At 41.6% G+C, this 116,747-nt stretch overlaps 1 protein-coding gene across 2 annotated transcripts; it reads right to left on the minus strand.

Annotated features, from left to right (window-relative positions):
- Window positions 1-14,377: 14,377 nt before the first annotated feature.
- Window positions 14,378-114,929, minus strand: RSU1 (Ras suppressor protein 1). Of its 2 annotated transcripts, none has more exons than XM_086466768.1 (9): window positions 114,890-114,929; window positions 114,508-114,619; window positions 106,214-106,264; window positions 90,253-90,373; window positions 86,414-86,532; window positions 84,803-84,885; window positions 84,418-84,532; window positions 71,471-71,603; window positions 14,378-14,837 (listed from the first exon to the last, which is right to left on the minus strand). In XM_086466768.1, exons 2-9 carry the CDS (start codon window positions 114,614-114,616, stop codon window positions 14,735-14,737), a joined length of 834 nt encoding a protein of 277 aa, XP_086322894.1. In that variant the 5' UTR covers window positions 114,617-114,619; window positions 114,890-114,929; the 3' UTR covers window positions 14,378-14,734. The 2 variants fall into 2 exon arrangements, with proteins under 2 accessions (XP_086322894.1, XP_086322895.1); XM_086466769.1 differs by lacking the exon at window positions 114,890-114,929 and adding an exon at window positions 114,836-114,855.
- Between the last annotated feature and the right edge of the window lie 1,818 nt (window positions 114,930-116,747).

The following is a 116,747-nucleotide window of genomic DNA, read 5'->3' on the forward strand; positions in this document are numbered from 1 at the left end:
AAAGGGACCAGACAGCTCCTTTGCCCACTGCAAAGGGGATTTTTGCCTTACCATAGTGCCAGGTACAACTGTCGCTTTGCCATGTGAAAAGGGATAATGGGAAAAGCATGCCTGAGCTGGGCTAAAGGGCACCCTAGCTGGTAAAACAGGCTGTGCGTTCACTACAGCTTCTCACAACAACCTCTGGTCTTGTCCACAAACCTGGCTTGACTGAGAAAGAAATCCTCATATCAACATGAGCTCCACCAGCAAGGATTCCGGGTACAATGTCAGACAGCACCAGCACCTCTTTTACACCAGCCATCTCACTGTCTGACCAAATTGGTTTAGTCTTTTGCCCAGCTACAGCTAAAACAAAACATAGTACTCCAGCTGCTGGCAGTGTCCATGCAAGGGCTGTACCAGGGACACGAAATTGATTTCTAATTGATGCAGTTAATTCAGGGCAGCTGTTGTTCAACTGGGTCTAAAATGACGTTTAATTACCTGGGGGATTTCGGAGAGCCAGCAACACCTGCATTTCTTTCCAGTTCACGGGAATACACGATGTGCTTCCTACTCACGGTGCTACACATTTTTGATATGAATGAAAGATATTCTCTTTTACAGCTGAAAAGTGTGCCTGTCAGTCCAGATCAGAGTCACACCGGGATACAGTCACAAACCTGCCAGAGTCAGGTAGGCAAGAGACCAATGTCTAAGAGCGGTATTTGTCCCTGTTAGCTTAGGGAAACTCATTGGAACTGCAGTTTTGTCCCCCCAAAAAGCATGTGTGGCTGCAGCTGAATGACGTTGATTTTCTTCTTCCTGCCAGGGCCAACCTCAGGCAAACAGACAGAATTTGTGCCACCTGACAGCAGCCTGGGCAGCTCTGAATGTGCGATAGAAATGTAGAAACACAGAAATATGAATGTGTCTGCACGCACCTACTGCCCCGAAAGGACACCTGAGCTACACATTGTTGGTTGGTTTGCAGGTGTGATCTGGAGGAGCTAAATGCTGATTGTTCAAAGTGCTTGGGCAGAGAGCTTGAAAAAAATCCTGCAAATTCAGGTCTCCTCCAGCCACAGGGATTACAGCAGTGAGCAAATTCTTCCCTGTGCAAGGGGCCTGCCTCTCTCAAGTGTGGCGTGGTTTGGTTTTTCCCTCCCTGAGCTGGAACTGAAGCACGTAGGCAGGAGCCCAGCGGGGCTGGGGGGATGCTCTCGCCCTGGCAGGAGTCAGCTGCCAGCCAGCAGGTCTGTGCTGCTACGCTCAGAGTGGGGTTGGCACCTGCAGCTGGAGCCTCTGCGCCCCAAAACACCTCTCCCCCTTCCTGATACCCCAAGGATCTGGTCCTTGTGTGCGTGCATGGGTTATGCTACTGATGCTATTTGTATTTGGTAATTTTTTAAAGCTCAGTGATTTAGACTGACAAATGTATTCTGATTTCCTAATATGTTTTCCTCACATCTTTGCTGTGTTTTTCCATAAGAATTATTCTGTTCAGCAGCTCAGGAAAAAACAATCAACAGCTAGAAGGTATATTCCACTTTGGATTTTTGCACAGAATTACAATGTTTCTTCTTTCTTTTTTTTCCCCCTCCTCTGAAAAACGTATTTGTCTGTGTTTTCCCCACTGGCACTATCCTGTAGCTCTGTGTTTGGCTGGATATTCCCGTACCCTTCGTGTTTTTGTTGATGTTTCTGTGAGGTGTACCAGGTCCTTCTGCCATGCGGCATTACTTTCACTCCCACTTTTTTCCTGCGGCTGCACTGTTGTTTAACAGCCTCTTCACAGAGCACCCCGAAGGCTCTTGATGTTTGTATTGCTGCAAGTGCAGAGCGAAGCCCTCTTCAGACACAGCCATTAGCTGAGAAACGCCATGAGAGGAGCAAAGAACTAGAGAGAAGTGGACATACTTGAGCAAACACTGCAAAGGGGATGAGATATTCTGGAGCTGCTGGGCTGAAACATTTGACTGCATCACAGGCAGCAGATGAGGACAAATTTTTGACTTTTCGGCAAACCTGTGGGTTTTCACTGTAACTGAAGATGAATGTCTCAGTGTGTCAGGAGATGAGAAATCTTAGAAACACCAATAGAATACCAAAAACACTGTGAGGAAATGGAGCTGATTCAGTTTCTTGTCTTACTCAGTAATCAGAGAAGTTGCTTTGATAGCTTGCTAGTGAAACAGGCTTTGTAATTTTTCTCCCAGAAGTTAGCAGCTTTATTGGAATTACTGTGAAGATGCCAAAACCATGCAGGTGGTGGGAAGACTGCATAAACTGCATTTCAGGGCTGACTGGGGGTGACCAAGCCCCCAGCTCGAGCACATATCGATCAATCAAAGCCACCAGCCCGTGCTTGTAGGTCCCATAAATGCAGAAACCCAGCGTGGCACTGGTAGGGTTTCTGAAAAGTGCCCAGGAGCGTGCTGTTACAGCTATACTAGCTAGCTGAGTTGAGCAGGTTTGTGTGATGGCAGACAAGTCATCCTGCAGTGGGTAATTAAAAAGGTTAGATATTGGTATAGAAAGAGTCTGTATGATGAGTGAGCTTTGCTATCTGGGAGCTATTTCCAGCATGATGGATACAAAGTTATTTGAGCATGCTAGGCAGAAAATTCCTTTTTTAATCCATTATTGGCAAGTTTTTGTCTTGATACGATGAACAGGCTAGGTTATTTCTAGAGAAGGTGCCTAAATTTCTGTGAAGAGCCAAGTTTCTGGACTCCACAGAGGGGCAGATTTGCCCTGCAAGCTCAGGGTGGATGTAGGCTTTCTGTTTAGGAGGGCAGGTCCTGAAACAGGCATTGCTCCACGCTGAACCCTGTTCAAAGACTCACAGTCATCCAAGTCCTGTGGCTGGCTCCAAAGGGGAAAGGGGGAAGAAGTGACACCGACACCTGCCCTGCAGAAGGCTCTCTGCTCCCTGCTAGGCTGCAGAAGGAAAGCCTGCTTATTACCAGCATAAAAAAGTTATTAGGAATTTCTTCTGGACCTGAGTGGGGGCACTCCAGTGCTCAGCAGCCATGAGAGCACAAAGATTCTTTATATGTGATAAATCATAACGCGTAATGAGTTTGTCCATTTTTTCCCAAAATTTTATAGAAAGGTCAAGCTGCAGAGAATTAAACAAATCCAGATCCAAACCTTCCTTGTCTCAAATGCTCTAATTGTGCTGCTCTGACCTTGGCTCCTTGGTTTATGTGCTAATCTCTGCACCAGATCTGCTCTGCAGAATTACTTGTATTCTTTCTGAATTGCACCCAGCCACCACAGCCCACCTCGTTTACTGTGTGCACCTGAATGGTAATCCTGAAATGTAACGGTGCATCATATCTGAGTTTGCTTACAGCATGTTTGCATTTTCTATAGCCCTCCTGCACGCTCAGAAGTGGTTGTCACTTCACAGGCTGCCTGAAAGGGGAGTTGAACCAATGGAAACAAGAAAGCAAGGCGCGTACCAGAACACCAAATGTCAGACGAAAGCATTTCACACTACTCAGCAGCAGTTTAGCATACTTTGTTCAGAAGGAAAATTCACAAGAACGCCATCAGCTTTTCCGTGAACCTGTCTTACTTGAAATCATGCCGGATACGCTCTGTGAAATAAGGGCAGAGGATTCCCACTGTGGTGCCATTAGTCCTTTTTCAGACACCCATGTAAGAGGCCTGGCTCTCAGGAATGTGGAAATACTGCTTTTTGCCACAGACTCTGGGTACGGAGGAGATGTATTTCAAGGAGCCCCCAGTCCTTGCAGTGGGGTGAGTGGCAAGAGGCTCCCTGTCCTGGCCCTCAAGGTTTATTCCTCTTTGTAACAACTTGCAACGCCTGCCCAGCTGCCTCTGCCTGCATTCTCTCCCTTGAGAAGGCTGACCCTTCACCCTCGGTTTCCTACACCCTTTCTTTTTGAGTGCTACCGCTTGACTCCCAGAAGCCAGGCTGAAGACCAGCCATTGCTCCAGGGCTCTCAGCCATGTGGTGAGTACAGCCTCAAAGGCAGCTGAGCCTCCTCTGCTGGCTGGTTATGCTGAAACAGAAAATATTGACTGAAGGAGGGTTATTCCAAACACAACATGAGCATTTCTTACTCAATCACACTTGAATTTTTTGAGCATTGGTGCTACAGATTACAAATACACCTTCCATCCTCCCAGAACAGCCGCCAGACAACCTGGCAGGCAGGAAGGAGGAAGGCAGGAAGACCTGTCAGGTGAAAAACCTAAGGCATGAGGCAAAGCAAACATGCTTCAGGCTTCATAAGCAGTTTTGCACCCAAAATGGGTCTGAAGGCTGATATCTAGGCAATGGTTTTGCATGGTGCCATCAGCCACTCTTCAGCCTAAATTCTGGGTACCAGAGTGAGCTCTGCACTGGCTGCTGATGGCTGCCTCCGTCTCTTTTGGTGTCACATCACGCTCAAGCAAATTGAAATACTGCAAGACCTTGGAGACAGGAGTTGTGATCCCTGTGCAAGTGTTTCAGAATGTGGGCCAAATTTTATTTGCTTTCTTGGCAGGAAATGTCTGCCATGGCACATGTAACAAGAGAGCAGGCCTGACTGACAAAGGACATTCATTTTCTTCTTTTAAAGGGTGAATAAAAGAAAAATGACATTAAGTAAAGACAAGGTGGAAAAATGGCTGATTTGAGAAGCCTAATAGATGTGCCATCTTCTTAATAATCCCACAGAAACTGATTATCTCAGTTTATAACTGGTTTAAGGCGAAATGCAAAAAAACACAATGAGGCTGCAGTCACAACCATCACTTTAGAGGAGGATTATTCATATTATATTATAGGGAGTGGTGAATTACTAAAAAGCCTTCTTCATGTCTGCATCGCTGCAATTACTCCCAATTACTGTCACTCATTCTTGTAAGGGATTTGTTGCTGCTGTGTTTGCACTGGCAGCCTCCCTCTGTGGGGACAGCACCATAGTCCCGGCCAGCCAGGCAGCATGTCCCAGAAGCCAAGGGCCCCCCAGCTCGCTGCTGCTGCCCTGGGATCACCATTTCTTGGAGCAGGGCTTATCTGGACCACCAAGCAGGCTGTGCACAGGGGGCAATGTGCAAAGAGGGGTCACCCCCATCTCCTCTCACTGCTATCACTTGGTGCATCCAGCTTCTCCTTTGTCTGCCCTTGGCTGAATTACAGCTCTAGCCTTTTGCAGGGTGGACCATGCTGGGGGCCGAGTTGAGTGTAGGGATGCAGCTCCTGCACTGCCCCTCAGCCCTGGGAGAGCAGTGGGAGGCATCAAAGCCTCCATTACATGTGTTCGTGCTTAATCCTGGCCAGAAATTAATTGTCCGCCCCAGGCAAGACTCCATGCTTGTGAGAAGGTGCCGGCTCTGCAGCGGCTTCCCCAGCTTGGGCTGGGCTCCCCCGTCATGGTCTGCTAATTGCCTCTTGACATGGCTTTTTTCCTCCCCTTCCCCTGTTGCTGGTTTGAGGAGCTCCTATTAACCCAGCTGATTTCAAGACCATCAAAACAGTTGTCTTGAGACTCGTCCAGTTATTCACCCTGTTGTACCTCCTCCAGCCTGGGAAAGGGGGGAAGGAGCAGTTGGAGGACTCAGACCAATTTTCCTCTGTCGTCGTTACAACTCGCCTCCCTGAAGACTCGAGCTCACATGTCCATAAAGACTTTTATACCTTGCGATATGCCACAAATGGCTCCTGTCGCCAAGCCTTCCTCCCTGTCCTGTCGTCAAGCCTTCCTCCCTGCTGAGCCGAGCCCAGGCACCCGTGCCCTGGCGAAGGCAGCAGTCCTGGCCACTCATTGGCCTCTGCACCTCTCCTGCCGTGGATCTGCTAGTGACGGGTGGTAACCGCTGGGCTGTGCCAGTGGCACCCTGTGTTGCATCACCTGGGCTAGGCAAGGCATCTCAGAAAATAGGAGTAATGCACCATGTAACTGCAAATAATTACTGTGGAAATGCAATTTTTTTAAAAAAATTTTTTCTTTTCATCTGTACAAGCTGTATCATGACTGAAAACAGACTCATGCTTTTGGAAAGAAAACAAAACTCACTCCTCTCTTCATTTGTTGTCTTTTTCTTTGAAACCCCAGATCCTCATTCCCTGGACACCCTCCTTTGGTTTTGAGAAGATCTGGGCATTGATGGGACGGAAGCAGCTTGGCTCATCCTTCCCTCCCAGATTCAGACTTTTAACAATAGCATCTTATTAATGACAATAAACCACCAAAACCCAAGTGCTTGCCGTTATTGTTTTGTAGTTACTAATGTGGCTGCCCTGATAAAGACTGTTGCTAAGAATTTCGTGGTACTGATGCGATTTACCTAGACATTCCTGCTGATATTGACAGATTTGCTTTTCTGCACTCAGATGCTGCAGCCTGTTTTTTGGGGGTTGTCCAGGGACAGAGGACAGGAGGAAGCCCTCTGGTTCTGCAAGGTTTGGCCTGCAGCATACATAGCAAATGCAGCCCAATCCACACTGTGACCAAACTCTGCCATTCTCTCCCCTGAGATGGTGCCTTAGAAATGTCTGTTTAGGCACATGTGTGGAGGGGTACAAGTGCAAGGAACGGTGGAGTCACAGCCTGACACAGAGCCAACAGCTTGACTCGGTGGAGACTCACTGGTCAGTCTGGAGGATCTAGGAGCGCCACCTTCCTGCTGGTTAAATTGATTTCTTCCATGCATTTATTGAAGGCAGGAGATACTGTCCCCTGCCAGCGAAACCACTGCTCAAACCAGTGGTCGTGTGTTATCCTCACAAACATCAACCTAAAAAGCATGAAACCTCACTGGCTCCAGTCATCGTATGCCTCTTGGTGCCCGGATGCTCCTGGGGACTGAAATCAAACCTCCCATAAACCCTGGCAGGGAGCTGAGCCCGACAGCTCCCAGGGCCTGTGTACACGGTGTGCAATCCTCCTGCCCTCGGGAAGTAGCACCAGCTCCCACCAGTGCCATTTACTGGGGCACTTTACCTGTGACTTGCAGTTTTCAGCTCTGATTTGCACCGTTGATGTCCCAGAGGGAGCACCAAGGCTGGGCTCTGGCTCCAGCTCTGGCTCGAGCCTGCCTGTCCTGCTGGCTTGATGCAGGGGGTGGCTGAGGGCAGTGTGGCATGGGGACACCCCTCCGAAAACCACGTGTATGCAGTGCTGACCATCACCGCGTGGCAGAGCAGAGCTCTTGTCCCCACCCACGCTCTTTGGAGAGGAGCTGGGTTCAGTCCTGCTCACCTCTTGCTCTATGTTTTTACAGGATTTTCTTGTACCTTTCATTTCCCAAGAGGGCTTGTGAGCTTCACGAGCGCCCAGTGAGTCTCAGGGTCCTGCTCCCTCCAATCCCTACTCCAATCCAAACCTTTCTCCCTCTACCTATCACCCTAAAAAGTCCTTACCACCCGATAAGCTTTTCCCTACCCCTAACCCCTACCCCGGGTAGTGTTACCCCACTCTTGTGTTCCTCAAGGTCCCTTGGTCAGCCTTCTGCCTTGCAAGTTCCCAGGCTGTCGCATGAAAAGATGGGAGAGCCAGGCAGGGGTTTTTGGAGGCGCTCAGTTTCCAGCTACACCTCATAGGTATTCAGGCTGCCCTCCTCCTTGCTGTCGAGCCTTGTCTACATAGGTTTCCTGTATAAAAAAACTGCACGTCAGAGAGTAAAGACAAATGACAATAGCAATAACGTTGAAGAACATCCTCTGAACATCTGAGAGGGCTGAATTCATGGACCACTTTTATCCAGTCGTACAAGAGGTACTTAAATATTAGCTGCTGCTTATAAATAATATCGGTATGTTAAATACACACATATTTTCACAGTTTTATAAAGCGAGTGATCTCTGTTTGCTTTCAACTGGAAATCATAAAGTAAAAATCAATGAGTTAGTTTGTATCAAGCTTATATTATAGTCCTCGAAGAGTCAACTGACTCTATAAAAATGACTGTTTTCTAACGAAGATATCATTAATTGGATTGAGTTGGCAAAGTTTAAGTACCTTGTCATATTTTGATTGCTATGCAGTGCTAGAGCTTATTGATTTTATAGAACAGCCTGTAGATAAATGTAATGATTAATTTAATTTGGTTTACAGGAACAGAAAACTTCTATGCAGAGCTGGATGCACTATTTTATTTGTTACAACTGCCCATACCTCGCAGGAGCGTGGGTCTAGCTGTGAAGCTATGCCAGGTGGCCTGGCCTTCCCTGGCTTCTTATTTACTCAAAAGAAATTCCATTTTCCTCCCAAACCCATGGTTCCCCACACACACTTCAAGGGCTTTGGAGAGATTATTTTTCAATCTTTATTTCTTGGGCGGGGTGGGTGTTTCTCTTTTCTTGCGGAAAAAAGGAATGGTTGTTAAGATTTATTCCACGTTTCTCTGTTTGCGAAGCCATCAGCCACAGATCTGAAACCCAGGCCCAGCTCATGGACCCACTTCTAGGTCAGCACTTGCCTCGGGGGTGGAGAAGGTGGCTCCAGGCCCCCAGTGCAGAGCCCTCCGTGTCCCAGGGAGGCCCCATGCCACCCCCCACCGCTCTGCCTCAGCACCCCTGGCCCCGCAACAGCCAGGGGCTCTCTCAGAGGAAGGTGCATCGGAGCATTGCTGCCAGCGCCTGCCCTCACAGGCCTCCCTGTGCCCCCAGATCCAGCCCTGGGGACGGCCTGGGCAGCTGCTGGGGGTCTGGCTGCCCCCAGACGGGATGAGCTAGGGCTGTGACCCTTCTCACACAGGCAGCGATGGGGCTCTGCTGGGTCCGGAGCCCAAGAGCTCTTTGTCCCCAGGCTTCGGGCCTATTTTCAGCCCTCGCCACACGGCTGCCTCTGAATTATTTGGTTTCTTAATTGAAGGAGTTGATGTAAAAGCAAAGTGAGGGGAAAAGAAATACCAGCAGCCTCCCCGGGGACACCCTGCCAAGCCTAGGGGTGACAGTCGTGCTCGCTGTGAACTGTCGGCACGTTTCTGTACCAGCAGCACGAGGAATTAAAAGGATTTCAGGCCTTAATTTTTGTTCAGGTCTGGTGTTTTCCTTCCTCGCTGGTCGGATTGTATTACTGCACCCACTGCTGGCAAAGGCGGAAAACTGCATTTCTAGGTGCTGCTGCTGGGCGCTCTCCTATTTGCACCAGCTGCTGAGGGCTTCTGGCAAGGCAGCTCCAAGCCTACACATTATCTGCGGGGTACTTGATTTTAAATCAAAGTTTTGCCCTCAGAATGGATTAGTATTGAATGCCTGATCTACAAAGTGTTTAATGTGTCTCTGGATATCACCGGCGGAGCAGAAATCTTTGATAAGCTTAAGCTGACCAGAAACTAAAGAAAGTAAAGTCACTTTGGACAGTCTGGATGGTAACTGCTAAAATCCTATCCCAGGAAGTACCTGTGCATCGCATTCTTCTGAATCAGCGCTCTCTTCTGCCCCAAACACAGATGCTCATTTTTGTGTGGTCTTGGAAAATCATGTATGCTAGGCGTGTTTGAGTAGCTACCTAAAATGCAATATCTGGATCGATACGACAACGAATCAGAGGTGGCTGAGAGTGCTCAAACCAGGCCACTGACAGTATGATTTCTAAAACTAACCCCTCTGAGGGGGTAGTTGACAAGATCACCGGTTCTCCATTTCACTGCTGTGATGTTACATCCTAAACCACGTGGCTGGAGGGAAACCCAACACCCAGTATTAAGCTAAAATCCACTCCTGAGCCACCCGCGTCCTGGCACACATCACTGCCTTCGTGGCATGGCCCTTCCTCAGCGGTGCCCCAGGTTGCGGAGCTGAGCCTCAGATGAGCTCTTTGGCTCTGCTCCCCTCTGGCGAGGCCATTTGAAACATGATCCTGAATAACTGGGATGTCAGGAAGATTGTGAAGCTCCGCTCATCACTGCTCGGCTGGGCACCAGCCGGGCACTCAGGGCTGCCGGTGGCATGGGAATGGGATGGAGAGGGCAGAGGCTCTGGCCAGCAGCAAGGGAGCTGGGGTGAGGAGCACTGCCCTGGCAAAGCTGCCTTCCCCGGTGCTTTGCCCCGATCGCACCTCGTCACTAAAGCTGCCTCCAAGCACGTCTGTCAAGCTGCAGGGGTGACTGCCATGGCTGGCACTCACACGATTACCGTGCTCCTTGATCTAAAAATATAGCTAAAATTTTGCTCTTGAGATATATCATAAAAATGTCAGTTTTAAGGGCTTTTTCACAATAGGGAAACAGTTCCTGGCGAGCTGTAATTCAGTTCCTGCTCCAAGGGGGACTGGAAGCAGTGATGCCAGCGTGCAGCACTCACAGGTGAGCTGGAAAGGGAGGCGGGAGCTCAGCTGTGCCAAAGGCAGCGCTGGACGGAACCCAACCACAGGGATTTATAAATCATCGTGCTTTACAGGCTAATGACTTCTCCTTAGATCAGAGGAACAAAGTACCCAGGAGGGCAAGAAAATCTAACTTTTGGGAGGTTATCATGGTTTCATCCCAGAACATCTGCCAGCCCCGGTGTCGGCGCAAGGCAACAAATGCACAGCATGAATGCAGGAGTATAAAAGATGTGTCATTGCAAGAAGGAGTAGGAGGAAAATAAAGCAAGTTGACAGCTCACATCCTGTGCCATAATCCTAGAAATTGTTAATATTTACAAAATTAACAACTAATATAACCGATGACAACCTCACTCCTCCTGGTTGTCATGAGGATATTAACAGTTACCACCCGCTCCAAACTGGAAATACTACCCAACTCCAGAGCTCCTGCTGCTCAGCACACGTGGGGACGGCACAGGCTCGCCCTCCCAGCTTTCATACCAGCACAAAGCCGTGAGCCAGCGTGGAGCACCCAAGCATCATTGGGGCTGGAAATGACTCCTGACCTCACTCTGCTGCCTGGGAGGGAGCAGAGGGCCTGGCAGGGCAGGAGGAAAGTTTCTTCCTCTCCCCGGGTCCTCCAGGAGCCCAGCACATGGCCCTGTGCACCGCAGCGTGGTGGGGAGAGCCCAGAGGAGGAGGAGGACGGAGAGGATATGTGGTGCCAGAGGGAGGAGAGGCAAGGGCTGCGCTGGCTCAGATCGTACCTCTGAACGAGCTGCCATTTCAGGAGAAATGCCCATGCTGCTGGTGCGATTTGCCAGCTGTAAGGCTGGCAGCTAATTGATGAACAGATGCTACAGTGTCATTTCCTTAATAGGAAAGACCTGGCTAAAACCAAAATAAAGATGCCTGAATACCAGTGACTCCATGGGAAACACATTTCCAGACTAAGAATCATAAAAAGGTGAAACTTTAGAATCACATTGTTGCTGCCCACAACACTTTTAAATAAGAAAAAGAGCAACAGCAGTGCCCAGGTTCTCAGAGCTGACATTTTTTTTGGTTGTTTTCTTTTTAACTGTTATCTGTCCATCAGGACTGTAGGAGGCAATACAGGGTTAACAAACACCGTAAGGACAAGAAAATGGTGGCTGGTGCCTGCACATGTGGGATTTCTGGCTTAATTTTGTCCTATCTTTAGCAAGGAGCATTAATTCCCCAGTCCACTCTTTGCACACGGGCAGTGTATCAGTCCTATGGTAATTTTAAAAAGTTTTCTTTGTCAGGGTGCATTGTATGCAGAAAAAAAAATCGCCAAACTCTTACACTTACAGAACTCAGTGCTCCACGTGACACCACACAATTGCTCACCTCGGGGCAGCACCCAAGGGCTCACTGGAAGGGGCCTCAGTTTGATGTATCCTCTGGAGAAATGACCATGGGGACCACCAGAGCGACTGTCACGAGCTGCAGTGCTCATTAATTGGTTCACCACAGTAGGACGCAGCAGTTCCTTTCCTTGAAGTACAGTGGGGAAATAAATGTGACCCAGTAAAATGAAACAAGTCGGTTTTAAATATTAAAAAAGCAATGACTCTAGAGAACAGATACATGAAATCATCACACTCACATTAAAACTGTTGTGTAGTTTGCTTTAAAAAGCTGGTACCTTTTTGAAAACACCAAAACATTAGCACGTGACATCCCTGATGGTTTGCTTTTCCTCCCCATGTCTTTTATTCTGCCCTGAGCCTCTGAAGAGCACTCCTTTCCCCCCATTTCGTGTTCTGTTTGTAAAGCTTTATACATGTCAGTTTTTTGTCGTCTTCTCAGATCATTATCTTATTTTTTCATCTTTCTTTTCAAGAAACTTCTTTTTTCCCCACTGCAACTGTCTTCAGTATAATGCTTCTCCCTTTAGGATTTCTTTTATCCTTCTCATCTTTACGCCTTTCACTTGTTCTTCCCCAGACCCCTCGTTCTTGCCTTGCTTGTCAAAACTGTGTTTCTTCCTCCTTCATGAGGGAAGAAGTGGGAAGGTTGGGCGGGTTTTTTTCCTGCGAACACCCTGGAATGCTCCAATTGATACTTCGAAACCCTGCAGAGAAGAGCTTGCACGAGTCTTTCAACACTTTCAAAATGTGGAACAGCAGTTAATGGAAGTCTGACTAATGCCTGAAAATCAGCAGCTTATTTTAAAGCAGTGCTGAAGCTTACCACTAATAACTCTATCAGGCCTTCCCTGACAAGCTTTTATTTTTACATTAGAGACTACTCCATGCTTTGAAACCCTTGTAGCCCTGGAGCACCGTCTCTCTTTCCAAACCCCAAGACACAGAGCAGGGGATGGATGCAGTCTCAGACACCACCCGGATGCCTTTAGCTCTGGCTGGATTTCTGTTCACATCAAAGGCAAACCATGTTGCTACCCCGCTCACAGAAAACCGTGTCCAGATGTACCCAGGGAGATTTCAGAAGAGCAGTGAATCTGGTTTAGCTGAAGTAAGCGTACGTAAAAGATCTTCAAGCCTGAAAGCAGGGGTCTAGCCCTGGCTGCAGGCATCTGCCAGGAGAGCGGCGGCTCAGCCCTGTGGGGACTGGGGTGGTGGTCAGTGCCAGGGTAGGACACTGCGAAGGACCTACAGCTTCTTCCCCCCTTCCTGATAGATGCGCTCTTGCTATTTATTTTGTTCCAAAAGGAATTCACAATAGTAGTTTTGGGATCTTCTGACATTTCACTGATATTTCTTCGGGGTTTTCTGTAGCCTGGTTATTGTTGGCATTAGGTACCCTCACGTGCTGATGCCTACACCGGATTTAATTGTGTGCATTCCAGCCGGGGGCCAGTTTTTACAGCAAATTCTTAACCCAACCTAGCGCCTCCTTGGGCCTGTTTCAGTTGGACCTGTTCCTCTAGACAGATCACTTAAGAGGTCTGGAAAACCCTCTGCAGAGCTTGCAACAGATAGAATTGACTGTTCCTGACAATTCTACGATGTTTATCTGCCTACCAAGACTGCCTCATTCTTCTGAAGTACCAAAGACCACTTAATATGTGTCTAAAGCTTGATGCCAACTTCCTAGCCCTCCTTGCCAATTCAAAAAATCTGTTGCAAAATATATGTCAATACATTTATTCCTAGACTAAGGCAACCATGTATTACTTAAATGCTGGGGTAATGCTAAATGCAATCGAGGGTGGTGCTGATAACAGAGTCTTCAGATACAAAATGGCTTTTGTAGAAAGTATCATTTCTTGCATGAGATATTCAAAGCCTTTTCTTCTCTCGTTGAACACAACAGGCCTGTTTTGGCAGCCTGGGCATGTTTGCTGGCTTGCTGTCTGGATGGCAGCCGAAACGCGTCAACGGGTTGCTCAGGTATGATGCTCACGAAATCAGAAATCAAGGGCGAGAAGGTCCTGACACGAGCAATCTAGGTATGAATAGCCTTGAGTTTCCTGGTTAGCTTTTGCTCTGCTAAGATTAAAATTGTTTGGAAATCACTGTCTGCAGATTTCAGGTTTTTCTTCCCCACTGGTAAGACCTGAAGCTATTTGAGATGTTAAATTATTTGTGGCTTCTGAGCTTGGTTGTGGTGACGGCTTTGTACAGATAAATATAGAACCTGTGGCATTTTCAAAAGCCATTTGGAACAGCTCTTCAATACACGCACTTTCAGCAGAGATTAAATACATTATTTGGGTTTCCTGCCTAAAAAAAAAAAAATCACTTTAAAAATTGGCAAAAATACCATTTTCTTCAAATGAGAAAGTTCTCTTTCCCCAAATTGAGGCTGGCAATTGGCAGCTCTTTACAAAGGCTTTTTTTTTTTTTTTTCCTTTCCTCTCTCCCTTCCCCTACTCCTTGATTTCAAAATAACCTTCAAGGCAAAAAAGCAGGACATAGCAATGTAAGAAAGAAATAGAAACTGATTAAAATTTTTCACTCCTTGAACAGAATGCTGTACATTTTAACTAACTTGTATCAGATTAAATGCTATCACATTCCTACACAAGAAATTAACACATTGCTGGAGGCTGGACACATACGTTCCTCAAGGAATGCACTGTTCAGAAGTCCTACTGAAGAATTCGAAACACAATATAAATAAAGACCTTTATTAAAATCACTGGGAATACTGTATGAAATTTTATATGGTACAATACAGGTGCAAAACCCCTGATGTTAACAGGATGTGATACATGTGAAGAGATGACATTAATATACTTATAAATAGTAAAATGTGTTTGACAGTGATATATTAAATGGCTACATAAATGTGACCATAATTAGGAGAATATGTAATTTTCTATTCCTTATGCAGTGTCTTCTAAAGCAGTACACATAGTAAATGGCTTTTACATCTAGTGTCTGCTTTCTTATGAGTAACAGGAGAGGCATAGGAATATTACAGGCACATGCAAAAGCTATGTAAAAGATATAAAAACAGAAGCAGAAGCCAGGGACTTATTTGTTCTTGGCTGCCAGAGGCTTACGGCTGATCTTCTTTGACTTGTCATTGCTCTTCTTTGGAGGTTCAGGATTCGCTTGCATGTGTCTGCCATAAAGGCTGTAAGGAAACGAGACAAAGAATATTTGTGGTACAACCATTCAACACAGGCTTTTACTCTGCAGCATGTTAAACAATGCATCTAGTTACTAGAAATGAAAAAAGGAAGATCATTATTTTGTCTTAACACACTGAATTTTCTGTTAGATCTCATGCTGCCGTCCATAATACTAGGTTTTTTGTGACTTACCAGGAGAGTAACACCAGGAAGAGCAGCCCTTTGGAGCAGTGACGGAGCAATCAGTTTTGCCTTCAGAAACTACCAATCTTTATTCTGCAGTTACGGGATTAAGGCTCGGAAGGCTGCAAGGATGTGTATTCAAGTCGACAATGACAAAAATTGGGTTGAATTGGAGAGATAGAGTGCCGCTTAGAGCAAAGTGAGCATCGACCCTAACTAGAAGACCCAAGGGCTTGATAATGTGACAGAGAGCAATGGTGTCACAGCCGCCTTTGCTGCTCATACATGATTGATGGTACTGGGACAGCTACCAACACATCAATGCCACATTAGTAAGTACTACTGATTAAATGTTGACAAAGTATCCTACAATTAAGATGTCTCGCATTCACAGCGAAGCTAAATAGACTACATGGCTGAGAGGATCGCTAAATATCACATAGTAATTAATAGATCATTTATGAGTAATCCTGATTAAACCAAATTAAAAACCTACCCAAAATAAACACAGCTCCAACTTAACTTCCCTTATTGACATAAAGTGCTTTTTGAAGACATACTTTGTGGGGGTGTCAGCGTATCCAGAAGGGAACAGAGATGAGCTTTGTTTCTGCTTGTTCACAGCTGTACAAACACTCGCAATGTTGACACCGACACTGAAATCCCTCTGCAAGGTGTCCCCCTGCTAATAACTTCAGTCCGATGCTGGTGAGTGTCCGCCCCCATCCCATACTAGGCTGTTGCCAGTCAAGTCGGGCACTAACTTCTACCACTTGATAGGAATTCTGCTACTGAAGAAGAAAATGGCACCAGTTCCCACAACAGCCTTCCTTGTTTCACTGCACCTCAACCTTTTGGTGGGCTTTGTCAATAAACTGGACAGATCATGGGGCTTGGGGTTGAGAAACTCTGAGTCTTCCTAGAATTGCCTTTTGATGTGTCAAAATCTGGATGCGTAGCTGTCAGCACTGTCGCCGCAAAACCTGGGTCCTGCACTTTCATGTGCCAGGGGCATGCAGAAGGTCCCAGCTGTCGCAGGCGAGCGGCACTGGTCCATCACACACACCCTTACGCACACTCTCCCCTGCTGCAGTCCATGTATGTAGCTTACATGTCTGTCCAGCCCCTGCTGCAAACGAGGACCAGGTACATATCCTTTCGCTACTTTTGCTCAGTCATGTCGGGACAGACTTAACTACTTATGATATGTTGCTGCTTCTCCAGAAAGCATGACCTGATATACAGTTCTGCAGTGGGTATCACCCTGAGCAGGCATCTCAGCAGTAAAGTGACTCTTTATTTACAGTGAGCTCTTTCGCTTTGCAGGCTGAAACTAATTTCAGCAGAGGATGGGCCCTCCTTCTTCTGCAGGGCCTGGTGCAGTCAACTGTATGCAAGACACATTGAACAAGGATCCAAACAGCCAGAAATACTCTTGAATTACTGTGCTATAAGGCATGGCCATGGAGGGGCTATTTATGTCAGATACAGAAGGACTTCAGCTAAGACATACATGGCTCTCTACAGCTTCCTGAGGAGGGGAAGAGGAGAGGGAGGTGCTGATCTCTTCTTCCTGCTATCCAGTGCCAGGACGTGTGGGAATAGTTCAAAGCTGTGCCAGGAAGGTTTAGACTGGACATGAGGAAGCATTTCTTTACCAAGAGGGTGGTCAAGCACTGGAACAGGCTTCCTAGAGAGGTGGTCAATGCCCCAAGCCTGTCAGTGTTTGAGAGGCATTTGGACAATGCCCTTAACAACACTCTTTAACTGTTGGTCAGCCCTGAAGTGGTCAGGCAGTTGGACTAGATGATCGTTGTAGGTCCCTCACAACTGAAATAGTCTATTTATTCTATTCTATTCTAGTCTAGTCTAGTCTATTCATCAGAAGGCTAAAAGCTACCACCTGCTCTGAGCTTTATTTTGCTGTATCTGGAAGATATTTCAACCCTGGGGTTCCTGGACTGCCGAATGGGATTAGAGCTTCTCACAGGGCGGGGTGGAGAGGCAGTGCTTGCTTTCACCTCCTCAGCAGCTGCAGTTTTACATCATGCTGCTAAACAGGCCGCTGTCAAGGTGCACTGTAAGCAAAACAGCCTTGCTCAAGGAAAATACAACTGTAAATTATGACATTACTTCACCTTACTGAAATTTTATGTGTGCCATCACCTACTGTCAACAAGGGATCAGATGAAGGCAGAGAGCCCTGACCCTCCACGACAACTGCATGCTTACTATTAGCTACAATACACATATTTTTCTTTTCATAAGAGATACAGCCCCCGCAGCATAAGCCTATATTTTATCCAGGTACACAGCATGCGTCCTAATCAAATATCCATCCTAAATAACTGTCCTGTTTTGGAAGGCAGTAAGTGAGTTGAGGAGGGGAAGATATGGAAGGAGATGTTTCAGTATCAGGAAATACTATAATTGTGGAAAAGCACAGAAGTGTCAGTCAAGGAGGTTGTCCCAGATCAGAAAGCGATTCAGGGTAGAAAAAGTCAGGGAACATGCAGCATCTTGTTCTCAACAACATGCAGCACAGCATTCGAACCACTGTCAGCAATCATTTTGTAACTCTTAGAAGTTAGCAACAGAGAAGTGGAAATGCTTGCTCAAATCTGTGAGCACCTATAGTTAAATACTAAACTAGCATTCAAGTTGTTTTTTTGGCTCTAGAGAAATAATGGTACATTGGAGTAGAATGTGAGTTTTTTTCTTGTAATAAGAAAATGCCCATTTGGGACTTCAGGCACTGAACTAAGAGAGACTCCACTGATCCACTGTATCTCAGCTTCGCAGATCGGAACAGAAGTCCCCTGCCACTGTCCTGTCTTCTATCTCCTGCTGCCCCACAGTTTCTTTGTCCTGTTAGTGCCAACCCAGAGAGGGCTCTGACAGCTTTAGTGGTTTTCAGGAGTTACACACCCTTTTTTTCGCTCAGGTTGGTTTAGGCTCCATTTTTTTGCTATGGAATCTTTGTACGAATTTCCCTCTCAGATGACACTTTTGGCATTCATTCTGCCTCTTGTTTCCCGCTTTCTCAGTGCAAATGTTCAAGTTTGTGGATCAGCAGAGCTCAGAGTAGTGAACTTTTTCTGAAGTAAAAGGGCGTGGTGGCAATTCTACTGATTACAGGGATGCTTTTGAAGTGCAGAAACTGAATATTGACAACTTTGAATGAACTTCAGAGTTCTGAAGAGTTTCTGGTAAAGTCTACTTTGGCAACGCCTTTTGACTGCAAAATGAGGTCCAGCAGCCACGGCATGCGTTAAGCAGTAAAAATCCCAATTGACCTGTAAGTATATTTGGTAGCAGCTCTTCTTTGATATTTGCTCCTTGTGACATCCAGGGCTATTGGAGCACCAGCAATTCCCTCCAATTTGCTCCATGCAAATACTAAGTTAGTAGTAGTAGATATGCATGAGTTGCAGACATCTGCAGCAATTCTACATTCTTTTTACTTATTCTCATGTCCAACCACTTCTATCGGCATGTGCACTGAAGTTTCATCCACGAAAATAATTATTGGGATTGAAATAAGCAAATCAAATACATCTACTTAGGTTCCTATGGCAAAATTTCAAGGAAGTTTCAGCTGCACATTGCTATTTCAACTGAAGATAAACGTTTTACAATCTATCACAGTAGTCTGCTATGCAAAGAGCAAGGATCAGACGTATTTAGATTATACAAGCCTTCACAGACAGGGACTCTCTCTTGTGTTTGCACACATCAAATACAAGGAGACATATGGTGTCACAACAACATTTAAATACAATAATGACTGTGATAATGCCTCTGGGACAGAATTTGCCTTCTGTTACACTAGGGAAAAGAGAATTCACAATTTTCAGTGAACTTCTGGTACAACAACAGACACCACTTTCATAGCTCCCAAGGAAAAAAAAAGAAAAAAAACCCAAAAGCAAAAAAACTAACGGAGCTGATCCGCATGGAGAAGCAACTACCTGAATTACACAAGAACCTATAAACCCTTGGCTGTAACAGATGTGGAGTTTACATACACAGTCCTTAATGATTTCGGTACCTACTGGAAGGATACAGCCACAGAAACCATAGCTTGCACGTCACCAGCTGGCAGCCGAGCTGTGGTAAGCAACTGTGTACACGCTCTTGCTCTGGCATCACTGCCAAGCCTAATGTGTAAGGCAGAGACACTTCCACACCGTCCTCGGCAGCGGAGGTCAGCCCAAGATGAGCACATGGACAGTTACGCAGCTCAGCTGATGGGTGGTAATGTATTAGGAGATGGCACCGTGACATATCTGTTTGTATGACTAGACCCTTAGCGAAGGCAGATGGGCTCCATAAACAAACAAAGGAACATTCAGGCAGATTGTGGCTACTGTTTCAAGGCAGATTTGTGAGATAAGTGCTGATAATACATTCATGGCAGCACCTTCACACTTGACATTTCGGAACATCACCTGTTCATGGGACTGTATAGATCTGAGCAGGACACTACACACAGCTTGCAGACCAAAACCTCAGCTGAGGAATAAAATCTGGAGTGCAAATAAATATTTGAGATGTTCGTGGTTTGCAGCAATAGTCAGAAGCTCGTTATTATAACCACGGCTCACAAACTGCTGAACCTTTGTAGCCTTCGCAGCTACAGCATTGCATGCAGCCTTCTCATTATGTTGAAGTGAAAGGGGGGATTAAATGCAAGACTGAAAATGCAGAAAGCCCTCAGATAGAGATTTCCAGTTGTTTTCTTTCCTTGTATATATTTTTCAAGGCAAATGTCTACAGTGAACATAAATGTTTCTTTGTATGTAAATATAAACAAAATTTCCCTGCATTCTTATCTGCCCCACTGGAAGTAAGAAATGAGAGCACTATGGCTGCTGCAGCAAAACTAACAATATCAAGTGAGAAAGATGCTCATTAAACTTCATCATTCTGTCTACTTTAATGATGCTTTTACTTAATAAAAATTCCCCAAGCAGTTGCAAGGATATTAGGCAAGGTCTTTGGTTATGTATCAGGGGTCTAAGCTGTCACTAGCAAGCATGCAGTTCAGGAGGGGCATCCCCAAGAGGCAAGAGTGAATACAGCTTTCTTGTAATAAATTCAGAGAGAATCAATAACCACAGCCTGCCACATTACTTAAGCATTTAGGAAAGTGGGTGATCCTTCTAAATTAAACTACAAATTGCTAAATGTTGCAATTTACAGCATAAGATCAGGCATGGAGCCTTGTAACTTGAAAGCATATAGTCTTGCTACCAAAATCTCTGAATTTAAAAAAGAACCATAGTTAAAATTCATAAAGTTCAAAAGAACCACTTTCAAAAACCACCTTCAGCCCAATTGCCTCGAATTTTTCTCTCTAGTACAAAAAATACTCACTAGCTGAAGGCTACATGCTCCCAGAGAGAAAAAGAGTGAACTTGTGTCAGCTAGTGAACTGGTATAAAGTGTTTGATGCACACATTGGTTTTCTTGAGTTTAAGCATTTCGAAAGAGGATTTCAAGAATGAGCCATAAGAAATACATTGCTCTCACTTTCTGTCTGTAACAGACCTACAGGGCGAGTACGCAGCATGAAAAGGATATGCACAGTTAATTACGATACTGGAGGGATGCTACCTCCAGGTATGTACTGCCATCTGAGAAACAAAGGTGAAACATTCCAGCCCTTCTCACTTTTTCAAAGCCCAGCTCAGGTTCAGAAGGGTATTTAATGCTCAGACCAGCTTCAAGTGTGGGTATTTACAGTGACCTCAACAGGACAGTCCCCATCCCCAGCTGCTGAAGCAGGAGAAGGGAAAGGCTGAATCAGTGGTGATATCACTAGAGACTCAAAGCTAAATACAATGGTTTTCCAGTTATATGCATGTGCTGTGGAAGACCAAAAATGGTCACACAGATAGCATGTAATAAAATGATACAGACTATCCACCACATTTTCCAGCCAGTTTTCAACAAAGCATCACATCATTAATATCTAGCAAAGAATTACTGGGCTTCAAGAAAATCTTTGGCATTTTTCCATGGCTTTTACTGTGCCAACAGAGCTGTTCCAGAATCTTTTCATGAGGGACCTATGTTATGTGGCAGCCAATAATCTTTATGGTAACACTGCAATGAAAATGTCGCTTACCATAATAAGCAGAGATCATAAGTTAAGCCCCCAGCTACCTTTCCATTATTTTTCATTACAGTCTTTCTGGGTTTGTTATGCTTCAGGAGTACTCAGGGAATTACACCAAACTAGGCTCACTAGTCAGCTCTTCATTACTCAGACCACACCGAAACTGAGCAATCAGCAAACTGAACCAGCTCCTGAGGCAATACAAGACGCTAACATTTGTTTGAATATTTACCATTTCTTTTTTAGCTTGTCCTCTTTCTTAAAGCTCTGCTCTGTAAAACAAACTTGCCTACAGTTGGAGGCGGTTCTGAAACAACAGGAAAATCACATAACATTTTTTCATGCCATTAACACCTCGAGCGAAGGGTTCGGCTTCCCTTCATCTACCACAAACAAACTGTGATATACTCATGTTTTCCTGACTGCAGAGTTTCTCCTAGATTTGTGTTCCATAGTGCTGGATGAGCTGGGTGAGACAAGACATCTCACTTGCTCCGAGAATCCTCGTCCTTGCTCCGTTGCAGATTTTTACATGGCTTCCTTCCCTTTTGCAAAGCAGGAAGCTGACCACCCCTTTGGAAAATGGCAGTTACACTGACATCAGTAAGTTCTGATGTCATCCAATCTGCACCACTTCCCAAGTTGCTTTCAGTGTCTTTCAAGGCCCACAGTGTCAAGAACATAAAGCCTTTTGAAAGGCTTTCTTCTCCCCTGATGTCCGTCAAGATGAAATGGCAACACATTGTCAGCCAGATTTTGATTTCAACAAAATCAATACAAGCTTTGCTTCTGGTTTCAGTGGGTGCAAGGTTTGGCCTTTAATGTCATGCAATCTATTCCTGACAACTGAAAATCCACTAGTGCACACTGTGCAGCACAGGCTATCCTGTGAGACAGGTCTCATCACAGTCTTCTTGGAAATCAACTACATTTCTTATTTTAGCTGTCTCCTGAACAGAGTGACTTGGGAAGTGCTAAGACCTCTAAATTACTGAAGAATTACAACCGAGGTTTCATAATAATTTGTGTTGTAATTAGAGTTAGCAACCAAGGCATACCTTGGAAACTGCAAAAACAAACACAACTTTATGTCAATCAGACAGCACGTTCTTTGCCATTTAAATCATCTACACTTGGCCATTATTATCCATGTAAGCAAACAGGCCAACTGCACTTGCAGTACAGCTGACAAGCCCCAAACTATAGAGCAACATATGAACAACATCTAGGCTGGCTATGAACACTGGAGTGAAAATTATGTCTTCTCATCAAGTGCTAGTAATAGCTAGGGCCAATGAGTCACTCTGTAAACTTCTTAATGCACGCATCAACCAAAATAGTTTCTCTTACAAGGAAGGTGGGATTATGCATACTGATACGATCTGATTTTGCTGAACATCTTTTTGCTGTAGGTCAGCAGTACTCATCCTAAAGTGTTGGTGCTTACATACGCTCATGAGCTAGAGGAACAAATATGGAACTCTTACTTAAAAGGACAAGAACTAGTTTACTTGATCATCAGACGTGCAAAAAGGCACCCATAGGAGCCTTGAAGAGTGATGCAAAATAAACCAATGGTTCCACCTGCTCCTATGCAAAAGGAAAAGGAACATGGAGTTGAAATCACTTGCACTGCATCGGTCTAAGTGCCACAGTAGCAACGAAGGCAGAAAGAGCGCAATCACGGGGAGTCAGGCCCCAAGCTGCAGTCTTGGGAGGATAAACTGCAGGACATCTACTCTGCGTCTTCTTAGAAACACACTGGAAAACATATTGCAGGGAGGGCAAGCATGGCCCTTGGACTACTGTCCTTACTTTCTGGTTCCTCAGCACCCAGGGTACTAACATGTTGCCAAATCCCAGCCTACCCACACAAGGTAGCAAACAGGTACCCCCTTACTTGTGAAACCATCCTACTATTCCCTAAACTTGTGGCATGGAGTGGATTTATGAGAAATGCAAGAGTGGGAAAAGCAAAGTGGCAAAAGATTTGTCAACAGCTGTCTGTCACTGAGAAAGCACTTCATTAGCCTGTCAATTGCACAGTGGCTAGGAGATACATTTATTGACAGCTCACCGCCGATTGATCCAACATCTATATAAAGCTCTTCTTATGCAATGAGCTTGCTGACTCACATGTTCATGAGATCTAGAGAACTAATAGATAGCTGTACTAAACCTCAAATTGCTCTAATTTCTAAACAAAATGAAACCAGAAGTGGTAAAATCCCAACATCTCAGCAGCTAGACCATACTCACTGCTTACAATGCAACATTTTAAAATGAGATTCATTTTTTATACACTTCACAGGTGGGGTATGAACTCACGGTGAATAAAAGTCCTTATACAAAACACCATTTTTCACTTCTATGGCCATTTGTGCTTATGGGATTACTTTTGAAATACAAGGAGTCTGCATTTTCTACTCCCTCAATTTAGGATGGAAGTACCCGGTGATGTTCAACTCTGTATGCCAATTGCTCTGTGCGGTCGGGTCCCTCTGCCTCCCATCAGGTCAGGACAGTGCTGCGAATGGCTAATTGATCCTGCAGTGGCTTTAACAACTGGCAATCACTTTACACAACCAGCAGCATTCCTGCAGCATGCAGGCTCCTAACCCTTGCCTGTTTTATCACTCTATGATGAGGCAGCGTCAAAGACGGCAGGACTAACTGATTCTGGCATCTCCATCTGGCACTATATATCAGACTTGTGCTGCTCTGGTGGATTAGTTTCAGATCCCTGTTGGCAGATCAAAGGCAACAATAATAACCACAAATCAATCCCTCTTTAAGGCCTAAAACATCTTCTCCCTCACACAGGATGCTTCATTTCTTTACTACCCCAGAGCCTTTATAAATACCAACTTTGCCTAGACACAACAGTTGTATGCAGATACTCAGGCCCTGGAGAATTTGGCGCTGTGTTGTCGGCTGCTTTCTCCTATTCACTGACGAACAAAATGAGCAGCATCAGCAGAGAGGGGCTCACGTAGATTATACACTTGAGTCCCCGAAAGTCAGAAAGCTGCTTGGTGCCAAAGTCAGGGCACACAGAGAAGCTGGCTTGTTGCCCTTAGTCTCATCTTAGGTAACGTATTTTCCAGCACCCACCAGTGAGACAGTGCTGTATTTTTGCTGAAGCACCCAGCTACCATCAGCTCACTGCTTAGTGCTTGCCCTGGTTTCAGCTGGGATAGAGTTAATTTTCTTCCTAGTAGCTGCTATAGTACTGTGTTTTGGATTTAGTATGAGAACAGTGTGGGTAACACACAGATGTTTAGTTGTTGCTAAGTAGTGCCACAGACTTTTCAGCTTCTCATGCCCTGCCAGCAACAAGGCTGGAGGGGCACAAGAAGTTGGGAGGGGACACAACCAAGACAGCTGACCCACACTGGCCAAAGGGACATTCCATGCCATGTGGATTCATGCCCCGTATTTAAACTGGGAGGAAAGCTGGCCAGGGACCACTGCTCAGGAACTGACTGGGCATCAGTTGGCAAGTGGTGAGTAATTGCATTGTGCAACACTTGTTTTGTCTATTCTAATTATTTTATTATTATTACTACAATTATTATTTTCTTCCTTTTCTGTCCTGTTAACATGTCTTTACCTCAATCCATGAGTTTTACTTTTCTTTTTTTTCCCAATTCTCTCCCCTCTCCTGCTGGGGGTGGGAGTGAGCTTACTCCTGCAGCGCACAGGCTGAGGGTGCTTATTTGCCAGCTGGGGTTAAACCACCACAGTGCTCTAAGCCGACCAACAGATATTTTCAGGGCACGTGCTCAGATACAGAACAGACGCATCCCCAGTGGAACAACTGCACTGTGGACACATTGCTTTCTAATGGCGTTTCTAGACACCTTACCCACGTGATTAGCACATGCTCTAGAAAATAGGACTCAAAAAGGGGATTCATAAGGTTCAAGATGCACATGGCTGCTCCAATATTGAGGGAACATTTAGTCCCTTTTGCAACGACTGTGCTTGCATTCTTGATCCTCACCTGTTTGGTCTTAGCTAAAGGCAGTGGCAGTTAAAATATGATTTAAAGGCTAGGTATCAGCTCTCTGCCTGGCTATGCTTTACTGTTAAAATGAGATTTTTACTGCAAAAGAAGTAGCTTTTGTTTGCTCCCTCTCTGTAACACCTTACCAGTGACAAAGCTGTTTACCATGACGTAGCTAGGCAGTTCCCTAGGACTCAACTCACCCAGCGATATTGTGGCAAAAAACAAATCTGTGCCTTGGATTTTACAGAACAGCTATCATGCCGTAAAAGATATACCTGCACGGGCAGTGAAGACATAAACTCTTATCTTTCTTTAAGTCTTTGAGTCTTGTAACTTGGAGTTTGAACCATGTCTCCGAAGAGACTGCAACACCAGCTAGAACGGCAACAGTTCAACGTTCCTACATTCTTCCTAAAATGAAACCCAGAGATAAACAGTGAAAATGATTGCTAATTAAAGATCTTCTGAAATTCTTAACAAAAAGTGAATCAATTAAAGGCAAACAGCCATAAATCCTCTGGTGCCCATATTGCATACTAGTACAGTTTGCGAAGGCCAGAAAAGACCTCATATTTCAGGGTTACCACATAAGGGCCCAAAGAACATTTTGCCCTAAAATTCTTTTGATGACACGTATAAAGTACTTTGATCCTATTTTTTTCAGTATTCAATTAAGATACAGTTCCACTTGATTGACTGCTTATCACTGATAATTTTTTTACTATACACATAAAACTAGAACATTGTCTCAACATATGGAAAATGTGGATAGTACATATTGCTCATAGCTGCACACAATTTTAAGAACTGTAACTGTACTATTTCTAGATAATTTTTAAACTATGACAAAGATGCATGCTATTGAAGAAAAATGGCAAGCCTATAAAAAGCTACATGTGTTTGAGTCAAGTATAAAGAGTAGAATTTTTTTTATAGTATGATTCTTTTACATGCTAGTGTAAGCAGGGAGTCAGAAAGATTAACCAAAGATCAAGAAAAAGAGACCATCATCTTCTTCCCCCTCCCGCTACTGAGCTCAGAAAAATGTCCTACATAGGAAAAAAAAAAAAAAAAAGAGACACTGGCAGTTTCTAAGACAGTTTAATAAACCTTGGGGAAGGCCTCAGTGTTGAATTTGCCTGCCCCACAGTACCTAAAGCACTGCTACTAAAGCAATACAACAAAGTTTATGAACTTGTCTTTACTGCCGCATAATTTATCTTTGAGAAATGATACTATGGCGAACAATTGCTCTCTATGAATCTCTTTGGGGCTTCAGTGGACTGCAGTTTTTATCACAGCAAGTAAACCGGATCAAGAGTAAACCTTAACCCAAAATATATATATAACTTATTTTGGTATTAATGAAAAATACTTAATTCAAAAGTTAAACACTACTATACTCAAGTAAGTGTTTTCTTATGTTCTAGGTCAACTTCCCGACTGAAAGTCTTTTTGAGGTACTTTACTCTGAAAATCAAAACAAATTCCAGAACCACTCATATTTCTTGCTGTTCAGGAAACTTTCCCTCTTCTGATTTATTACTTTCTTGCCTAACAATACATATGTCTTCATAAAAAAAACCCCAAACAAACCCCACAAATCCAAAATGACAATGCAAATTCAAAATAAACCTAACTAAACCCCAGCAATCAAAGCCAAAGATACACCAGCTTCACTTCTTCACCTGGTCTAGTGCTGATGGTATAGTCTGCTCAGAGCACTTCTGTCAGGTCAGCAAGTTAGCATGACTATGCAGCTGTTTGGTTACCAGATTTAATGTGGTGGAGGCATGGGAAACCCTAGTCAGAGGAAAAAAGGTAAGGAAAGAAAGTAGATCAATCCATTTTGTAATTAACCCCCCCCAAACAAATTAGACTGTATAAATCAGAAGGTGTAACTACACAGAGGAACATGCATACATGTGGAGAAAACTCTGTTGTCACTCAAACCTCACAAGACCACGCAAAGCTGACACAAAGAGTGGTGAGGATTCAGCCCAGAATAGGGGTCAGCCAGGATCTCCTGCCAAGGAGGTATTCAATTGGTCTTTAGAACAGTTTTGTAAGAAAACTGGCAGATATTCAGCGTAGCCTGGAAAAAACAACTACGCTGAGGGACTGATGACCTAAGTGTACAGGAGGGTAGTTTTCATCCCTGGATATTATGACTGCTGGCCAAGTGGCACTTCTCCATGTGCTGGTCTGTAACAATTTCAAGATGCTGGATTATTTGATGGATTCCAACATTTCAGGTAATGCTCTAGGCAATGGGCAATGTCATATTTATTTTGGTGAAAACAAGAAAATGAAAGGGGAAAGGTATATATATGTATGCAGAGGGTTTGTGACCTCTTGCAGTTAGTTAGCAGGTGCAGCTGTTTCAGCCATCAAATCTGCGGGTAATGGCCTATAGATCAAAGAGCCAGTAGATGGCTGTCATCTTCTTTGCCTGCATTGGGGATTCCCCCTTTCCTCCCATATCCTTGCAGCACTTGCTCCCAATACAGTTTAGAAATGCTGACACTCAGAATGAATTGCCTGAGGGACGGGAAGAAAGTAAGAGCTAGGGAAAGGGTGGAAGAGGGGAAGGAAGAGCTATGAGGACAGAGACACACAGCACATCGTGTATGGAAAAGCAGCTGACCTTGGCATGGGAAAAAAAGGATGACAGCAGTATATTGCAAGAAACACACAGGCAACTCTCAACTTTGGTGAAGAAAGGGAGCATGGAGTGAATGAAGGAACAGATGAGTGTTCAGATCATGTGAGTTCAGGGAGCCTATACAGTATAGAACAGAAGAACATGGAGGGTCCTTGACTGATGCAAGGACCATGTCCCTCAAATGCTGTGCAAGTTCTTCTTAGTCTATGTTTTTCAGTACCATTAATTCAAAAATAAGCACGTTCAGCACAAGCAGAGACTGCAGCAGACCCTTCCCCGTTTAAACATAGATGGTGCTTGCCACTTCTTCACATCCATCTTTTGGTCACATTAGTGCCGTTAATGAAAAAATAAATGTTGCAAAAGGGAAGTATTAACATAGCCAATAGCTAGGATATTAATTTTAAAAACGCTATTTACTTTGTATCAGAGTGGTCATATATCTTGATCTTGAGCAGTTCTTAGCCTTGTCCAGATTCTGATTCTATGCTATGGACTCTCCTTCCTGCCCATGATTCATTCACTTGACATCTTTAGTACTACACCCACTCGATGGGCTTCATGTATTTAGCAAAAGACAATAATTCTTACTTAAGCAAAAGTGAGATTTTTAGTGCATATCCTGGATAGTGACTTACTGTGAAGTATAGATACAATACAGCTCAAACTGTCTGCTTGAAGAGAGAAGTCACCTGGCTCCAAGCACAAGAGTTGGCCTCATCTTGTGAGAACTCTGCAGCTCCATGAAGAGAGTAGGTGTATCCCCAGTCTCAAGGGATGAGCACGAGGTTCAGTGAGCTGCCTACAAGTATCACTCAGTGCCTGGCTTTGAAGACCCATGTTACATCCTAAGAGCACAGATGCAGGGCCCTAGTGAAGAGACTCCTGCAGGGAATTTGTCTTCCTAATCTGTTCCCCTAACATAAACCAACCACAGATGTCAACCGCATTTTCCCCAAATCAAGAGAAAAAAACTCTAAAAAGAGCACAAAACTACTGCTGAAGCACAAGGAAAAGGTCATCACATGGCTACTCTTCATAGTTGTTTTAATTTCCCAAGAGAACTAGGCAGCCAGGGAGGGATACCCGTGGAGCCTCTGGGACACGAGGATGGTGCTCTCAAGACACCGAGGACCTGCAAACTCTCTCCATAGCAGTTACCATTAGAATTAAACTCAGTATTTTCAGGAACAGGAGAGGAAGCAGAAGCAATTACCCTGTCAGGAAACATGCCAATAGATAACTTGGGAATAACGTGTATACGTGAACGCAAGGTGACTTTATTTCCACCACCTCCCCATCCGTCCGAGCCACCACTTCAGTCACTCGCTAGCAGACGCCAGGTGACCTCGGTGCTCTTGTATCCCACTACTGCCCGTCTGCCCAGCAGCGGGGCTCTCTGGCAGACATCACATGCCACTTAGCATTACCGAAGCCCCAGCTGATGCTCTCTTCCCAATTCCTCCATTCCCCCTTTCTTGGTCACTATGGCAACGCCCATCACCCTCCAGACAACACCAGCCGACTCAGGGCTCGCTCCGCACTCATTCACCCGAGCTGTTTGAAGAATCGCCTTTTTTCCCTGAGCAATGTTTCTAAAACCGAGCTTTACTCCCTGCTGCTGTCCCCATGCCTTTGACAAGGTTCCACTACCCCATGTCACAGGCCCACGGCTGCCCCAAATGTGGTCCCATTTCAGATGGGGTAAAAGGGCCCAAACCAAACCCAAACACAGAGCACCTTTTGTCAGTACCTCTAGGTAGACTGGAGGCAGACTGAGGACATCCTCTGGAAAAACCTGGTTCTTGTGAGCAGCTTTCCCTTTTAAAAGCTGTCCTTGCTAAGTAAAGGCATTGAAGATCAGCTGTAGATAGCCAAAATAAAAACAGTGAGGCAAGGACAAAATAGCAGGGCTTTTCTTTGATCTGGATTTCTTCCAGGATACATCTTCCTTATTTGCTATTTCATTTCATTGGGCTGTGACTATATATTATTATTCCTCACATTACACCCATTCTGTATTTACATTAATCCTGGCCTGGGAGAAACAGCAAGATTTCATTTAACTTGATTCTGTTCTTACTGATTTTTTACCATATTTTTGAAATACTATTTCAGTACTGGCAATTTTAGATCAGATATTCTCACAGCCTTTCTGAATATTTTTTTTTTAATTTGGAAATTAGTTTTGGTAAGGAGGAGAATACACTTGTGGTGGATTTTTTAATTTTGCCAGAACAATGAAGAACAGGCCAGGGGTCCGCAACTTCCAGATAAAATAAATCAGCACATAGAATAAAAAACAGTTTGAAGGAAGAAATACAGACATTTTTTGAAGGAATTATCCACAATTTTTGCAAAAATTAGTTTAATAGTACTGTTGTTTATGTGTATGGGGCTAAAAACTACACATGCTACAATGGGAGATCTGTAACTTCTCTCAATACATGGGAGAAAACAACATTTTCTTTCAGAAGGAAAAAGTCATTTTCGTTAAGGCAGTACATAATTTTCCACACACAAATGTGTTCATCCAAATCCAACCTACATGTCTCTGTACCTTATGCTCAAATTTTCTCTCGCTGTATTCAATACATTAAGCGCTTCCTAACTCCCACCTCCTGAATTCAGAAAAAAAAAATAATCATTTTTTCCTTTAAGAAAACCCACCCTTTGAAATAGAATGTATTCTTATTGTTATAGACTACAAGTTAGAGGCTGAAAACAGCCATTAGTTAGCAACCTGCCCATTACCCAGTAAAGTGGTAACAATGCGCGAACCACTGCTCTAAGGAAATTGCCTAAAGAAAAGGGCAGGGCACACTCCCTGATCCATTCTCTTCTGGAGAACAAAAAAGTCCCAGGGGTTTGCCCCTCAAAAAGCCTTGCTCTTTCATCCTCCATGCTGGCTAACCTTTGCTAGCCGGAAAATGAAAGGATGGGCCACAGCACGGCCAAGGGTTTAGCATCCCTGCACACATTCATGCATCTAGGTCAGTGCCTAGATCCTGGAAGCTCTGTACCTCTTTTGGAGCCAACCCACCACCCTATGGACAGGGAGATGCTTGAGATTACCGATCACCATATGCTGCACACCGAAGGCTCCTCACCCCTTACATGCTTGAGCAATCAAGTCAAAGTGTTTGCTAGTTACTATGTTAAAAGAGGGGAGGGGACGTACTGAAATACGCGTTTTTCTAGAAGCACGAGGAAAAGAGATGATCCAAAATTGCTCAGAATCATTTTAAAGCCTGTTAGTCCTTCAAGCTATGATCCTAAAATAACACAATTCAAATAAGTCACAGAGTTTAGCAGTACAGTGGCATTAAAGGAAGTGTGGTCTACCCAAAGTAAACATGGTGAACCAAAACCTAACGAAACCCAGCATCCTAAGAAAAGGGCAAGCAAGAAAATACAAGTTGGCTGTGCCTTTGACATTTGTCCATCATCCTTCTCTCCCACCTACTGATTGGTAATGGGAAGAAAAGGCAGCCAATATACTTTTATATCCTATCCTTTGATTATTTGGTGTCTTTGATTTCTGCTTTTACCAAATTCTCCCATTTTTCTGCTATTGCTGTGCTTCCTCCCTACCTCTTTCCTTTGCCTAATCAGCTGGTTCTCCTCATTTATCTTCCCTGTTGAGACTCTTGGCTCTTCCCCTTTCTCTTCCCTTTCTACCTCATCAGCCTTCGCCTTCTTACTGGTCTTCCTCCTGTACCACTTTTATGCTTTCTTCCTTCCTTTCCTTGTTTCTCATCATTTTATCACTTTTTTTTTGTATAGGATCTCATCTTTCCATCTGTGCTCCCTTCTCTCAGGTGGTTGGATCTGAATAGGAGTGACTATGTTTTGAGACATTTAAGTAGAAAAATGAATGACTCTTCTTAGTATTTTCCTCAGCAGATGGACACACACTACACAGAGGGGATTTGCTATAATGTGTTTTAAGAAATTTCCCTGGATCCCATATCATTGTTCAAAAAATATTTTAAAAGTATTTAAAAAGCATTTTATACAAAACATTTCATATAAATCTTTATGGGAATTGCAGTAAGTTCCATTTTTTCCCCTAAAAAGTAGGCATGAAATAAAAGTTATTACTGACATCTGTCATATTTTAAATTCCTTTACAAAATTTAGTAGTGGCGGCAACAGATGTAGCATAAAACACCGTGAAACAATCTCCTTAATAGAGCATCCTTTAAGGAAAGCAGCTTCATTATTGACAGTCATTTAGTAACACAGGAGGCAGCTTCTCAGAAGATACTTGCTGCTGTTACATTAGAGGTAATTAAACTATAAGGTGATTTATTTCTTTGCAGTCATGTAATTGAACTTTCTAAAGCCACTAAAGATACCTTATGAAAGTATCAGCAGACACTGAACATGATTATCCCTAGTAAAACTGCATTTACAGCACATAGAGCCACAAAAATTCTACAAAATGCCATTTATTGGCCAAACATTAATATATTAAGCCAAAGGACAGTGCACTGGGGGTAGAAATGCTATTACCAAATGCACATCTCTCCTTCACTCTTCCCCCAGCTCTCCCTTTCCTATGATAGTGATTTTCTCAGAGCAGGCATTATTTCCAGGCAAGAAAATCTGCGTACATAAAAAATAGTTTTACATTAGTCCTATTGCAGCACTATTAATTACTAAAGGAAGCTGTAGACAACTATATATATTATTTTAAAAAAAAAAAAAAGTGTCTTTAACAGTGAAAATCCCCCTTATGTACAGAAATTCAAAGGAGTATCAATGTCTCACATATTTTCCCCACCATACTAACTAATCCAGCAAAAAAGACCCTTGATATGTCATCTTCTGATTGATGAGCACAGAGAGCTGAGACCCGAGCATGGAATTTTATTGCTGAAGACATTTTCATCTGCAGCCAAATCACCAGGGAAACACTTTGTCAAACAACTTCATTCTGCAGGGAGACTTTGCGACAATATCGTCAACTTAAGAATTTGTTCTGGTTTTTCCGATAGCATCTACTTGTCCATGTTGAGAAATACTTACAGTAGCACTGTAATTCATGCAGATGTCCAGCTTAAGACCCAGGAACAAGTGGTTCACATTTCATTGCAACAATATGTGAAAAATATATGCTCACAAGCTTTTTTTCTTTTTAAAATAGCTATTTATTTACTATATGTAAATGATCCAATATATTTTTGGCAGAGTTTAATACCAAACTCCTGTACCGGTATAATAACAACTGATCTTACATCGAGCATCTGCAGGGCTACAAATTGTTACTTGTTTTCAAGAGCTCAAGTATCTCTTTTACCCTACCCCCCCCCTTTTTTTTTTTTTTTTTTTGCAACTGGGGGGACTGACTCTAACAAAATGCTATCTTTTATACCATCAGGTAGGCAACATGTTAGGCTTCCAGTAGGACACCATGGGTTAATAAATACACACTCTTATCCTCTTGCTGCTCCCAAAATTGCTAAGAAATCTGAGTCCTGTTAACTGCCTTGAAGCTTCTAATTATTTTCTTTGTTGAACAAAATTCCCAGGTTTCACAATTTTTTACTGTGGTGGCAGCAAAAGTGACTGGCAATGAAACTTTCTCAGATGAGTAATAGTCATTCAGTGTTCTCAATCGCTCAGCTATGCTGTCCACAATGGGCTAAACCTGATAAATCCAGAAACAGGTATCCCAAATCAGGATTTGTGTATAAAATCGTACGTACAATTCCTTTGACTATAGACGAGCATATGAAAATAAACGAATGGCCAAACAAGGTGGTTAACACTACCTACCATGTGATGGAGTGGGGGAAGCAAAGAGTGTTACCATTTCTCTGCAGATACAGGGTTAGAGTTTCTCCTTGAGATTTTAGGGTTAAATCCTCTAAGCCTTATTGATAATTCCGCATCTGAAAATGGGAGGTTAAGCTGAATAATCATAATTTTTCCCAGAGAAGTTTCTGTAGCTACTGTGATGCCATTTTACCTGGACCATCTGCCAATGTCATTGTTCCACTGGCTAATTTAAAGGATGGGGGGATCAAGTGTTCAATACTAGCTGCCAGTCAGCTTGCAAATAAAAAGGCTTTCATCCAGCACTGAGCATCCATTTCCACCATTCCTGTCACCACAGGATCCACTCAAACTCCCGCTGCTGCCCATCTTCCTGATGCTGCCCTTCAGAAACCACACAGAACTACACTTTTAAAAAAATCCACCATGCCACACACATAGTAAGCAAAAATAACATGCTGAAATATGCTCTGAGCAGGTTACCAACAACTTCATTACCTTTTTTTTCAGATATGAACACATTTGAATAGTTAGCTCCTTTGAAATACATTTCTCCATCTGAAATCCTCATCTGAAATCCTCAGGTCAAGGCCTACCTCAGACAAATCACCCTCTTTGTTTCTAGATAAATTCTGGCAGGGATGAAGGCTGAATGATTTGGTGTGAGATTTAAAAATTGCAACTTTTCATACTTGCTCTTTCATCTGCTCTTTTTTCATGAAAGCAAATTTAAATAACCCAACGCATTCTTTCCTACACCATAAACAGCTTAGTTTCTTTCCCCACCATAAACAAGTGGGTGGGTCTTTAACTGGCTAAACTACATTGTGAGTAGAGCCACGTGCCTAACACTCTCGTCTGAGATCATCTACACATCTTTCTGAATGACAGCTGTGCTCTTCTGACAAGTGACAAGTCCCCAGCACCGAGCTGCTTTTGCAATGGCTGGTGAAGGGAATGCCTAGCGCCCTGTTCACTCGTCCTCAGTGTGAAAGGTAGAAATGATTCCTTTGGGAATCAGCCTGACACTGCTGGTCTTTTCCTAGCAGATCATTTGTAAACAATTTTTTCCCTAGATCTCTGCTTCGTGATCTTTGGCTTGTTGATCTCTAGGTGGTTATTACAGCCTGGAAGTTCAAATGGCACGTAAATAAATATAATCCAGACAGCAATGTAGTAGTTGTTACACTCCAGAAGATGGAGTGCCCGAGGACAGGCTCACTGGACACCTTCTCCAGCTGAAGAGGAAGCACTTTTCCCTTTCTACCAGAGTGCATGAAAACAGCTTGTTACAGGCACTGCTGCGATAACGTGACAGGTTTACAACGCCTTGGCTTGCTCAGCAATAATGATCTTTCACTGTCCCTGTCAGATCAATGCATGGCTTTCCTCAGGACCCACTTACTGGAACACTGGTCAGGAGGGAACGTAACTATGCAAAACGGCATCCAAACCAGACGGCTCCACCAGGAACTGCTGTAGTGACAGACATGGGGCTACTTGCAAAGTTCTTTGATTCTACGTGCTGGGAGGATGCATCCCTAACCCTTCACAGACCACACTGAAGCACAGCTTTTCCTTGTGTTACCTACAATTGTTGAGGATTTTGACCAAATGATCTAGATTCATTGCAAGCCCCTTTCCGCCACCGGGTGGTAATTTTTGGCAAATGTCTCACCCCATCTGGTCTTTGCCACTGGCAAACAGCAGACAGTGGGAGGCAGTTAAGGTATGGTCATACTCTGACAAACTGCAAATGGAAAGAAATCATGCGACATCTCATTACCATAAAAACATGCTGTTTTTTACTCTCTCCTAAACATAAATGTAGCTACACGTAGCTTGATCATGAAGACCTGTTAAAAACCAGAAACAAAACAAAACACCCAAGAAATGACAGTTCAGCTATTACTGTTGGGTAACGAGTCATTTCTCACAGAGCCCCTAGAGAAACTTCTTCACTGAGGACAAAAAGGTGTTTGAGTGCAGGGGGCAGATGAGAAGGGCTTTGATCTTTTAAAAACACTTCACTGTTACAATCTAACCTGGCAAACGTAAACTTCGATAACAATATATGTGGTCTTTTTCTTTTATATTTAAGCCATTAAGTTTTAATCCTCTTCCTCTACTTGAAAGTAACATCTGTGAACAGCATTGCTATTAGTCCAAAGGGAGTTCAGAAGGTTCTTCATAATTCATTCCTAGTTACCTTAATCACAGATGCAGGCCATATAAATAAGAAAACATTTCTTATTTTGAAAGTATTATTTTTTTGAACAGTGGAAAGTCTGTCCCACAATTTGGAAGTTGTGTCTCAAGGAACCCCATTTTCGCAGCTCAGAATTACTAATGTGAAAACACCTTCTTTCCACACATCAACCACGATGCACTAACACTGCACATGTCTGAGTCATGAATGTGGCTTCACTGAAGTGATGCTGCCTCTTTCAAACTAGCCTTCTCTAAGATGGAAGACATTAATACCTTACCAAATCACGCTAACTTTGCTCCATGTCAGGAAGCTGAACCCCAGCTTCTCAGAAGAGACATCAGAAGATTGCTGCTATGGACTTATTATCCAATAACAAGCTTTAGGGCACAAATGCTAGTTTCACCAGAAATATATCAGTTTAGTTGTAAAACAAGGCACCTTTAAAATAACTCAACAGGAATGTATGTTCTCATTCAGTTCACACAGTCTCTTAATAATCATTTGCCCTCCTCATCTGTTTTAAAAGAAAGCAAGAGCCAGAGTGCTGGACAACAAGAGCAGTCACCATCAGGAGGAAATGAACAAAGCTGGTGCTGTCTCCTCGCTGGGGTCCCACTGCTGGGGGCAGTTACACAGTTAAGGTCACAAATGAGCAACTGCAAATGCTGCATTTTCAATCCTGCTTCAAAACGATTATTTAATCTCTAATATATTGCTGTCTCTATCTGAACACCAGAAATAGTATGAAATTAGAACTCAGTACTAATTCATGAGATCAAATTTAAGCAATTCTTCTTTGCAGGATTACAGGCTTGATTCTCCTCTCATTCGCTCACACACTGAAAAGGAGTAATTCTGCTGAGGTCAATGTCAGCGCAAGAAAGGGACAAGTCGTTCCTTAACTTCAGGTCTGTACTGAAAAGGAAGAAGCAATTCCTAGCCAAGGTAGCAGAGGCAAGCAGTGAGAAGCAGAGCTATGAGTTTCAGCTGCACAAGATTGCTGAGCCTTATATGGTTGTATCTTTACTGTTATTCTTACTCATTAAAGCCAGCTTGAACACGATCTGGCATGCTAAGGACCAGAGTTTTCTCTGAAGAACAGACACAAGCAATATTTGAAGTGTGCTCTGTTTACATGCCATGGAGGTCACATCCTTGATAAGTGCAAGCTGGAACAGCATGATGGAGCTTTGACCTCTTATATCAGTGTACAATCTCTCTCTATGAGAAGTTAAGAGACAGTGAATTTACAGTGTATACATTTTTACATTTTACCCTTTTCTTACATTTCAGGGTAAAAGATCTAGCCTTTGACATCAACTGTCAAGACCATACTCAAGAATTCGATGGGTGGACTGGCTATAGTGATAAACAAGTCCACAGACGATTCGGAAATGTTACCCACAGAATCAAGTCACTTTGAGTCACATTTGTGCACATAAAGTCACACTTCTGCACATATAGTGCACAAAGACACCAGCAGATTAGATTAAAATCCACTGAAATGACTGCAAGGAAGTTTAAATTTAATTAACAGGATACAAAATTCAGACGAACAGACGTGAATAAAAATAGACAAAATTAAACGAAACCCTGAAGCTCCCTCCTTTCTGCTGCAGAAAAGAACTGGGGGAAAAAAAAGCGTCACAGCTATTTTACAGGTATGAGTATTAATAACAGTTTCTATATTCCTTTTACTTCCCTGAAAGGGAATACTTTTCTCTGTTCTGACAGTGACAACTTCTTTGAAAAGACAAGAACTCTCTTTAACTCTGTAAGGTACCAACTTAAACTGCCTCTTAGGAAGGCTCAAACACTGATGAGCACCACAGAGTTTGGGAAGCACCAAACCTGAAAACTGCTATCAAAATCCTGACAACGAACACCACAGCCTCACACCTATTGGCAATCGGCCAGGCAGATGAAGGAATCACTATGTCTGCCAGTAATTTTATCCACAGGTACAAAGCCAGGATGATAGTACAAAGAAATCTGTCAGCCTGACAGACAATACATTTCAGAATCAGAAGAGCAACGTAGCAGACCAGTCATGCTGAGCAGCAGCAAACATCAGCAGCTGAACAGCCAGAACCACCACCAGGGATCTGCAAGTGAAATAACACGTAGGTAGCAACCCCTCCCCATACCTGCTCTCACTCTTCTCTGGGAATGACTAATCTTTAACTTGATGGGCTATGAAGAAATCCCACCAGAACAGAAGAAACTTGGTTTGCAAAGTTGAAAACCCATTCCAGCTTTAAAGGAAAGGAAAGCATGAGGAGGCTTGGATGATGTAATAAAAAATGAATGAAGACCTCAGTTTTACCAGCCTCTATTCATTAAGAATTAGCAACTTTGTCTTACAAGACACTATGGTCAAATGAGTTCTGACCTCAGAGGACATGGCTGACTGTATTAGATCTACCACTAACACACGGTGATGCAGCTAGGCAACTTTTTTTAACTAGCCATACATCCTCAGAACACAAGAACTCACTTATCAATCATAAGCTGGACAAAAGTGGGATACAGAAGGCCACACTGGGCCAGTGGATTTGCCACTGGAAAGATCCCTTTGAGACCGGATCTACACAGTATGAAGAAGCATGCTGGAGCACCAGCCCATCTATCAGATTTAAGTGGCCTGTGGGCACTGAAGAAATGAAGAGAGGTTCTTTTTCATGCTGCACCTGCCTACTGAACTTCTGGGGCTTTTAAACAATGTCTCTCCTCTGCCTGCTTGGCCAGCCCACTCCCCAAAACACCCCAGTAACTCCACTGAAGCATGTTTCCCCTCCTCTGGGCACCCATAACTTTCTCTGGGATTTGACTCGGGGAATTTATGTCTGATGCTTTTCGTTACTTCTTAAGTTCTCACCTCCTCTAATTTGGTAAGTCTAGGGCATTACATGAAGGGACTTCAAAAGGTTAAAAATGCAGCTTCTAAATTATCTGGATCACGCCTTTGCTGCTTGAAAATAAGCATCTTTTCTTCCTTGAGAATTGCTTTTCTCCTTTGCTTGGCTGCTACCAGCATACAATAACCACCAGGAACACCTGCTGGGGAAACGAGCAACTGCCCCTTAAAACTGCCGGGAAATTGCCGCTCTTCTGCAAAGAGGATTTTCTAAAAGCTGGCTATTTGGGCTGCCTCCAGCCTGCACGAACTCTCCTCTTCAGCAGGAAACACAAGAATTTTTCTATATCAGGATCTCATCTGTTTCTCTGAAATTCCCCAATCAGTACTTAAGAATGAGGTAATTTTTTAATCAAAAGCCTATTCTGTGAGCTGTCTGCCCTCAGGTCCGTCTCATTCATCTCTCTGGACATGGGTTTCAGTTTTCTCCTCCAAAGAGGTTACAAGATTGCTGTAATTGGATGGCTCCAAGAAAAGTGCTTCAAGCACCAGAGCAACTAGAAACAGTACCCAGCCCATGCTCTGACAAACGAAAGATTTCCCTCTTATTAAATATTGCTAACAATGTGCTTTAAGTACTTCAGGGAAAAGTATGATCTAAAGTGTTAATTCACTTGTGTCTTGCTATAAGGAGGTCTTCCCTGGCATTCAGGCTAAAACTGTCCATATCCCACTTGTAATAAGCTAAAAAAAAATTACTCTGACTAGCGTATTCATCTTTTAAACATCTGTAGACTGTTATGATCCTGTAATTAACTTCCTCCCCTTACTGCATTACCAGCAACTACTACTGCCACAGAAGCACAGCTCCTCATGCGCCTTCGGCTTTATTTGCAAGCCTATCTCCTCAATTATTTTCTAAAATTACTTTATGAACACGCATGAATAAGAAAAGATCTCTTTACTGACCCCTAACCTTGTGAAATCTGTACTCTATTTTTCATCATTAAAAAAGCACACCTGGTTCTGAATTCTATCTGTGTTTTGTTTTTTTTTTGTTTTGGTTTGGTTTTTTTGTTGTTGTTGTTGGTTTTTTTTTTAGGAGGACTGTAACAAGGTCACAAGGTATCTTACTCTAATTACAACAAGCAGAAAACAAAACAACTTTCATCTAATTACTCATAGTCAGTTAAAATGGACACATCTGAATGACATGCAAAGCTATGTGAAGCATCATCTTTTAAAAAGCACATTTCTGTAAGTGAAAACCTCATCGAGTGTCACAATTAAGACTTCTTGAAGTTTCAATCTGAATATGCCTTGTGCCTTTTGATTTTCAAAAGAGTTGAAACATCCACGTAGAATTGGTGAATATTTATTGAGAGTTAGCATAACACTGAATAACCAAACAAGGGTAAATATATATGTGCAGTCCCCAGTGATGGCTGTGAAAAAGAAACTGTGTGAAAACCCCTAACTACCAAATCAGATTAGACTTTTCAGTATTATAACCTAAACTGAAGCCTTCCTCATTTTAACAAAACTGGATATATACTCAGCGCTGACAAAACCTCAATTGTTATCTGTTGATACCACTCACAGATAAAAATGGTCCCTAGGATGGCCCAGCATCACACAATGGCAACCTACGGTATGAGGAATATGGGGAGTTAGTCCCACAGTACCCACACGCTGAATCGAAGATGATACATCTGGACAATACCCGTTAAATCCATAAACAGGGCGACTCACTGGAAGGATAATAAGATATCATCTCTTATTGAATCAGGATGTGCAATGATGGATACCCTAACGAATGATTGATACGCTTCAGTTACAGAAAGAATTTCTGCTAGACATACGGATATCAGAGGCAGATCTGAAAAAAATATTTACAGCCTCCAGATGAAACACAAATATTGTATCAAAAGCATTTGCTATATCACTTAACCCAGGCAAAGATATAAAACCACTTTTAACGTGCCACCTTTTAAAAGCAGGTCTTCCAGAAAAATCCAGTTATCCAAAATACGCTTCTTCTATTTTCTGATGCTAGAATTTTGAAGCAATGCATTAATCAAAATTGTTTCTAAGAAGTGGGGTTTTTCTTTTTCATTTTTGGGGTTGGGATAGTGTAGCGAGGTGAAAAGGACAACAGACCCATTCATTAAATTACACATACATACATATTCTTTTACATACAGACTGCCAAGAAAGAAAAAAATAGATCACCATCACCCAAGTGTGAATAAAAAAATGTAATTATACAGAGAGTTCCTGTTTTAAAGGCACCAGAATTACCTGTCACACCAGAGCACTGTTCTGCGGGTCTGAGGGACAACTTTGAAAGGCATTTGTCACTGAACTGACTCACCAGAGCTACTGAACCAATTCACACAGGCAAGCCATTTAAACTGGCAGCACCTACAATACAATTGGACTGAAAGGAAGAAATATTTGCTCAAAGTTTGAAGCGCGTAAGACATGGGGACAGAAGATAGCAAAAAAGCTTTCTTAAAAATATTAGAGCAATCAGCTAGTGCTGTTATTGTCAGCCTAGGGGACAGAAGCACCAGTGAAGCATTTGTCCCACATTAAGCGCTGCTCCCAGTGACACTTCTGTGTGTTGTTATTTACATGTCAAGAAATTCTTGCAGTGTGCCAAACTAAGGGTGCTTACCTGGGGAGAAAGACTTAATGACTGATGTTATTTCTGCAAGAACACAGCCCCCTTAAAACTGCTGCCTTTAAATCTAACTACAGATCTAATACATTTACTAGAAACTCCACTCGAAAACCTGTGATTTCCCAAAGCCTTACTTTATGAGTGCTCCTCTTCCCAGACAATATTTTCCAGCAGGTCCTAAAATAGCCTGTCGGCTTCCAACAAAAAACCTAAACATACCTCCCACAGCATCAAAAAATATAACCAATAGATAAAAACACTTTATCTGACTTTTAAGAATATTGTTGATGGAGTTACAAATCTGGGAAACGTAAATAAGAACTGAGGCCACTAGGTGTTGTTAAAAGAAAACTATTTCATATCATTATATGGTTGCTTCTAAGCTTTTATAACTCTGTCAAAATGGAGGTGAGATGTTTTACGGGTAAAAGAGAAATACTTCCTAAGTTCTAGGTGTTTCAAAACTTGCCTAAAAAACCATATGCGTGATGAACATATGTGAAAACGAGACAGATGAAGGTCCCCTACGTTATCCAAGGTGCAGACTACAGTTCCAGAACTGCATGATGTGATGAACAAGTTACGACTGGCACATGAGGCAGGGGATTTACAGCTCAGGAGCTGCTTCTGCAGGAGCTGCCTGCACGTGTCCACCAGCCACGCAGTAAATGGCAGGTGACTTCCACTGGCGGGGTGAAGTATCGTTGCCTCAGGACAGGAGGCTGCATTTGGGCAGGTCTCAGGGAGCAGCTGGTGGGCTGGAAGGTGGTGTGACCGTGCATCTCAACCTTGCTCTGAGCCTCAGCACTGAAGAACAGGCAGGGAAGCACACTTAATAGCAGCTGAGGTCTTAAAAATAGCTTCCAGCCCAAAAACCTGAACTGGCCCGGAATTAATTGTAGCCTGTCGGGCAATGCAGCAGTTACAGAGCAACTCTATGTAGAGCATGTGTCAGCAACTTTGCATAAGCAGCATGTCAGACTGCATGCATCCATCCCAAATCAGCAGAAACCCAACCGGTACCAGAAGATGCTGCATCTCAGAGGAAAACAGGGCTCTCCTTTTACTAGCAGTATCTACCCTCTGTGGAGGAACCAGCTCTTCTGAGACAACCTGGTGGGCAGCAAGTGCCAGAGACACCACTTCTCCAGGACATCTCTCAGCATGCCACAACCACTAGCACCTCTTCTGCTAAATGCTACTTGAAGCACGTGGCCCTCTGCAACACACTCCCACACAGACTATGTCAAACAGATGGCTGACATAACATGAAAGTGCATGGGCAAGAAGAAAACCCATACAAAGGGGTATTCTCAGCCCCAAGGCTCAATGCATCTTCTCTTTGGTATGTGTCACTCCCTCCTCCAATCACCAACAGGTGACTTCTGCACAACCTTCTTCTAACCCACATCTTCTCTATACCACTGAATAACAGTTTTTCTGCCCACAGAGCTTTAGGTGGATCCATCTCCAATAACCTGAATATCATGCATTTACCCAGAACACGAGTACTCTGGCCACATGCAAGGAATGCCCAGGAGCACGAAATGCAGCCCCTTCCCGAAGCCAGAAGTTGCACCTGGCGGGTAATGGTGTAGCCAGATGCAGTGTTGGGTCAGGCGATGGCATGTGTTACGGACCACTCTGTTCCTACATACACAGAAGATTTTGGTGTCACTACAGAGGCTGTTTATAAACTCTTCTGCAGATACATATTGCAACGTCCCACCATTATCCAAATTAATGTGCCTGTTCCTATCTGGTCCATGTACCCCAACTTCTTTTCTGTGGGAATTACAGCATGCTGGGCTGCATGTGTTCATGCTGCTGCCATGGGAATCAAGCAGTAGATGAGATTCTTCACAAGCTAAGTTTAACTAGCTGCACGCTAAGCATTCACCTTTAATATACATATTTCTTAATGATTCTAGAAGCAAGAGGAACAGGATGTCACACAACAAATTTCTTTGTATATGTTCTGTTGCTGTATCCTTTAGCAGCACTGTGTGCTACAGACTGCAGGACTGGATGAGCCTCTTTTGACCTAGCACAACCATTCATTCCCGTGGCAGACCCTCTTCCAGCAACCAGTTTTAGAGAATTCCTGAACTGGGGTCACATCTAGCATGTCTTATTTAATAGGACTTTCCTCCACTAGTTTGTTTAACTGCTTCTGGACCAAGTTTGTGCTACCCGTCTCTACAACTGAATGACATGTGATAAAACCCAAACCACTACTCTCCCTCCTTCTATTTGTTTTGCATCTGTCCCAGATTATTCCTAATAATTCTTGGATTATGAGAAATACTGAGTGAAGTTCCTTGTTCATCTGTATCATGCGCCACTTACTATTTTACAGCTCTCTAACACATCCTGGTTGATTCCTTTCCAGCAAAGACAGTTCAATTTCTGCACATTTGTTTTTCTTGTCTTTCTCCATTGAATACAGAGTTTTCCAATATTAGCTATTTCAATTAATTTAAACACCTTCCCTTCCTAACTAGGTAAAGCCACCAAAAGCCTATAAGCTCTGAATCTGCAACCCTTCAACTACTTCCGCTATAAATCTGATCCAAAAACGTAAATTTGTTTTGTCACCCAATAGACTCCTACTCCTCTTTTCTATGCAATTCCAGGCTGAAGAGATTTTGTCATGGTTTCACAGATGTGTACTACAAAAATGACTTTTAGATACAGGTATGCATAATCTTAACCTGAGAAATATTTTGAAAGTTATGGAATAAGAGAAATTGTTTCAAGGGCTTCACTTGGCACAATGACTTCTAAGACAAAAACAATATTTTTATCATGACTGCTCACCTAGAATACAATTTCTGCCCAACAAAATCCAACAGAAAAAAGAGAGAACGAATAATTTTTTTTTTTTTTTTCTTTTTCTAAATTAAACAAATCATTATGTGTCATGATCTCCCTGCTGGGCCCTTCTAGGTCATGCTGCTCTTTCACTTCAGAACAGAAGCCTTTGCTGTGAAATAAACAAACGAAAAATATTTCCCAGAGGCATAATTTTATCCCTCTCTAGGTAAGTCTCTCCCCCGCCTCTACATTCCCGTATTACTTTTGAAAGACACTGACAGCAGACTGAAGGCTCTGTCACACAAAAATTACATCTGCAGAAGACAGGAATTCAATCTTGTAACACTACTTTCTGACTGGATAAAATTTTTGCAGACCCTCTCCTAAAATGGAAAGTGTTTTTCTAATCTGTTTCATCTTTTGGCAAAACGAGCCCCACAATTTCAAAGGAGGATTGTGAATGAGATGGTTTATCAGAAGGGAAAATGATGGCTACTGGTTTTCTGACTGCCAGAAAAAAGGAACACAATTAAAACATTAGCCATCCTCTGCTGAAAAGAAAGAATACAGGAGTCAGGCATTTGCCAGAATACCTGCTAAGACTAAAACCATAGTTAGAAGGTTTACAAATAAAATGAGAGAAAAGTGAGTCTGAAAGGGAAATTGCATTAGGTGGAAAACAGTGTTTTAAGTTCGATATACCACAGATGGTGGAATCGAACGAGTCCCATTGCAAGCCAAACACTTCCACTTCCGTTAAGGACAAGCAAGAAATCCTGCCAGGGCTATCCCAAAATATTCCTGTTCTGTAACAGGAGATCTATAAAACATTTGTGCCTCAGAGTTTGTGCTGTTACTCTGAACATGCTTCACTAATAAATAAAAACACTGAAGAAAAGTTGATAAATAATTAGCCATTTTTTTTTGTTTAAGGCGAAATACTACAGAGCAATGAAGAAAACCTGAAATTAAAAAAAAAAAACAAGATAATTACTAAAAGAACATCTCCCTCAGTGACAGTAAAAAATAAGAGCAACAAAAGAGGCACAGTTTTCCTAGAGACAGCATATGTAAACTTTTTATCTTATTTTTCATATAGCCTCATTTTACCAAGCATATTTCCAGGTTAAATAAAATAATGCTATTTGAAACATTTTAAATTTGAAATGTCTTTTTTTTTTACTTTAAAACACTGTGACATGACAGTCAAATTTTACAAGATGATAAAACGTGTCTGTTACTGAGCAGAAATACTCTTCAGAGCATTTCTATAACTTCATCTTTGTGTCCAACAATGCGCCTAATGCTGAAGTCTGACAAACAATACCTATCTGGCCATCTCTTGCTGCTCAAGGGGTTTAATAGTATTTTGTGCAGATAATTACATTACATACAAATACTTTGTCATTTGTTTTAGCAGTGATGTATAGAGAGTTTGCTGTTAGCCACAGCAAATGCAGATTTTTTTTTTAAAGGAAAACTACAGTTGCTTACTCTAAGCCTGTATTTTACACCTTTTTGAGCATAAGCACATAAATTTTGAGTGTCACTGTTGCTGAGCGTTCCTGCTATTTTTATTTTCTACTGACAGAATATTCAAAGCTGACAAATGTTGTAGAACAGACATACTTATTAAAAGCTTCAATTTACAGCAAATAGTTACAGTTTGCTTTTGCTGCTCATAAACCAAAAATCTAAGAAGTGTAAATAGAGGGAAGGTGGCAACAAAACACTTAGATAGCTCTTTAAATAATTCTACCAGTAATGGTGGTACAGAGTAACACATTTGCTTTCATTGTGTGCATCCAACATCATCAGGTTTATGGATCTTGAAACAGCCCTTTTAAATTTGGCATATACCAAAACTCCTCAGTACCATATGCCTAAGTGAACAAAAAGACCAAAAAGATAAAGGATAAAGTGTACAGTGTATTTAAGCACACCTCTTTGAACTGCTGGGCTTTGCCGTGAAATACCACTGCTCTTCACTGAGGTGATGCTTAACGTTTGACGAAGTGGTGTTTCTCACCTTTCTAGCTTCGGTCCCTACAGCAGTTATTTCTCCTTCCTCGCTCCCCTCTTTCCCCACCGTAAAATTTGGGAAGCAATTACTACTGAAGCTTTTCAACACTCAAAAAGTTTATATTTATCTACCAATAACCATATCAAATACTTTATTTCAGCACACAGGGCTCTGAATCAGATTAATTTTAAGCCCTTTTGTGCAACAGTGAGGTACTCATCTGAGATGAGGATCCCCGGGAGCATGGCACCCTCTATGCTTAGAGACGCCTAGTCAGATACAAAAACATCCCTGGTATTAAATACTGAATTGCTGGCTGTATATCCTGTAAATTAATAATGTTTCAAGGTGGAGGATGAAGGATAAGGAACAAAAGCATACCTGCCACTTCATGGTAAAGACTGGCAGAACTCAACTATGTCAAGGAGAGCTGTAACACTTTGTATTTGGGATGTTCTGACATTACTACACTTGCCAGTGCACAGGCTCTGCCCGACCTCCTCACCTGCACAAAGGCTGAGGCAGCCCGAACGTGCTGGACCTCATCTCACAAAGGACCTACGGCAGGTCTGTGGATGGGCAGCAACCCCCGAGTGATGGAGCTAAGGTGTTCGATCTAGTGACCCATGGCAGGGGGGTTGGAACTAGATCCCTATGGTCCCTTCCAACACAAACCACTCTACGATTCTATGATCTCCCTGTACTGGCATAAGAAAAGGTGACTTACCGAGTGGCAGAAGTGAAATTGGGACGACTAAATCATCTTACCCACACTGAGATCATAAATGAACATGTTGAGTAACTAGTCTGTGATTGCAGTGTCCTACGACCCTAACCTGGCTCATGTGCACAGTCAAACAAGTCTGACAGTACATTTACCTTTTTAAGAGATCTCCCCTTGTTTCTTCCCCCTAAAACTTTTTCCCACTGAGCAATTTTTTTCCCCCACATATTCAAGTGTAACCCAAAAAGGCCTTCCTGTGCTCAAAAACCTGTGTTAATAAGGCTGCATTTTGCACAACTGACACTAAACAGTTTCGCATAATTTTTCCTTTCACTGCGCTGTGAAAACTCCCAGCACAAAGCACAGCACATGCTGCTTTGCTCTCCAATAAGTTAAAAATTCCTAATAAGTCTCATTTTCAGTACATCAGGCTTGCAGGAAAATATTTTTTACTTATAATACGCACAGTAATTGCTCTGAAGACTGAAACAATAGGTGTTCAAAAAAACCACAAAATCAGTTGTTGGTTTCACTGAGGAAACCAATTTAAACACAGCTGTGGGTTCTGACCAAGGCAAGTTACAGCATGGTTCAATAACTGGCCATAACCATCTGTATACCACAGGATGAATAAAAAGGAATACTTAACATACCTTAATAAGAACAGCAATCTTCAAGTCGTATGTTTGATGCATCACTTTTAATTTTATTTCGTACTTTTTCCTAGTTACTTTTGCAGCTTAAAAAAAACCCCAAACATTGACTAACAAAACAGTGAAATTTTATTTATTTCATCTTTTCACACTAAAATTTTTAAAGATGACCTACAGAAGACAATCTTTGAGGCTTTGTTGCTGCTTCCGAAAAATCCCCAAAGGAAAAATCCTTTGAAAGCCACAGTTAACAAGAGCAGAAAACAACCTCATAAGGTTGCAAGCAAGCCGTTGCACATTTCTCTACTCTAAATACTTATTTTTGCTTACTAAGAAACTCAAAAGTTTTCTGTTCATATTCTTCCCTGACGAAGTTGTGTTTTCAGCTAAAAGAGAATATTGTGAAAGCTGTTAACTTCTGTTTTAAAGTAAAGGAACTTCTTTCCCTCTTCTATGTTCAGAAGTCTTCAGGGCTGGGACATTATTTTGTAAAAAGATCAGAAATTCTACTGTAACTTCTCATGTGTGGTTCACACCTCCCTCTAGCAAAACATATGCTATAAAGCAACATGATGGGCCTGAAATAAGAGAGGTTAAGGTGATGGAGGTATTGCCTTGCAATGAACTCTGCTCACTGAGACAGCTGGAAGCAAACTAAACCTGTGTTCCTGATTTCATGTGGCCTTTAGAAACAGCTGCTGACCACAATTACAATTTCTCTGCTGAAATCCTCACCGCCCCCCCCAAGTCCATACAGTGTCAGGTGTCCTTTTGCCCCTTTGGGATTTGATGTCACTATTTTAATCTTTATTCAATAAATACTACGTATTTACATAATATTTATGCACCTAAAGCACCATCGACAGACCTGAAGGTCATCCATTACTACACAGCAAAAAAGAGGGGGCTAATTATCACTTCAGTAGCTTTTTATTGAAGAACGAAAGCACAAGGCACTTTCTTTTCTTCTTTCTTTGTTTTGGGGGGAAGGAGAAGGGGAGAGGAACAGTGAACAAAGGCCAGACTTCGAGAACACAGTAAGAAACAGAACCAGAAAAATAAGGCTGACAGGACACTGAGAACTCATCTGCTTCAATCTTCTGCCTTGTGACAGGATTAACTCTAGTTTGTCTTGAGATCTCTTTAAAGAACTCCAGTGATGACAGAAGTCAATTTGAGTCTAATTTTTTTGTATTATTCTTACTCTCAAGACCGCACCTTTTTTCTCCCTCCTTTTCTTCAAAGACATATAAAATATTTGAAAACATTTCAGCACTTACTTCTTCAAGGTAAACCCCTCGACTTTGTCCATCTTTTCTTATAGGTGAACTTTTCTAACCTTTGACTTTGCCTGTTCCTCTGCTCTGGACTTCCTCTAATTGGTTTCCATCTCTCTTGCAGGTGGGATACATACCTTCAAATAAGGCTGATCGAACTGAGTACAGCAGGCGCGTGAGTCCTCCCATGTCACGCCAGACACCTCCCCAGTGATGCTGTGGCATTTGCTGACCCTTTGTGGTTCCAGTGCTCATTCCACAGACCCACTGCTCAGCGGTAATTCCCAACCATGAATTCCCACAGCCAGTACATTACACTCAGCTCTGCTGAACAGCAGGCTATTCTTTTCAGGACGCAGTAGTGGCAGTCGTATTTAAATTTCAAATGTTATTTTATTTCCCAAAATCATCAATGGTGGATTTTTAATATTGTAACTCTGTGTTCTGTACAGTTATCTTCTCTCCAACTATGCTAATCATTTTATCATGCTGTTACGTCTACAAAAAAAAAATACTTGTCAACTATTCTCAAATACACAAGTTCCTAATTTTTCAGAGGAATATTTTCTTATACAAATAAACTGTATGACTAAACAGTCAGTAGGTACAGTAAGTAGAAGACTTGTCCCTGTTATTCATGGCATCATATATGTCTTTATTTTTCTCCTTTATTCTTAGCAAGCCATTGCTTATATTGCAGGACCTATCAGTAGAAGGCAATGTGCTTCAACCTTTTGCAGAGTGACAACTTCTCCCAAACAAGCAGGAGTGGAGGAAAGAGGATCTGACTTACACTGTGCGATGGGGTTAAAGACAGCATCCAGGAAAACTGCTTCAGAGATCTGATGAAACATTTCATTTCTCCTACAGCAATACAGGCTATTCTAGGAAAACCAGCCACTGCCTTCCTCTAAGTTTTCTTTACTCAGATTTGGCTCAAGAAAGAGGCTGAAAGACTTGAAAATGTTCTCGAGCACCCTGAAGCATCATTTTCCAATGCAGATACTTACACTCTGATCTAGTAAAGCACTAAATCTAATGCCAAGCAGGTGTAGGCAACTATACAGGAATATATAGCTATTAAATGAATTAGATAACACCTCTGATTCAGGTGCCCTGCATAACAAGCATAGTAATGACAAAGAGGGAGTCAGAGGTCTAGGGGGTGTAAAACTGTAATGAAATAAAACATAGGCTGGCTGTGAATAAAGTCTTAGGTGAATTAAGTTTTGTCGCAAAGCCTTGAAATCTCTTCCACCAGCAATCAAACAAATTTTGGAGCAACCACGATTTGAATCCTGATGCTGTTTCTTTAACAACACTCCGAAGATCTGGCCATTCCCCACCGCCCAGATAGCATATGTATACGTCACTCCTCTCCAGTCCATACCAGAAGTTACCAAAAATAGGTTACCCTGCTTCACTGCATTACACTCAATTTTGTTTCTCTTTAATTGGTTCTGCCCAACTCCAACCTGATACAAACAGACCACCCTTTTCTTCCCCTATCAACCCCATTTCCTCTGCTGTATCAACGATACTAGCTTTATCGTCCTATTTACCCATTTCCCACATAGCAAACTCCCAGTGTTTTTCCACCAACCCATGTACGGGCAAATTTCTCCTGAAACGCTATGGCAAGGAATTACCTCCTTATAACTCAACATTTTCAATGAGCTCCCATTTATATTGCGAATCATCTAAACAGTTATCAAAAATAAACATGAAATTATAAAGCACTTCGGAAATGTTTATTCCCTTTGACATTGTTTTGCCTTTCAGACTCCTCAGTTCTCAAGATCAGGAATTGTCTTGTATTTGAGTATCATCCAGGACATTTTGGTAGCACCCAAAATCTAATAATTGTAACAGCAATAACAGCAGTAACACATTTCAGATGCCGTCCTTAGAGATTTCATGTTCCAAAGGGTTCAGCCAATTAATGGAAAAATCAATGTTGCCCGTAATTGCTTTTAGAGTTGGTTCGTTCAACCCCTTTGAATATGATGGTTCTATTTCCACTCACTGGGTAAACAACCACGACAGAAAGCTCATTTGCATGATTTTTAGAACACAGCAGCACAAACTGAAGGGATCTGCATGATTTGCAAGGCCTACAACATGATGGGTTTTTTAGTGCTTGTGCCAACTGAGAAAAACCCTCTCTTGCAACTCAGTATGGGAGCAGGGCATTAGGAAAAAAACCCTAATAGAACCCTGTCTTTTTAGCTATAACACATTTTTAACTTCTTCCACCACTTAGTCAACAAAATTGGCAATCAGTAGAAATCCTAAAGCAAGACGGATGGTTTAGTTACTGTCAGTAACATATTTCGGAGGTCTGTAACAAATAGCAGCATCAAATGAATAAATAATATTCAAAGTCTAACAGCCGGCTTCCTAACAGTGTGAAAATATGTAAATGTTACATCGCTTTACTCTTCAAACTGGCTCTCCTTTCATTCCTCAGAGACTCTTCTGTCAGAATAACAAGCTAAAAACAAAATATGAATGACAAGTGCACATACTTAGCTGATTGAGAACATAGAGTCAAACAGTAACCATATTAATCTTGTCTCTCAAAGAGGCTGTGTGAATTCCAGGCAGAAATATTGATTTTGATCTAGTTTACTGCAGTGTAGATTGATAATCGGTGTTCAGAATCTATGCAGGAGTGCTTTCCTCCAAAACGGCAACCTTCAGCACTTTTCTTAGTTCAATTAGGACACCTAGAATTTTATACTTAAAACCCATTAACACTGTCAAAGTCCTCTGCTATTCTATGCATCCTTGACAAACATCTGACTTGTGAACTTCCAGTATACACATAAACATAGCCTAAAGACATAAGAAAACTGTAAATAGTAACAGTGACTTTACTCTTGATCTGGATTTTTTCAGTGAAGCAAATATTCATGATATTCAAGCAAATTCCTTCACTGGTGTCATGCTGACTTGCCTGACTATAGTACTGCAGTGACCTTATTACCTCGTGTATTACCAACACAGCTCACCAGTGCCACACCATCCTCACTGTCCCCTTCCATACATAGTGCACCTGCTGTCACACTACAAGATCCTAAACTCATTCCCAGTAATCCATCATTCCCTTCCCTGCACCCCCCGTGCCAACTCCCAAACTACCACACTAGTCCAATGCTCCTGAAGCTGCTGTTCAGCACTTACAGGAGTAAGATGCAGTGGATTATTTGGTACACCACGGCTCACTGCAGTATCAAACAGTGGCTCTCAGCACCCATTGCTGTTCATTTCTGCATGATGGTGCCTTATCTGAAAAGTTATGGTTGGTTCAGCCACAGTGGTCACTCTTTGCCACTACCCCCATCTGTGTATTAGCAGAACAATTTGATCTTAAGTATAATAAATCCCATTCCCTAGGCCCACAATGAATCAAGAAGATCAGTTCAAACAGATAAAAGCAGTTTTTGAACATCCAGAACTTGCTGGTACAGGATACTGCAACGGCAGTCTCGGGAGCTTCAAAAAAGAATGAGACAAATTTGTTGACAACAGGTCTGTAAACAGGTGATAAAAGGAAGCGTCAGGGACGTACTCTCCATCATCCCTAATAGGATGACGCTGGATGCTGAGAGAGAACAAAGGAAGGGACTGGAGGTAGCAGACAGTCTTGTGTTCTCCCTGAACAGAATCTCCTACTGCCTCGCGGGGGAGGCTGCTGGGCTCAATGGGTCGTGGGTCTAACACCGAAAGTCTTTGCTTATGTCCTTAGGACGTCCATTGTAAAACCTGGGAGTTGTAGTGGTCAAACCACAGGTAAGACTAGTCACAAATGAATGATGCTGTAAAGGTTTTATTCAGAAAAAAAAACCAATGTATTTGTCCGGAAAGGTCAAGAATCATTATTTTTTTATCTAGCTATGAAAAGCTTTCAAGCTACTAAATGAAAACTGAAACATTTCATTTAGAAGTTTCACTGTGAAAGGTTAGGGAAGCAGATGCCTAAATTCCAATTAGTGCCGTATCCCGTGATTTTCACACACTAATTCAAAAGGCCCATTTTAATTAAAGAAAACCCGCCAGGTCACTTTTGTTGGCATCATTAGGTAGAAAAAACCCTACAACACCCAACGAATCCACAACAGAAAAAGCCCCAACAACCAAACCAGCAGGCACAAGCAGCTGTTTACTGCTCTGTAATGCCGTAAATAACACATTAAATCAGACTTCAGGAACAAGGCCCAAAGTTTGAGCTAGCTTTACTCTTTATATACTTGAAAAGTTTCCGAGATTGAAACAGCAATAGCATTAAGCATTTCCCCTCAATGGGGAGGGTTCACAGGAAAGCAAAGGGTATAACAAAATTGATGACAGTATCTCATTGGCTGCTGTAACAGAAGGACTGACCAAGGGTAGTTATTGGCCCAAATTGTCTATTATGTTGGTTAAAAAAAAGGCTGAAAAATTTTCAGCCTCCTCTGGCAAAATTGATGTCATGTTGTTCTGAGATGGAAAAGGGCTGTCTGCTCTCTGAAGGAGAAAAGAAAGGTTAAGCTTTCCAAGTGGTCCATCTTTCATCCCCAAAACAATTGTGCTGACAGTAAACCTTGAGCCTGCCACTGCCCTGAAACCCACAGGTAGTAGGAAGTGTCACTGTTTGAAGAGACTTAGCAAAGAAATTAATACCAGTTCTCAATTAGCCTGTAAGCACAAACCTGTCCTGGTCTCCCAGTAGCTCCCAGCCAGTCTGCCTCCTTTTCTGCTGGATACCCAGAGAGAAGCTCCTTCCAATTACAAAACGTAATCAAATATCTTTCATCTACACCACTTGTTCTGGCAGAACAGATTGGTGAGGCTCTTCGGGCAACTGTGTGCTTCTCTTAAACCGCCAGCCAGCTAGAGCTGTAAAATGTTGGACTGCATCCAGAGAAAATCCCTTTGCTAACTGGAGTGCAAATACAATTTCACAGAGGGTTTGAGGCACTTTGCCATGTACTGCTGCGTTGCCTGGCTGGGTCACCCCTCTCAAATCAGCACACAGTTTGACATTTGCTGCTACTGGGCTGGTAAGGTTTTGGAATCCAGTAACTTTGGGTATTTATCTTGTCCACTCACTATAGCAAAAACTTCTAGTAACCACCATCTGGGAATTGATTTCTGTTATCACATCACTTCAGAGAAGTACACCTGGACGTACAGACCATTATGACAAAACACCCTTAGGCTGAGAAGAGGTACAGATTAATTTGTGAGAGGAGTTTTTGTTCTGCCCCAGACACGAAGTTGAACAGCATATTTTCATTGTGATGCTACTACCTAGTATTTCAGACTTTTCACATGTTATTCTGCTGAAAAGTTAAAACAGAAAGCAGCCCCCAAAACCCGGTACAACAGTCCCAAACATTTAAGCACAGGAATTAAATTGAACAAATATCACTATATTTGCTCAGACAGAAAGTGGATAAATAGGCTGGCTAAAAAAAAAAAAAAAAATAAATAATTGCTTGGATTTCTCCTTACAGATACTTACACTCGGCCAGCAAATCCAGCTAGAAACCTCCCCAGAGAGATAAGGTAAACCACAGGCAGTTGCATTTTCTTTCTTCTAGCTTTCCTTATCTCTCATTTTTCCCCATTTTATTTGCAGCATTATGCCTACGTGAAAGACCTTAATCTCGCAACAGATTTCCCCACACCACTTGGAATCCAAACAGTTTTGATGCTTCGCAAAATCCTTTGATAAACAGAGAGATGCTGCACTTTTTTGGGCGCAGGGAGTGCACAGCTGGGAGTGTCTTTTGTTTAAATGTAAAGCAATTGCTGTACCTCAGGTGTTCTACAGGCAAACCATGGTCATGGCAGCAGCAGTCACAAAGCAATTTGTCATGTAGATTTGCCACAGTTAATTTTTGAACTAACGTGTTTTTTACTTAAACTGTTTTCTGTTTAATTATAAATGGGAATTTGGATGTATTCCAGCAAGACGTGAAATAATAATGTATAAAAAGGGATTGTTCCTTTATTCTCACCAAGACATATTTAATCAAATGGAAAGTGTCTGTCTGATGGCTTGCGCAGAATTTCATTAGCCTCTAATTGCTTTTGACAACTAGTGGAACTAATGCTGCACCACCATGCAAATGGCAGTACAGTAACTCATTTCTAAGGTATTCACCATAAAGCAAAACATTCCAGCTACAGTATTAGACTCTTGGTTTTATGCAACAAGCCCCAACCAACTTATAACTGCTCTATACTCCTAATGTGGAAATGTTTTAAGTTGAAGTTTTCTTTCTGAAAACTAAGCTTTTTCTTCTTGAGCTCTTCCAAATTACTGAAAAAAATCCCTTGGTTGACAAAATAAGATACACAAGATGTATCACTGCAGTTTCTTTCTGGATATTGGTACTTTTTTGTTTGAATTCTACTGGAAATAAAGATGTCTTACCTGCGTACACAAATTAGCCAATGGTTTGTAGAACAGTCACTGGCTAAGGTAACTGTGACTATCCTACAGTCACTCTAACTGCATATCAGGTTGGTGGAAAGCCCTCCCATCCTGCATTTTTTTTTTTTAAGCAAAGAGCCTTGCTGCCCTGACAAATCCATGGGAACAGCGGCCAGGCACCACATGCTCTGTATGTCTACAACTGATTTTTATAACTTTGCTGGGACATCTGTGGGGAAGGTTATAAAACTACATTACAACATGTTTCACCATCCTATGATATCCTTAAAAGAAGTAATTTATAATTGTAACCTGGAGAATGGATAAGCACACTAAATTTAATTAAATACATATTCTAACTTTTTTTCAATGCATATCCCTTTTCCATCTAAATAGAACCTTTTTTAAAAAAAATAGCAGCAAACAATTACATGTAGAAAATATGTATTGCTACTAAACCATTTGAAAGTACTCTTAAATGTAAACTGTAAATACGTGCTTTTAAGAGATGCTGATAGAGGTTTTGGAAAATGCCCCATGGTTCATTCTAAAATTTAGACAAATTTCCATTATAATGTCATGATAAAATGGTTCCGATAATGTATTGAAGCAAGACATAAGAATAGAGCAGTTCATCTAGGCAGCAACCAGTTATGAATAATTTTAATAAATATGCAAAGAGTACAATTCTGCCACATAAAACAGCTAGTCAGTTGTAAACCTGCAATACATTTTTAGGCTACAGTATGTGTATCTCTAGAATTAAATAATTAATTATGAACCCCATGAATATAATAATTTGGATTCTGCAGTGTCTGCATTTTGCATCAGTTCCTCCCATGATTCATTTTGACCATATCAGTATTTTACCTATGAACATTATTTTTACAAATTTATTTTTAACACCATTCGTATTTTTATTTCATGCCAACAGAATTCTACACTGAAATGCCCATTGTTTTCTACATCTATCCTTCCTCCTAGAAAAGAATAAAATGGAACTGAGTCAATGGATGCATCTACTGAACAATACATAATTTCAGCACTAAACTAAATACATACAAGAATGTGGGAGAATATTTATGGATAGATGTGTGTGCAGAGACACACACACCATGAACATATAAACTCACAACTTGTTAGAAGCTACCTCTCTCCTAGCAGAAACACAGGGGTGTTTTAGCTTATCTTAATCCCTACTTCTCCAACATGGATACTCGTTAGTGCTTAGGCGTATATTCCCATGCCAATGTACGAACACCTGAGTGAAAGCGGCCTTTCCGACTCCCAGTTCCACTGTCTGTGAAACTGTTTTGTGGAAACGAAGATTTTGTGTGAAATATGTCCTAGCATTATCTAACATCGATCCTTTACAGGGAAAGAAAAATGACTAACCTTCACCTTTGTTACAAGAGTCCCATTTTCTTACACATAAATGTTAATACCTTTTCCAGTGAGGAAGTAATGAAAGCAACTCATGCTACTTTGTGAACATAGGTAAACCTGGCTCTATTAAACCAAGCTTCAGAGTATTAAAACTAAATGTAATCAAGCAATGAAACTAAGCTTATTAATAATTACCTAGATTAGTGGATACATGAGTGTCCAAGCAGAGGGAATATGAAGTTTTAATTACCACCCATAACACCATAAACCACAGAATACCAGGCATTTATATATCCATAAGTCAATATTACTGAGAAAAATAATGATCAAGCAATGCAATACTTATAAAATTATATCTTCAGAAAAAGTAGCAAGCATCAGTACTGCCATAATCCAACAGGAATCCAAACATACCACCAGTATGTAAAAGGAAGATGTTTATCTTTGCAAACTGAAGTGTCAAACATTTATGAGTGCTCAGGTTACTGTTCCTAGTCTAATAAAATGCATCTGTGGGTTTCAAGTTGGTCCATAAGAACCTTTATGTGCAAACTCTCCTCCATAAAACAACGTGGGATGTGCAGATTATTGCAACTCTCGGACACATAGTTGCCACCTCCAAAGCTATGAATCTATGCAGTGAGTCACTTGGAACTGATATGTGACTATCAGCCAGATTTTGATCATAGGCACTGCTGAATCTCTAGCACAATCTAGTTGGTAGTGTGTCATCATACAAACAGGTCTGTACTTAAGAGAAAAGCAGGACAAACCAACTTTTCCAGAAGAGATCAAAATCTCATTTTGGCATGTGTCTACAGAACAGTCTCAAAACTGAAGCAAACAGTAAACAAATTAATCAAAATCTAAACTGTGAAATGCCAGACTGAATTTCCAAGAATTTCACATGACTTCAGAAAGAAACTATTTTGTTTCAATTCCCAGAGTAAACTTGCAAATTAAAGCCAATCAACAAACAAAGAAAAAGGAGTCAATATTGCTAACCAAAAAATATGCACAATGGCTTAGTGGAGAAATTTGTAGGCAATACAGCATGATTTAATGTACCTGTGTGTAAAACTGGTTTTGAACCAGCTCTCCCAGTTATATCAAAGGTATCACACCATAGACTACCTCAGATGCATAAGGTCAGGTACAGTAAGTATCTATATACACTGAACAAAATTCACCCTCGCCACCTTCTAACAAAAATGCAGGGCACAAGAGACAACCTCACAAAAAAGAAAACATAATCTGTCCCTCAAGCTCTCTATACTACTGATCAGAGCAGCTCGACCCTTTCCATCAGTGGTAGCACTTATGGAAGGTGCTGCAGGATCTTGGACCTGAAGAGCAGGAACCCACCCTGCTTGAACTCTGTGTGCTGAAGTAAGGGTAGATCTTTATGCTTTTGTTCCTTCTAGTCAAGTTATGGAAAATGAAGGCCTGGCCAGGTAGATTTTACACTGGGAATGAAGTGAACGGAGTTCCCAGCGAACAGAGCAAACAGGAACTGTGTGCTCTAATGCCAGTTTGCTATTGACTGGCTGATTTCTTACCTGCCATCTGAACTGTAGATTCTCCATGGTACAATGGACATACGTTTTTCTTTACTGTGTATGCACTCAGTAGCCTGGTATGACCTTTAGGAGCTCATGGCCGTATGTTACCTTGTGTTGAGATCCTTGAGAAGTCACTGTATAGAAGCCACTAAAGTAACACACGAAATCTGCAACTGACGCAGGACTGCGATTCTAACTTACACCTTGTCAGCTTCCTCACACCTCTCCCATTTATAGAAAGAATCATAGAACCATAGAACAGTTTCAGTTGGAAGATACCTTCAAGATCATCAAGTCCAACCTCTGTCCTGCCTCTATCAACACCACTAAACCATGTGTCTAAGTACCAGATCTACCCGTCTCAAACACCTTCAGGGATGGTGACTCCACCACCTCCCTGGGCAGGCTGTTCCAATACCTGACATTGCTCGTGCACAGACTGGGGAGGAGACTCAACCAATGCAAATGTTAAATGCAAGAGAGTTCTGGTAAGATGAGCATTTTGCTGTAACAAAAAGGTAGATTTGGGAAGTATTCAGCTCTGGCTTTACTCGGTTACAACGACAGCCACAAGAAACCTGACTGGGAAATTCTTCTCAAAATACCACACAAGAAACACATAATCTTTTCGGAAAGCAGCAAGATTACTGTACCAAGTAAGACACCAGAGGTTTAACTGGAACCACTATCAGAGCTCCTTATGCAACTGGTTCAGAGAATGAAGCATACTTGGGGCATGCCAGTACTATTCGCAATGTATTTCCATCCCACTCTACCCCTGAAGTGCACACAATCTACTGCAACTAACTATCAAAGTTTCAGATTGAATTAAAGTTCTATATTGCATTTTACATAGAAGTTTTGTGCTTTACCAGAATGGTGCTAACACGAAATATACATACACATGTATAAAAAATCGGAGGAAGAAAAGTCTAGCACAAACGGAAGCAATTGTGTCACAGTGATAACTATTTTAATGAAAGTGCAAACAAAACCTCTGACCCCAGCAGTAAATGCAATACACAAGTGTCAAAAACATGTAGTCTTGAATGATTTTTTACATGCCACTTTGCTCACCCTATTAAGATGCTAGTTGTTTCTTTGATTTATCTGGTAATAAATTTTTGATGACTAGTGAGTCTCATAAAAATTGCTCTGGTGCTGACTACATTGATTAATAAGCCCAAAGAATCGAAACTGTCAGAAATTCATGTGCAAGAGTAAATTACTGCCAAACATACATTACATATTCCATAAAATATAGAATAAAAAAGGTGATTTGGTAATTTTATCTTGCATCAATTTGCTTGACATAATTTAGATTCAGGATCATCACTGTCAAGTCCTTGCATACCTTCCCTTTTTTTAAAGTCAACATTAGAGTAAATCTAAATTTGGGACAGCCAAGAAACGACCAGGAAACAGAACATCAAATGCAATAATCAAAACTAACATTCGGAATTTAGCTTGGAAATTATATATTCTCAGAGTTGCAGCTTTTGTAGGTAAAATTCACTTGTATTTCAGGAGTCAAAACTGGCACACATACATCCATGCCTAAAACCCATTCTTCCAAAACTATGATATCTCCTTATTGGGGGCCTTTGTATGTAGCAGGTTCTTGCAATGCACCTTTGAAGAGTCCTGGACTCTGTGGTCCCACTCTCTTTCCTTGGATTAACTCCCAAAAATATTTAATGTGCAGAAAGTCACACAAAACTAGACACTGGAGCAGGCCAGAGGTAGTGATCAAATTTCTCCTTTTCCTGTCAAGGGGAACCATACTTAACAGCAGGGTTTAGGGTTAGGTCCATTTACTTCTGCATGTATTTACCATCATGTGACAGCATTTGGTTGCAAGATATATGACTGTAGGATTGAAAACCTATCTGGTTATAAATCTGTAAGTGGGCTTTATGGATAACAAAAACAGTTCAGGGGATCACTGTTCCCCATCCAGTGAAATAAATGCTGCTGTTTGCATCTGCATCTGGAGCCAGCTTCATAAAACTTCTGGCAAAACTATGAAGAGGGCTAATATTCTTGCATTTATTATTATTGCTTTGGTGAAGCTGAAGCAATTGAAACGGTCAGTATCCTAAGTAATTCTATTTACTGTTTGTGCTCCTGCATGCTTCACTTTAGACTATAATTTCTTTCCCCAATTACCCAACCAAGTGAAAAAAAGAAGAAAAACTACAGGGTATTTTTTCCTAGGATATTTGATACCAACTGATTTTCCATATATCAGATTTTTAAGGTTAAATTATTAATGCGGATGGGTACAGAATTCTAAAAAGCCACTGCAAAGCTGCAGTCAAAAGGACTTGCCCAAACAGGACCTAGATCTGACTATCCCTACCTTTAACAGTAGGATATTTCTTGTTTGGATGGAGGAAAGAGCTGAAATGCAAGACTGAGAAATCCTGTGTCATATACAGTAGAAGCTCCTGATTTTCAGGTTACACTTTTCAAGAAAAAGTTAATTTTAATAACAAGAATTTAAAATGAATTCTGATCATAACCATTTTCAACACTGTGCCTTAGGTACAATGGCTGTAAAAACACATATAAACCAGATGGCAGTAATACCTGCTAAAAATAAAACCATGGCTTTTAAAAAGTTTATCAGAGCTTGCACTACAAGTGGCTCCAGCAAATTACACCAGAATCATTCCCACCTCAGCCTTCCACTGGATAAACAGTTGATAAAGGCAATGATAAAATTAGGGACACTTCTCAATCTAACTGAAAGCCCTCACCACAAGGGTAAAAAAGTCGCTAAAGATCACACAAACCCCTCAAATAATGCATGACTGAAATAAGAAACTGGAGTTCGACAAAAGTCAGCATGTAATAAAACAGACTTGACTGTGTAGAGAATAGAAATTGCAGACAGTTCTGCTTGATTATAAAAGCGACACTTTTTAATTTATCTCTCAAAGAAAACCAGCAAATGTGTGCAGTAACTCTTCTTGTTTGGTTGTAAAGAACCAATCTGAAGAAGAAAATAAGAAAGCAAATCAACAGAATTTTGAAGAATACCAAGGGTTAACGGGCTTACCACTACTTTTCCACATTAGTTCTTAATTAGTATTGTTTTGTCTGCTGTTTCCTATTTATTCTTCTCCCTATTGCAGTCTTGAGGATATTCTTCAAAATGCTCTATCCTTTTTGTCACCTACTGGAAAGTCCAAATTCTATTCCCTGCAGTATCCTCACGAAAAAAAAATTAGATGAGACATCTTCAGAGAACATCTGTCAAGATTCTTAATAGCATGCAGTTTGGATGCGCTGCCTTTGGTTAGCAACAACACTATCCAGAAATGTTGAGAAAACCCCTTGAACCCATTGGAAATGAGGAGCTGGACCCACCATGCCCACAGCACCTCGAGCAGCGGAGCACACTATTGGATACAAGGCCTTAAAATTGTGGTAGTTCTGGTAAAGTCTAAAAATCAGGCAATAGATTCGTATCATCAGCTTTGTATACTAGGTATAACATATTAAAAGCCATCATGGTTCATACAGTAACTTTCATACCAAGACGTTGCTCTAAAACACATTTTCCCGAGGACAATAAGAGAACGTGAATCTGCTACTTTCCCTAGCAGTTTACCCTAATAAGCATCCTTTGACAAGCTTGCACCTTGCTTTCTTTTCTTCATCTGCTTGACTTCTGCTCTCAAATTATTTTGAGGCGTCTGTATCTAAAACCATTTTTAACATCCTTTTAAAACTACTGACACCAGCACTGAATTCAGTATCAGCCTCAGCTGATGTTGAAAGCAGTAAATTCCTATTCCTGTACTCACTAACCCAAGGCTTCCTTTAGGCCTTTCAGATACAGCATTGAACCACGAGCTGACAGTGCACTTCACTTATATTGCTTCTCTTAAGACATTTTTCAGAGCCTATTGCTTTCTGGAAAGCAGTATTCATTCCTCCTGCAATCGTAACCACAACGTGTGTTATATTCTGCATACCTTATTCACAGATATGTTACGCTTCTTTGAGTTTCTTTAAAATACACTATGCACAGACACAGCTCATTAAGTGATCCAGGACAGCCCATATTTTCACTGTTGTCTTTGACCAACTTCCAAGTCATCTACAGTTTTCAATCAGAAACAACTGTGTATTTGCTTCCAAATACCCGAGGAGAACATTGAATGGTTCCAGGTCAGATCTCTGTGGAGCTTACCAAGAATGTCCTTTTTGGTAATTATCTTCCAAGACCTATCAGACAGTTGTTAATTCTTCTTAGTATTTTACTGAAATTATACAGTGCTCATTTTCCAATGAGAACGTTGTGCAGCTGTACAAGCTAAATGCTTCACAAAATTCTATGAAGTTAAAGAGTTGCTTTGACCAATGAAATTTATAACATTTCTTTAGCAAATAGTTCTCAAAATCATATTCATGCCTGAATTGTACGAATTATATTCATACTACAGCCATATTCTTTAAATCTTCACTGATAGAATCCCACGTCTCTCCTTCACTACTTAACCCAAAATTGATGTCAGAGTAAACTAGGTCACAATGATGCAGCTTGGTCTATTTGCCTTCCTTGACGTTAGAAGGATACTAGCATTTCTGTCACCTTTTGGCTCTTGCCTGACACTGCAGTTAAATTAAGACTGAAGTCTGGCGAGTTCAGACTCTGTCAGTCAAGTCTCCTAAATCTTCTGAGTGCATGTCCACAGGCCTGGTGGTCTGAAACCATTTCTCACAACAAAACGTTGGTCAGGGTCCTACTTAGCAGTCTGAGAAATAATGCAAGTTCCCTAGAAGATCATCCTGCTTGCATTGAACATAGAACAGAAGCATAACAGAACATGACTTTCCTTCCTTCACCATTGTTAAAAATCTGACTACTGTAGCTCAGAAAAGGGCCCATTTAACTTCTAGTATTTAACACAATCAGATATCCATAACCAGCCTTCCTGATTGCTAAGAGCCTAACAAGATAGATCCCGCTTTGTATCGGCCCTGTTTCCCACTGCACATCCTTTATTCAATCCCGCTTACCATTTTTCCTCCTCAGGGTGCCACTTGCCTGCAGCTGCACATCTCAAGAGTTTGCTTGCTTAGACCCCACCCTGTCCTCTAGGCCAGGTCCTCAATTCTGTTTCTTCCCAGGTTTTTTTGACACATCCCTACCTGTTTCTCATTTTGGATTTTACCTTAATTACCACTGAATTTTTAACTCAGCTACTGATCTTGCCTTGCCTCGTAGTTTACACGCAACTTTGTCCTGTTTCCTTACTCAAATCCTGTATCCTACTGTCACTGTTTCCCTTCCTTTGGTTTCCAGTCCTCAGCTTCTGCACTTTCCTCAGTTCTTCATTCCAATTCCGTTTCTAACACAGCCATCTGTGACTTCTAGACATCTGCCCCAGTGACTTAAGCCCTGGGTTATCATCCTTGACACAGTAAATGGATTACTGCATTATATTCTAAACTTTATATGAAAGTTCACATCAGAGGGAATGGTAATATCAGTAGTTAGACCAGTATTTATATGTGCAGTATCTATATCTGTCAGATACATCAGTGATAGCTTTGTTTTTATTACATATCCATCTTAGTAATATATAAACACAAATATACAGAGGTACTGTTTTTCTTGTTTATCTTTCAACATTGGTTCCAGTTTGCTCTTCTTTAGGGAAGAGTTACAGATCTGCATGTAAATGTTGTCTAAAGATGTCATGACTCTGAGTCATCTATTTTCTCTCTTGGAAATAATGTACTAATATATTTATCAATTTTTAAAATACAGCCAATAAATACAACATTTGGTTGGAATACGAATCAGTATTTTCATATAAAATACATAGTACCATGCATTTGATACAACAGAACCAAATGTAAATGACATTTTTAAATTTCCCCACATCAGGTTGATAAAAGATTTTTATTGGTAAATTAAAATTTTTTAATGGTATGTGATTGAAATGTATGAACAACGATTGTTAACACTTGTTTATTTCTTAGCTAGGATGGATCTTGCTTCCTGTCATCCTTTGAGGGAAGCTTCATCTGCCATGAGTTCATCTTCACAGGAGATGTGGCACCCCAGTGAATCTCACCTAAGGTAGATCAACGAGTGCACCTCTTTTCCACTATCTTTACCCAGGCTTTGAAACCACCCTAAAATAAATGAGGTCACAGCTACCACTCACACAGATGGTGCATCCACATCAGGCCAAATGGTAAAGATGCCAGGCTAAACAGTCACTGAAATATAGAAGTGAGCTTCAGCAATGGACTGTTGGACACACAACACCATCTTATTTCTTGTACAGGGCCGAGGACAACCACACTGTGCAAATGAGAAGGGAAAAGAAGCACTTACTAAAGGTTTGTCCTACGAGCACATGCACAAGACCAATCCCTCTAGGAACAATGAGAATACCTGTTCTAGAAGCAGAGCTGAGCCTACGAGAAAACTAATGCATGAAGCCTTCTATTCCACAAACTAACAAAGAATACTAGTGACAAAAGACAAGAAAAATAAAGAAGGAAAATAGCATTTATTATAGCCTATTTTTCTTAGCAAGGCAGGCTAGACTCACACTATCAAAGTGCTTTAAATCCTCATTGACCTCTGTGCATCATGCAAACAGCTGAGTCATCTAACCGTAGTCCTTTGAATCAAATCTACATTAGACGTTTAAAGCAATTGATCTGTGTTCCTCTCTATAGTCTTTATTTCCCCCAGAGTCCAGAATACTCACCATTCAAAATTACTCCTGAGATCACACTGTGCTCAATTCAGTTCTGTTTGGTATTTTTACAAGATTAGATAATGACTGGATAATAAAAGAAGTTATTTAATTTTACTTAGAGACAGCCAAAGAGAAGCATTCTCTCTATGTATCTCTTCAATCTAAGTAGAGAAAGGAATGTTATGAAGCTTTTTATAACACTAAAAGACTTTTTCCTAATGAATATATAATGTATCTAGTAACAAGTACTTATTGGGTTATTAAAAAATTTTAGTCATTTTAAACTATGGTACAAAACTGCCATGCATGTTTATTTAAACAAATCATTAAATGCAGGAATATGCAAAATAATATTTTGCCTTGTTTATATTAACAGACAACGAAGCTTTGCCTCCGTTAGCTTAATGCCAACTGCACTGTGCAGCTATCTTAATATATGGGGGTGTGTCATCTGAACTTCTCACTCAAAAACCAGGAGACAGGAATACAGGAGCACGAAGGTCTGCCTGCATCACAGACATCCTGTCTTCTGCCACAGGCAATCATGTCATATACTCCTGCTCAAACTGATCAGTGCTCACATTGAAACAAACAAGATTTTGGTCTTCATTTCTTCTGTCAGAAGGCTATTTATCTCAGAAGTTTATTACCTTGCTCCCTTAATTATTAGAGACCCTCCTTCAAATATACACCTGACACACTTATTTACGTCCACCATTCTTGTAATGTCTAAAACGAAGTTTCTTCCTCCCCCTTTCCCTCTTGATGACAGCAACGATCTCTATTATCAGTCTTTGCTTTGCTAAATAAACCAAACACTTTTTAAATCTCCTCTTGGCCCCTCATGCCTTTTATCATCCTATTATCCTTACTCACTTTGCCTGTTCCTGTCTGAATTAATCTTTCATGAACATCACAAACAGAACTGCATAATATTTCCTTTTCCGTACTGGAAAATTTCCACTCTCTTAATCCAGCCCTGGAGATTGTGCTTCTCTTTCTCTTCCCGTCACTCCAGCATACCATGCTGGTGGCTCACAGCAAACCTGTAACTAATACACCTAAGCCTTCCTCTTCATTTGCTAATTCTTCCCACATGGTGTGCTGATTCTCTTCCATGCCGCTAGGTTTGTGTCATCAGCAAACATCACTGAAATACTCCTGCTTTTGTGCTAACATCAAACCAGCAAATTCTTGAAAGTCCAAGATGTGCTGCACAACTGAGACTATTCCAGGACAATCTCTCCTCCTATCAGTTCAACCTGCTGATGCCTCCATCTCAACTGCTAGCAATTCCCACTTTGTCAACCACCAACACATGGATTTTTTACTTGATTGACCTCTTTCCCACTCTGATAGGTGGTTTAACTGATCATCACCTTTACATCTCATACAGCACCAGTCATGCAGCTGAAACTAAACAGACTTAACTACCGTGGAATAAGAACAAGAGTTATTTCAGGATACTATTTGTATTCTAGTGCATTACTCTGAGTATCCTGCCAGTCTCCTCTGACTGGTAAAAATAATTGCTGAAATAGTCTTCATTAATATAACCCAGAAGAAGAATCTCTTCATGACCTGTGTCTGCTGCTCTGGAAGCAGCTGCTACATAATAGTGGGGGTCCAGCATAACAATTCATTCTCAATAACAAAGCTGGGGAGATTGTCTCTAAATAGAGGACCGAATCAAGAGTGGATTTTTCCAGACTGGCACTGCTGATAAAACGAGGCTTTCAATTACAATGCTTAGCACAGAGCAACCTGCCCAGGGAAACCCATATTCCAATGCTGCCAAGCTATATATGCTCAGCGCAGCATTTGTCAAACCATTTCCTCTGCTAAAAGTTAATGTGTCAGTCTTTAAAATGGCTTGCTCCTCTATCACCTTTCCTGATGGAAATGTGAAAAGTGCAACTTACTTCCCTTTGCAAAACATCTTGTTGAGATTCTTGACTCCAAACTGACTGCCTCGTGGGAAAACCTGCTTTCTAGAAACTGAACAAACGGTGATGGTTCTATCATAATTCTGCCTCCCTGCAATAAGGATAAGGAAGTCAAACAGGAAGACAACAGTCATTAAATAAATGTATTAAAAGGTGATTGTTGGGTTCAAAGGCAGCTTAAAAATGCCAGAAGTCTGAATGTTATTCTAAGCACTCAAGACCTGGCAAATTATTTCGGTTTACCTCAGATTACACTATCAGGTGATGATGACTGCAATAGACTCTGCTATGACAAAAGCAAAACCACTACCCTTTCTGTCACAAGAAAAAACAGGCAAAGAGCAAGTTTCACATGAAGACTGATCAAAAGCACATGATTAATGCCAGAAATGTACCCAAAGATCAGCTTTCTGGATTAACTTTGCTGTAAATGCCAGCAACCAAACCCACCCACTGGTACCAATTGCACATGCCAGCTCTACCTCATCTTAATCAAATCACTAATTATCATACACTGATCCTGATGAGCATCACAGGATTTCCGCTTCTTCATAGGAGTTTGATTCACTGTTTTCTTTCAAACATTCATGTCTGTCTGCACTTGTCTAAGTACATTGTAACCACTAAATCATACAATCCATCGCCTCTTTGTCAGTACCCCAGACAGAGAAGATCCTCTGAGAATATGCTTACAACATAAAGGTCACTTTGAAAGTTGACTAAAGGCATGAATAAAAAATAAAACATTTAGTTAAACCCTTTGAGGAGATGATTACCCTTTACCATTTGAGCAAGTTCTTCAATTGCTTTTCAACACTATCGTGACACCACACCAGGAGTTTAATGGCAGCTCCTGAGTATATACAGAATCAAAGCCAAAATTCAGCTTACTAACTTAACTTTCAGAAAGTTAGCATGGCAGTTAGAGATTAAGAATCATTATATACTTGGCAAACTGACCTATTTCCAAATGATGCTGTCACAGGATGATATGTGCAATGGGTGTATTTTAGCCAACAAAAGCTAGCAAAGTGCCAAGAGCTGCTGAATTTCCTGTTAAGAATTAAGAGCCCCTCCACACACATTTTCTGCCACAATATATGGCCCATCTTTTTGTCAGAACCAGCCTTCCTTGAAAAATGAGGGTTGAAAAAAATCACCTGGCATCATTCCTCATGAAAGGTAGGGAAATTAAAGGAAATGAAAGAAGCTACGAAGTAGGAAGAGCTGATCTGAGGGTCCCACTGGCTAACACATTTCTGAAGTAAAGTGCAATTCCAGTTTTATACTTGGTGCGTGAGTACCATGTAAAACAGGGGTGTGAAAAAAGTGAGACAAATGACATTTTATCTTTAGACACAATCATCCCTCACAGGTGTCATCCCTACTTACCAACTAATCACTAGAGTACGAATATCCTAAAACAAGGCTAAAAATAGGGTGTAATTTTTCACTAAATATCCTTGAAACAGCCAGTACATTTCAGAAAGCAAAGAAGAGGTTTGTGATCTATTTGGTAGCTGCTTCACAAGTGCAACCTCATAGAATCTGCATGGAAACCTCCGATATCGACTGCAGCGTACAGTTAGGGCTTGTGCCAGCCATCAGCAGAAACCTCCAGGTTTAGTAATGTGACTGCAAGTGAGTGTGTTGCCAAGACTTCCCGAGGTACCACTTTCTGGCTGAGGTAACAGCAACTGAGTAAATACGATGTTCTAGTCATTGTGAACACAAAATAAACTGTATTCACATAAACTCACTTAGTGAGACGCAACGTGCTAAGCCTCTGAAACTTTGCACTTCTGATTGTATGAGCATACTCTCTCTGTCTTAGCTAGTATAGACAATGTTAGATTTGTAAACAAAGTAAAATCAATATTTCCAATCAGCCAGAAAAAGCAATGCGCACAGGGAGACAATTACTATCTCTGGAGCTCAAAATTCATCTCCCATAAAGATGCATAGTTCCTGGTTTATGAAAGTACCTGAAAGTAAACTTCCTGATCGGACTGTCAGCTGCTAACATATGTGAGCTGTTCTCTCTTCTCAGTGTTGCAAGTGAGGTTATCTAAACAGCGTCCTATCCAATCATCCATTTAACTGTACTGCTTTCTCTCAGTAAAAGATAAGCTGGCTGGGTCTATCAAACGTTGCAAGTTAATTTTTAATTTTTTCTTTCGGCTGAATGATCCAAAAAAAAAACCCAAGAGCTCAATTTTGCTTAGTTAGATATCTACAGAGAAACTTACTACATTCACATCTCAACCTTGTGGTTGCTTAATGAGAAAAAAGACACAGTACCTGGACGCAGGCTCTAAAGGAAAAGGAAGTTGAAAGTGGTGTATAGTTGTTAGCAGGAAAAGATTAAAATTTCATCACAAAAAGGAGTTTTCATTTCTTCTGTGTTCACAGCTTATTTGCTTTTGTGCACAATAATGCTACTACACTTGTTACCTAGATTATGCCATTGCTTATGAGTTTTAACACCTAAAATCAAATGCAAACAGAAAAATGTCTGTAGCAGGTGGCATCCAAGTAATTCTCAGATCACATATTTAAAGGAAACTGGAAATTAAAAGGACGATCTTTTTCAGCAGCAAAATCCACAAGATCTCTTTGTAGCATGTGAAAAAGTACAATCAAGAAACAAAAGAAGTTGCTACTGGGATGCTAACAAAATTATACAGATTTTTAATTTATGGTTTAAATATAAAATGGTTATATACTGAATATGAAAAAGGCATCTAATTATTAACATCTGCATGCATCTGGTTTTCATCACTAATCTTTGAAAATAATGACATTTTAACTGAATAAGCTTCTAAGATCAAAATAAATGAGCCATGGAAAGTTTATTTGATTTAGTTTTCTCCCTATTAATGGTAGAGTCTGTTTTTCTTACACTGTTAACTATACAGGCTTCAAGTATTTACTGTGGACAAAATCAAAATCAGCCCATTAGCCAATAAAACACTGTTACACCTCAGCAAAGAACAAGACAGCAAACATAATATGGCTAATTTAAATCAAAGAGCAATAGCTGAGGCAAGTGATGAATTACAGAACCTTTTGTCTCAGTTTTGATTGCACAAGGTAAGTTGCCAGAGCAGTTTAATATATCCACAGTTATAACATTTTTGTCACTGTTTTTGTTATTATAGATACCTAATAACAGCACTGCCCCTCCCCCGACTGAACATCAGCCAAATTCTCAAAACTGCACTTCAGTCCTTGAAACTTTGCTGTCTTCGTGACGCCCAGCATTGTCCCTGTGAGAACTGCATGAGGGTCCCTAGTCCACATTGCTCAAACAGAAATATCAAATTGGCAATAAAAATATTACAGAAATGTATCAAGAAATCTAGATGCAGCTACACAATGGACTTGGGGAAGTGATGGTCTAAGGAGATAGACAGCTATTTCCCTACACCATGTCTGTAGTACAGAGTACTACTGGAAAAAGGGTGTTGCAGCCTACTTAAATCTATGAATAAATCTATCTTGAAAACACACATTACAGCATAAATATCAGGACACTTCTGAGACACACAATTTTTGAAACCACTCTCCCATCTGTGATCCTTTTTACTTAAATTCTGTAAATGAAGAACAGCCTACAAAAGCCACTGATGGATCATTTAGTTTCCTATAGAAATTTACATCTCAGTTACTTAACTGGAATCCCCAAACCTTCACTTGTGAATAATCTCCTTTGGTAACTGAGTTCAGACAGCTACCATATAAAATAAATTGTCAGAAATGCTTCTAAATTATTAAAATATACATTTTTAAATAAAGGGGAAATGCAAAAACTAACTTTCCAACCTAGAGGTTGTACCGTGTGTTGTACTATACCTATTGCTTCTAGGAAGACAGCACCAAGCTTGTTGTCACACATGTAAAAATAACTTCCCATGTAAAGTTTTACTGTGGACCGGTAACATGGAAATTTTTACTGAAAATAAATATTCCAATTCAGTGAATGATTAAAGACATTATTTCCTAAACAAATGCTCAGCATTTGTACATAGAATTTTGAAATAAAACGGAGAAGTCCCAGGATGTGGTTTATTTTTTTCCAGTTACGCTGTTGAAGAAAGCATTGGTATCTGTATTTGAATTACCAGGGTCGTAGACTTTTGTAAACCAGTCCAGATCAAAACAAGTTTGAATTCTGGACATCTCTTTCAAAACATAACCACCTGCATCCAAAACCATTATGAAATATCTATTTCAAACCTTACTGTACATACTTAAAATCAGTACTTCTCAAAGGCTTTTAATGTTTGCTCTTTTACATCTCTCATGTTACTTAAAAGCTCTTAGAAATGAACAACAAATGCAGGACAATATTGAACAGTCTTTGTGCTTCCCTAACACGTCTAAATCACATTTATTTACCTTCATGTCAGCAAAATTCCTTAATATAAAAGTACAGGATTCCATATTTGCCTCGAATACCAAGATACTGCACAGATTATGAAAGAAGGGTATAGCCAGTAACACTTTGTCAAACACACCACAGGAAAAAACCCCAACATAGCTACAGTATGTACTTACTATTTATATGTTTCTGAACGAATGTATTCAAAAACATGAGATACTCCCAGCTGGAACTGGTCAGCAATAGGGGTAACCCAAGGATTGTTCTCTGCTTTGAAGACTTGCTTTTGACCAGTCAAATCCAAATTACCTGCAAGGGATTAAACAAAACAGTGTATGAAAAAAAATTGAAATATGAAAAATTTGAAAGAAATCTTGCCGTGCACGTAAAACTTTTCATTTGTTTCAGAGAGTACAACCATAACAAAAGCAAATACGTCACTCTTAGCAGAGAGGAATAGGAGGACACAGTAGTTCCCACCATGATGGATGCAGTTCCATCCTATTCATTTCAGCAGCATTTCAGTGCTACTACATATTGTACAGTAGGACTGAACTCAGCCCGTTGCATATAATATTTTATTAATCAAATTAGTTTTGAGCAGGGCTTAATAGTGCATAGGTGTTGGGGTGTCTTTCTGCAGGTGAATAAATTCACTCAGCACAGGCAGAACAACAGCAGTAGACCTTGGAGCTTCCCAGTTCTTAACTCCAAACCTATTCCTCTGCTGCAGCGTTAAAAGTCTTTCATAACTCAACCATTAAACACAATTTTCAGACTTATGGGACAATTCAGTGAAATATTCCTCTCCACCATGGCTTGCAGGAATGAAAGCAGAATGATGCTGTGGTAGTTTGCTCTGCTGAAGCTCGGCACTGCAAAGCATGCTGATCACTGCTCCAAGCACAACATCAACAAGCAATGCCCAATGGGCTTTTTGCCTTCCCAGTGCCCAACACACTGTTTGTTCAGAGATCCTATCACTGACCCATGGTTATAGTTCTCTATACTGAGAAAAACAAACAAAAACACCATTCTTGCAACATGCCAGTTTCATCTATTCTGTTGACAGGAAGACTTAAAAGACCTTACAGTGGTTTGCTTGGGCTTTTTGTTTGTTTGTTTGTTTTGTAAATGTTTACCATCCAAAACCAGAAAGCACATTCTCTGCTGAAACTCCTCATGACTATAGATACAACAGGCTGAATTCCAGGATGGTCTAGCCATTGAAGTATTTACTTATGTTCTTTAAATTAAGAAATCTGTGCTACATTTTATATTTATTTCTGTGAATTTTATGGTGAAGAGAGGTCCACCCTGCCCCCAGAAATCTAAAGTAACAAATAAGAAAAATAAAAATCTGTAACTATGGGACCTACAAGACTGACTGAGCCAAGCTGTCAGAGAAATGTGAAATCAAGCTGATGTGCTAGCTTTTCAAAATTAAAGGCACTTGTGTTAGCTGCACGAACACATGTGCAGGCTATGGGGGCTGCTGCAAGCCGCGTGCTTGCTGGCTGTTTCGGTTGCATGTTCTACACTACAGCTAATCCCTGACGTGTTTCTGTCCATAAGAAGGGTTAACACAATTAAAGACAGACCACTATACTGTGTGAAAAGATGTCATGCATCTCATATCGGCCTATCAACAAGTTGCCATTACCTTAGCAAGCCCATCTGTCAGCTGTCTGAGGCCTGTTCTTTTGACACAGCCGCAGGCAGGGAGCCCGTCACCCCTCTGTCAGTCAGGTGGCAATCGCCCTCACTGCCCCACGCTTCAGCGCGCCTCGTTAGGAGCCTCGCGCCCATCTCCTTTATTAAGGGACTCGGCAGCTCTGTTCTAACAAGGATCAGGAAGCAGGATTAAGTACTGTGACAAAGAGGACCTAATAAGCTAGAAACTGGTGTGTCTAAATCTATGCTGGCCCAAGGCACAGGCTCACACTGCTCACTATTCAGTCTTCAGGCACAGGCCACCGGGGAAGCAAGCCAGCACCATGATTAGCCGCAACCCTCTGACCGGTGCCGCTATGAAGATCATGTATCACTCCCGGGCTTGCTTTGCAATTGCAAATTGGCTTTTCCATTTTATTACTCACAACAAAAACACGCACACGTTGCTCTCCAAAACTAGCAATGCTGTAAGCAGTCACTTGTAATTACAGCTCTGCAAGTACTGCATCAAGGTAAAACAATCAATCTGTGTACAACTAACAAAAATAGTTAAATTTAGGAAGGCAAGCTTGGACCCATCATGGGTCAAATTCAATGTTGCTTATAACTCGCACATTCCCAAAATCTCAACAGCCAGGGTCTCAGCCCCCTCATCACCTTCATGGTCTTCTCTGGATCTGCTCGAGCAGGTCCCCGTCTTTTCTTGTGCTGGGGGCCCCAGAGCTGGGCGCAGCACTGCAGGTGGGGTCTCACCAAAGTGGAATAGAGGGGCAGAATCCCCTCCCTCGACCTGTTGGCCACACTGCCTGTGATGCAGCCCAGGATGCGATTGGCTTTTTGGGCTGCCAGCCCATGCTGCTGGCTCATATTCAGTTGTTCATCCACCAGCACCCCCAAGTCCTTGTCCCCAGGGCTGGTCTCGAACCTGCTTGGGATTGCCCCGACCCAGGTGCAGGACCTTGCACTTGGCCTTGTTGAACTTCATGAGGTTTGCACGGGCCCACCTCTCCAGCCTGTCCAGGTCCCTCCGGTTACAGTTAATGAAGTGCTTTAGTGCAAATAGCAACAACCCGTCTGTCCTCATGGCAAGCACCAGCCAGAGAGCGGGTGCTCCTCTGCAGGGGACAAAAGGAGGGCTGTCTCACAGAAAGCAGGAAGGACAGGACACTCGATGCCTTAAACTCCTCCCTGTTCAATACTGAAATTTCCATCTGGAAATGAAGGACAGAAATGGGCAGAAAATTAAGCAGATAAGAAGTCACGGAGAGCCTGCCCCACCTTATCAGCAGTAGGGAGGAAATGAAGTCTAACACTCCCGCCATAAGGCAAGCCACTTGAGAACAAAGAAGCCATACAATTAAAACTGATGAAAACACGTTACTTCTGCATAATCATTTATTGCTTGGGGCCCTAACCTGGTGCCCGGTCTGCACTTACAACTAAATCATGTGTGAATTGAGGGCTTACCTAATTCTGCTCTGGTCACAGGACATCCAAGAGTCCCAAGCACAAGGCCAAAGTCTCAGTAATATCTCAGAACAGCACGTGCTGGGATAACCAAATCCACGGGAGCACTGCATGAACGCTTCTGCCCCAGTGCACCAAAATGAACCCAGCGGTGTGGAAGAGATGGTCAGACCTGCCTGCAGCAATGGCTCTGGTACTATGTTCACTGCAGGAGTGCTGTGCAACTGGACACTACAGATGTGTCCCTGTTCCCCCACCAACAGTCTCCTTGCCTAGAAGGTTTTTTTATGGCAGCGCTGCGCTAAGAAATGCTGTTATTCCATCCCTGCAGCACCAGAGCCATGGGCCAGGGAAAGAGCTATGGCAGATGCGCCTTCATGCATATTGTCTAGCAGCAGCATCAGCAGAACACTATCCCCAGGCCTCTAGGAAATTTATATACTGTTCTGCTACACAGATCACATCAAATCCCTTGGATATTTTTAGTAAGTAAAATACAAAATTGCTTCTAGTAAAAAATCCAGTACTGAAGATTCAATCAAAAAACATATCGGGGCTGGAGATTACATTGGTGATTGCTGGTTTGTTCTTTCCGTGTACCTCAACCTATTAAAAAAATACTTGTTTATAATCTCTAAAATTTGGCAGAACTAGTAGACTAAAATTGTATTTCTTCATAATGGACTTCAGGTTCTTGCTGTTTTGCCTTACTGAAAGTGATCAACTCCACTGAAATGCATTACAGTCCCATGCCTCTGGTAAAAGGAGAAGGCTATCCTGAAGACAGCCCCTCTCCTAGATCACAGAAATGTTTTTCAAATTATTTTTGAGTGCCTCTAAAATTATTCTTATAAATACTCAAAACTATAAATCCCAGAACCCAAGTCTAACATGCTTAACAGACCCCCTAATTTCTAAGCCTGAAGGATACTCTTTTTTTAAGCTTTCTATCTTGAACAGATGTAGATTTCCAAGTAGGAAGAATGCAAAGGGGACATATGCTGCTACCGGTGAGCAGCCACTGAAAAAGAGAACAAGAGCCTGGAAAAGAGAAAAGCAAAGATACAGGTCTAACAGCTGACTGCACAGAATGACCAAAAGCCTTCCAAAAGGAGCCAGCTGTGTGATCTTAAAAATACCTGATCTTGGCATTTTTTTTTTCTGTCTCAGCACTCATTGTATCTAAAGATGATCCTGAACCATTAAGTTTGATTGGACCAGTATGACTGAACTTCTGTGCTTAACCCACCTTAAAAACAAATTGTTCCTATGCCCAACTAGTAAGCTGTGCAGACCTGGAAACTGTCCACTACCCAAATCTCTTGTTAGCTGCCACCTGGAAGCTACAGCAAATAGGTCTACACCAAAACAAACCTTTGAAAATTCAAGAACAAAATCAAAATATGTGTATTTTTAATTTTAAGGTCTCCAGACTTCCCAGGCTCATCCTGTCCATTAGATCTAGCCTGCAAGCACCTCCTACATGCCACTATAAGCCACTCACTCTCTTGTGATACAGGATATATGGAGCGTATAATGCTTACCCTATGTATATATGCTTAAGGTATGGTAAGGTATGACTAGTGTACATAGGCATTACTTCAATACAAACAAAAGAAAACAGAATGAACACAGACCTGACTTGTCCTTTCCACTCGAACACCCCTTGGCAACACTTTCAATGCTTTCGAAAATTAAAAGGTGAAATAAAGTAATTAAACAACTCTGACATTTGAGAAGTGAACATTGGCATTCAGCATAAGAAACATGATCCTAGCTGTAAAATGCCAGATCAACGCTTCTTTGTAATGGTTTAAATTCATCCCTAGTGGAGCTTCATTAAAATCAATGGAAATAATTTTAGCCTGTACACTGTTGAGTTTCACATTTGCGTCCCATTGATACTGACTCACCTTCCAGCCTACGCTCTACTGCAGTGACCTCAAGTAGAGTCCTCAGGCTGTAACACAACCCTTTTAGCAATTCCTCTTAAGACTGCAATTTAAATGTTCTTTCCCTTTACAACACAAAGGTCTTACTCTCTCAGTTGTACGTAAGGACAAGAGGAATGAAATTAGTTTTATTTCTTTATTTAGACATAAATACCTTTGAATCCTGTTTTATTAAACACTAAGTAAGGGATCAATCACTACACCAAATTTAAACTTAGGTTATATGTAAAAATATGTCTGTCCTGGCTTGTTTTAGATTTGCTTTACACTACAGGGCTTATGATTTTTATTACTTTTGTGGCGTGTGCTTTGTTTCCATAGGGAGAGAGAGAGATCGGTTTAAGCATGGAGGTGGGAGAAATATCATAACTATTATGTCATAAAAATGATACCAAAGCAATTAATTGTGAATGATGTTTTAAAATCTATGTTAAAAAAATTGAAATACATACAGATTTCTATGCCACAAAGTGTTATCAAAAGCAAATTTTTTTTACACCAATCTGAAGCCATGCAAGCTGTGCATTGGTAACTTATATCATTCCCATAAACAAGTAAGATCATCTCTGCTTTGAAGACCTCTATCGCTTTTTAAGGATTAGTAACAGAAGAGAGTAATTTAAGCAGTAGCTATAAAGGAGCAGTAAGACAACAGAGTGCAAAGACTTCTTTGTACATAAGTGAAGTGCAATTCAGTCTTTTTGGAACCAGCAGAAATATTAACAAAATATTCAGTACACTCAACAAATCTACAGTTCCATAGCATATGTCAAAACCATAGATTTTTGTGTTGATGGGTTTCTACTCACTGAAACAGCTAGTAAATCTAAAGCTAGACTGAAATGCCTCCAAAAGATCAATCCCAGCAATGCTTTTGCTCTCTCATCCTACATTCTTGTATTGGAGAAGGTCTAACAGTATCACTTGGAGTCATCAGCACTTCAGAGAACCCCGAAACTGCATTTGTGGTGGTTTTGCCTAACCCAGGGAAAGTTTCAAGTCCCAAATAACAAGAAGTCAGATTCAGTACATGCAAATAAATCAAATGGATGATCCAGACCATCCATCAGACAGAAGCAGGCTGCAAGTCTTCCTCTGACTGCTTTCCTGATCACGCAGACAAGAATGTCTGCAGCCTTTGAGCATTAGACGGGAAGCCTCTGCATTCTTTATTTCAGTGCTGAACGGAGCTGCCTTAGTTCTCAAACACTGCTGCTTCTTCTGCCTGTCTACAGGGGAGAAAAATGACTTGCGCTTTCTTCTCATGGAGTTAGTGAGGACTGGCAGCTAAGTCTCCTCTCACTCCTCCCTTTGACAGGTTAAATAAAGACTCTGATTATTCTGGGTGAACCCAGAATAGCTACTCCATTTGCTTCCACTCTTAGCAAAAGGACCACAGCTGAAATGAAAAAAATAAAAGCAGACCAACTAAACCTTGAATTCTTTGCCTTGATGTAAAGGTAAAGTGATATAGGGCAAACCGGTATTGCCTCAGCCACTGCTATTACAATCCTGTGGGAAGAGGATTTTACTCTCCAGCACTGTCTCACTTCAACCTTTCATAGAAGAGAATTTAAACCAGTTCGTTCAGTCCTGAGATATATTATATGTAATTCCAGCATCATAGCAAAGGTTGGCCAGAATCATTATACCAAAGTATAATGGAGAGTCTGGCACAAGGAGACTTCCACTCCAGAATGTTTCGGGACTGAAGATTAAGCCTGGGAAAGACCACAGAATGGATGAAATGCTGACCTTCTGCCTTAAACCACATTTCATATATTAAGTACAGACAGAATATAGACCTAACCTGGCTGGGCAAGCTCACATTTCCATGTTCAGGTGACAGGAGGAGAGGTTAACTCTCTGGGAACAAGGGGAGAGCCCTGGCAATTTCTACCATCACTCCATACAACAAACCTGACCTTAGCAGGACAACTAGTAAGTAAGAGTAAATAATACTAACATTCACAGACGAAAGCCACAAAACAAGAACTTATTCAACGCAGCACACAAGGCGCTCCTAGCCAAACAACTCTCTGCTAACGGCTTGTACTTCCACCTGACAAATCATACCGTTTCAATAGCCAAACTCCACCACACACAGCCTTCAGGTACCAAGGCAACCAGCCCGGCTGATGCCGTCATGTGGGTAGCTAAGGGGGACGGCAGAAGAAACAGCATTTTGACAAAAAGCCAAGTAATTACTTCAAAATGTTTCCTATATTCTTTCTAAAATTATTTCAAATGACTTATGACTTGATTAAATTAATTTCTCCCACATTCCTAATGTAAGAGAGACTATTTACTAGAAGACCTACAAGTATTGCTAAGTTTCACTGATTTCTTTCCCTGAAAGGTGACACGTTTTGCTAGAAATACCATTTCCTTCACTACACTGTGTAACAAACATTGATGCTGACCAGGATCTTGAGGGGCAAACTGAGAGTCACTGCTAAGTGTTCCCAGCGAAGAAAACCAAGAAACACACTATGTGGCAGATGGGTTTTGGAACAAAGGGAATTAACATGATGTCAAAGTAGTTTAACGTCAAAGACATTTTAACGGCACAGGAAGTATTACAAGCTTAGAGGATCAGCATCCCAATTTATTTTGAAATATATTGCACATTTTTTCCAACCTCAGAAACTCCCCTGAGATTCTCAATTACATGGGAATTCAACAGAGCATTCTTTCTTTGAAGGGTCCCTATCAGACCAAAACCTAGTTAATTTAAAAATATGAGTTCAAAAAGGATTCACTGTATTGCCTTTGCCCTGCACCTTTGAAGCTTCTATTCAAACACAGGTTGCCAAGTACTCAGAAGAGCGAAACCACTTTTAAGTACTATAAAACAAGTAAAATGAACGAAATTTAACAACAAATATAACATTTGCTCATATTTGCTCTAATTACAGTACTCTTACCTACCACAGCTCCAACAGAAGAGATGAAATATTTGCTGCCAGAAACATCATTGTGATGCTGATGGTACTTATAATCAGAGTACAGTCAACATTAGGAAAGCCTACACACACACTGTAGTCATCTGAGAAGTGACAGTAGGACTTGCATATTTTAAAAACTAATGTAAGATGAAATCTGAATCTTGGGAAGTTTGGCAAGAATTACAGCAGTGTAAGGAAACGAATGCCTGTGGTGTAAATCTAAATGATGGGCTATAGAAAACGTCTTTCTGTGTATAATGAAACTGCAGAGTTGTCATCTCTTCCCATATGCCTTAACTCCCATCAAGTACTCTGAAATCAGCCTGGTTTCTAACTGCATTAAAAGTGGTGGGTTTTGGTGGTGTTTTCTCATTTTTTAACTTAAAACAAGCCTAAAATGAGAAACACAATTAGAATATTCACAAATTTTCAGAGATGCTTTCCTTAGATAAATAATCTGTATGTGACCTATCTTGTTATGTACATTTTCCTGTTATTCCTTAACTAATAGCTGCTACATCAGTAGTCCTAGAAAACAAGTTATTTTCTTTATCCACTGGCAAATTTAGTAAAGCTCCTTACTTTCTTGCACCTTTGCCTTAGTTCCAAAAGGAGAAACAGGCAATTTTTTTTACAATTGTAAGGTATCAGTTAGTTGTTCCAGGGCTCAGAGCTGGTGTCCAAAGAGCCCGACATTCAGGTTTCCAACAAGCACTACGGACCTGTATTTGTTGTGTTGTGACAAAAGTAGAGTGCAGCGACAGTTTATAGTGAAATAAGAAAAGTTTGGTATTTATGTCAAGTATATTTAGAAAAGAAATATCTTTTGTGAAATAAGTGATTCCTATGTTTGTACACACCCACTATAATTACATAAGTAAACTGCTATTTCGATTAATATTAACTTGAACAAATAACTGCAGCAACTACTTGGCATAATGCAATATTCATTCACAAATTCTAGACTCATTTCAAAAGCCTAAATTGTCAAATGTCTTCCTGTGATGGAAATACTGAGACTTCTGGCAGGATTCCTTGAACTTTCTATTTAAAGCAAATCCTTCATCCGCAGAAGATAATTTCGCTGTTCAAACTAAAAAAATGATGAAATAATTACTTAGCCATTCCGATATTCAGATTTAATTTACCGAATGTTTCACCCTCCTTAAAAAGGAACATGGCTACTTACCCCATGAAGGTGGTTTTTTTCTTTTTTACAGAGCTTGAATTTTCCACTTTTCAAATATGTACCTAACTTCACAGTTTTGATAGTGTCTACCTTTACCTAAGGAAATTACTTGATAAACTAGAAGAGCACTGAATATACGTATACTTAAAAGCCACTGATGCCAACATACAGTTATGGAAAAAGAGGACAATAATTAAAAATGCTTCCTTAGAAATCACTGTTCTTCCTAACTGCATAAACATGAGCAAACTCCACGTACGTGTGCGCACACACGCGTGCCAGCAGCAGGATAATGAACACAGTCAACATTAGAATCTGAGTTTTAAAAATCATGCCATTTGTTTCCACATCAAAAACGCAAACCTACATACAAGCTAGTTACATTCTCTGGCTGGCTATTTACATTTAGCTACAACATTGTGACTGTTCTGCACCATATACTACTCTTAACACTCCTGACTCTGCTAAGAAAACCTTTTATGTGGCACATATGGGGCACATATGGGTCCACCCCAATGACCATACTTAAAACACCATCGTTGATCTTACTAATTGCATCTGCCACTTTACGTGGTTGTTTCTACTCGGCTTTCTTTCCAAACACTGTTCCCGTTGTTAAACGGTCAGAATACAGAAAGTGACAGATTTAGTGCTTCCTTGGCAATTTATATAACTGACTGCAACTCTGTTGTTGCAGTGAATCATGTTTTATTTGTCTCGCAATGCAGCACATAACCTTTTAAATGCTAGGGAAAAAAATGCCAGTGCTTCTTTAAAGTTTATATATGACTGCCCACCACCATTCCTCATGAACGGGTTTTTGAGAGACAAATGATAAAAACAAGCTGCAAATTTCACCCACCTACTCCCGGCCATTTCCTGCATTCATCACTCACACGTACTGTATTTACAGAGAAGCACCCTCACCCTGAGCACCACTGCATTCTTCTAGACCTCTCTTTTCCTCCTAGGCAAGAATATTTTTCTTCAATTAGTGATAGGTAATCTCTGCTAAACACAGAGGAGGATAATACTGATCTTCCTCCAGCCCTCTTGCTGCTGCCTGTCACACTCAATCACGTCAGGTGAAATTAAGAGCAGACCGCAGGGTTTTATTTATTGGTATCTCTCTCCATTCCAAAATTGTGATCCCAATGCCTGTATGTGGCCTTTTCTCATACCCTGCTCTCCATGCCTTCTTCTGCACTTATTTCCGTTACCTTTAAAAAGCAGTTTAACGTACTCTTCCCCTTCTCCTCCTTCAAACAACTGTTTTATTCTGGTGTTTATATTGTGCCCATCTCCCTGGCAAATGAACACCTAATGACTCATTGCTGTCCATCGGTGCCCTAACTATGCCCGTCAAAAGCCTTCAGCACCTTTAATTATGAAAATGATAATGAGAGAGGAAAGATTGTTTACTTTAAATGGAACAGCAGTACCTCCAACTAGAGCAAATAGGACCTGCTCATTGAAAAGCTATTTATCCAACATGCACAGCACAATGTATTTGGATAGTTATCCTTACATTATAATTCAATCTAAAAAATTTAGGAAGAACAACTCAGAAAGCAGATAAAACTGTTCTTCCCTCAGATGATGACTGTGGAATTAGCAGTCCATTCATCAGGGTGTAACACTCACATACCACCTCATGATAATGAGAGAGGAAAGACTGGCAGACTTTAAAACTCTCTGCAAAGGTGTGCTTCTCTAAATTGCCCTAGTCTGCAGAAGGGAAAACAGGGCTGCAGAGAAGAGACGACCTTTTCTAATCATTCATCAGATTCCTGCTTGCCTGTGGCCTGCTCCTACCTGATCTCAAACAAGCCCTCCTGGTGCTCAGTTTACTAAAACCCATTCCCTAAATGTTTGCCTGGATGTTTAATAAACAAGCAAGAACATTGCTTTGCACAGTAAATATGCTTGCAAGTTGCACAAGTTACAAATCTACACTTCAGTGTAACGTTCTCTGGAAATATACCCCAAAATCTAGGCTATTTTAAATATTTGAGATAGTTCATGGTATAGACTGCACTAGAAATCACACCAACTGATCATGAACGAGGATCTTGGGTAAGACCATAAAATGAAACATTGGTAAATTAACACACAAAGAGAAAAGTATAATTTATAGAATAGCATTTGAGTAACAAAGAACAGAGGTGACAAGGACTTAAGCTGTGTCAATACACCTCATCCTGATCAGGTGGGGCAAAATTACAAGTCCTTTTTCTACCAGATTGTGATATTGTTCTATAATGCAAATGAATGTTAACCAAAAGAAGAAACGCTTCCTTTGGCCATCCTGAGTTTTGCACATCAGTGCAAAATAAACATCAAGAATTTTGTTTTAAATGTTTTCTTGTTTTGGACAATGATGGTAAAATCATTTAAAGTGAATTTGCTGCTATGCCTGTAAGGCAGCAGCATGTTTAGAAAATTTAATTAGCCACAGAAGGTGGTTAGACTTAGTGCAGCATTTAACTTCCACTTTCTGGAAAACACCAAGGCTGTAATTTAGGTAGATACATGAAAGTACATTTACAGATACTATATGCTTCTGAAGTGTTATCCCTGTTCAAAGAGATTTTATAAATAAATGTGACTGACAAAAAGCTAAAGAAATTATGTCTGTGTTAAGGAATAAACAGCTGAAATTAAGGAAATGAGAGTAACTTTTATCTACCAGTGGTGAGGAAAAAAACAAACAAACAAAAACTTCAGCATCATATCATCTGCTAGATTGATAAAGGCAAAAAAACCCATGGTGGGCAAACAAGTAAGAGTCAACACAAGCATCTTCCCCCACCTTATAGAAAAAAAAGCTGACACGTCCCTTCACTGTATAAAACAAAAAGAATATATTGCAGACTCTCACATTTATGCACACAGCTGCCACATTCTCCAATGGGTCAAACGAAGTTCTTAGGACAATAATTTTGTTTTATCACGCTAACTTCAGTCACTATCTTTCCAAGCTTTGGGAACTATTATTTGGAAGTTACTAGTAGAAACAAAGAAGCTTCCCTATCTAACAGTCCACAATAACAAGAAACAAGGAACAAATCCTGTGTAACAGGTGTTTCAACAACACGTAATTGATGCAGCTACATTATTCCCAAGAAAAATATTTTATGACAATCTTTAAAAAGATCTGAAACCAGATTCTGGCTTGAGGCAAACAGGCACAACTTCTATTGAAGTTAACACCCCTCATGTAAAACGGAATACTTGAACACAAAGTCAGCAAAACCAATATTTAAGTTTCAAAGAAAAAACCTCTAGCTTATAGGCTGAAAGAAGCCACCTGCAATCATATTTAAACGTCTGATATCACAGGTTCAAAGCACATCAACCAGCTCCACTGCTTTAAGTGAAAGAGTTGTCAACCTACTACGAAAGATAGGCTACCGAAACAGAAAAACAAAAAATTCCTCTAATTTAGCTATGTTTTACTCTAGTTGATCAGAGTTGTTCTGTTTTTATGAGAACAGTCACAAAAAAGCCACTTATACCGCTGTCACTTTTGCTTAATATAATTTTGGCTGATCCAAATAGGGTTCTCCAAACCCTGCCACAGACAAGAATAGCTTTGCAGACCCAATATTTATGATATGCAAGGTGCTATACACAAATTGGCAGTCAGGTGTAGTAATACGCAAGGAAAGTGTAACATGTAAAGAAACTAATAAAACCAAACACACATCATCTTCTGGCCCTCCTGCATATCCAGTAGGAGTGAAGAAGTGAGTGTTTCTCAGGGGAAAGCAGCAATGTCTGCTTAAGCATAATCATTTCCTAGAATTTAACAACTGGTTTCATTTCAGAGGAAACACCGTGCATCATTATCGTTAGTATTCAAATAAATAAATGATCGTCCATAATCTTACCTAGTTCTGGGGGCAGCACAGTAAGACGATTTCCCTGGATATGAAGTTCCTTAAGCTGAGTGAGCTCACCAATTTCTTTAGGCAGCGATATCAGGTCATTGTCTCGAAGACTCAGCTGAGAGTGAATATAAAGCAGTCAGAACAATTTTTGGTTACCATAAAGCAGCCTAAAAGAGAACTCTACTACCTCTGCCCCCACCTTTCTCCTAAACACTCAGTTCTTCCAATTTATTTACAAGTGTCTGCTGGTAAACAAGAAACAGTTCCAGGTGTAGTGTTCTATTCCTGCAAACATACCCTACCACTCCTCAAATTGACTAGATTCTATTCCTACAAGCATTGCAAAAGTGAATTGATTTTCCAAGAATTTAGATAAATTACTTACTATCTGCAACTTTGTGAGCTTCCCAATATCTGGTGGCAGGATTTCAAAATCGTTGTCACTTAGATAGAGTGCACGCAGGGTGGCTGCAAATTAAACAGCAATATATAAACAGTGTGGCATATAACCCAACCGTTTGAGGTCTAATCAATAAAAGGGCGTCAGGTTTGATTAATAATCCTGACTTGGTGAAAAGCCTTTGACATACCCAGGGCTCACAATAATAACAAGCAGGTCAAACTTAGATTTACTGGCTTATTGTATTGTTGGTGAGTTCAGGAAAGCATCTATATTCAAAAGGACTGTCACAATTAACAATTTCTACAATAGTAGACTCTGGCAGGTTCTGGCATATAGTCTCAATGCTCAGCTGTCAGAATACAGTCATTACTCTTTATTACCCCTGATTCTTATTTATTACATCAATTTGCATCCTAAACAAGCATTAAAAAAATCATCTGAGTTTTTTGGACAAATACACACCTGTTAAGCTATAGAAAACACAGCCTAACACGGGGAAAGAGACCTTAACAGAGAGCGATACAGAAGACTCAAATTGTATCATTTGCAATTTCCATACTTAGTCTCTATGAAATTCACAGAAAAAGAGATGACCCAGCACAACCATGTAGCTTGCTATTATTAAATGAGCATACATGACAGTTCAGGAAAAAAAAATTAAAATAGAGACTCACAAAGAACTGTTGGGTGCAGTGGGAAGGAAGGTGGTCAGGTCAGCAAAACCTCTCCTCCCCACCAGAAAGGAGATCGTCTTTGTCTTACGCAGTTTACTCCTCCTCCTCCTCTTTTCATTTCATTAAATGTGGCCATTTTTAATAATGCAGACTTAAAAATTTCCCTCTGCCAGGTTACAATCACAAAATCTCTCAGACAGCAGCACTCCTTTCTCTCCCCTCACCTGTCACTTTTGCTGCTAAAAGCACTGATCCTGAAGCCTCTTCAGCAGAAAAGACCAGTAAGGTCTTACACTGGAAAGATCAGTAAGGTAGCAGAATCTTTGAAATCCAGAAAGTGCCAGAATTCAAGTTGCTTAGGCAACCATAATGCAGCCCTTTTGCACATATGCATTACAATACTTTTATTTTAACTCTCTGAGTGTGTATTTTTAATACGTGGAAAGGTCAGCTTAGCTCTACCATTCCTGTGCCAAGCTTTTTAACCTTAGCATATTTTTGAACATACAGCACTTCAACATCCATGTGCTGTTAAAGTTATTTCAGCAAATGAACCATCAGGAACACAATTGTTTCCAGAGCTGACATACAACAGTGGCTTGGTAAAACAGCTTACTTTCCCCTGACTTGCAAGCTTCCGTGAAGTTTTAACTGAGTATGGGACCCAAGGAAATATTACTCAGAAGAAAACAAATATACCATTACTAACCAAGTCTTCTCATGTCCAATGGTGCCAGGTGACTGTATATCAGTGATAAATATTGCTGAGCTATGTAGAAATATTCAAGAGATATTCAAAGAAAAACATAAATATGAGAAAAATTCTGTTGGAGTTTGGTCTCCATCAAATAAATTTCAACTGCAGAAAGCAAAGCACCATATCATGAAGATTTGTAGAGGTTTTAGAAAAGTTTCTTACTGAGATAGAAGAAGTTTCCTGGTAGAGAATTTTCATTTAAGTTGTTGTAAGTCAAGTCAAGAACCTCTAGAGCTGGTAAAGAGCCAAATCCCCTTGGCAAGGTGTTTAACCTGTTCATGCTGTAGGTAAAGAGGAAAAACCAGAATGTTTAGTATTAGTATTCACTTCTAGTAGGAATACTTCAGGCAACAAGATTTTCACTTCTAAAAAACCGTAATCTACGCCAAGCTTCCCTTTTGTTTTGAAAAGGAGTTGATGCTACAAGATACTGAGCAAGCCTTTTGTGATGCAGACTTTTTTTCCTCTCACTCGTACAAGTACACCCAAAACTTATGCACTCACAAGGGATTCTGTCTGTTATGTCAATCAACAGCCACACCTGAAACATGAAGCACAAGGGAGAGAGGTGCCACAGTGCTATGCTCAGCTTAAGAAGTATGCCACAGAGAAAGCTGGTCCTTGGTAGATGACCTACCTTCTAGCTAAACTACAAGTTATCCTTTTGCACACCATCTTGACCATCTGCCATTCTGCCGTACCACAGTTCTTCACCATGGTACCACATACAAAGAGGAATACCTCAGCTGCACAGTATTTAAGTTCATTGATAATTGCTGCTTCAAACCCCTTCTTGAGAACAGCAAATTTGTGTCACTAGGTAACCACTGATGCACATGGAACATGAAGTAAAAATGTCAGTCCTCTGCTTGATGACGCTTAGTCTAAGTATAGCTCGTTCATCCAGTCTTAAGAGGGTTTAGGATAGCAGTTCCCACCAGCAACAGCCAGAAGAACACGGGGAAAGCTAGCAGAAGGTGAAGGTTTCTGGAACCTTGAAAAGACAAGCTACGGAAAACAGTAACTTTTCTTTGACCTCAAAAGGCTTGAACAAGCTGATCCAGATAATCACTAGAGCTGCTGCAATGACAAAGAAAGGCGAGGAGCTGGAGACTATATTCATGGAACCTTCCTGTTTGTGCATGAGCTAAAGCTCTGGCAGGTTATCATATGAAGAGAAAATAATTACCAGCTTATTATTCCTACTGTCCCTATTGCATGTACACCAAACGTATAGCTTGCATGTATGGATCTTGCTTCTGTTGTCACCTGGGTTTGAAAGTAGAACAGAGAAGACAGGCATCTTCAGGAAGAGTACATACAGGTAGCTATTCTGAAGAACTGGATTTTATTCTTATGTGATGACTGGAAATAATCATGACCTTCCACATGTTATCTCTAAACATATTCTGAATTTGACTCTCCTTCTGATGCAAAAGCCACAACTGAAGTCAAGATGAGATGTAATGAATATTTGAAGCGTGATGCAACACTAAAAACTATGAAAACTCAGGTTGAAGTACTGACAAAGTTTGGTACCCAAAAATAATAAAGACTTCTGACTCTAATCTCTAGGGCCTTCCCTCCCCCATGGAACGTTTGTCAAACACTGTGCTATACTATGTGATAAATACTATGAAATGCATCTATAGGACAATTAATAAGGCCATCTTCTGAAAGCTTTGGACCCTAATTTAAACACAAAAGCAGCTCCACCTCCATACTAAGCATGATGACTACACATACATATGAGCAAAGGCAGAAGCACATATAACATTTCTTTTAGAGACTCTCACATACTAACCTCACCTCTCCTCTCACACTTCTGCATAAGCCAGCCCCACCAGAACAAGAACCTGTAGAGATCAGCTCTCTGTAGCTAAACTCTAGACAAAAAACTTCTTCTGCCTCATCCCCCATAAGAAGTCATACCAGGGACATGCATCTAGTATTACAGTTGTAGTAGTAGCTATTAAAATACAGAAAGGCATTCTCCACTACTGCTACTGCAGACTTGTCACTTTTAAAACTGTTCTTTATATCAAATAGGACTAAAGAAAAGCAGTTCCTTTTTCACTAGTGTAAAGAATAAATGGCCCTGACAGCCTTCCCTTTCGTAAGCAAGGAACAGGGAGAGAAAGAGTGCTCTCCCTATTGACAACAGGCAGAACAGTATCTATTCTTTGGCATGGAAAAAGAACCAGCTGAAAGTCCCTGCCCAGCACTATTCAGTTCTGCAGAAGTTCAAACATTGAGCTTGTGCCACACCTAACTTCCAAATTTTATTTCTTTTTAAATTTTCAGTGCAGCAGTACACCTACCCTCTTTCCACCCCATCCCTTGATCCTCCTGCACCAAAATCCTCCCCAAAATAATTTATGCTCTTATTTAAGCTTCCCCTCTCCCCCAGAGGGCTGTTTTGATGCCCTGTGTGTACATATGCACTGCAGGTGACAAGAGGGTTTCTGGGCTGCCACCCCATAAACTACTAGGGCAGAACAGTTTCCTCTTCACGGACTCCAAGGATCTCTGAAGCAGAACCCATTTTGCAGAGCTAAGGCTGGGCTGTAAAGTCTTTGTCTGGAAGATTATGGGTAAGGAGGGGATTGAGAGGGAAGAACATTTAATCTACAAGATCTTGTGCCCCATGACACATGAAGGTAGCAACTGTGGTTCCAGACCTACATGTCTGCTGGTCTTAACCCCAAGTGGACTCTCGCACTACATTTTTTTCCATTAATGAAGACCTGTATTTGAACCACACAAACACTTGCCACCACTTTCATCCATGGAAAGAGCCCACCTTCCTCCTCCCTCCATACACTGCAAGACTTCTATATGCCATTCCAAAACCACGGATTTAACCCCCAAGATGCAGAGAATCCTGATCATGAATTAATATCTGCTCTGCAAAGCAATTCCTGGTTCAAACGGATATTGAGGCATGCTAGAGATCTAAAGTGACCAAATAACGAGCAGAGAAAACAGATCATCGTAAAAACATTTATTGTCAATCCAACAGTTCAAGATGCAATTTAATTACCAGCACTTTACAGAAGCATCAACAACAGGATACACAGAGCCTAGACAAATCATTTGGTAAAATAGTAAAAAAAAAAAAATCTTCAATTTAAGGTGTTCAGAAGCTTGAACTGTAAAATGCAAACATTCTTTCTTTTAGAAGCCTATAAAGCTAAAGCTTACACCTACCAGCGCTTCCCTAAGTAGTTAAACTTTAATATGCCCGATAATTTTTAAGAAGGTTCTGTGCTTCACATTTATTTTGTCCGTAATTCAAGAAAGCCTTCTGCAACTGTAGTTACTACAAGCTATCAACAACTCTACTGGAATATAGTATCTGAACAGTTCACAGGAATGCCTCCGACTCAAATTCAGTCAATACTAGTTTTTTGAATTAAATGCACATCGCATTCAGAGATTTGCTGCTTCTTTTACAGGTTTAATAGAAATTCAAATGTCCTTAATGCCAAATTTGGTACTTTGAAATTAAAGTCCTAAATTAACATAGAAAAAGCTTTTGGGGCTTTTTTGTTGCTGTGGTTGTTTTTTGGGGGTGGGGGTTGTTTTTTGGAGGGTTTTTTTTTTTTTGGGAGGGTTTTTTTTTTTTGGAGGTGCTTTGTTGTTTGTTTGATTTTTTTGACAAAGCAGATTAGAAAATAGAGCCCAGCTCTTACAGAGCAACCAGTTGCTAGGGAAGTAAAATTCAATAATTGTTAAGTTTGATTTCAGTATTAGGTGAATGTGAGTTGCTGTTGCCCTTAAATTGTTATCAGTACACTCAGAGTAAGTGCTTGATCACTTCTAAGTATCTGATTATCCAGGACACTAGCTAAACACTCTGAAGCCACAATTGCCAAGTTATCATCACAAAAACTTACAAAAATAAACTTCAATAGCAAAACCTAAGAAGTTCCAGGTTCAGTTGTGACAACGTTTGATCGTACCTCTATTACAGCAATTTTTTGCACTAAGATACGCACCCAAGATTCAGGTGTTTGAGCTTCTGTAGGCTGCTAATCTGTGTAGGCAGCTCCTCAATCTGGTTGTTGAAAAAGTTGAGCACTTCTATGTTTCTCAGGTCTGCGATGTTTGCTGGCACAGCTGTGGGGAAGTTTTCACAGTGAGAGACTGCAATTAGAGCAAGCTACCCAGACTCTAGATGCTCTGCTAGCACCTGCCTTTTGCTCTGTTTGTACAGTGGTTGACAGCAGAAACAGCATCTAATAGCTATTGTAATAAAAGCCAAGTTATATCAAAAAAGCCTCCTATCTGGAAACTGTTCACGTTGCTGAGAGCAGTCACTTCTTACTCTTCAGAAAACTACCACCAGTACTGTAAGCTATTTTGACTAACAAAGACCACTGCAGAGAGAGACAAGGACAACAAATGCTCTCATAGACTAACAAAGAGGGGCAGGCCGTCCGCCGAGTTCATGTAGCACGCAGGTCTCAAAAGAGACTTGGATTATTTCATTATTTGAATTGAAACAATGAATGATACAAGTAGTTACACCAAGACAATAGTTTTATTAAGGGTCTTTAACATCAAACAAAAAAAAATAATTAATTTTTAGCAATGGCCTACTCTGCTTACTGCTTAAATAATTTAGTATCCGAGCTCTTGTCCATTTAAGATAAAATTTACAAAAAATTAAGTTCAGCCAAGCCCATTTTCAGTTCCCTCCCATGAGCAAATAACTGATCAATACACATACATGGCTACATTGAATTACCAACAAATCAATACCTGGTTATTATCTAGAAACATGAAAAATAAGGCAGAAGCACAATATGAATATGCCTGTGCAGCTGAGGTTAAAAAGATATTCAGATTTGAATCTTTTCCCCCTTAAACTTGGTGAAATTTAAGCAGAGAGCTGAGGGTTACAAAAAAAAGAGACTGGCAAATCGCCTGCACTGAAGCTCGCTCGCACCTGTGTTCTATATTCACCTTGGTTCAGACTCAAACCTGACTGCATCAGGAACCCACACAGCACATTTAAATAACTAGAAGTTTTTATGAGGCCATGATTTTCCTTCATTTGTTGGCATGAGGCAATCTCAGTCTTAAAACAGAGTCAATAATGTTAACAAAGCAGAACATTATAGTATGTCACATTTACTAGATTATAAACCTAATTACATGGTGAACAATAACAGGATCCCTAACAAACACTCTAATTACACTACATAAATATTACTGTTGAGGATCATATTCATTGCTGGAGATTTTTAGCAGACTTTTTTTATAAAGTCATTAAGCTGGGTCTGAACATTCAAAAGACCTCCCTTTGTGGTATTCTCCAACTGGTCCATGCTTATCTGTCACTCAATGATGGCAAGAATTATGTGCCTTCAGAAAGTAAAGGGCAATGTACGGCTACTGTTGTTTGAAATTATTCCCTAACAGAAGTTAACTGAGGATTTTAATTGACATAATTCAGCTGTTTCCAGCCTCAATATTTCACCAGAACAGTAATTACCAGTATTAAAATGTTTTCCTTTCAGAAACTAGACATTATAATTTGACTTTAACGAGATGCAATGGACTGGCAAACAATGTTTCTGCTCTTCTCAAACAGATAGTATACAAGACTAGGAATCTGAAGTACTAGCAAATACAGGTTTTAGTTTAGTCAAAGCCTAAACAATGCTGAGACCAAATGCAATTCTCCTGAAGGTTATACTGTTGATGCAATTGGTAAAACTTGGTCTGAAGGTTTTAGCCTTTTGGACAGTGTAAGAGACTACAGTCTCCTAGGAAAAAAAAACAGTGCAACATCACCAGTTATGCCCAATGTAATGCAGAGCTGTTGTTCGAACACTGGAACAAGAGCCTGATGTTCAGGTGGCCAAACTTACAGAACTGCACATCGGCAATCAAGCTGACGGAAGGTTGGGTAATTCAATTATTCAGGCTGAAAACCACCACAAGATGACCAAAAAATTAAGAAGCTATTATCCAAGATCAAAAGCTATCATCAAAGCCAACTAAAAAAGTCCATCTTGCACCAAGGACAGCACTATCACTACAGACAGGAAGTCCCCAAAACTTTTTTGATCTTGCTGTGAGGCCGCACTACAGAAACCATCAAGCTACAGAGACAATTTATCAGCAGCATCCTCATGCGAGGAAAGCCAGCAATACCTTATATGTGTTTCAGCTGAACCAGTGTCGGTTAACAGGCACCTTACATTTAGTCAGTCCTATGCACAATGGATTCAGTTACCTAACGACCTCCTGCATCCTGGAGTAGCAGCAAAGCTGTTCTGCATTTGTGAACAGACTGCAAGATGGGGATCAGTACCCTCCAAGCAGCCTAACAGAGTCCAAACAATAAGTGACATCAAAGGAAAAATCTGGACCCAGAGCTACCTAGGACTAGCAGCACTGATTTAGTGGATGTATCCTTTCAAACACTTGTCCAAACCAGCTTGTTTCCCCCCTTCAGAATAAATTAATTCTTAAGCTCATATCTCATTTCTGACTTAAACTAGGAGACTGTGGTGGGAGGAAGGATCATTTCAAAGAAGGTGAACAGTCATCTTAAATAAAAAAACCCAAAACACAAAACAAAACAAAACCAAGACAAAACAATAGAAGAAAACTCATGAAACTACCTGGAAAAAGACGACACCTAGACATCAAGACAGGAAGAAAATGGCTTCCAGAGATTTGTTCATGAAGATTACACTTGCAGTGAAGATCACAGCATCAAATAGAACCCTGGTTTCAATGGGTTACTACACAGTTGAAGAGTCTCAAATTCTACCTGTTTATCCCACTTGCAAACATGGTGCAAAACCTCAACTTCCAGTCTCTAGTTTATCAGTTTTTTAATTGTTTTTCTTTTGTCAGGGCACAGGTCTAAGTGTCCCTAGCGACCAATAGGAGCCATGTCCTTGCACGCTGTCTCCTTAGTTTCTGATACATCTGTATAATTCCCACATACTGTATTTCATGTTGTGAATCACACTTAGGATACTTTATCTCATTATTTTCTTCAAGCCATACTAAAAGATTGATGGGTAAGCAGGCTGAGATGAGAAAAAGGCTAAAAATCTAGCAAAGGATTTGGATGAAATACGTTGTCTCTCACCCTGTTAAATCAAAATAAAAAGCCCCAATCCACAATTGCTTTTTTTTTTTTTTGTTCAGATGGAGTAGCTGGAAGTATTTTGTGAGAAGGAAAAACAGAAGAGTAGGTCAAGACCAGGCTTGTGGTAGGGGAGAGAGGTCTTTTTCCTGTAACAGTTTATTTTCTGGTTCAACAATTCAGATACATTTGTAATATGAATGAATACTCCCTTGGATTCAAAGAAAAACAGAAGGCCAAAATTAACTCCTGTACTGGTCTTCGAGCTAAATGGCATAGGTGCAGTACCTTCAGGGCTAAAGATCAGCAAGGCTGACCAGGCATACAGTGTTCTATGTTCTGAACTCTACAAAACTAAGTGCATCCTGACTACCATCCCACTGTTATGTTGCAAAATTCTTCCCAGATATATATCAGAATGCCAAATATCAAGAAATTTATGTTCTGGCAACACCAAATTCCACTCGAGTCACCTTCTCACGATGAGCTGTGAGAGCGAACTGTCAGCATTCTGGTTCCATTCACCCACGTATTTACAGTACGATCCACAGTGTCTTAACAACTCTTCTAAGACCATCTGCTGCCCAGTGTCATTAACAACTAAACTCCCCCTCAGCAAATGCTAGTAAAATTTGGCAGCCCAAAGCCTTTACATTCTCCTGTGAAGCTCCAGTCACACCATGAAGCCCCATTCATATTAAGTCTCACTTCACAAGACCAGGAACAACCTCCTTCCCCTTGTTCAATACTGGAAATTGCAGTGATTGACTATGAGAGCTATAGACTTCACCTTGATTTCAAGAGCTAGGTTGAGAGTGAAAGACAGGGTCTACAGGCTGCAAACCAAGGAATAAGAAGACTTTGTTTGTGCTACTGGAAATAAGGATTGGCAACTTGTTATACTCCAAAGCACTGAAAAACAAATGCGCTCTTTTTTGCCCTGAAGTTCGTGGCAATTCTTTAGGCACTAAAATATATTTTCATCAGAGCAGCCTTTCACTCAAGGCAAGTTATTACATTTCATTCCTACACAAGCAGCAGCTGTTAAAAAGTTCTGATATGATTTCCAAAACATACATAAGGAGGATTAAATGCTACTATTCAGCGTATGACTCCACACCTAAGTATCCTCGATCTGGACCTTAGTTCTCTCTCCACATCAAGAACCAGAAACCAACACTAGACATCTATCCTTACTACAGGTCTGATGTTGCCCTCTGATGGAGAACAGATAGTGGGTTAGATTGACCTTTGTCAGAGACAGCTATCATGCAGAGCAACATGCTAACAACATTTAAATCAGTTAAAGCATCTTGGAGTTAAGGGTCTCAGATGTAACCCCTTCTCGTAAAGCAGGAAGTCAAGTGGTACTCGTACCACTACCTAGAACTGACATCTAGATTCAGCTCCTTTTGTATATCCAACCTCTGACAAAGAAGGAAGAACACCAAAAATGGAAGAGGAGAAAAGGAGGCACATTTTTTTCCCCTCCAGTTCCATTCTGCCACTCTTTAGCCATTCTTCTTGGTTTCAATACAATTCCTCTTGCGGTAGCAGAGCCCTTCAAACAGCTGAAAATGCACAGGCTTCAGAAAAATCTCTACTTCTGCAAATGATCTCCAGGATTATTTCTCTTAAAGCTTCTATGAAGCACTGGAAAACAACAGGAATCCTCGTAACTTTAAAAGCAAACAAACTCAGGTGTTTGCAATATTAAGTCTCCATCTGCTTTTCATTGAAAAGATGCAATCTAGTCCTGTTTTTGTATTTAACAGGGATCAACATTAAATCAATCATTTCTGAAGACACTCAATAAAAGATATCCATATCAAAATTTCCTTTACAATTTAAAATTAAAATATAAAACATTTTAGACAAGGAAGCTCAGACAAAAAACATGACAAGAGTCAATAAACTACCCAACTGGACAACTGAAATGATTTGCTAAAAATATAAGTCTCCATGACAGGAACACACGGTACATAAACTGGGCATTTCAGTTCATTTATACTTTAGCACTCAATGTTCAAAATAATCATTGTCTCACTGCTGCTTGGAAAATAGTATCTGTAATACCTGCCTATTCATAAAACTGTGTGCGAGTAAGCTTATGATCTCCTCAATAAATACAATTCAAAGGCTACAGAAAACCTCCCATTGAATTCAATGGGTTTTGAGTTAGACGTGAAGCAAAATAAGAATTTTAATTATTTAAAATATGATTAGTTTCTGTGGTATTCACATTTTTAGAAACGCTGTGGAATCCCTCTTTTTTCAGAGGAATTTTTATTTAGTTAATGAAGTAATTTCATAATACCTAGGAACATGATGTTCAGTAGTACTCCAAACCTTTACAGGTTCTAAGGGAATATTCATCCAGAAGAGCTATTAAAATAGCACTACTCGTCAGAGAACAGATCTATAAGACTATGCCAGTCTCTCATTAAACTGTACCACTTAAAAGCTGGTCAAGAGTCATACACAGTAAAGGGAACTCAATACAGACCTTAGAGTGCTCTCAGTCGATTGTGGATCCCAGGTAAGGTTTTCTTGCCAAGAGCAAGAACCTATTTCTTAAGCCTCAACTAAAACCTATGGGCTATACAATATAATAAACCCAGTTCTGTAGACTGTTGCTAATCAAGTTAGTGTCAAGAAGAACTTCTCACGAGTAAGGCTCCCTTCAAGTAAAGGTCATAAAGACATGAAAAGTTACTCAAATTTCATGGGGGAGGAAGAATTTAGGATACTAAACACATAACGCATTCTGTGCATCCAATGTAACTGTACTCGTAGAGCTGGAGTCACATTTAGATTAAGAGAGAGAAGCAATCAGCTTCACCAAAATGAAAGAGGAATTAGCAGAGGGAGAACACAACAGTTTTTGTTTTAAATATTCATAGGCATGCAGCTAACTGGAGAGAATCCTGATCCCAAGTGAAGTATACAGTACTTAATTTACACATTGTGTCGTTCAAGTTTCCCCTTTTGCCCTCCTTCCATCCTCTTCCAAAGATGGATACTAACCTTCCTCACACTGAAAACATTAAAAAACAAACTTGCCTCCTTAATCTTCAGCTCTTTCCAGAAGCCAGCAGAGTTCTTTTTTGCAACTATCCACAGAAGCACTGCAGTTATGAAAATCTTCTTATGAACATGTTTAAATTATACTATAGCTCACTGATGTGCTACTGTGCTAACAAAGAAATTTATCAACAAACAGTTTTAATTTAGAAGCCAGAGTCTAAGGAGAAGTGCTGTGAGCACAAGAAAGGCTTCTCGAGAAGGGACTGGGAATCAAGAGACATCTAGTGAAGACAAAGGACAAATCTGTTCTCCTCTGAGAATAAAGCTTAAGTGGCACTTCAAAGTCTGGAGTGAAACACTAGAAATCAGGGGCTAAAGTCAGGAAGCGATTTTTAGGTTGAAAATAAATCACTTAACAGTGAAGAACTGAGAACTGAAACCACAGCAAAACAGCTCACAAAAATCTGATGTTTGTTAGCTTTCTTACAGCAGTGAGTTCAAGTGAGGATGGCTATGAACATGCCCCTTCATTTCTACAAATAATTTTGAAGAAAACAGAGTATTAGCCAAGCTTCTTCAATCAGTGTGACGTTCAAGTACCACAGCATCTTCAGCTTCAATAATTGTTCTGAGGAGTACACAGTTCAGCCAAGATGCTTTGATATCTCACTTTTACATAAGGAGAAAAAAAACAACATGTGGTACACTATGCTAAGAGTTGAAGAACACAGGCTACATCCCCTTATTACAGGTCAGATCATCTGTATGTTATACATATTATATGTTACATAATATCTGTTGATATTTCGACACCAGGGAATGGTAGAGAAAAATAACCTTTGCAGGACTAAAGAACTTTAGCCAATAGTGTTAAACTGAGATTTATTATTAGGCTTCCACCAAATCCAATTGTAAATTGTCTCACTAAATTTCAGAGTGAGTCCCCATCAGGTGTTTAAGTTGTTAAGCATGATCTTTTCAGAGTTTCACACTACTGCACTGTAGCTGGCTTTAATTAAATCAAACTAGCTGAAGTTCAGCATGTTGAGGGAAGGGAAGGTGAATATTCTCTTCACTTCAGTCTATTTAACACGCTTTCTGCAGTTTACAAGAGGGACTAACCAAAGATGCCCTGAATACCAGGTCTTGAACAGGTACTATAGGTTACCCCTCACAGGTCAAGGTCACTTCAGCCTCTTACTCAGGAATAAGCACACGTTTAGCAGTGCTTGTTTACAAAGTCCTGCATCCACAGTGAGTATCTAACAAACAGGCCACCATTTCAGTTTATTTTATCGGTCAGTATTAGTAGCTTACACTTTTTATACCACTGAAATGTTTTTAAGAAGCCCCATAGGGCTATTTTTCACTGCTACTTGGATCAACTGACTCTTCCCCCCACTCAGCACCACCAACTGCCGTGCTGCCACTGTTCATCGCAGACACCAGCCTGGCCCCTAACACCCGCACAGAAGGGGGCCACAGTATAAAGCTCGCTACTCAAAAGCAAAGTCAGCAGATGTCTCCACACATGATGTTCTCGTTCCAGACCACAGAGCTGGGAATGAGTTAAGCACCCTCCTAGTTTGGGCTTCCTATATGCAATACTCAAAGCCATTTCTTTGAGTCTGTATGATACAGTCCTCCCTGCACCTCTACATTAGCTGACTATACGTTTCATTTTCAGCTGCAGCAGATATTCCTCCTAGACAAGAGAAACTGCGTTACCACAAATTGCCCATCCTCAGATAAAGGTCAGGAAATTATTTCACCCTAAGAGTTATTTCAGTCTACAGTATATTTGACTCAGGGCACCAACAGAAAGAATAAGAGGCCAGAGGGGTGAGCAGTCTGAAGTGAAACGGCTGTGTCATTATCCACTTCAAACCAATACAATCGTTTACTAGAAGAACAAAAAAATGCATAGAAAATAGAGCACAAAACCAAGTACACAAAACTAAATCCAGTTTCCCCTCAATCTAGACCAAATCTACCTTCCCACCTCTGACCTTCAATATTAGCAACAAAAAAAACCCTCCGCTCTGCTTGTTAGACAGTAAATTCTTTAAGATGACACAAAAATAAGCTAGTGATGTGACTTCACTTGTGCCTTCACTACCTTGAAAATGCCACCTTCAAAATAGTCTATACCTGGCAAGAGTATATTTTACATTTACAACTTTACATTACAACCTGTACATACACACAAAGAAAGATCATTTATATGAGGCTTCCACAAAAAAAAAAAATTACAGATATTTTAAGCCACTGGGAGATAAGTGAAGACACAAGAAATTTGTACTAAAACATGGCAGAAAACATTGAGACTTACAAAAAAGGAGTTAATATGTCTGCAGATGTCTTTTAATAATGCAAGAACAACAGCTTCTGAAGAACTATGTTAAAGACAAGTGATTTGTGTCTAGTGCTGTACTTAGTATGTACACTTAGGATGCAAACTTGACTGTTGCTATACAGCACAAACTTTGTCAATTTAATTTATGCATAAATTGGGGTAATTTCAGCATACACTCTTTATACCATTGCAGCACAAAACTCTTCCATAAATTATTCTGCTTCATTTTCCCAAAGTTTCATAACCCCCAAATTTATATTATTAAAGCTAAAATGCTCTACCATCTGTACTTTCTCAGAACGAAAGGTTTGGACTTTTTCAGGGAGAAAAGAAAAAAGCTAACAAGGTAATTAATCTAAACATTTGTGCAGAACTCAGATGTCACAAATTTAGTAAGGCATATTACAGGGATCTCCTTTTCCCTCCTTCTCATGTCCCCCTGCTCACTGCATTCATAAAGCTATTTCCCTTTAGAGATCCCTGCACCAGAAAAAGGAAGTAAAACCAAATCAAAACATATAACAAAAATGAAAGGCTTGCTTTAAAGTACCACTCTCAAGCACAGCTGAGAGGCCACTGTCAGGCAGAAGTCTTATGCTCTGGACACAACCCTAGTTTCACTATGCAGATAGCTTACTTGCACCATTTTGGGGTATCTCGTGTCAGTACAACTGTGTGGAATGACTTACCAGAAGGAAGCAGTAGGCAGAAGCAAAGTAGAGGAGAACCCAAGAAGCAACAAAGAACAAACAGTATATGGGCATCTAGTTCCCTCCAGAAGTCAGGAAATTTGCTACATAAATAACCTGATACCAGGCACAATGCAAAGTGTCAGACAATACCAGTGGGAGACACCATAACACATTTCAGCAGTCTGGAGAAGACAAAGCAGCTAGACTGGGAAGGAATTCAGGACAGACAGATGCAGCGTTGCTAACTGTCTTTGGATTACCTCCAATACACCCACAAAGGTGACTTATAAAGATGACACCCTAATATAAAAATGATACCGAGGGATTTTAGCAGCATGTTAAATAAGATCAAGGACACAGTGAAGAGGGTTAACAGTGATGAACCGCCAAGCTTCTGTTCTGTTCACGCACAGAGAGCAATACAATTTAGAAGGAGATGGTAGAGCAAAGAAGCAGTAAGCTGTGTGAGCAGAAAAAAAAAAAAAAGAGAAAAGTTTGCAACTGCTCTGCTGGAAGAAGGCAAAATGCACAAGGATGATAAAGGGTGACCATGTGCCTGTCAAAGAAACATGATCAGTGAAACACAGCTATTCTGGCAGGATCAGAAAGTGAACTCAAACAAAATTCAGGTGTGGAAATGGGAACCAGCAGCAAAAAAACCTAATGGAGCACCTCACAGAAAGGAAAGGACTAAAAATGAGTAAAGGATTACACTTGAGAATCAAGGAAGAAGCCGTGGGAAGAGCAGTGGACAATGCAGGACAGCAGCTCAGGGCAAAGGGAGAGGAAGACAGAGAATGCACCATCAGATAATACAGGGGAGGGCTGAGAAAAAAAAATACTTGTTCCCGACCTCTCACCATTCAGACATTTGATCGTTTTGAGCAAGGAATCAGAGCACGAGAGCAAAAGAAAAGATAAAAACATCAGGAATGAGCTATGAATAGCAGACAACTCTTGAGAACATTTAAATGCTGCACAAGAATATGGTGAAGGTGGTGAGCATGGGATCACCTGAGGTTAAGGGGACTGAGGAGAATAGCAAAAACGAAGCTGCTGTCCACCACCACCTACCAGGCAGGCTGAATTGCTACCAGGAGCACCAGCTCCTTCCCACGAAAACAACTGCTAAAGGTATTTCAACAGTGACCCCTAATGGACAAATCACGTAATACGGGTATTTCCACTGGGCAGAAACACTCGTGGCCTCCCAGGTACGACCAGATAACGACACAAAAACTAGAATCTCCGAACAGATTCTCCAAATGATTAAAACGTCAATTAATCATCTCAGGTAGGTAAGTCAAATAACTGTTACAGTAGTTACAGGTCATCAAAAACTTTCAGCATATCACAAAAATAAGTGAAAATAAACCATGTCAAGTTGGCAGCATAATAGTTGCACACGCACTGATGACCAGGACTCGTACCTATTGTCACTGCTGAAGGAACCTTTAACACCCCAGCCTCCTTTCCAGTCACATCTTCCCCTCTGGGCACTCCTCAGTTGGACTGCAATTAACCTGAGCTTCTGAAATTCAAGCATGCTTCCTATGCTCGAGGTAGTGCAGTGATTGTAATTGTCAAACCTCATCGGCATACCAAGTAAGGATATTAAGTGTGGCTATACTAGGATGTGAAATTTTGTATATGCTTTAAGTAGCTGGAGGATATCTCGAGTGAGCATAGCTATCTAAAGCCTAGAACTTTCAGCATCACTTCATACTTAATGGCAAAATAGTTCACAAAAGCTGCTCTGCAAGGAAAAAAAGTCAGGTAGAGCATAAGCCACAAAACATGCTCAAATAGTTTCCTTTAAAAATGGGAGTTTCTGTATTGCTAATTCTACTCAAATTATTGCTCACTTACAAATCCACTGGCATAAGGGGATCAAAAGGTGAAGCCTAATCTACCCTGCTGACTTCAGTTTGAGCCTGCAGCGGGACTTTTTTCCAGTCAAAGGCAACCATTTGGTGTTCTGGTGCAACCAATTTATAAAAAAAAGCTAAGCCTTCAAGACAATGGGAAACCTTATTCCCAGCTGGGAAAAAAAACCTCATACATACTGTTTTATTTTACACTGCCTCCCAGAGGTCCAAACCATTCTGCTTGAAGTGACGTGGGCAAAGTCCCAGAGTGGAAAGACAGACAAACTTGGCAATGTGCTTTCTTCTCCCCAACCTGGGCTTCCCGGACATCAAGTATTCTGTAATTCCGAATCTGTCCCCCAGAACCATTATGAAACCACAAACTGAACCATTATGAAACCACAAACTGAACCATTATGACACCACAAATTGTAGCTGAAGAGGTTTGAACAAAGTAGGACAAAGTTTGATTTCAAAAACTTCTATGACACATTCCTTAACACAAAACTTCTGAAGTCTCATGGCAGTCCAAACTGTTTGAAACCAAGTACAGCACAATACATGACTGGCACGGCCACCCCAGCATCAACCAGGGAGCAGCAACGTAAGAGGAAGCATGCTGGCTGGCCCTACAAAGCATGCAGACCTACACCAGCACCCTAAGTTCACTTTCATCCCACACAGGGTGGCAGAAAAAGCAAGTGGTCGAGATTGCTGCAGACTTCAAGAGAAGTTACATTCCTCTTACACTTGGGTGAAACACTCCTAAGTAGAAGTGCATAAACCAGTAGAATGTATACCCATAAAAATTATTTCTGTTGTACTAATTGTGATTGACAAAACTGATCCAGCATAGTTTCTACAGAAGTGTGTCCTGTGGCTCCAGCTCCCTCCATACCCCTCCAGCACAGCTACCCCAATGCCCTACCACTATTCATGTCCTACTAACAACCCCACTGAGCAGGAGGCAAATTTCACCTGCATGTCCCCCAGCTACAATCAAAAGACACAGAACAAAGACAACTTGGTCAGGTCTACACAAATTAATCCACCACACCAAAGAGCCAATCTCTACTATTTGGCTACTCATTTCCACAAATTCGAGGAACATTTGTCAGGACTCCTATTCCACTTATTTTGATGTTAGCTAATGGGTTCAAAAGACACCTGAGTCAGGATCAGACAGCCTATGCAGCCTAATAGCATAAGCATGACTGTCTTTAATTTTGCTTCTCAGCTATATACTGGATAGAAGGCTTTAAATTGCTAACTGATGGAACAAAAAATTCTCAGTACAATATATGGAGAGACTAGCCCATGTCTACATTAAGTTAAGAAAACATAAAAACACTCACTTTCTCCCTCTGCTTTCAACTGGATTTTCACAGGAGACCCCAAAGTGGAATCGTCCTAGGTTTGTCACACAGCAACTGGTTTAGCAAGACTGCGGAATCGCAGCTATTTAGCTTCCCCTAGAGTTTTGCTTCTGATTTTGAAGCACAAAAAGTTATCATCGAGCAAAGTTCAACTGTTTCAGAAGTACCGAGAGCAGAAGCAGCCAGTCCAAGATTCGTCCATTAGCACAGCACTGCCCAGCTGAAAAAAAATCCAGCCGAATATTCTCCTGAAAAATCAACATGGATTGAGTACTTCTGATAATGAAGGATTTAGACACGTAAATGCACAGGCACCAGCAGTATGAATGGCATACTAAAAATATTAACAAAAACCAGGCCACAAAAATATTCTAAGCAGTATGATGGATTTAATAGTGTGGTCCTCATACTTGCCAATGAAACTTTACTTACTTTTAATAGTTTGCTGGCAAAAATATGCATTATGGTTACCTAAAAATATGCATATCCAGTTTTTACATGTATTTATTCTTCCAGATAGACATATTTACTCTAAACAGCAGAAAAAAAGCAAGCAGAACACTCATTTAAATGGCAGAAAACTAGTAGAAGATGCTAATATGACCTTAGTGTAGCATGTCAAGTGTCACTGCCACCAGCTTCCTAGTCATTTTAAGAAAAATCTGCTAAGACAACTAATTACCTAGCTTAAAAGATTAGGTCAACAGTGTCAAATACAAGAATATGAACTTGAAATTTAGCCTTTTAAAAATATGTGCTGTCTATTTAAATGTCTACATCAATTTATGAAAGAATAGTAAGTTCTGGACTCAATGAGTTACCTCTCAGGAGCAGCAGTGGGTTTATCTTCCCATAAAAGAAACCCGAACATCACAATCAGGAAGGCTGACAGCATCTCTTGGCTGAGAGAACAGATAGACTTGCAGCCTGCTGATCTAAGGGCTACTTTAGAGGAAAGCAGTAATTAGAAGTTGAGATTTAATATAGCACAATTTTAGAGTAGTGGCAATCCCTAAACTGGTATTTTGAAAACTACAGCTGCTTTAAACAAGTGGTGTACTCTGGATGGTTGTTGAATAGTTAAAGTTGACCCAAACACATCCTCCCTGGACACCTCTTATTATCTTTTTTGCTCGCCCAGTCAGTGCTACAGCTAAGACTCATAGGTAGGACACAGGTTAGTTACTTAGCTTTGAATTCTGGTGCTCATGCTGAAGCATGTCACCCTCCCCAGGCTCAGTTCTCAGACAGGCAAGTTCACCCCGAGTCAAGTCTCCTTGCAGGAGTTTCAGCCCATCTTCTCTTCCTCAGAGCAAGACAGGTATCTGCTACCTAACCAGCCAGCTGTCTGTTCAGCTGAGCTCACCCTTTAGCTATGTTTAAGATTTTTAAGTTGTCACGTGGAAGAGATGATTAAGTCCTTGGAAGTCTGTTAGCTTCCAAAAGTTGTAGGACTTTTACAAATCCCAGGGAAAGAATAGTCAAGTTTACACAAGTAATGCTTACAACTTGTTTCATCCTTTTGCCAGGCCAGCAGCCATTCAGACAGAAGATACCAGAGCAACAAACAGGTACCAGAGAGAAGTTCTGCCTGGCAGCACCAGGTGCCCAACTTTGGATGAGCTGTCTGACCACCAGCACTAGACAGAGGTGTGCAGAGTGAACTGCTATCTCAAGGTGCCCATGGCCCTCCAAAAGCTGAAGTGGCTGGATACAGTCACTGCCTAGCTTTTCAGCAGCTCAAGTTTAGAGACAGGCATCTCCTCACAGTGACCTGAGGTAACACAAAAGCCACAAGCTGGGTGGCCCCATAGCTCAACTCCATCAGTGGCTGATAACAGGTGTAACAGCAATATACCCAAAGCAAGGTTACCATAATGCTTTCCCAAAACATTCTCTCAGCTTCCAGCTATTCATAAGTTCATGACCTTCTAAACCAGGGGTAGAGCTGTTTAATAGCTATGCTGATGATTTTCCCTGCCTGAATTTGTCCATTAATTTAATCATCTAATCATTTACATGTTAGATGGCTGGAAACTGCTGATCATATTTTTATAAATAAATTGAGATTTCTTTGAAAACTAGAATAGGGACAAAAACAAGCAGCAAGATGCCAGTCTAGAGGACGCTATGCAATCAGAAACAGGGCCTAGAATAACTAATCCATACTTCTCACAGCTACTCACAGACTGCCCATAATTCTATTTATTTACTACTACTCTACAGACCCTTTATGCTACACATTAGTACCCAATAAAATGCATCCAGAAAAGTCTTTACGTGCTAGAATGAAAGAATATTTTCATTTTTTCCTCATGCTTAACCCTCTGCAAATGCTCAGAGCCTTAAGTGAGATTTTCACATGAATACATGTTTTAAATAACGCATACTATCTTACAGTTTGTGCAGCAAGCAGTTTAGAGTTCAATAGGCTAGGGTTTATTGGTTGGTTTGTTGGGGTTTTTTTTGTTTGTGGGTTTTTTTTTTTTAAACCCATCTCCATTTGTAAAGTTTTCCTTGGTATAGCCTGGTACATGCTACAGCACCTACCCAGTCATCTCAACAGGCACCCCCTTTGATGGTTCCACTTCCCTCCCCATTTCATGCACTCTCAAAAAATTCAGTCACAAAAAGGGAAGGACTGGTTGAGATAGCAATCCACTGGCACGTGCACGGACAAGGACAAGCAGAACATCAAAGCAGCCAATGCTTTTGTTCTCTTTAGAAGATGCACAGTAACATGGATCAGATGAAACTCACTGCTTCTATTTCAACAACCAAAAAGCAGAAGTGTTTGCACAAGACGCTGATGGGCAAGCCTGAAGCATTCTCCTTACAAAAAAACAAATTTTTTTTGCATTGCAAAAGTCAGTCCGCTATCTGCCTCCACTAAGTCTCATGTTTATGTCTCATGGCACGCTGTTCACCAACACCTCACTTAAGGGCTTCTTTACTAGGGGAAATAGGATCCACAAGGTAAGAACTGCAGGTGGTGTGTGCAGTACCAGAGAACTTACACTCAAAAGATTATTTTCTTTTCACAGAAGCAGACTGCTTGACTTTCATGCCTGAAGCTCACATATGTTTGGTTATAGATATAATGCAGCTGAGCTGTAATTTGTTTTCACTTGCTTCAGTCAAATTCATTATCTATCTACTAACATGCAAGCCGTATCATTTCTGATACAGCCAAAAAAAATTCAAAAGTCCTCGCCTAAACATAAGGACTTCAGAGTCATGGTAGGGAATGGATTTTTGGCTGAACTGGTAAGAAAACTGAGAATTACAGATCTTCCAGTATGTGGCAGATCTGTATTGAAGTTGGAAAGGCATGTTGAACATTGCTGCTAAGTCGCATCCTCAATCTCTTTATTTTTCATAAAGTGTTTCACCAAGAAGCAGTCTTAACAGTGACACAGTGCTCTATTTAAAAAAAAAAAAATAAAAAAAAAATCAAACTAGCAGTGTCAGCTTTTCAATATTGCTCAACTGCTGTAATGAAGTCCAAAATCAGGAGTATACTTACTTGTAAGCTTGTTGTGACTCAGAACCAGCTGTGTGATATGAGACAACGTAACTGCAAACAAACAGAGAAACAAGTTAGTTTATGAAGACAGCAACTGAGCGCTTGTATCTATTTCAGCTAAAGAAGAGGCAAGTTGTTCTCTCCGCTCCCCTAACTCCAGATTCATGTGCACTGTCACACCAAACAAGACAAGCTCGAAACTTAAGGACATACCCAGCCACTCCCCTGCCCCTCACATTTCTGTTACTGCACCAAACACAACTTGAGCAGCAAGTATTGGTGCCTCTCGGCAGAGCTCTGTTCTGGACACACAAACACCTTTCTTATTTGTATTTGAATCCTTCCCAAGGAAAAATTGAGAGGTACTCCAACATTTATCCCAACAGAACATACGCCACATGAGCAATTACTTTTCTGCGTGTTCCCAATTCCTTACCAAGTCACTGCCAGATTTAAGTCCTAAGCACCAATAGCTGCATGTACAACCTCGCACCCACAAAGCACAGTAGCAGACTAGCACCATTGTTGCATGGCAAATGGCCAGATGACAACATGCAATATTTACTGAAATTAATTGAATGATCTGATTGACCAAAGCCCCTCAGATTTCACCTTATTGAACAAACGAGTGTGGGGCACAGGGCAGCTACAGAGACCGGCACTGCCCCTACACTTCATCCTTTACATGCCTCCTTGCCTACATCCACCCTCCACACCACCATCACTGTCCCTAGAAGCTCCATAGCCCACAGCTGACAAAGGCATGTGCTCAGAAGAGTATGCTAAATAGTCAGAAGAGAAACTTGCACCTTGAAAGAATTCTCAAACACCTTTCCCCTCCCTGTAAAGTTTGTTGGTTTTTATTGGAACCAGAAAAATTGAGAGATTTTCCTTCCCTACACCTTTTCCTTACTTCCAGTGCAGCCTCTTCAAGACAGCTCTAGAAACTATCTCGCCACCCTTCCTAGGCAGCTGGGAACTTTTCCTGCCTGAAGGACAGTTGTAGCGTTATGCAACAAGTGTCGCTAATGTTAGCCTAGAAACAGCCCACAGTGACCTTACTGCCTTAGGGAACGAAGACATCTTGGTGAGTGTGTGTGAAAACTGGTCACACTAATCAGTACTTACACTAAATTGCAAGTTGGAGGAAACAGCTTGGAGAGCTTTTACTTACTGATAAAGCAACCTGTTTCAGCTCATGGCTTGCCACAGGCAAATATGACCTGTTAGCAGAATGAAAGCAGTTGCTTAAAGGCAGGAACAGATCAAAGTTAAGTGTAAAAAAGAAAAAAGAACCAAAATATCACTGTGGTTCTCTGTGCAATTGCAAATTATAGGAGGAAGGAAAGGCAGGGAGGAGAAAGGAAGAAACAGTGCACCCACCCTAAACTTCACCTAAACTATGAGTGCTCCAAGTACTGCTGGCACCACCTCAAAGCAGAACAGGACAGAGAAAGAAGCCCATAGAAAGCCTGTAAGAGTGTTGTAGAAAAAGAAGCACTGAAGGGCAGACAAGAGCAGCAGCCTCCACGAAAAGCTCTAAGCTTTAAAACATAAAAGGCACATCAGCATCTGAACCATAAACAACCATTTAACACTACTGACTGCTTACACATATAGCTAAATACAGGAATGCAAATTACAAAAAGAAAAAAAAAAAAGAGACAAGACACTGGAGCTAGTTACAAGCTTGTGAACAAATGCCTTATTTCTTTTGGTTTAGATATTTTAATAGCTGTGACAATCAGTGAAAGTCAACATTTCACGGGTCCTTGCTATCCAAGCCTGCCTAGTAAGAATACAACCCGCAGAAGGGCAACCCTACCAGTTGGCATCCTGAGATGAGAAGTGCTCTAGTCTGACATCTCCAGCCCCAAGGCAATTTAATCTAGATCACAGCCAGATCCACAAACTGACATCACCAATGCCAGAAAAAAACATCTTTTCCTGCATTTCACTTCAGAAACAAGTCATTCTAGAGCTCTGAGGCTTTGCATCATCAGCAACAAAAAAAATCACCCTTGCTGCACTGTATTTCAAGAGAAACAATGATTTTCCTATCAGGCAGTGGAGTTACCTACTCTGCCGCAGCCCGTTTCCTCCCACCCCACAAGGGGAGTAATGGTCACCTTCTCCACCACAATCCAAACGGCTCATGTGCCTATCCCCATCATGGCCTCCTGACCAAGAGGGCCCTTTTACCCCTCATAAACCAAATCAGGAAAGGTCCAAGCAGCCAAGTAATATCTTCCCCAAGCCTCCAATGTTCAAATAAATCCTAGGTTATCAAAAAGGCAGGAAAAAGCACACAACATGTACCCAAGACTTCGAGCAGCTTTGTACTCTTGGTCTCTCTCACAGTGGCAATGGTGAAGACTAGCTACGCCACCGTGCCTCTACAAACCACCATGCCTGCATGTCAGGCAGCTCTGCATGTTAAGGACACTGAAGAGTGCCTTGAAGGCTGAAGTGTGGAGCACTACAAAGAGCAGGGCTCTGGCTGCTGGCACCAGAATGAGGAAATGGCATTCCAGCTTTGTTCTTCAAAGTCTGAGGTACAGGGACATTTCAGAATTTCTCCTTTGCCCTTACCATGACAGTACCATTGGAAAGTAAAGATTTTGTTTTTTAAAAAAAAAAAAAAGTCCATTATCAGTTTTTGATACTGTACAAAGTTGCTTCCACCTCAGTTTAAGATTTGTTTTTAAAGCAGAGAAGTGTACTGCTGGCCTTTAACAACACAAGCATTATTCTCACTACTCACTCTCTGTACTTGTCACATCCCTGTCTTCTTCAACGGAGTTTCTTTTCAGAAGCGTTTCTTCTCACACGTCCATACAGAATAGAACAAAGTCCCAACATCAAAAATTTCAAGGCCAAAATCCCTATACCAAAGACATTTCAATGTGGACTTTACTGCCCAAGACTGCCACTGCTTGACTGAAGCCTAGACACCTTGTCTGAAATCCCACTATCTCAGTCAATCCTGATGCGTGACAAAGCATCCCATTGCATCTCTGACCAGCGAAGCAGGCTGACATCCCCCAAAGGAACAAAAAAGGCAGCATCCTGATAGTATTTTGAAAAGGGCAAAGGTTTAGGTATCTGGCTCTGGACTACTTCCAGCAGCATTTTAGCCATGCCTAGACAAAAAGATTTTCAATCTTGAGAGCTCCAAAGCTACTACCAGTGGGAAGATAGATTCGCAACCATTTTAAGAAAGGGAGCCTAGATACAAAGTGGCATTTGGTCACTCCTTACAGGGAGGGGAATTTGCTCACTTAACATTAAACGGTGTGGAACAACCAGACCCTGGAAATGCCAAGTTTTTCTGTACGCTGACACTCGCCTGCTCCTGTGAAAAGGACTGTGCAGTGGGAACAGCTGATGGTTTTCCTCTTCCTATAGATAAAGCCAATTCCGCATGACAACTAAACTATCAGCTCATCTGATAAAGGCATCTGTCTTAAGCAACTAATTAACACCCTCAAGTAACATCTAGAAGGCTGAGGGGAGCCTGGTGGGGCCACTTTGCTTTGACGTACATAGCTCAGGTACACGTCACTCGCAGGACTCGCCGAGGATCACTCGGCAGGTCAGATGGCTCGCCCTGAGCACCAGCCCCCAAGATTCGAAGGGCACCACAATTCCCACGGGGGAATGATGATACCCTTGTTTTGATGGCACCGGAGGACCTCCTAGACACTAGGCAGCAGGTCCTTGAGGACCGCAGATCTCAGATGCCTCGTCACCATTCCAGTAATTAGCATACAGGCAATTGGTTATTTTCATCTCAAGAACGCACCAAATACCCACACAGAAGTTTGAGGGTCAGGACACAACCGTTTGCCAGAGCAATTTGCTTGCATAGTAATTACAAATTCTCATTATGGTCCCAGTCCCACTCTTGCTTCAGAACAGAGTGGGTCACAAGAAGAATATTTAAGCTCTCCCCTTTGGGCCCTAGCATAAAACTTTTTCATATACTGCTGCCATGCAAGCTAGCTATACACGAAATATTTAGATGACAAGACTTGTCTTTTATTTAAAAACCAAACCAAAACAAAACAAAAACAACACACACAGGAAGACTCCAGAGACCTTGCTGAACCAAGATAAGACATTGTCTGACCCACTGGAGGAAGTTAATGCTCCATTACAGTATTGTACGAAGTTACTTACAAGTAGCCTGCCCCTCCATCCTCTGTGCTGCGGTTATTTTAGGAGCAAACAATTCTATCAGCACTAACTTTCTGATAAATAATTCTAGGCATGTTAACTCCTACCACACAAGTGTGTACTTCATGTAAAATATGAACAGCTTACAGATGGCACGATAACAAGAACAAATTAACACTTACAGAGTAAATAGGATTTCATCCACTATTCCTTCCCTGACAACAAGACTACAAAGCAGCAGATGTCTCAAGTTATTTGGGCAACATAATTCCTTAATTCATACCTTCCCCATATCAATCACTTAAAGATATGTAAACGAGAGAGTAAAGACTGGTCCCTGCTCCAAGAACAATTCCATAATTGTTGGTGGTTGTTTAAAGTCCTAGCAATAAACACCCTAAACATCAGGCTAGGGAAAAGGCACATTGTGCCCTGCTTGAACCCAGCTTTTCACCCTACAGGACATCTCATAATGCTCTCTACAAAGCACCCAATATGGACAGCTAACGGTAAACAAATATGATCTATTTATTTCACAATATGGAATTAAAAATCATTAAAAACCAGAACACATTAAAACACTTCCAAATGGCAAGACATTTCTAAAAACTATTCATGTATGGACCCACAACTATAGTATAGATGTGCTCGATGTGCTCACAAACGGTATAACATTTGTTTTATCACCAGAATAGTAAGAAAAGCCTTTAAAGGCTTCAACTGTTTCACATGGTCGTTGCATGACCATGATGAGTTAAAGCACAGAACACCTAGATCAAGGGACATTTTTAGCCTCAAATTAAATCTCTTTCCTACAGAATATCTTTGAAAAGAGTTTTCTCATATTCCATTTCTGAAAGGCTTCAAAATTCAGATGCTCTGAAGGCCTGTAGCACAATTCTAGTTTGTACTTTAAGTCATTAAGAGAAAACACGGAAGTGCCTGGATTTGAGGAATATTCCAAAACTAGAACTCAACTTCTAATGACATCAATGAGCTCCTGAGCAAGCTGTTGTACAGGGACTACCGAACTTTTCTTTTTCAATCTGAACACCACATTATAAACAAGCTGGTAACTCCACTCTCCCTTTACTAAACACAAAAGTGGGAAGAGATGGAGGCATTGCCAGTGTTCTAGTTTAAGCTAAGACAGTTTCAGACACTCAAGTGTCAGTCTCCATCCAGACAGGAAAAGTATCTAATCTTGATTTGGAAAGAGACACTGGTATTTGACAGAGTGAAGTTTGGTCTCATTTGTCTCTCCCACAACTGCTACAGGGAGTGGGAGTCAAGGCAAAAGAAAAGAAGAGAATCCTACCCAAGCCAGGGTATATATTCCCCTTTCTACCTCTCTGCCCTCATAGAACACCAGTTTTCTATGATCATTTACAATGTTTTCTTTTTTTTTTTTTTGAACACACATGACAAGAATGGGCCTGCACCTGAAGGAAAAGGATTGGCACTGAGCAGATGCTATACAGTGCACTGCTTCCAAATCCTTAGGTCTGCATTAACCCCATGTGAATTAAGAAAGCTTAAATACGAGTTCAGCAGCTGCTCTGCAGCAAGTACTTGAATATGCAGTGGGACAAGGCTTGGTCCTTCTCTTGAATAACCAAGACTTTAGGGTACAGCTTGCTTTAAGGGTTACTGGCCACTGGGGGGGGAGGGCATGCACAACCAGTAAATAACTACATGAGGTAAAATCCCCATCAGGGGCTATTGAACACAGTAACTTAGGAGGACACTCCAACCTAGTAAGTCCTCAAACCTCAAATGGCCAAAACCAGGGAAATCACCACCAAAATATTCCCTCCAATCATAACCTAAACTTATCCTTATCCAAACATCCACTAGTGGCCCTCATTAAGATGCGGTGAAAGAAGAGTCACTGAGCATGACTCATGATGGTTGGTTTTAACAAAGATCTTAATTTCACGGAAAAAAACAGAGTTTTCTGAAAAGGCAAGCTTTAACACTGCACTGGAAAGATATCCCACACAGCTAGAAGGGAAGGCACCAGGTCGGACTCTTTTAGCTTCCCTACCAGTTCTAAGAGCCAGAGAAACCCAAAACACGCAATCTGTACTCGAAAAGATCATCCATTATGAGTCAGATGACAGGGCTAGAAAACAAGCAAGTTTAACATTTTCTTAAACCATTAGCTAAAATCCATAAGTAATACCTATTAATTACTTTCATACAGGCATATTTGGAGGAAGTTATTCCTTCTCCAGATGGAAAGTGTCAAATGCCTTGACAACTAAAAAACCCAAACCAAAACAAAAAAACCACCCAGCTAATAATGCCTTCTCTGCCGGAGTGCAGAGTAACTGAAAAAGCAAGAAGGTCTCAAATGGACAGAAACTGGTCCTCATTTCCCCCTCCTCTAATTCCCATCTCAAATTGGAGAAGGCCCCAAATCCCCAGGCTAAATCAAGTCAAATGATGTGCACCAAGAGTATCTGCACACAGACTTCTCTGGTGCAGTGTAACTGGGATACCACAAGGCTACGCTTCATGTAGGGACCTCCCTGCCAAACAAGCTTCAGATGCTTATTAACAACTCGGTATCAGGGATCACAGTGTCCTACATCACAGTCCCTGACCCTGCCTGCACAACAAACCCAAACAGTCTTTGTACAAGAAAAGCCTTTTTACTTTAGCATTACTGATGTGCTTCAACATTTTTCCCCCTGCCTGAAAGATCAAAGCTGGCTAGTTAATTGTGTGTCTTAGTGTTGATAATAGGCATCAAATCTACTTAAAAGCAACAGTACTCTGTCACTGCCCCATACTCTCGATGTGGTAGTTTATCTGAAAGGGACAAGTATAGTTCTGAAAAGGGGCCTGTAGTTAATGTGAGCTAAACACTACTGTGTCTCAAACAACTGTTCACCCAATAGAAACACAGTGAACCTTCCTATTTAACATGAGTTCATATACATGGGCTTTATAAGGTAATCTTCCCGAAATTCCACACACAACTCAGAAGCAGGAAAAGAATCAGTAAAGGATGTAAGAACAGAACCCAGTTCTGCGAAACTGTACTTAAGTCTTCATCCTTTACTGATGTGACTGAAGACAGTTTGGTCTGCTCCCGACTCTGCAGACAATGGTGGGTTGGCAGCGAGCCATACATTTCCCTGAATTCATTTCCATCGTGTACAAAGAGTTACATATGCTTACTCCTGGTTCCTATCAAGTTTAACACACATAGTAAAGAGCTAAACCAGGATATGGTTAGAGTTTCAGCTATGTTGGTTGTTTCGGATTTTGCTTTTTTCTTATTATATCATGCATCCAGGAAAATTTCAGCCTGTGGCATGCTACAGCCAGTCACAACTTTAACTCACTGCATGTCAGCTGCGCCATAACATCAGAGGCACTCTTAGCCAAAGCAAAAGCAATGCAGAGCCTCGCTCTCCATTTCTGTGTTCTCCAGGGCTGTGACAGGATGTCGTTATTGGTATGTTGCGTTTGCTGAAACTTAACTGGAGCAATGCAACATACCAATAACAACCTACTGCCACAATTTTGGAAGCACACACAGTCACATAACACCCCAAGTACGATACTGCTGTATCTGCCACAGCATTACCTTACCGTCCTTCAGAGACCAGCCACGCATACCTCCAGGCTAACATCACCCTACCCCTTCCCAAAACCAGCAGAGGTGCTACTCGGCTGGTGCTTTCGCTTCGGTAGCGGGGAGAGGCAGGGACGGGCAGGAGGCAAAGCCTCCATCGCTCAAGCGCCAGAACGACACCGGCGAGAGGCAGGGAACGCTTAGGTGCAGGGCAGCGGTGACGGAGAGGCGGGCGGGAGTCCAGCCCCCCACGCCGGCCTCACCGGTGCAGCGGAGCGGGGCTCTCCTAACCACACTCCCGGCTCGCCGTGGTGCTGCCGGGGGCTGGAAGCGGTGCTTCCCCCCGCCCACGAAATCTCCCCCCCAAGAGCCCCCTGCGCTGAAGCGGCTCGGGCAGCCCCACGGCCGCCGAGGGGCCGGGGCTGCAGCCAGCAGCGGGGCGGCCCGGACCGCCCCGCCCCCGGCTCGTCCCGGGACAAATAAGGAAGTGTCCGCGCTCTCCCCGCCCGCCGCCCCCGGTACCTACAGAGGCCGGGCACGTCCAGCATGTTGGAGATGCCGCGGTCGCACATGTCCACCTCGGGCTGGTTCTTCTCCCTGCTCTCCTCCACGATCTTCTTCAGAGACTTGGACATGGTCTGGGCGGGGCAGAAACGGACACCATGAGCCAGGGCGGTGGGGGGGGGGGGGGGGGGGCGCGGCCGCGACCGCCTGCCGGGACAGGACGGGGACGGCCCCCACGGTGGGGACCGAGGGCAGCGAGCCCGACCGGGGGGTGCCGCCGGCCGCTCCGCGCTGCTGGGGGGGTCCCGTCCCGTCCCCCCGCGCCCACGCCCGCCCCAGCCCCAGCGCACCTTGCCCAGCCCCGAGCGCGAGACAGGCCCGCCGCTACCCCCAGGACCACTCACCACGGGCGCTGCGGCGGGACAGTGAACGGCTCCCGGAGGCCACACGCGCCCGCCACGCCCCATCCCACCGCCTGCCCCGCCCCCGCGCACAGGCGCGCCACGACCCGCCCCCGGGAAGCGGAGGCCCTCCCTGCGCCTTCTACGGCCGGCCGCCCGCCCGAGCGGTTCCGCCCACGGCTGGGAAGGTGTCGGACCAATCGGCGAGCCATCTCTGTGCAGGCCCGCTGACCATTGGCTAGAGGCGCCGGAGGAAGGTTTGCTGGCCAATAAGCGCGCACCGTAGATTAGGCCCTCCCTCCCTCCCTCCTCTTGCAGCGCCGCGGCGGGCGCGGGCGGGACGGGCAGCGGCGTCCCGCGGCGGGGCCGGGCGCTGGGCAGCGCGGCCGTGGACAGCCGCGGACAGCCGCCTGCCCGGCGGAGGAGTGCAGCCCTGCGGGAGGAGTTGCCGCGTGGTGCCTGCTGGGCCCCAGTGGCGGGAGCTGGCGCCTGAGGAGAGGAAACGGCTTCGTCGGTGTTGCTCCCCGGGCGGCGGCCTGTGGTGATCCGGCCGCCCCCCGGGGTGCCTGTCCAGCTGGGGGAACCCGGGTTAGGGCGATGTCGGGATTCATCAGCCCCGGCCTGTTTAGAGCCCCGCAGGCCGTCAAAACGCCGGTTCCCGTTTCCCAGAAGGCACCCCCAAGCACGAACCCGCGAAGGCGGGTGGCGGACGTGGTGCCATTTTGCCCGGAGGCGAAGGGCGGACGGGGTGCCCTGTCTCACGAGCGCTCTGGGCGGCAGCTGCTCCCCCTGCCCTGGCAGGGCTCCGGGAACCGGCGGGGCTGTGCCAGGACGGATGGTGGATTGGTCCGCTCCGGCCCAGCGAGGCGGCAGCGGGAGAAAGGAGAAGCTGCAGAGCCACGGAGCTGGGAAGCTCATGCTCCTGAGGAACTGACCGAGAGCCCTCTGAAGTTTGGTGAAGGCTACCTAAGGCAAAAGACATTATCACCAAAAAGATTTGGGAGCATTGAAACAGTGGTTTGCATTTCTTCAGGTGTCTTTGTGGATTTTCTGGTCGGCTCTAGTTGCAAAGCTAGTCACAAGGCTGGGCCCGGGTTCTGAGTGCTTTCAGCTGACCCTGTCACCTGATGTTGGAGTTACAGCCTTGCTGCTTGGTATGCATTTATGGGTGTAACGTCTTTGATAGGAGCTAAGAAGGTCCTACCTAGTGTTATTTGACAGATAGGAAAGCTCAGAGCAATTAATCACTAAATCTATAAAATGACCTGAAGCCAGGCAACCCATTGAGAACCACAGCCTTGAACTTTGCGTATGTGCTCTTATGCACTGCATGGTGTTACTTAGAAGCCTAAAAATAAAATCAGAAACTAATAAATAATAACACTTAAAATAATATCACAGAAACAAGATGATGAATGGAAAGGTGCCTAAACCAGCAAATGAGAGATGCTGCTGGAGGTGCAACTTCAGCTTTTCCTTTGAGGAACGTAAGGGTTTAGTTGTGGGTTGCAGTTGTAGCATGCTTATTTCTGAATGGTATTTACTACCTTGAGTCCTTTCCTGAAGTTACAGGCTGCTTTCAGGTCTTCCTTACAAAACACAACTGGAAAACTTCCTTGTAGCTAGATTGCTCAGCAGATCACTCAGATGTACAAGACAATGATGTACAGTTCCTTTTTGTCTGCAGGAACATGAATCCAAATCCCTTTCCTGTCAAAGAAAATGCCCTGATTGCCACCAGTCACTTGTCCCAAAGACCTCGGTGCTAGCATGTCTACTGTTCTTCCTTTATGGAGGATGATTGCAGGCTTCAGTTACTAGCAAAGGCTTAGGCAGATTTGTTGTCTATAAAAGAGGGTCC

The sequence above is a fragment of the Leptosomus discolor genome, chromosome 6 (genome assembly GCF_034619465.1).
Source record: "Leptosomus discolor isolate bLepDis1 chromosome 6, bLepDis1.hap2, whole genome shotgun sequence".
NCBI classification, from domain to species: domain Eukaryota; kingdom Metazoa; phylum Chordata; class Aves; order Leptosomiformes; family Leptosomidae; genus Leptosomus; species Leptosomus discolor.

What these genes read in the sequence shown, in the direction of transcription:
- RSU1 (XM_086466768.1), bottom strand. Translation starts at nt 114,616, where the DNA reads ATGTCCAAGTCTCTGAAGAAGATCGTGGAGGAGAGCAGGGAGAAGAAC. An exon ending in AGGAAACTTCTTCTATCTCA is followed by an intron (nt 84,886 to 86,413) that starts GTAAGAAACTTT and finishes TTTAATTTGCAG; the next exon opens with CCACCCTGCGTGCACTCTAT. An exon ending in CGTTCAGAAACATATAAATA is followed by an intron (nt 14,838 to 71,470) that starts GTAAGTACATAC and finishes GTTTCCTTACAG; the next exon opens with CCTTTATGGCAGACACATGC.